Source organism: Barbatula barbatula (genome assembly GCF_947034865.1).
Source record: "Barbatula barbatula genome assembly, chromosome: 7".
NCBI classification, from domain to species: Eukaryota; Metazoa; Chordata; class Actinopteri; order Cypriniformes; family Nemacheilidae; genus Barbatula; species Barbatula barbatula.
The window spans coordinates 5,639,430-5,757,260 of NC_136770.1; the positions used below are offsets into that span (position 1 = coordinate 5,639,430).

General features: G+C 39.7%; 2 protein-coding genes across 2 annotated transcripts; both read left to right on the plus strand.

The window, feature by feature from the left end:
* Positions 1-9,804: 9,804 nt before the first annotated feature.
* Positions 9,805-93,305, plus strand: plxna1b (plexin A1b). Its single transcript, XM_079460786.1, has 32 exons — positions 9,805-9,994; positions 34,206-35,540; positions 38,698-38,880; positions 52,629-52,766; positions 55,690-55,790; positions 56,627-56,750; positions 56,899-57,052; positions 57,383-57,482; positions 59,813-59,927; positions 64,604-64,804; positions 69,694-69,790; positions 69,995-70,185; positions 71,229-71,380; positions 72,036-72,156; positions 72,294-72,430; positions 73,252-73,419; positions 74,523-74,616; positions 75,006-75,239; positions 76,832-76,975; positions 77,605-77,839; positions 79,144-79,286; positions 79,606-79,862; positions 82,607-82,673; positions 84,787-84,933; positions 85,756-85,915; positions 86,131-86,234; positions 86,552-86,648; positions 87,524-87,714; positions 88,972-89,141; positions 89,217-89,429; positions 90,177-90,327; positions 90,868-93,305. Exons 2-32 carry the CDS (start codon positions 34,377-34,379, stop codon positions 90,961-90,963), a joined length of 5,649 nt encoding a protein of 1,882 aa, XP_079316912.1. The 5' UTR covers positions 9,805-9,994; positions 34,206-34,376; the 3' UTR covers positions 90,964-93,305.
* A 6,610-nt stretch (positions 93,306-99,915) lies between these two features.
* On the plus strand, positions 99,916-102,930 carry LOC306896577 (GTPase IMAP family member 9-like). The gene is made up of 2 exons (XM_079460691.1): positions 99,916-99,992; positions 101,048-102,930. The coding sequence occupies exons 1-2, from the start codon at positions 99,959-99,961 to the stop codon at positions 101,863-101,865; spliced, it is 852 nt and encodes a 283-aa protein (XP_079316817.1). The 5' UTR covers positions 99,916-99,958; the 3' UTR covers positions 101,866-102,930.
* Positions 102,931-117,831: the final 14,901 nt, after the last annotated feature.

The following is a 117,831-nucleotide window of genomic DNA, read 5'->3' on the forward strand; positions in this document are numbered from 1 at the left end:
AGTGTTAAACATTGATTTAAATGTGCTGGCGGCAGGAATACAGTTATAGGAATACACGTTTGAGTTTAGCATCTTTGATCATTCTGAGTCCTGTGCTTAGAAGTCATGAGCGTTTCAGACTAAACACATAACATGTTATGTTTATTACAATTTACCCCAAAAATGTCATCATTTATTTATTCTCACGTCATTGCAAACCTATGTGACTTTCTTTCTTCTGCAGAACATGTCCTTTGGATAAGTGACACATGGGGCTCAATGATGCTGCTTGTTTCCCTATTTTTGGTTACGATGTAATGAGGAGAATTACAGGTACTTAACTCAAACTGTTTGTCACCCGCTTTGACTCAGAAACACATTTGAAGTTGTATGACTAAAGTCAAAAAGGGATATTTGAATGATTATATTTCTGCAATGGTTTGGAGTGGATGATAATTATATCATTAGATAGAAGATGTGTACTTTAGGTAATAAAACTCAAATGAATGCATCTGGTTCAAAGACACTTAAAAGATTGAGTTGCATTTAGTTTACTCTGTTTAGTGAGTAGTGCAAAATACATTTCAAAATAGATTTGAAAGGTAACCAAATTTCCTCTAATGTCCAAGCCAATGTGTATGTTTATAGTTCATCTCATAAAGCTCAATATTTGAAGTCTTATAAACTTAGTCATTTAAATATTCAACTCTGAAGCTTTGTTCACACCCTGAAGCTCAGAAACAGAGACAGAAAATCGGTGAATGCAAACGAACAACATGAAGATTTCTCCACAGCAGGTGCAGTATGCCTGCAAACCCTGGCAAAATGCTAAATTTTAATTGTAGCAGTTCTACATACACACACAGCGACAGACAGACTGTTGTGTAAATGTATCTCGCAGGCAGTTTGATATCAGCTCAGAGTCAGCAGTGCCAGGTGTGTGTGTGCGCTCACACGAGTGAAGGTGTCAGTCTTCCAATTGATGCTGTTCTAAATAAAATCAAGACACAAAAACTGTGTGTCTCCATGTTTCGTGCTGTATTCGCATGTACAAGCATGTGTTTACCGCATGCCGTCTTTATACCGTTAGAAAATCCAATTCCACAAATGGCTTAAAATGTAATGATCACAAATGCCCTCTCCAAAACCAAATGAGCTTCTTTCTTTTAATCTTCCTTTTAAATACTAACTCTACTCATTGTCGTACCATCTCTTTGTAAATCTAAACACTGTGTGTGATAAAATCTCATTTCACAGCTCATTTAACATGTGTGGAAGTATATTACTGAAAAAAACAACACTGTCGTAATATGCATTGAGCTCTGAGTTCTGTGCTCAATATAATGTAAAATGATTTGAATCAACTTGTTACAATAATGAGAATTTGATAATAAATACTATGGGCTACCCTAGGGGAAGAAACTACTGTTTTATAGACTCGTTGAACTGTAATCTACAGAAAATATGACCCTTAATTGCACTTTTTCTAGTTTACAGATGCCAAACCACAATGCACTGATGCCAGCCAACATGATTTTATTATGATTATTATCTAGACAGTATGACTGCCAGCCAGTCATTATCTTCTTAACCATGTAGTTTGTGAATATGAACTACTGTGCACATACTATTAAGGTTCAACAAGGAACCAAAATTCTGTTTAGTTCAGGATAAGGATGAATACTTGCCGCAGTTTGAATGGAAGCACAGACTCAGAGCCGTTTCCAAAATGTAAAAAACATAGATTTCAATTTGTGTATCAATGGAAAAAATCATCAAAATCATTCCTGCCGTGGAAAGTGATTGCTGTTACCAGAAGGGCATTTCTCACGTTTACTTCCCCAAAATGAGTGGGACAGTTGTGCTGACAAAACAAGGTGCTGTCGAGGACAGAGTAAAATCATGTGAAGGCAAATTAACAACAGTGTAAACCACACAGGTGCAGAGGATAGCCAATCCAAACTAAACTGAACACATGTGTTACATGAAGTGTATATGGAAGACAGAAGTCAATTCTTATGGCGCCTTCATTTGTTGGGTTAAAATAACACACAAAAATATATTTGATCCAAACAACCCAACAGTTTGGGTTGAACTTGTACCTCAATTGGGTTTGTCCATTTCTGACCCCAAAATAACCTAACAGGAGTGTAGTCTATCTAGATTTGTCTCTCCCCATTAATACATTTCTCTTATTTTTAGAGTTTAACCTGTGTGGCTTCAGGGTCAAAGGGCAATAACGGTTTGTACGGACTTTGTGAAAAAAAGTAATAAGGATGTAGAATATTGTTTGTATCAATCCCAGAACTTCACATTGCTGTGGGTTCAGGAATAGACTGAGCTAGATATTATTTCTAAAGGGAGTCATATTGAGTTAATTATTAACATCATATAATCCAATATAAGAATCTCATAAAGTTCACTCTGTAATCCTCTGGTGTGTTATAAAAAATCTGAGATATAATTGGGAATAATTTATAATAATTACTCAGCTAGTTTTCCAACTGCCTTCTAGACAATGGTTTCTTTTTCTGTAGCTTGTTCCTATTCTTTAAAATTCTATTTGATTTAAATAGACCTTTTACAATGTGGATTGTTTCAAAGTAGCTTGACAGAAGAAAGAAAGTGAAAAACACTGAAGTTGGAATACAGAACAGAACTTGGTATTGTAGAACAAGCAAGAACAATCTAATGAAGCAATGTTAATGGAATTTACAGAATCATCAAATAATCTGATGACAGCAGTCTCCCTTTGAGCAAGCCAACATGACACAGCGGCAAGGAACCAAAACTCGATGATGAATGATGAATAACTAGAGAAAATCGGGAGAAACAAGGCTCGGCTGGGAGGGCCAGTTCTCCTCTCACACCTTACAGCTGCAGTCAGTGATGGGGAGAGCATTTTTAGTAATGTTAATGAAATAGTAAAATGTGAATCTCTAAGACCACTTCATATAAAGGTGTCATAATATACCCGTTGTCAATTGTGATTAATGATATTGTGCTAAATCTACACATATCGTAATATAATATAGAAATATCATAAGCTGTTCAGAACCTTGACAGAACCTTATGAAAGTTTTAAATTATTTTAATAATTTTAAGCTTAAACAGACAGACTGAACTACAAAACAGTGTGTTGGAAGGACAAGACGAAAACAGAAGTAAACAAAATAATATAAATTATAGCTGAAACCGAGAAACTGGTGATGTTGCAGACGTAGGTAAAAAATATTTCCTGTAGCCGTACGTTGGCCCCCGGGCACCATTTGAGATTGTGTCCTTTTACACAAAGAGCTCAGAGGAGGAGATGAGAAGCGTGGAAAACAGGTTTACCTGTCACTGCTGTGTGTGTGTGTGTGTGTGTGACAGTAGACAAAAACATGTTGATACGGTGTACCGGTGTGTTGTGTTTGTCTGCAGTCTTCATTTGCACATTATTTGAAGATTAGAGTAATAATTCATCATTTCACCTCTAGCTTTTTGATATATTTGCACATGTAACTCTCAAGGGGCCCTAATTACACAGCCTCGGGACTATTAAAGTCTTTTTAACACAGAAACGCAAACAGCTGAAACCAGATCTTTCAACACAGCACTTCTATTGCTTAAGAACGTTATTAGAGGATCAACTTCATACCTCCAGGTGTAAGCACATTAGTTTCTCAGCTTTGAAACCTTCTCGCAGAAGTAAGCAACCCAGCGGTGCCTCTTCTCTCGATTCTGCTGCCCAGAAGGGATCGCCAATGATTTCACTCAGCTCACCCTGAAATTCGCCCTCAGCCCACTACAAGGTATGGAAGGTTATTAAAAGCACAACAGCAGTGACAGACTGGTTGGAAATTGTTCCCTGCCACCCTCTAGAATGTTTCATCTGCCATGTTATGAGACATTGCTTTGTTTGTGAAGAAATGAATTCGTTGGGTTTGTGTGGTGTATGTTCATCATTCGCCTACATGTGTCTGGGATTAAAGGTTGAAGTGATGCCATGCCTCATTGACGGTGTGATGCTTTGGCAAGCTGAGTGTAAGTGTTAATGAGCATCCATTGTTTGTGCGACCGTGTGTGTTTGTGTGTGTGAAGGATACTCAGCTTCTTCGGTATCAGATCAAAGGCTCATCTATCATCACCACAGCTGTCAAAGCTGTTGTCAAACACCCTGCAACAATGAAAATAACTCAGTGAATCCTACGAACAAAGCTTTTGTTCTTTAGCCGATTTATCAAGTTGATAGTGTGTTTTACCATAATGCAATAAGACGCACCACAGTTTCAGAAATCCAAATTAAACACATATATGCTGTGCTTCATAGTCAGTAGTTTTGTGTGGTTTGGTATGTCATTGTTAGCATATGGTCAGGACTTTGGGGCGTAATCTGGCTAAGAACCCCCCACTGAGACAGGAATGGCTGCTTGAACAGCATTAAAACTATAGCTTCGTTTAATGTGTTGTTTAGAGGCAGGTTAAACATGACATCAAAATCTCCACCAGCTGAAAAGAAGGCACCAATGATATTAGATAAGATGGTGTAAATATTATTTTGAGGACATGTAAATATTTACTGTCCGATTTATGAATAATATTTCGTACTTTATATCATATCTTTCAAAAACTGATGACACTAACCTAGGAATTTCTGGCAAATCCTTGTGACTGAATTTGATTGTTACTTTCACATTTCAGAAAACTGTGTGAATCATAGATCACGTTTGAAACGTGCAGATATATTTCAAGCCACAAGCTGTTTGTTTCGGTTTCGCGCTCCAGTTAAGCAACTGAGGATTTTATGAGGTTATGGGAGGATTATTAAAGGTGAAACTCATTGCTGTCATCAGCTGTAATTTCAACACCTCTGCTGTAACACATGCAGGGATGAAAGCAAAAAAATATGCTTTTGTTATTGTTGCAGTTAAAGTATTAGTTCACCTTCAAAAGGAAAATTCTGTCATCATTTACCCACCCTCTTGTCATTTTAAACCTGTATGACTTTCATTCTTAAGCAGAACACGAAAGAAGATATTTTGAAGAATGTTGTTAACAGCCCCCCGTTCACTTGCATTGGTTACAAAAGATGTGAATGGTGGGCTGTGCTGTTCTTTTACCAACATTTTTCAAAATATCTTCTATTGTGTTCTGCAGAAGAAGAAAGTCATACAGATTTGAAATAACAAGAGGGCATTATGATGACAACATTTTCATTTTGAAGCTATACTACTCCAAGCTTAAAACTCCAGGGGTTGCCCATCCTCTGGTCAGACATGAGTAACAGACTTCAGCAGTTATTGTGGGAAACATTTATGTTTGAAAAGAAAACCAAAAAGATCACGATGAAGAAGCATGATTGAGAAGCAGATTTTACTATGAAAGTGGAATGGAATCAGTAAGTTTAGTTATAGAAGATGAGATGAACATTAAAATAAAAAAGGACAAGCAGTGTCAGATGGTAATAGGTTTAGTTCAATGTACCATGCAGACATTGATTTTTTTAAATCTTTGTCTAAAGTATAGGCGTGTAGACTTTGGTTTAGAGATGCAGAATGTAAGACTCTGAACTAAAAAGACTCGAATATAAGACTCATGAAGTCAGGTTCAAATTGCACTAAAAGAGGCTCAACATGAGTTAATGTGGTTGACTGTAGCTATGATCAACCTTCTACAGGCTCTGTAACTCAAGCGCAGGATGCTTCAGTCTGATCTGGTGGAATTAGATGAGATTATAGAGTCTCAAAGGAAGACATTGCAGATTTACATTCAATAACTGATGCATAAATGTCAAAACAACTCAAGCCTTTGACAGCATTACAGTGATGCTGCAGTTACTAATGTGTTCGTATGGATGCTACCAGTTCAGATTTTTTCATGATAAAGGACTAGGTTAAAATAGATTTTTTAGGTAAATATAAGTGGTGCTAGACTGCAGAAACATCTGCGTAACATTGCCAAGGCATTCTGGGATGTTGTCTTTGAATCAGGGTGTTTTTAGTGCATTGGCAGTTGTGTCTTCTGTGTGATTGATTGTTTGGAAGTGGCTGTTTGGCGGTTGTTTTTTGGGTGGTTGCATGCGAAAAAAAGGTCACTGTGATCACCGGTGAGAAGTAAAAATTCTACGCCCGACTGCTGTTGTAGCACAGCTCCCCAAAAAAGCCCTAAAAGTTGAAGAATAAGTCCAATCACCGTTAAAAAAACTATGGTACGTGTTGCATTGAAGTTATGCTTAAGACATTTTTAAAGGAACAATTAAAGCGACGAATCTCTTAGCGAACACCAAAAGCCATAAAATGCTTTGAACCCACTAACAAGCTAAACTTGTAACGCAAACACCCTACACATTATAGTATCCAAGGTCAAAACCAAAATAGTTTGATTCAAATTCCAGTCAGACAGTCTAAAACGCAATCTGAGAGCAGACAAGTGAACAAACACAGCGTTCAACCTTGAAGCCAGAGAAGAAGGTTTCAAATTGCAATGATCCCATACCAGACTTCACTGCGCACATCAAAACTATGCAAAATATTCAACAGCTTAGACCTGAACACACAAGAAACAGGTGTGTGGGTAGCTACGGTAACAGATGATGAGATATGCGAGGACTGGTGCGAGATGATTTCATGACATGTGTGCAGAAAACCGAATTGGTAATCTCCTTATGACTGCCAGATTCTTTAGTCTTTAAGTTGTGGAATGTTGTGATGATTCTTACATGGTCTGGTGTGTGTGTGTGTTTTAATAGCTTGTGTAATCTCCTCCCTGCAGGGTGGTCAATCCTTGCCATGTGGCACTGGCCCTAACAGGATTCAGCTGAACAGGGTGCACAGTTTATTGAATGATGACCAGCCAATGTGTGTATGTTTGGAGGTAAATGCTACTACAACACAAACCTGTTGTAAAATGAACCCTATGTGTGTAAGTGAGTGTAAAAATATTATGTTTTGATTATCTACATGAAGCGCCAGTTCCTGGCCAGTTATGACCTGAATAGTACAGCAGGTCATTAAAAGACTTCCTTTTCCTGGCCAATATGTACAAAGAGGCTTTGATATGGTTTGGCCTACTGTTACGGAAAAGAGAGATTCAAAGTATAAATGACTGTCAGAAAGACATTAATCATATGAAATGCAATATTGAGCTATCTATCAAGATCTGGCTATTTTGCAGCCCTAGCCCTTTTGTGTAATGTTGAATTGGTATTGTTTTAACATAGTTTATATTGACAGATTCTCATATCTGCATCCTTGAGTGCATTTACACAATAATGTTTGGGTGGATGTGCAGCGCTGGTGCTTGTGTGAGTGAAGAGACGTCGCTACCAGTGGCCTCAAGCTTATCAATCGTGGGCTTTTGTTCTGTATTCAAATAATCACATTCTCAAACAAACACAGTTTTGTTTCACTATATTTGTGAGGGTACTTTACAGACTTTTGCTTGTATTTTAGGCTTATGATATTTTCTATCCTCTGACTACATTTGCTATTTACATGTGCATGGCATTTATTTGTAAAGAAAAAAACATGATTTGAATGATTTATCTAGTTTCTATCTAGATTTTGTCTTATAGGGACATTTCACCCCAAAATAAAATGTGGGGAAAAAACGTTCTGGGTCACCACGACTACCATAATAGTTTTTTCTGTGCTATGGAAGTCTATAGTGCCCCAGTTCTGTTTGGTTTCAAACATTCTTCAAAATATCTTACTTACTGTTTAGCAGAACAACTACATTTACACAGGTTTGGAAAACACACTGCAGATGAGTAAATATTGACAGAATTTCGGTTGGCCCTCACATATATAACTAAACTTTTACACTAACACATACTAGCAAATTTAACTTTTTTTTAAATTTAACATTTGAAAGCTGCTCTGGAGCATAGCAGGAGAGTATAGCAAACCCTTGGTGTCAAAATTACACAATAGATTAAACATCCTAAATCCTAACCCTGTATTATAATTATCAATATGGCCTCACAATACCAGAGAAAAGCTGTCTATAACGCCATATTTAACGGCGCTTTAAGGCGCCCGAAAAGCGCCGCCTTGTGCGCTGCTGTCTTTCCAATGTGACGGTGTAAAAAACGCAGTTTCGAGTGTTATTTAAGAGATTTTAACTGTTGTATAATGAGCCCCTCCTGCTGATTTCCACAGCCAGTATATATGAAGTGTTCCCACCCAATAACTGATGAACTAAACCAGACCAGACCAGTTTACCACTGATCATGTGGTAAAGCCTTTGAATTGATAGGATATTATTATGTGCTCAGTGTTACCTCTAATAACATCAAACATATCATTGCTTACTTACTAAAGGAAGGACTTCTTCTCTTTGGAAATGTAAGTTACACAACGTGGACAGCAATTATTGCATACCAATTCCATTGTATGAATCCTGCTCCAAATTGCTTAAATGAAAAGCAAAAAAGTATGGGTTGAAATATTTTGTTAGCTAATTTCCAACACCAGAAATCATTCCTGGTATAAGGAAGGTTAGGCAGAGTCTATGCGATTGTCGCTTCAAGCCGTAACTGCGAGCCTACTGGTTTGCTCGGTTATCTCGCAATCGCGTATTGGGTCATTTTCTGGTTCGAGTCCCACTCAGACCACTGGTTGATTTTTACATTGTTGGTCTTGTCATGTTCATCTGTATCGAAGGGGATCTTTATATTTATATTCCAGCATTTAATGTGTGGTCAATATATAAAGAAAGTCAAGAATAAGAGCTCTTTTTATGTAACGGAACTTTCCGCAACCGTATCAACATTCAGTTAATGACTTTTGCTGCTAAAGCCTACTGAACTCACACACCAGTGGTCTTTCAAGCAGGACGAATATTAATCGATTTTACATATAACGTTACGCATTTGGCATTTACGCTGATCCAAAACGACTTACACTGCATTTTCGTCTGTGCTTTTATCACTATGTGATTTTAGTCTCCGTGTTAAAGAAATTGATAAACTATAAGGAAACGCTATAATGTTGAACAATGGGATTGGAAAATGCTATAATTGCCGACCACGTTGTGTAACTTTTTTATATTTCCAAAAAAAGGTGTCAGCAGAGGTAACACTGAGCACATTATAATATCATGTCAATTTAAAGGCATTGCCTACACGATCAGTGGTAAATGGGTCCGGTCTGGCTCAGTTCATCGGCGAGTGGCTGAGAACACTTCATATTTACAATCTGTGGAAGTCACCGCTAGGGGCTCATTATACAACATAAGGCAAAACGCCATAAACAACGTGGTTTTTTACACCGTCGTATGGCAAGACACCCAGCATACAATTTTTGGTTCCCAGAACGTTCTGTGATATTTTAAAGTTCTCTGTTGGTTTTCCAGGAAAGTTTTCTTGACGTTAATAGAACGTTCCCTGTAGGTTAGTTTTTTTGGTTCCCAGAACGTTCTGTGATATTTTAACGTTCTCTGTTGGTTTTCCAGGAAAGTTTTCTTGACGTTAATAGAACGTTCCCTGTAGGTTAGAAAAACTAACCTGCAGGGAACGTTCTGGTAACGTTCGCTTTTGGTTAGAAACAACTGACCTGCAGGGAACGTTTCGGGAACGTTCGCTGTTGGTTAGAAAAAACGAACCTGCAGGGAACATTCTGGTAACGTTCGCTTTTGGTTAGAAACAACTGACCTGCAGGGAACGTTTCGGGAACGTTCGCTGTTGGTTAGAAAAAAACTAACCTACAGGGAACGTTCTGAACGTCCCTATGGTTCCCAACGAAAAAAAGAAAATAGGAACCATAGGAACGTTCTGTGTTTGCTGGACAGTCGCGTAAAATACGGCGTTTGGGGATAAACGCGTAATTGTGACACCAAAGGCTTGCCATAGGAGCGGGCACTGAGCGCGTGATTGAGCGTTTCCAGTGCAGTCAGTGTTCGCGCTGCTCAGAGAGAGGTTGCTCGCGTTCCCTGCGCTGAACCGCATTCCAGTCGCGTCACCGAATGGGATATTTCTGCCAGTTTGGGAATTTAACCATGAGTGGGACATGCGATCCAAGGACCACCCGAACGTGTAAGTACCGTAAAGTATTTATTTCAAACTTCTCGGTACCACATCCGTATTTGAATCCGTGTCTAGAGCTTTTCGGTGTTCGCAGTAACGTTAGTACGGGAGGCTGGATCTTGAAGCACAACACAACGTGAAACTGGACTCTAGTGTGTCATTTATACATCGGCGCTAAGTTTTTACATTAAGGGTTTACTTCAGAAAAACTTCAGGATCCTAAGGTTTAGCTTCATTCGGGTTTTCAGCCCGGGTCACGTTAGACATGATCGGAAACGTTTACATTTCTGGAACGAGACCTTGTTGGTATGCTATGTTCTAGCCGGACGTGTATCTGGAACTATCCCAGCCCTTTTAACGCGAACGTGACCGGGGACGATACGCTGGGAATTTATTATCGATTTAATTTCCTCTAATGCTCGACTCGGCGGCAGCTCTGAGTATCAGATGTGTCCGATCAGGTTACGTTATTCGATTTATATTCACAATAACCAAATACTACATTAGTGTTAAACAAACTCGAGTCGTGGTTGACTGCGTTATGTCAAATCAGTTAGAGCTTAAAGAACAACAAGCTGCGTGTAAGTCGGGCAGGCTGGTTGGGTTGGTTAGGTCAAAGTTACCGCGATGGATACGAAGCTGACATGTCAGGGACGTTTAAAGAAATCGCACGTCAGGAAAGTCGCAGATTCGTCGTTGAGAACACTTGTGAATTGTCCAAATGATCCAAATGTTTTATGGGCTATTTTTAATCACCCCCAGTCTCTCCATCCAGCTCTCTGAATCACCCCCCCCCCACCACCACCATCTAACATGCCACATGTTGCTTTTGTTAAAAATCGATGGTCTCCCGTCTAATTGATTTATAAATTATTATTCACGATGTGTTGTGTTTAAGGGCGTTAACAGCAGAACTGGTTATGGCACTAAAACACGCGTCTGACTGCGTTAATGCGTCCCGAAGATTCTTCCTCTCCGTGGGTGTTTTCATTTTCTCGGTCTTCAAATGACCGGTATGAATGAGATCCGCGGCAGTCGTGTTAGCCGTGAAAAGACTTGAAACAATTGTTTATGCGTAAAAGTTGACGGACGCGAACTGAATCGACTGCCCCTACAAGACCAGCGAGTTCGGTCAAGGCTTTGTACCGGTCGCGGACTGGTGGGATTTGGGTGACTGGCGGTTCTGCGGGGGTTTAAGAAATGGACCTTAGAAAAACGATTGGTCTCGACATCTCAGACGACTATTCACGACCCCCGTCTTATTGTTATCACGACGTGACGTTAGGAGCGTGACGGACATTCACATGTAAATTGCTAATGTTTCCCGAGGCGTGAGGGAATCGTTTGTTTGTTTGGAAGGAGACTCGACTCTCAACACGATCCCTAACGGGAACAATCTCACGGCTCGTCTCTGTTAACAAAAGCCACTCCAGGCCTCGTGGGTCAGCGAGTTAAGGCCACAACCTTCTGTTGATGTTTTCGAACATGCAAACGACACGAATGACATTTACGATTTATTCGGTTAGATTGACAGAACCAAAGCAAGCACTTAACCCGCATGTTGGAGTTGAGATGCCCCTTTGAGGGATTGAATGTGTTGGTATTTCAGTGTTGTCATGCACATTCGAGTGATGCAACATAAGTGATTTTATGGATGACTTTTGAAACCTGTATAAGAAATTCTCATTAAATGAGTTGAGCAAATTTTACTCGTCTATTACTTAATGTTTGCTTTCTGGATTCAGTTTCAAAGTTTCCTGAGGCCAGACCCCCAACAGAATATGAGGATTAAGGCTACCTGCCCGAAGGATATAGATGGTCAAGTTGGTTGACTAATGCAAAAAAGTATTAAACAAACTTTACCTTTGAAGTCAGTGTTGTAGTGGTGCATGAAGAAGTTGGTATACTCTTAATTTATGCCCCATTTTTAAAGTGGCTCAGCAAATGATGAATGTTATAGCCGGGTTTCCACCACCCTGTTTTTTCCACAATTTGAGGTTTTGTGAATTTAAACCGGACCCACAGACTACGCGAAGAGACAACCAGGGCAGTACGCATGATTTTAGAAGTACAGAGGTCCAAAAACAACAAAAATGTTCACTACTTTGATCAGCATATGTGCATTTTTTACTTCTTCAGACAAATTAGAAAATTACCAGATTTGTATGCAATCTATGTTTCATAAAAGAGCATTTGGGTTTGAAATCTCAAAAAGGTAAATGAGTGATAACAGATTTCAGAATTTCTTTTAACCTTTTGAGTACAGCCATAGACCTCAAAATACAAAAGTTGCAGATACTTGGGTTTTTAATTAATTATACATTTTTTAAATTCAAATTATTTAGAAACAGGAAAAATGCATTTTCAATATTTGCAATAGCTGTTTTAACGCACTTTAGCATGAACTAGTGAAGGTCTGGTCATGTTTTGTCTCTTCACACTTACATGACATGAAACGTGTAACTTATATGCTTACGGCGTTTACATGGCTGGATATTACACAATGTTGATGTGCGTTCACGGGTGTGCAAACTCCCTAGAGCAGTGGAAAGAGGTAGAAGAAGACGCAGCCAGCGTTTTTAGATGCACATCATTTTTATATGATAAAACATTTGTCAAACACGCTACTTGCATCACGCTCTTTCACAGTTAAAACTGACCTTGAGCTGGGCTTCCGTCAAAAGCGACTCCCGCTTTTCATTTGATTGGACTATAATTCACGCCTTCCTTTATTTGATTGGCCACCTCAACTAGAAATCGACGAACGCTTTAAGAACGCTGAGGTAGATCAGATCGGAGATCGTTCATACAATATTGGCAGCACTGCATTCAGTTTGCCCTGTTATTCACGATTTTTGAATTACACATCATGGAAATATTAGCAAGGGTATACGCCGTAAACCCATGAATACCCTGGACTACGTAAGTGGGTATACGGATTGCTGACAGATAAAGAAGTTTGTATACGCCGTATAACTTGACTACACCGCTGGTGTAACCACACAAACTGTCTATTTTCAATGTGAAAAACAGGTTGCGCCCGGTAGCTCGTGTGGAATGTGAACAGACCCGCATGCTGCGGTGATCGAGAGAACCCATGTCGGCATGCATGCAAGGCTCACTCTACTCACCGGCGTGACTGGTTTACTCATATACAGCACAACGAATGACCAAGATTAACTTCTTTCCCAAAATGATATCTCACTGAGAGCCAAAAATAATTGGGAATAAATTGCATGAGTGGATGACATAATTATGGAGCGAAAGATAGGCGTGCTGCAATAAATTGGGCACAAAGGGAGAGAATTAGGCTTTTGTTTTGTTATAGATTATTATGAGTCAAGATGAGTGTAAAAAATTTGGCCGAATGAAAGATTAATGAATGTGTGAGGTACATGCCTGTGTGGAGAGAGAGATTATTCTGAGCAGGATTTCTGGTATTACAGGTTCATTCCTAGCAGTACCGTGGTTGTGCCAAAGTTAAGTTTGTTACTCTTTCTACTCACTTATGTCTTTCTATATTTTGTGCTCCTCTTCTGCTTTTCACCATCCCAGGCTGCAGCGCCAGAGCTCATAATTGTTGCAGTCTGCGGCCCATAGCTCACCCTCTGTTCGACGTCTATTTATAATTTCTCTCTGTGTCCTCGACCATTCTGTCTCGCATTCTGTATTCAGTAAACTCTTGTGTGCTGCCCTACCAATCTATCACGCAACGGTTTCAAGGCCTTAAACCGGACCCAGGACAATTTCAAGGGCCCCTATGGGCCCTTTATGATCGATCGGCCACTCTGTAATGGAAAAGGTATAAGGTGTGTTAGTGCGCTGTAAAAATATTATCTCTTCTCAGAGGATGTGACTCCAGAGACTCGGGCGAATCAAAGTAAACTTTAGCTGTTAAAACACTGGCCACAGACGCTATTATAAGCTTTGCACAGCTCTGTGTTTTTATACATGTAGATTTGTCTTTGTCGGAATCAAGATTGCATACACTGACTGCACATCACATGTGGTACCTGTACATGTAGGGAGGCCTGTTTTTTCCCCATTTCCTCAATAAATTCCCCTGCTGTGCCTGTCTCGCTCTCACGCTCACAATGCTCCCCTTCTTTTTTGTCCTGAAGCCAGTGGTGATATTAAAAAGCGTTTAAGAGGTCTGGCTGTTACAGTGTTTGTTAAAGAGCAAACAGCATGAGCTCTACTACACACTTAAGAGCTTCAGCATCAACCTTATGCCGTTGCCTCTGGTATGCCGATAACACTGTAGCCTGTGCAGTAGTCTGATGTGCACCGCTCCAAAATACCAATTAGGATATTGTGAAGGAATTTAAGATTAAATCATGGACTATGTTTTGCAATGTTTTTTTAAAGAAACTATGGAGACGTTCTGTTGTCATGGAATGAGGAAACACATACTTTGTTTGTTTTTTTTGTCAAAAATCATGCCATGAAAATATATTTTCAGAGTTGGAACACTAAGAACACTTAGTTGGAACTTGTACGTTTTTATTATTCAGCTTTTCTTTTTCTTGTCTTATTTTCATCCTCTAAACCTTCTTTTCACCCTCTCTCTCCTGAATGACAACTGTTATTTTGATGAGTTGTTTCTCATGAATAGGCAACAATAACTGTGGTTACACCCTGCAAGCAAAACATTGTTCTTATTACTTAAAACACATAAAGAACGCTAAGAAAGAACTGTTTGTGTCTCTTAACGGATATCGGAAGCATTCACATTTGAAGACTTTTTTCCTGAAGGTTTTTTTTCAGTCACCATGTCAATGTTATAGTACACCCTCTAAATTGGGGCCAAAAAGGGACAAACCCAACTAATGGGTTAAATTGACCTTTAAAAATGTTTATATTTGACCTGTAAGGGGTTTAAAACAACCCAGCATTAATCATCCCAGCATGTATAGTGTAATCTATAACCCAAGAGGTAGGGTTTGTCCCTCTTTGAAGGGGCATGCTTTGCACGAGGTTGGAATTGGTTTGCGAGTTTCATGATTTTATGCTTAGTCCATGTGTTTATTGGTATATGTAAGGGATAGGTAAACAAAAAATGAAAGTTCTTTCAACTTTGGTCCCCATTGACTTCTGTTGTATGCACGAAATATACCACGGAGACATTTCTTAACATATCTCGTGTTCCACAGGCAGATTCTGAATGACAAGAGGAATTTTAGATTTTGGGTGAACTATTGCTTTAACCGTGCAATACCAATTGAATACGGTCTTACGTCGATACAGCTACGTGTTTTCCTCAACTCCTCAAACACACATGCAGAAACGAGCATGTGTGTTTCCATAGTGCCGGCGAGCAATGTCTGTCAGCAATGTGACCCCCCCACACGAACATGCGACCATGTTGCGATACCTTCTGAATATGGTCTTACATCCATCTAGCTACTTGTTTTCCTCAACTCCACCTTTCTCATCATTTCGACTCATTTCCTACTTTCATCTCTCTGCTTTTTCTGTGTTCCCCTTCATTGCTCATCTCCACTGCGTGTGCACGCGTGTTCATGTTTTTGGATGGATTTCTAGTAAATTGACTCGGTCCAGCTTCAATCTCAGATGTGCTTTTCCCCTTAAATGCAGTCGACGGCAGAAGCAGCAATCTACAATCCTGAGCGCTGACCTCTCCGAGCTTTTTATTGCCCTTTTTAAATCCGTCTTTTACGTTGTAACTTTACTAATCTTACGGTTTTATGCCTCTTAAGTGCAGATTTCTCTTCAACATCATTTTCTATCCTGCAATGTAATGGAGAGTTATGGTGAGTTTCGGTCTGTTCTGGGCTTAAAAATAACCTTCAGATAGATGATTTCTCTGTAAATCTCTCACCAGCATCACATTTGCTGCTATCAAGGTTAGAGAAACTGCAAGGTAGCTGTGGAACATGCACCAGATTAACATTTTATCAAAACCACATGTGATCCAGATTAGTTTTTTCAATGGCTGTATATAAAGAGCAGGGTGTAAAAAAGAATGAAATGACAACGAATTAGAGTTACAAATTTGAAAGGCAAATAAACCTTATTCACACACTATTCACAGTTGTTTTTTAAACTAATACTTCAGTTCATTACAGATAGGATCTTTTTAAAGAGATCAAATCTTGTCAAATACATCTGGATATATTTCTGTCTAGTAAAGTGAGTATTACAGGTTTTTTTGCATAGCGAAAATTATTAACATTAAACACACCTCACTGTTTTCCACCATTTCACCCACACAGTGCTGAGTGCATTTTCTGCATACACGCATTTACTCAAACATGTTTTTTCAGCGCATTGCTGTTCTCCTGCAGTTTAACTGTGTAGACGTGTAAATAATTCAGTACTTTAAGCTCAGCCTGTAAATAAACCAGGCAAACACACACCACACAGTGTGGTTAATAAAACGCAATACCGTTTTTTGCAGTTTTTTAGCGCATTGCAACCAAAGGTGTACTCCCTCATCCCCAACACAATGGTGGCTGACAAGGAACAAAGATATAATATTTTCTTTGTTCACGTATTATTTACGAAACCTGTCTGTAGAGGACTAGAGGTTTTTGTCCGCCTAGGGCTACTGTAGAAACAACATGGCGAATTCCATGTTAGGGGCTCTGTGGTGTGTGTAGATAGAAATAGCTCATTCTAAGGCTAAGTAATAGAAAGATTTGATCTTTCTTTTTCTTTCTTTCTTTCTTTCTTTCTTTCTTTCTTTCTTTCTTTCTTTCTTTCTTTCTTTCTTTCTTTCTTTCTTTCTTTCTTTCTTTCTTTCTTTCTTTCTTTCTTTCTTTCTTTCTTTCTTTCTTTCTTTCTTTCTTTCTTTCTTTCTTTCTTTCTTTCTTTCTTTCTTTCTTTCTTTCTTTCTTTCTTTCTTTCTTTCTTTCTTTCTTTCTTTCTTTCTTTCTTTCTTTCTTTCTTTCTTTCTTTCTTTCTTTCTTTCTTTCTTTCTTTCTTTCTTTCTTTCTTTCTTTCTTATTAATTTAAATCAGTTGGTTGAGAAGTTGTATTCAGTTCTCTTTAAAAAAAAAAGGATAGCAGTCCAGAGGTGAAGTGTGGCGTTTAGATATTGTGGGTGCAAGGTTTCATGTTTGTACAAATGTATGAATGTGTTCTGTGTACACACTGCATATGAATGTTGTCGTTTAACCTTATGTACTTTTCAGATTTATGTGACACGTTTATTTCCCATCAGTGAGTTATTGCGTGTTTTTTCCTCCCTTCAGCTTTATCAGCAGTGACTTCAGACATGTTACAGTGTTTCAGTTTTGTTGCATTGTGCTAAGTACTTGTAGTGTGCTTTTTATTAATTGAAGTTACATATGCCGTAAAGTGAGAGAACATTGTTGTATCATTTGTTGTTTTAGCATTTTGCATCGTAGACGTTGCATTTAATTGACTTTGTGTTAAGTTTATGTGAGAGCTGTGAGAGAGATTGTTATGTATGTTGTGATTGTGTAATCTACGGTTTCTGTACTTTACCCTGTCATTTACACAGAGATCTCTGTGATTTCACATCACTAACATTTCAGTTGCATGCGATGCAGAAACAAACATGTGTGTTTCCATAGTGCCGACGAGCAATGTCTGTCAGGAATGCGACCCACCCACACGAACATGCCACCACCCACCCGTCCACCCCCCACGCCTGACCCCTTCAAAGGCCCCGCATTTATCTTTATATCTGCACCTCATTCTCTCTATGCCTCTCTTTTTCTCTTTGTGTTCGTGGCTTTTGTGTTTCCCAAAGGTCCATGGAGTCACCAATGATGCGGCATCGCATTGTTTATTGCTAGTGAAACGAAGACATGGGTTTCTCCCGGGGTCGAATCGTGCCGCACACTGAAGGAAAGACGTTTATCCCACGCGAGTGGCTGATGCTAATGAAAGCAGAGGTCGACCCAGAACAACAGCTTTTATTCAGGCTAAACCGTTTAGATGTGTCACAGGCAACTCATCTTGTCAAAGAGCTTCATGGGAATTTGTTTGCGTTTGTAGTTTTTGTAAAAGCTATGGGGATCTTTGCAGAATGTTCTTCTTAACCCACCTAAAATAGAGTTAAACCTCAATGTGTTATCTTGGGCTAAGCAAATGTAAAATGATTTTTTGGTGTTATTAGGAAAATGTGCTTTTTTACCCCTAAAAAAAACAGAGTTGGTAATGTTTCTACCCCTTTTTGAGATTTATTTGATTGTGATAAATTAGACTATATTGGTATTGGTTACGTTATTTCCCACATCCAAATGGCAGCACAAAGGCATTGTTTTTTCAGAGTTAGAGCATCATGTAGCAACTGAAAGGTCTTGGGTTTAGTAATACATTGCATTCAAGCTATACATTTTATGAGAATGTTTAAGTCACTTTAGATAAAGTATCTGCTCAAGCATAATTTCTTTTGAATGACATCATCAGTTGAGGCACAATCGTTTCACAGTCACTATCTTGGTGGGGTAAAGAATGTCACACATCATTGCATTTTTATAGCCCCTTGAGTGCCCTTTGTCCAGTCTGTTGCTCTGGGTTGCCGATCACTTTTAGGACATTTCAGGTCAGAACTACAGATGATGACACTGATGGAATTAAATTGGTCACCACTACTTTCTTTCCAAGAAGGCATTATTATGTACTTTGTTCTTAATCGCTGATGAGTAATCTTCCGTTCCACAGACAGCAGTGCCTGTATATACGAATATTAATATTAAATGAAATCAATCCACCCTCAGTCCCGCCCTGTCTGTATCTCCCGTTTTTCTCATGGCTGGGGAATGTCATACATCCGGCTGGATTACGTGAGATTGTCCCAGATTACAGCGCCCAGTGGTACATATTTCTCTCCTTCTTACCTGGTCGCGCCCTTCAGCTCTCCACGGAGGAGTTTCTGGGCTGCCGGCTGGCCGCGGTACAAGCTGATTTCTCACCGAGGCTGGTTGGCTCACTAAGTGGATGAACAGGTTGTGCCAGACAGACAGAAACAAAAGAAACGGGCCAAATCTCTCTGTCGTTGACGGGTGCTGTACACACACTCACGGCCACAGAAGAGCAGTCAGTCCATGTGGAGAGCGGTAAAACTAGTCTGGCTGCTGTTCTTCAGTTTGAGCAACAGTCAGGTGGGCGTTTAAATATATTGTGAACTGTTGAGGTTATTGGTTCTGAATAGACTGTCCAGATAGAATATATATATATATCTATATATATAGATCTATATCTGTAGCCGGATTGGTTGAAGTTAAAGTTTTAGATATTGAAATACTTTCTCACCCCTGGTTAATGTAGTAGAAGTACATAGTTTGACTTCCTGAAGAGTGTAAAGACTTTCTGTTTGAACTTTCAGCTTCTGGCGCTACCGATGGTTTGAGTTTGGGGCGGGGTAATAACAGAAGGGGTGGAGCAAAGGCCCACTAGGCAGGCATGTTTGGGAAACCTGTTTGAAAACAACCATTAGTGGTTAGTGCTGGGTGGCATCAAGGTATATGTGGTTGTGACTGTAAATGTGAACTGTCGGCAACAGATTTTTATATTTCATGAAACCGTGGTATGCAAATAAGTGGGTGTGGTCAACGATGGGGCGGGGATGGAATGCTCAATATGGGCGCTATATTAAAGCCTTCGTGTAAAAAATGCAAATCATCGCCAGACAATTCTTGGGGGTGAGGCTCTACACATCAGTGCTGTGTGCAGTAACTGTCTTCAGCACTATTTCAGCGTCGGAAACAAAAGTTACGATATGGTACAGATAATGTCGGGTTTCATTTTTGGTCGGAAATATGTTATTTAATTTAGACTTTTGTCCCAGACTTTAGAAATGTCTGTCTTTCTCCATTCATATAGATAGGACTGGTGTCTTGCCACAACTGAAATAGCAGCCCTAAGCCGTTGCAAACATGGCCGCTGAGTGGCCTGACCTTCCTAAACGGACTTATGTGCGGTGCTCCTGAGGACCCACAAATGTATCCCAAATGGGGGAGGAGCTTGTTATCAAAAGAGGTGTTGTACCTCTACACAAGTACTTCATTGTGATCAATCAATATTTATTCCATGTTTTGCCTTCATTTTGATCATAATTCTGATCACTGATAACAGCACAGATTTCTGCAACACCGCACGTGGTTGAAGGTCTGGAGCAGAAACGGTACAGACCGAGTTACATGCTGACGTTTAATACTATTCTACTTAAAATTGCCTTACGTTATCCTTTACTAATCGATGGTAGATGGCAGATTGAAACCTTTCCTATAATAATTAACGTCAAACCTTATATCTTGTGCCAAAAGCCTCATGTATGCAGCGGATGCCTGTGAGCTTTAGCACAGATAACACACACGTTCAGATCTCTGATCTTCTAAACACTTACACAAGTGATGGCAATCACAGTCATAACATGTGTTGAGCGTGAGTCCGTGTAGCTCAGGGATCACTCTGCGTCTGTAGCCGGAGGTGCTGACCGCTTGCACCTGCCACCATGACTCCGAGATGTAGACTTTGGCAAGAGTGGCATGTTTGTGACCGCGTGTGACGTGACAGTTTGAGCTGTGCTCACATCAAAGCAACAGGGTTTTGCTCTGAGAAAAGATAATGAGGAATTTAACTGAGCAAAACCCTTGTGTTTGTCGTCAGAGGAGCGAGCAGAGAAGACATGGATGAGGAACAAGAAAGAGATCAAAGGAAACGATGGATGGAGAATGGGCAGCTGTCGAGTCAGTCTTTTCACAATACATATTATTTCAAAGCAGCTTTACACAGTCTTGCATTATTGTCTGAAAGCTTCAAGGTTGCCGGTGAGTGAGCAAGAGGATAATAAGGACTACACGTGTGAATGACGAGGAGTGAAAGTGTTGCACGCTTGTGCCCAGTGCTGCCTATGACAATGAAAATTATCATTGGAAAATACATTTAAATGATGACTTATCTAGTCTTGTTTGACTGAGCACACAGTCTGGTTCACTTTGAAATTCCTTCTAGCTAAGAATGGTCCTCTCTGCCAGTTAGCTTTAGCGACAAGTTCATCCCAAAATAGTCATACATACGCATGAGACAAATGTCACCTTTAAGATGAACAATCAAGATTTTACCAAAGGTTTTTACCATACTGATAGATCAGATGTCAATATTTGGTTTAAATACCATGAGAAGTTTTTCCGAGCATTTTGTTCATAGTTTTCCATAGCAAGGGAAGTGAATTGTCACATCCATAATCACATGCTTCTGGTTTGCACATTTTAATGATCAGAAATCCTACGAAGTAGTCTCTCGGAAACATGCCTGTTTTTTGTCACATCCATAATGCATGATTTGTTTTCTTGTTTAAAATAGAAAACGCAAGCATAGAATTATATATTTCTTATATCTGGACTTATCATTTTGGATTTAATAAAATATAAACGGATGGTTCAATATATTGGTAATACATATGTTATCTGAGAATTAATTTTTCAATCTTTAATCTTAATAAATTTGTGCCATGGCCGGCTTTTGAATATGCAGTATTACTTGTGTACATTGCTACTATCAAACATTTGATGTCATGAACTTGACAAACTTTGTAAAATCCAGGGACTAGATGTTCAGAAGTTGGCACAATGGTAGGCATGGACATTGTATCCAGGGACTAGATGCTCATTGTATCCAGGGACTAGATGTTCAGAAGTTGGAACAATGGTAGGCATGGACATTGTATCACAACTTAATTTATAATTAGTTTATAAATGATAATAATCTGACTCCGTGTTAAACAAGCTTGTAAAAGATTATTTTAGATTATTGAAATTTTTTGTCCGATCAGGCTGGAAATCATTATATAGTGTTTATCAGTGTCACCAGAGATATTTATTGACACACAGTCTAGTCTCTTTCGCTGGCTTTGTGGCTCCCTTGATATCAAAGAGAAATGCATAAGTCAACCATCCAAACATCGACATAGAGAACTTGATCGATTTTTTTCTAAAAGGTGCCCAGAAAATAAACCCACTCTCACGCTCCTCTCTTGCTGTCTCTGTATTAGTCTCATGTTTTTTCATGATCGTAGGGTGCCAGCCAATCGCATCGCATCTGGTTTGATTTCACTGCTGGAGGTTCCGAAGTGAAATCAGTATCTTGATTGTGCCGCAGTCAGTCGAATGATTGCTGAAGGCAGAGAGCTTGTCAAATGTCTCGCTTGTTGTGTCTCTACGGGTTGTAGAAACTGCGTAAGAGATACACAGCTTCATACAAGATGCATCATACGTATATGACTTAGTGGGGTCAGCGGAGAGACGACGAGAGGTGAAAGATGGGTTAAATCCACATTTATGAAATTGATCCCATTTATTTTAATAAATGCCCCGGTCTTCCCATTTCTGATAGTATGTAATCTTTCTTCAAATTATAATAACTTGACCTCTCAAACAACCGTCCCACTTAGATATCTAAGGCAGTGTGGATGGGGAATTTAATTAAGCTATTATGTTTTTTTGTCCATTGGCTTTTTTTGTCTAGTGTTTGTGATCATTTTTTTATTTTTTTTATTAATCGTTATACGTTAGTCACATAACCGACAATAAATCTCTATCTTGATGAAATTATATCTTTCAGAGTTTCTCGAATGGATCAATGAATAGATACCGATGATGTAACGCTTGACAGTTTCATTACATGTATGTTCTCTTCATGTAAATAATGAGGTTTAGAAGGAGATAAGCGTACGGTGATGTCATGCATACATGTCAATAACACTTATAAGCTGTCAAGCAGGTCTGTCTGGTTGGTTTACTGTTTGGATGTCTCACGGTGGGCTGTTTTTTCCTGTGGTTGATGGTTCTAGATCTGCTGGGCGAAACCTTGTGACCACAAATCACACAGGTCTTTGCAACTGTAACGCTGTAACACTGTATATATCTGTCAGTAGTTTAGATCGCTTACTGTTGCTCGTACTAGAACAGCAGCCCTGGTAAACACCAGCATAAGTCCTGCAGTGTTTGTGCTGCAAATAAGGAACCATGAGGCTTAAATCATGCAGTGTGTTGATGGAAATGATGCTGTTACTGTTCTAAACATCAGACTTTATCTGGTGGATAAGTGCTTGGTAACTAGAGCTGGTCTGAAGTCCATTTTTGGAGCTTCCATGCTTCGGTAGTAATCTACACGAATATTCGGAGGAAGGGGCTGAACATATTCTTCTCTCTAATAAAGGCAGGATTCTCTGTCTGTCTGTTTGCATTTATTACGTCGAGAATCGTTCATCCAACTGACTTCACACGTTGGGTGTGTGTTGCTGCGGACCCAAGGGAGCGCAGTGTCGCATTTTGGTGCAATACGGACACGCAACACATTCAGAATTAATAAACTTTTAATAAACTACAGAAAAAGCGCGAGCCGGAAGCTTTTCTGTTCCATTTTATTTTTAATGGCAAATATATTTAGTTTCTGTACTGAGTTGATTTAGAAGCACTGTTTGTTGTTCAGGTGTTAGCATAGTTTGATTGCCAACTGCGCTGGAGCGCGGATTTAAATGCATAACATGGGAACATCATGTAACCATTACAATTGTTTAGTTTTGTTTTCAAGGGTAAATTAGATTCAATTTTTTACGTTAGTTTAGAAAAAAGTTTTGAGTATTTCTTGTGCGTTGCTCAGACACAGAATGCAGTTTGAACCGCGCCATAGACGTGGATTGAAACGCATGACGGGCACGAGTCTGTTTAAATTCCTCATTCAGTTTCAGCTGTCCTCACCAGCTGTCCTTACCGGGTCCCAAACTGCTCCAAATATAAGGTTCGTCGGACATCATGCAGCGCTGCACAGACCGAACAGCACAAACCATCTTTCATTAATTGCTCTCGTGTTGTTTTGATAACAGAAGCTGACACAAAGTTGAACACATAATAAATCACAAAGTAGCATTTTTATGGGCGTACTACTTACAGAACTCGTGTGATTTTTCAAACTTGATGTTGATGAGGCCAGTTTCAAACCGCAAATTTGGCACACTGCGTTTGTCTTGTCCTCAATGAATTTAAAGTGTTCCCACACACCTGTCATTTTTGTCTTCTCTTCCAGATTAACTAAATCATGCCGTTCCGTAAAACATGGCGATTCATATTCAAGCGCGAATGAGAACCGCATCGCGGAGAGATGCCTGGTGTTAAAAAAAGCCCTATTGATAACTGGAGGTCAAATTCTGATCCAGAACTCAAATGCAAATGCAAACTAATATGTGTAAAAAAATTGTCAACTCCATGGCAACATTCTGACATCATAACTGTTTGGTTTGCACAGGCAAACACTGCGCTGTCTCACTGCAGTAAATGTAAATATTGGGTAAATAAATGTAAATACTGTCTTTCCACCTCTTGAGTGACACCTCTTTTTTAAACTTTTACTAGAGGTACAGTTGGGATATTACCATGTAATGGCAAAACCATGAATGATACACTTTATTACCATATTATTCAAAAATTCCCCATTACTACCATATTACATATCCCACATACAAAACCATGACACATAATAGTAGGGTACTGTTCAAAAACATGCTAATACTCTGATATTTTGTTTTGTTGCTTAGTATTTGCTAAGTGTGAATTCACAAGTGCTTGTAATAACTTGTCATGTGTTTCACCTGGAGTTTACTTAAGCACCTGCTGTATACATCTCTCTCTCTCTCTCTCTCTCTCTCTCTCTCGTTCTTGCATGCTGGGATTGAGCGTGGTGCGTGATTAAAAAACTATTAAAACCGTTTTTTCTAAATCCTTCTTTTCTTTCAGGAGAACAGGTAGTAGGACACGATAATATTGTTTATGCATCGCGTATGAACAAAGCAGTTGTCGTTTTTCAGGGTAATCTAGAGCGGCATTCGGGTGAAAGAAACGTTTGTTCCCATTACTCCGCTTTTTGCACCAGCTACAAAAGTGATCATTTATATTGTTCCCCCTTTTGTTAAAGATGATGTGATTGTATGAGAATTAACCCGTTTTGGTCAGATGGCTCGTGCTCTTAAAGTTTATCCTTAGGGCTGTAAGTCAGCTGACATCAAGCATTTTATGTCTTTGCGGCGACAAGTCTACATGTTTTTTATATCTTTTACTAAAAGACTTGATGTTTATTTTCATGGAGAAAGCTCATATATGGTTTATGCGAGCACCGACGATTTACATTGTTTTGAATGCAGATATATCGGTCTTAAGAGGTTTTCCAGCCCTCATAAACAAGGCGCTAAGGAAATAGCTGTCGGATGCGAATGGTGAGGTTAGTGTTAAAAACAGAGCACCGATTACTAATGATGTGCAAGGAGAGCTCGAAAATGCGAAAGATGGGAACAAAACTGTTGGAAGTGTTGTGGTGAATGCTTCTGAAAGTTCTGCGGTTGAGAATAAAGGAAGTTCAGATTATGAATGCATTGTCTGTTTCTTCATTACCAGCAACAAAGACTCAGATGATGATTCGTGTAGGCTACTTCTGTAGATGTCAGCTTATCTGAAGAACATCATGTTGAACAAATTCATAACTTTTTGGATAAAAATAAGGTCTCCTGACCTAGAAAAAATTGTTTGGTCTGTAACGAAAGCATGGAAGGAATGCAGCATTGAGTTTTTATCGAAGCAAAAGAGGTTTAGATTAAATAAATATCTGGCAACGGCTAGACAAAGAATTAGGAGGAATAAAGCTAAACGCAGATCTACTAGGAATAATATTAAATAAGAGCACGTGGGAGTGTGGCCTTTTCTTTGCTTTATTCTTTTCTTTTTCCCTTCCCTTTATTACCAAGGACGGTCTTAGATTAGGTTCTTTAAATGTGAATGGGACTAGAGATAAAAACAAATGCTCTTTATTGAATGAGTGTTGGAGGCTAATAGATATTTGTTTTTTACAAGAAACGCATAGAAATAAATATGAAACTGACTGCAGATTGTGGTGGGAGGGGGATTATATTTTAAACCACGGGACCAACCTTATGCCGGGGTGGCAATACTTTTTTCCCCGGTCATAAAGTGTATGCCCACACAACAGGTAGAGAGAGAATTGCTTTTTTTATAAACTTAAGGATGCGTTTTCTATTTATGCTTATTATTATTTAGTAACTTTGTATTAGCACCTATTGTACTATTGCTCTTTGTATGATTGCTCCCCGAACTCTTTGTAAGTTAAATTACTGCTAAATTACTAAATGTAAATGTGAGCAAAATCTTCAATGGTGGGAAAAGCCCAAATTAAACTTTTTTTTGTCAACAGTGTTATTATTTCAGATCCAATAATGATGAGAAGGACTGCCGTTGACTTTTATTCTGAATTATTTGCCAAATAGAACATTGATCTTTTTACTACTGATGAACTTTTGAATGATCTACCACGTCTGGGAGAAAAAGAAAGACTGGCTTTAGACTCTAATTTTACATTTGAGGAAATTGCTGGTGCGGTTCAACAACTTTCGACAGGATGTGCACCATGTCTTTAGAGGGATTTACAGCGGAATTTTATAAATCCTGTTGGAAGATAATTCCCTAAAGATGCATGTATGACTATTATGATCTTTCAGAATATTCAACAATGAAAACTGTCGATGTTGGCCTTTTTGTCGATAGACCAAGAAAAGGCATGTGATCGGGTAGATCGCACGTATTTGTTTCAACATATCACTGCTATCATTAAACAGCAAAATGATGTACAAATTTTAAAAGAGGCTTTTGGAATGTATGAAGGAGCTTCGTCTGCTAGACTTTATTGGGACATAACAGAAGCTGTGTGGTATAGCTCTTTTAAGAATAGCATGTTTTTGCCAAAACTTCCAAATAATATTCAGTTGGGCACAATTGGGTTTAAGTATTTAGGGATATACCTTTCATCTGGAGGCTGGATGGACCTAACGTGTGCACTGTTATGGAAAGCTGGAAGGATGGTATTAGACAAACAGTTATCTTCCATGAGCCTAGACAAGGCACCTTCAGATGGACTCAGCGTTTTTATCTCAACATTTTGAATGCATGGCAATTGTTTTCCATCTCAAGAGAATGGTCAAAACAAGGTCCATGGTTGTTTAAAGAATCTCTTTTTTTAACCATCCTCTCCCTGTTGAGATTCTGAACTCTGAGACTGTAAGAAGTTTGATTTCTGCGGGTTTATCCTCTCCATTATGGTTTCCGATTTATGGAAAGGATCTGGGTGGGTTGAAGCTGAAGAACTTTCTCTAAAAGTGGGTTTTAGGTTTATCTGTCTCATTAAACGACCGCTAGAGTATCTAGAATCTGTATTTCCTTCATATAGAGATTTTCTTAAGAAGCCAGTATGGATGTTATTTAAGAATTACAATTTTCTAGTTTTTGAAGAAGGACGGCCAAGAAGAAGACCCAACAAAATTACTCTCGTTAAATATTCCAGAAATGGGACCGTTCTTCTCAAAAAAGACTTTATATATTGCATGTGTGAAAAGTTAACATTTTCAAGAATTGAAGGTCTTTTCCAAAAGGTAGCTAGCGGTCCTTTTACAAAAAACCCATTGAGAAAAGAGTGTGAGATCTTCAGTGGAGAATTGTACATGGGATTTTAGCCACAAAAACACGACTGTGTTCTTTGCACGACTGAATCCTTTAGTTGGGGAGGGTTGTCCTTTTTGCAATTTGTCTGAAACTGTGACTTATTTATGCAATGTTATCGTATAAAGGATTTAATCCAGTTGGTTAAGAAATGGAGTCTGGATTGAATGGGTTACTTTATAGTTCATTGTTTATTTATGGTCCAAACTATTCAGTAGAGCAGAAACGAAAAGCGATTATTCTTAATTTTTTATATGGATTGGTAAAATTGGCAATTTGGTGTACTACAAAAAACTAAATTGAAGGAAAAGGGTGCCTTGATCCTATGTTATTGACAAAAATTGTTTGTAAAAAAAGACTAACAATACTCATTATAGCCTTACACATAATGTTGAATATATTTTTCGTTTGTGGGGCTTTAATAATTTTTTGTGTGTATCTGATGAGAATGAAAGTGTTTATCTAAAATTCTTTAAATTTTTTATTAATTTTATTTTTGTGTTCTAAGTATTGGCATTGTGGGATTTTTATTTTCTAAATTAATAAAAGCTATGTAAAAAGTATCTCCCTCTCCCTCTCTCTCTCTCTCTCTCTCTCTCTCCCTGCTCGTGCCACAAATCTGCAATTCAATTCGCAACAGTTTAATTTGTGTTAAAGATGCAAATGTAGCCTTTCTGATAATGAGAATGCTAAACAGAGCTGAGAAGTCCAGAGCTCGCACGCTCATTCATTAGCTCGGAGTAATCGTGTCAACACACGCAAGCACACACAAACATACACCCATGTGCACGGCAAATGAGATGGAGAAGAGAATAGAATTATCTGGGTGTAAAGGTCTGAGAGAGAGTCAAGGTGCAGCACAACAAATCAGAGGAAACTTTCGCTGTCTCTCCTGTTAGAGAGAGAGAGAGAGAGAGAGAGAGAGAGAGAGAGAGAGAATTTGAAGACAAGGACTTGAGTGAGAGAGAGAAAGGAAACATGGATAAGGGAGTAAGAATGAAATGGAAAACAAACAAGATAGAGGGACTTTAAATGAAATACTACTATTTATATTTTAACTTTGAATATTTTATCCAAAGTACTTTAATAAATTTTGTGTGTTTCTAGAATGTGCTGAAACGCGTCAGCTGCCAATAAAGAATTAAATATTAAAACAAGACAAATCGGGTGAATGGTTTGTCATTAATTCCCTTTGTGTAAGTATCTTGTGTATGCATGTATGCAAATATTCATGTGATGTTGTCTTGTTGTGTCGAGCAGCATCAGTCTGACTGACGAGATGCCCCCCATCCCTCCGTTCCGCTGTTGTTGAATGTGACAACGAGCCTGTTTTATTAAAAGACCTTCACACAGCATTTCTGTGAAATGTCTAGCGCGTGTGTGTTTTCTCACACGCAGATGTGTGCGCTGTATTTTACGTTTCTTTGAGTGTGTGTGGTGTTCGCTCATGGAAAGCAGGAAACACAGAGAGAGACCAGACGGAGTCATTTCCCCTCTAGGTTTCTTCTCTTTCCGCTGGAATGTTAACTGGCCTGAAACCTTACAGCACGAGTCATCAGAGCAGGGGATTGTGGGTAACCAAGAGCGTTTCCGTAATCCCAGTAGCTGACGTGACACAAGATTTTTAGTGATGTGGTTTTGTTTTTGAAAAAGACAAGTTTGAAGGTTTTATTAAAGAGGAAGATATCGTAAATGCGTTTTGTTTCACGGTTCTAGACGAATCACTTCACAGTGTGAAGGACTTCTTCAAATTTCTGTATGGATGACTTGGATAGTCTAGTCAAAATAACGGAAGGCTGAGAAATATTCAACAAATTTATAGCCTACTGTTTTATTGTTAAAAAATGAAAATATGTTCATTTTTTTACCCTCATCATGCCATGCCAGATTCAGCCGAACACAGATTGTTAAGAAAATATTATTCCCTATATCCATAAAAGTGAATGTCTTCTAAAGCAAAACATTAGGGCTGTGTGTGAGAAAGCAATAATTCATGCTTATTTAGCATCATTTTAGCAAACCTCATCTGAAATCTTGGTGTGCTTTGGACATAAAGTGACCAATGTTTATTTAAAAAATTGTGGTTGAAAGGAAGGCGTGTACATCTGGTAACTGTAAAGGTTGAAGGTTTATATTGGTTTATAATGGTATTCGTGACAGAATTCAGTAAAGGTTTCAGCTCTGTTGAGTGTTCTGTTCAGCTCTTCTCATTTCATTGGACAAGTGTGATATTTTGTATAACAGTGCCAGAATGTCAATGTTTATATGACTCGTGTCTGTCTCCGCTGTGTAGAATTCCAGTTCTCTGAGTCACAACATAGTTACCACATTATTTTCATTGGCGACCAACAGTAAGCAGATGAATTGGAGTTAAATGTCATATTAAAATATCAGCTTGAAATGAATGCGTTGAATGCTGTGATGCTGTGTGATACCACTTTATTAAATCCGGTTAAAGTCACTTTTTATTGTTTTACAAAAAGAAAATGAACACAGCTGTGGAAACATTGAGAGACCGCTCTTGTGTTGCCTTCAGTCAGCGTTTGTGCTTGTACTCGGTGGCAAATTCAGTGTCTGTTGAATTTAAGCTGCAACAAACCTCATAAATGACAGAAAGCGATGTGAACGACTGAGACGCATTATATATTCATATTCCATCATATAGTCATGTTTGTACTGATACTAAAACACATGTGAAAACATAAGTATGTTTGTTTAACATGAACATGAACTCGTTTTCTTTGTCAGATTCATTATTTTGACCATTTTTATTTTGTGCATATATGATACAATATTTGTATTTTCCAGCGGGAGAAATGTAGTCACTAGTACACAAAATGAAACAACAATGATCATTTCCTAACACATAACTTTAAATAGTAAATTCAGAAACACAAAGTCATTTTAGAGTGGCCTCTTTTTTCCCAGTGGCTCTATATGCTTAAAAATTTTTGTTTTGTTTAGTAAAATTTTGGGTCTCACTTTTTAGAGGGCAATTCTCGCTATTACCAAACCATTTACTACGACTTTTCCACCAGTAAACTCATGCAAGGACATGCAGAATAAGTGCTTTATAAGTACTAATAAACAGCCAATATGCCAATAATATGCATGCTAATAACCACTAGTTAATAGTGAGAATTCCCCCCCTATACTGAAGTGTTACCAATTTTAGTTTATAGTAAAATGTGTACTATACGAACGTACAGTTAGGCTACTTTTAACAAAAGGATAAGATGACTCCGTGTTGACCGTTTTTTTTTGTTTGTGTAGCTCCCAAAAGCCTTTGCATTGCCCCTGTTCAGTTCACACATGTATGACATGCGTTTTTGGAAGCTCATTACGCTAGAAGGGGTAAGGGGGACGAAGGGGCCATGTCCCCCTCATCAACACATGTGTACTTTACCTCCATCCTCCTTTCATCCGGCCCTCATGTCCCAACTCCCCACATTTACAATGATAAAATATTAGCTTCCACTGTCATTAAAAACTATTCTAACACTGATTTGAGGAGAAAACTGTATTAATGCTCTGTAATAACCAACTGTTCTGTAGAAACAAACCTGCACTGACGTTGGTAGAATCTGACCATGGTATTTTCCTAAGCCGTTAGGGTTCTCTTGGTGTTGTGTCAGCTGTGTCTGTAGGCTACCGCTGGAAGAAAATGTTTATGGTTTGGCAGCAGTTTGTCTGATCCGCGTTTAATTAGTGGGAAAATGAGCCGTGAAACAGGCGTGTCACTGCTGACTGGACACTTCCTGCGAGCTGCCGTCCTCCGTCATTCAGAGTTTGTTCTTGAGGTGATCTGCAGAACTTCTGGTTATTCTAAAGGGTGTTTTGTATCGGTAACGTGTGAAAAGAGAGAAAAAATACGTGTTGGTTCTTGGAAACTGGGAATGTCCTAAATGTTACGCTGAGCATGTGTGTTATTTTATGTTATTGGCACTACGAGAATTTCACACGGTAACCATAACACTGTAATTACTAAACTAATTGAAACCACAATACTGTATGTGTTGTCACTATCATCCAGAAAAGATTGTAAACAAAATATCAAACATTGTCAAAGATGCGCTGTTTAAAGAAGGGGTGTTTGCTGTGCATAATCTTTTCGAAATGATTGGAAAATAATGTTTATACAAACTCAGTCAGTGATGGTCTGAATCCCTTACTAATTCACTGTAATTAAAAATTCAAGTATGCTTTGCATTCTGGGAAGCAGCATTTGTGGCATATGTTTTCCATTTGACACCTTTTTGGGTATTGTGTGCATACCGCATAATGTTGCGTGTTTAACAGTCAGTAAAGCCATAAAATTAGCAGTACACCATTTCAAAGATCTTTGTATAGTTATGTGTATCTGAATGTACTTGTGTATGTATAGTATGCGTTTCTGTCTACGTACGCATGTAGCATCTTGTATATTCCATGTGTATATTGCTGTTGAATGCTGTAATTGATATGCCACAAGTAATAAATCAGCTGGCAGCCCCTGCCACCACTTGCTATTATCTGAAGAGACAGGTTTAGAGGTCTGCCGGCAGTGTATGTGAATTTATGCTCCGTGTTCCAAAGCAGAGGGGTTGTGAGAAGATTTGCAAATAACCGTCTCCTCCGGCAGCGGTGGGAGAAATGGGGAATGAATTGAGCTCCATATTAACTTGTCTTCTGTTCCTTATGCTGAAATATACCTTTGCCACCAGCGCACTCTCTAGACGTTTTTCTATAGGCTGAATCTCACGAAACCTGTCGAGAACACTTTACTTCCGATTATTCCAGATCAGTGATATAAATAAGTAAATATTCAGCGGCTTGAACGTCATTGAACCGAGCGTAGAACGTCTGAAACGTGACGACTCGAGGGAAATCGCAGAATCTAAAACTGGAAGATGAAAACGATGACAATTCTCAGAGGACAAAAGATGAGATTTGGTTTTCCGCAGATGAGATTGATGTTTCTCTTCAATTATCAGTCTTTTCTGGAGCATTAAAGAAAGGTGTTTGTAATGAATTATCTAGGTACAAATACCGCATGCACAAAAGTCACGCTGTGTTGGCATTGCACGTCCTTTCTGTTCCATTTTTAAATGACAGAAGGAGAGCTGGAAGATGCAGTTTTTGATATTAGCTGTATACGATGTACAAAGTATACATGCAAATGAAGAGAAAAGCACGATAAGAGTCTCTTACAGGTCTCTGACTTCTACCAGTTTCTATTATTAAAGGGGTGTATGAATATTGTTTTGGTTTCATTTCTTACACTTTTAGTGTAACATACTTCCTACAAAAATGTCTTAAGTTATACTACATTTATACGTCAAGATGCCCCCATCAAAATACATTTACAAGTGTCCATAGAAAGCACATTAAATGTAAGTATTGAAATATTGTCACATTGTCATACAGTGTAACACAATATTTATGTACAAATTCAAACAACAGGCTTATTCTGACTAGTACATATTCAAATGTAAAAAAGTATAAGGACAACAACAATTTTTCAACGCATTACACTTTAGTTTTTAACTAAACCCTTAAACCCTTTTTCATCTTTGATCCTACTAACACTACACAAATGTTATTAGTCATAGATACAAAAAATAATCGACAAAGATTTATTTTATTGGACTTTGAAACATTATATTTGATGGTTTTATTGTGGTAACAATTTTAATAAAGATTTTTTTAATAAACATTTGAGTTACATGAAGGATGGTTAAATTGGAGTGATTCTGATTGGCTGGTGCTCTGCTGATGGACAAATGAACATGTTTGGTTTTCTCATGCATTCACTCCCATGTTCTTGGAGATCAGCAGAATGATGTCACTTCCCATCATCTCGTCCTTGGGGGATGATGGACAGATAAGAAGGCCCTCAATCACCCACTCAGGAAAGAGCAATGGAGATAAGAAATGGGCATAGAAAGTGACGGAGAAAGAAACACATTTCTCCTCCACTTTAAGATTTATTTTATCTTGAACTGTTTTCTCTTGCCTCCGGCCCTCACCGGTTGCTCACAGTTTCCAGATATTGTTGTTCTGTCTCCATTTTATTTATTTCGGGTGAGCCAGTACCGCTGTCCAGTAGAAATGGTCAAGGTGAACTCGGGTTTGTTGTGTTTTCCATTATCAGCAGAATAGGACTGTTTAAAGCTATTTTGTTGCACTGAATGGTTTGGATAAAACCATGATTTCTTGGTTATGAATGTAAAATACAGAGTGATATGGTGCATACACACAGTAGCGTTATCATAGTTTATAAATAATAAATATGTATTAATATACATTACAAAAATAGGTGATTGTGAAGAATTTTCTAGTTATTATAGTGGTTCTAGAATCTCAGGTGTTGCAGACTTGCTTGTTTATCCTCAAGTTTCCATGTAATGAACATACAAACATCATCATAAAGCCGCTGTCAGACAATTTGGTGATGATTAATGGTACTGAAGTCAGCCCGACTCTACAGCCGTGATGCTGCTTATTCGACACGTTTCTGAAAGGTGCAACTCCAATCCATCTTCATCCTTATAGCTCTGAGACTTCGTAATTAAAAGTTGACATGGTTCACCTCATCTGACCACACAAGTCCATAACATTTGTTGTGGTGGACAGAGTGATACTGTCTAAAGTCCTTACCCTGTTGTTTGGCTTTGAGAACTGATGCATAATCAATGGGATATGTTCCATTTGTACTAATGATGTATTTTCTTTTCTTTACCCTGCAGGAGCCGTGGATGCAGAATTGAGGTGGATGACCGTTATAAGGGAAGACAACGAATCATTGGATCAATAAGGACTGTTTTGCTTCCTTTTATGGTTTGTTGAGTTGGTTTAAAAGTCACTGACTGAAGAATAATAACGTCCAAAACTGCCCCTACTTGCGAACCAGTGCAAATATGTGGCCTCTTCAGGGGCCAGGGATTGTAATGCTCCTTGTGCTGCTAACCATCTCCATCTCCATACATCCTAACCTTTCTGACGGAACCCCAGAACCTTTAAAATCCTTTTTTCCCACTGACTGGGGTCTGACGCATTTAGCCATCCATAACAAGACAGGAGATGTGTACGTCGGTGCGGTAAACTGGATCTACAAGCTCTCCAGCAACTTGACCAAGTTGAGAAGTCACATGACTGGTCCAGTAGTGGACAATGAGAAATGTTATCCACCTCCCAGTGTACAGTTGTGCCCTCATGACCTCGCCCCAAGTAGCAATGTGAACAAGCTGCTGTTAATAAACTACCCACAAAACCGCCTCATCGCTTGTGGAAGCACCTCGCAAGGCATCTGTCAATTTCTGCGTCTGGATGATCTTTTTAAGCTTGGCGAACCTCATCACCGTAAGGAACACTACCTCTCGAGCATCACGGAGTCTGGAACCATGTCTGGGGTCATCATCTCAGAAGGCCACACCAGCAAACTTTTCATAGGAACGCCCATCGATGGAAAGTCTGAGTACTTCCCAACTCTTTCCAGCCGTAAGTTGATGTCCAACGAAGAAGATGCTGATATGTTCAGCTTTGTCCACCAGGACGAGTTTGTCTCTTCCCAGTTGAAGATTCCCTCAGATACCCTGTCGAAGTTTCCAGCGTTTGACATCTACTACATATACAGTTTCAGCAGTGAACAGTTTGTCTACTATCTGACTTTGCAGTTGGATACCCAGCTTACTTCTCATGATGCTAGTGGAGAACAGTTCTTCACCTCCAAGATTGTACGTCTCTGTATTGATGATCCGAGGTTCTACTCCTACGTGGAATTCCCTATCGGATGCTCCAAGGATGGTGTAGAATACCGCCTGATTCAAGATGCCTATTTAAGCAAACCTGGAAGGCAACTTGCAAACTCTCTGGGAGTGTCAGAGCAGGAGGACATTTTGTTTACGGTCTTCTCGCAAGGACAGAAGAACAGGGCCAAACCCCCTAAAGAGTCTGCACTTTGTCTGTTTACGCTAACAAGAATAAAGGAGAAGATTAAAGATAGGATTCAGTCGTGCTATAGAGGAGAGGGCAAGTTGTCCTTGCCCTGGCTACTCAACAAGGAGCTGCCATGCATCAACTCGGTAAGTCCACCCTCTCGTGGCAGGCCATTAAGAAACACTTCATGGCTACAGCGATTGATTTGTTGAGGTGGATGGATGGGTGTGCTTTGGTAATGTCCCCTGAAAGGGTTCAGCTTTTATTATCTCGGTGCAAATGGTGATTCTGAGTTTAAGAGCGACTATTTTGAATTAGACTAGGGTGGGACAACTGGGTTCACTTAATATTTTTGAGCTCACTTGAATTCAACATGAGTGATTCAACATGGCAATTATTTTATAGAAATAATAGAGAAATTATCCAAAGGGTTAGGGGTTCTTCAAAATGTAGTGTATTTCTGGTCTTCAATGTGGGGCCGCACTCATAAATTTAGTTATGGACTTTTTAAATTTATGTAGAGCTTTAGATGCAAAAGTTTCAACAAGAGCTTCGTAAATATGACTTTACTTCTGTTAAGAGAATTACAACTGTTCCAGAATTTAGTTTTCTCAGCCAGGCACTCTTTCTGTCTCATTTTCTGTTTCTTTTGTGTCCTGTCTTTGTCTCTTGCTGTCTTTCTCTCAAGTGCCTTCATTTTTCAGTCAGACAGGAACATCATTAGCAGAGTTGAGTAAATTTCATGAGTTACTCTCTTGCTCAGGCTTTCTAATTCGTTTAGCGAGTCTTGATCCCATCTTCTCCGCCATCAGGGTCCTCTGGGACCAGGGCTTGCCTTTCGTCCTGTTTAGCTCTCCTCCCTAATCTCTCTCTCCTCATTCATCTCTTTTCGTCTCACTCGCTATTTCTTTCTTTGGGCTTTCAGTGGCAAAGAATGGCTTTCATTTAACCAAGCACTCAGAGATAAAGATGCCCATTTTTATTTTTCACTCACGTTCCAAATCGGTTTGATCTTTTTCTATCTCTTTTTATTCAAAGTCTGTCTGTAGAGCTTTGAGAGTGAAATAATAGAGAAGGAAATTTGTTTTTGTTGAGTAAAAGGGAAATACAGTGTAAATTTGTGAAATGACTGAATAAAGCAACCCCAGGAAACGTTCAGACTTTTCAAAATCGAAATGATGAAATTCAGACTTTGAAAAGGCATAGTCAAAAACTAGTTTATAAATTGTTTTTAACATCAAAAGATAAATTACAACGGTGGTCAAAAGTGCCGCAGAACTGTTTTATTTCCTCCAATCTTCAAAATGCTGCGTTCGACAGAAAAAATTATACTATGGTAGTCAATGGTGACTAAGAACTGTTTGGTTACAAGCAAAAATAATCAAAATCGATATCCTGATACTTCTGGAAAACCCTTATCCACTAGGATAGCCCTGAAGAATGATACGGCTAAGCCTCAGCCCTCATACACTGTAAATACTTGTTAAGTGGCCTCTTGTTACAGACATGGGACGAAAGGCACGGTTTCCCCCACCTCCCCCTCAACGACAGCTCCGCAGCACACCTGCTAGCACATAAACAAACTGAAATGTAAAGTTTGCTGTCATACAGTAGATGTATAGAGCTTGAGAATGTACTCGCCTTTTTAACACTGTCAGTGTTTTTTCCAGCTGTCAGACACTGCCTGCTGCTGCTGTGCATTTAAGCACGTTTTCTCAATAAGGGCACAAAAGACAATATCATGTGAATATAATATGGTAATATTGTATCATATATAATATATAAATTGTATAAGTTGTATGAATAATGTGCGTTTAATTTGATCAGAGGGAGACTGTTTGAGTTGTGGGTGTAGGTTTTGGTATATTAGGACTGAGCTATGACAGCTGTGAGTTAGAGATCAAATGCACCGTTAGTAAATCTCTGTGCGAATAAACAACTGTGTTACCCATCAAAAGTGTGTATGGAATGTGCTGTAGCCTGAATTATTCACACTGATCAGATCAGGGGAATGTGTGTGTGTGTGTAATGCATTTAATGCTTTGAAAACATCAGTAGAATATAGATTATTGAGCGTCTGTGTGGAATGTGGTGTGTTGTGCCCCTGCCCTGGGCAGACATATAATCAGCAGTCTGTAGACACACACACACACGTCTATTGTTTTGCTGCTTTGTGTGTGTATGTCCCTCTCTAGCATGTTAAGTCCTGCATTAGTTCTCACCTCAGCAGTAAAGTGTTAATGTGTGTGTGTTTGTGATGTAATTACAGACACATGTTGAGTGAATTCCGTGCTCATCTTCTCTTTGTTACCCGTGAGATTTGACACAATATCTCTCTCTTCACCTGTTGTCCTCTCACTCCATCATGAATCGTGTTTGAGATAGCTGTAGGTCAGTGTTTTGTGTGTATGGTGTACTCAGAGTGGTGCGGCTGTTTGTCGATGGTTTGTTGACTGAGGGTAGAAACTCTGGTGCAGTTTTGTGTTTATTCTGGCTGTGAACTGTCCACTTTGAGACCTTCACATGGACTGAGGTAATTCAGATTCCACTGCCAAGCACCGTTTTAATGAAGGTAAAGGGGGGAAATGAAAAGAAAATAGAGAAAACTGAGAGATATTTACACTTCTGCTGCCCAGAGCCGTGTATGTTTTACATCTCTTTGTCTGTCTGAGTTTCTGTCTCTCTATTGCTGTCTCTCTCTCTCTCTCTCTCTCTCTCTCTCACATCAATTAAAGGTACAGTTCACTCAAAAGTACAAATTCGGTCAAAATTTACTCACTCTTCCATATTTACACACATTCATTTATTTACAATGTTTAGTCAGATTTTCTAATATATTTTGTGAAACATCATGTGGCATCAAAGTATTATTAATGTATTTATTAGTTACAATTTAAAAGCAGACAAAAATTTTTTTTATAATATGAATACTTATATAATAATACTTACAATTTAATTTAAAAACATTACACTTAGTCTTATGATAGTTAGAACTGAACAATATCATTATCTTTAGACTGCCGTTGTCCCTTGTATTACAATTAGTTGCCAAAATGTGTGAACTGCTTCCCACTCCTGCTTTCTTGTCCTCAAATCAACTTTCCAAAGTTTCCTGCAATACATTGACCCTGTTTTTCCGTTCTTGCAGGCGTGTAGTAAATAAAATGTCTTTGGATTGTTCCTAAGTGTGTAAGACTTCCGCTGTTATTGTTGTAGGGAAACCCACCCTGGTAGCCCATCTGACCCAAGCGTTGACCTTTGAGGTGGAGTCACTCTTTCTAACTCTGTGTTGTTTTCTTTCAGCCTCTTCAGATCGATGATAATTTCTGCGGGCAGGATTTTAATCAGCCTCTAGGGGGCACCAGCACTATCGAGGGAATCCCACTTTTTATAGACAAAGATGATGGAATGACTTCAGTGGCTGCGTATGATTACCGTGGCAATTCTGTGGTGTTTGCAGGAACGCGCAATGGCAGAATGAAGAAGGTAAGAGATGCACATCTCTTTAATTGTTTTTTTTAAGTGGGCAAACATCAGTGCTGTTTTATCTTGTGCTTTTGATAAGGTAAGAGAGTCCTTTCAATCACACTTTATTTTAAGGTCCATTTCTCACTATTAGCAAACCATTAACTACGACTTTTGCCTCAATAAACTCCTAATTTGTTGCTTATTCGAAGTAAGTATGATAGTTGTTAGGTGTGGTTAGGTTTTCAGAGTAAGAACTGCGAATCATTCCAACCAACGGCTCAGTCCACTGCTCACCCCTCCCTTTCAAAGCACTACGGTGGCTGACACAGGACAAAGATGTTGTCACGTTTTCACTTATTTGCCGAAGGGGACAACAGATTCACGAAGCACGCTCCATCGAGCAGTTTGTCTGTTTAGGGCTACTGTAGAAAAAACATGGCGAATTTCATATATGGGAACCATGTGTATGTAGATAGATTCTAAGGTAATAAAAACATAATGGTTCATTATGAAAGGTCTTTTTACACCTCTAAACACAGTTCTGTATATTATATTGCCTATAGTAGGACAGAGCAACGTAAGTACGCATAGTACGTAAAAAGACGTGATACAGCCAGCGTTCTCTTTAAAAGCTACTACAGATGTTTGGAGATGAAGGAATTGTAGTATCGTGTTGTGCTTTCGTACGATTCGCTCTACTGCATTATCAATGTTAACAGTGTTAAAAGTTCAGCTGGTAGAGCATTGTGTTGGCTACACGTAGGTCATGTGTTCAATCTCCATGGAACACGACTACAACATGTAACCTTATTGCACTTCAAGTCGATTTTGATAGAAAACATCTGCCAAATGCATAAATGTAATAACAGGAAATATTACCCAGCTACTTAACTGAATTTGTGAAATACCAGTAAATATACCTTTTATTGGATTGGCATTGGACACAAAGTGACAACGAACTGCTGTGTGTGTAATGCATATTGCATTTCTGTCAAATCCAGTAAGGGTGATGTGATGTGTATCAGTGTAAACAGGTTTTCTTTGAAACCTTTGTGAATGTTCTTTGTGAATATTGGTCATTCAGAGGTGTTTGTTTAATATGAATAAGAAAGCCAATGCTGGACTTCCAGTTGTTGAGAGCAATGTCCATAGCAGTGTTGTATTGTCATACCTGTAGTGTTTGTAGTTTTACACTTTCTCTGTAAAAAATGTCAGCTGATTAGATAAAGGTCTCGTTTATCAGACATGTTGTATAAAAAAAATCTGTTATTAGCTGTAATATATTTTGTAGTATACATATCGCATACTGTTACACCCCCGCTGCTGTGAGTATTTGTGTGGACAAAACATCAAGCATTGTGAATCAGAAGACCCTTCAAATGATGTCAAATGGATGATGGGCAAAGTGGCTCTTTTTGCTGTGTTGACTGTAGGTGTGAATTGTGAAGTCTGCAGCAGGTTGGTGTTATCAACGCCTCACGCGGGTGTGTGCGAATCTCGAAGGAGCAGAAGGAGTTACTGGGGCGTCACATGATGGGTTCAGTGAGACGTGAAATAGAGGACAGACTCTGTCCATCCCTGAGAGAGAGCGACAGAAAATCTGAATGAAATATCCAGCCGCTCTCCATTATGTGTATGAAAGTGTCACAGTTCTGTCATTCACAGCTGTGGTTTTATGAAAAATAACATCTCTAGAGTGCGTCTTAAAGGGTGATTCCACTGACACACTCGTGTGTAGTATACTTGAGGTCCTTTGTAAGAAGAGAGAGAGGGTGGAGGACTGAGTGGTACAGAAATGGTCTGAGCATGTTTGTTTCTGTTAGTAAATGAATTCTGGGCCACCAGTGCTGGCCACCAGTGTTGTTTGGATCCGCTGGCCCAGGTAACCCCAGAGTAATCTTCCTGATCTGGAGCTTCGCAGCACATCTAGAAACCAAAGCCCTTGTCTTGAGCTCGCCCCACCTGGGCACACCGCGCTAGACGAGTGAGTCTGGTCAAATCAACAACAGATGGATGAGCCAACTGGGCCGAACACATAGATGACACACACACCGCAGTGTGAGCTCTGTGAGGTCCAGCACTTCTCTGTCGCTGGACAAACCAAAAATAACAATATTATTACACAAAGCGTTGCATCTGAAGCTGTGCATAATTACATAAGATTCCTTGGTGGAGCTCAGCTTTAGCTGGCATTGAGTGTCAATGATAGGTGTGTGTGTAAGCATGTTGTGAAACCAAACAGCGATGGTACCCATTGACTTGCACTGGTGATGTGTCCTTACAATAGAAGCGAATGGGTACCGTCGCTGTTCGGTTATCTTCTTTTGTGTTCTGCAGAAGAAAGTCATACAGGTCTTTTTATACAAGCCATTGTAGAATAATCGAGAAAAACAATTATTTCGTTTGTTTTGGAGAGAACATATGCAATAGATTAAATTAGGATTGTTTTATCTGTTGATTTGGCCTCTCAGTTTAACCTCCTGTAACCTCTGGAATGAGCTACTTACCCACTGACCTACGTCTCTCTCTCTCTCTCTCTCTCTCTCTCTCTCTTTAAGTGTGCTTTATTGGCATGTCTGTAAATCTGTGTCACCAAAGCATTTGCAACTAGGCTGTTTACCAGTTGGGCAAATAAAGTGTTTACAAAGGGAAATGAAGTAAAGTGATGTAATGAATTATATAAATGTATTAAAAAGAAATAAAAAATACAGTGTGTGAAGAAAGATTTACAAAAAACAGAAAAATCTCTTCGTGGGATTGTGATGCTTGCTACGCTAGGAACTTACCACATAAGAGCAATAGTAATAGTCATTTTTATTTTTAAACCAACCCCACCATTGAAAACAAAGATGATTAAAACAATAAATATGAATTCATGTAAATCTTGATCAACATCTCAGTTTTTCCTGTATTTTCTCAAACGCATACAGGTGATTTGTGTATTATCTAATCTCTAACAGACCTTAGCGTGTTGGCTGGGATTTGAACTGCACAGGTTACACACACACACGTTCACATCGCTGCGCCGCTGGCTTTTCATGTGTTATGCCGAGCTCTTCATGTCTGTAATTAATGTCTCAGCGTGAGATCTGGCTGAGAACATACAGTACATGATTACACACAATCACTAACAGCCTCATTCTGCTGTGAGTTTGTCTTAATTATTGATTATTAATCATAATTGCTAGTTATTGTTAAATAACACTAGTAATTCATGTGGTATAATATCTGCTCACCTCTTGTACCTCTGTGTTTTCTCAGGGCGTTTTTTGTCTTTAATACACTCATTATCAGATACCCCATTCCAAACAGACAGTATGTGGATTTATACCGAAGGTGATTTACATATTTGACAACCAGCAAATATTGACAAGCATGATTTATTTGTACAGATCTCCAATCAGCCAATCAAATCAAAGCTTGCTGTTTGGTAAAATCCCATGCTGTTTTTGTGAGCTACGTGCATGTGTGCGAGGTCCCTTTTCGTCTGATGTTTGGAGAGCGATTTAAAGCGGATTATATTTTGTTCTCTGACAGACGTTGGGTTTGTTGGGCTCCTCAGATTTGTTTGTAACGGAAGCTTTGAATTCAATTACTGAACATTTGAATCAAAGGAGCTTAAGGAGGTTCTGCAACTATGAGCTGAAGAACTTGTGCAGAAGAACGAATGAGAAAAGAAAATCTCAGTTTATGCACATGCAACCCGTGTTGTCTCTATAATGGGAGATTTTTGAGGCAATAGCGTCTTGTTTGAACACACAAACTAGCATGCACAATATTTTGCATGTAAACATGTTTTTGTTGCTTTGTTTTGTGTTTAGGACATATAAAGTTTGGCATTTATAATTGTATGTTGATGTGGACGTGTGTGTGTGTTAGTTTGAATTGTGTGGGATTTTCACTTGGCGATCATATGCTACTGGACACTCCAGTTAGAATGTTCCCACGGTGAACATCACACACACACACATGCCTTAGGACCATCTCACAAAGAACGCTGTGTTTCCGTGTTTACACACACACGCATGCTCAGACACGAGGACAAGCACAAAGATGCATCTTTTTGTGCTTTATGCAGCGTCGAGATAGTTTTAAACACACGCTCTTTGACCTTTGAACCGTTACGTTCTTCAGTCTGTGGGTAGTTATGAAGACTGAATGCTTGTCATCCATCTCTGTGTGTGTATTGAAAAATGCATCAGTCTAGCACATGCCTCAGGATTTAGAACTCACTGTGAATGTAAAGAATTTTACACAACTGTTCTGATGTTCGTGTGAGAGCTACAATAGTGCCTGGGCATCAGTTTTGTGCCTCTTTTAATTAGCTCTACAATATGTGTGTGTGTTGGGTTGTTTAGTGGGGAAATCCTGCAGCATCAAAGCATGCACTGCATTATTAGACCCTCACCAGCTTGTGTTTGTGTTTTACTCTGTGTGTGCACGAGAGTCTCTTGGGGCAGATCATGCTGCAGTTGTATTTTAATTCTGAAACACACACACACACACACACACACACACAATAATGTGACCTAACCTGAGAACTACACACAACTACACAATTCACAGAGTTACTAGCGACAACTTTCTCATTAATGTACTACAATACTTGGCCTTAGATGAAGAAGTATATACATACTAACACATTTATTACACTGCTAGATCCACGGTGTGCGGGTAGTCACGGTACTATAAACATATCTTATGATACTGTACCAGCGGAAGTATCACAATACCAAGTAGTATCACGGGGCTGTGCCATGTTCATTACGGAAATCTACAAAATAAACCAAATTTCCTTAACACACAGATATGAATGAAACATTTTGATTTACTATTATAAATTGTATTATACTATTACGATATTTTATAGTATTACATGCAGTAATTGGATCAATTGTAGCAGAAACTGTAGTATACTTTAATATTTACTTCTCAAAAGCACGGATGTCGAGGAAGTTCAGTAAAGTTTACTGTCAATACTAAAGTGCGCTAGAATGTTTTGTGCGACAAATTTAATTCACGAGACGTGACACGCAACAAAACGTTTCTAAAATCAATTGTTGTGCACTGTGTGAACAAAAAAATATATAATGTAGTATTTTTAATGTGATTTGACGTGTTTGGTGTGCACATTGTTATATAAAGTGTTACAAATTATACGAAAGTTATACAGAACTGGTTATACAGATTCTTCAATAAGATTCAGCTGTAAATGAGTGTAATTTGAAATATTAGTTTCGTAAATATGCACGTAACAAGCCTAAACAATTAGCTTTTATATATTTTCTCATTTTATAATATCTATTTATCTTGTATCTTGTTATCATAAACTGGTTGGTCTTGAGTCCACGTGCTCCGTGTTGTTGTGCATTTACCAACAAAATAGAAATACAAACATACGTTTAGAATTTGTTTTAAAACAACCGTCTTTGTTAGTAAAACACCAATATACGCAACACAATTGCAACAACATAACTTACGCCTTTTTATGTGGCTTCAAAATTCTGAATTAATGCGGTAATTCCCACACCACGCTAATAAGACGCATAAAATCGCTGCACAGGAAATTCCTTCACTGCGACAGCCCTTTTTTTCCAGAATTAAATCCGCTTAATGTTTGGAATTACGTAGCTAATGCAGTATTAATAGGCAGGTTTGTTATCAGCTACTGTATTACTGCAGTCTCAGCTATCTTACAGTTAAATGAATCGACTCGAATCATAATAAATGTGTCTTATGTTTCAGGGTTAACACGGATTAAATATTAATGCCGAAGTATGCGTGTTACCAAGCCTCAGACGGATCGATATCATGATCAGAGCTCTGAACCACAGTCAGATTACAACACAGACGCTATATTTTACAGTAATGTCTGTGCTGAAATATTCATTTTAAAATGAAGAGACACAAGAGACCGTGCATTAAGGCTTGTGTATTCAAATGATAGTAACCGTAATTTAAATGAAATATGGATTAAATCTTTTTGGAGCGTTTTTGTGGAATAATTCACAGCCTATCAAAATCCATCCACATTTACAATTTAAAACGGCATTGTACAGCTTAGAATGAAAAAAAACATTATTGTCTGCTGATGTTGACGCTAATATAGTTTTCGTTATAGGTATTTCTTTAGTTATCTTTCTTGATGTGAACGGGCCTTTTCCGTAACGTTACTAAGGTTAAAGGGTCAGTTTGCATGGCTTTATGCCTTTATTAAAGTCACAATGAAATTATGGAATATTGCATTGTTTATTATAAATGATTCCACTTTCAACGATCCAATCAATTCTCGAAAGGACGGCCCACAAGTCCCGCCCTTCATTTTCTTCTAATTTCATCACATGAAAAAAAAAGTTGAAGCTTCTGTTTCATGCTGACTTCAAAGTTGACAACAGCAAGATAATCCACTATATATGTTTATTATCAACGATTCGATTTTGATCCACATTTTGCCTTGATTCAGTTATTGACTGCATCAGCATGAGTGGGCGGTTGACAGTCAGTAGCTATTACACATGAATACACATGACTTCATTATAGAATTCATTTTTATAGTTTTTTTCCACCAAGCGAGATTTTAGGTGCGATGAAACCGTTCGAACGCTCTCAGGATGTTGGAATCCTCTCGCGGCTGAAGTGTCCTTATGTACTGCGTGGAGTATGTGACACGCTCTCGTCTGAACAGTACATCATGTGGAGGACTCTGTAAGCACTCTTAACATGTTCAAACGCTGTGTGTCCGCCTCATTCTTCTTCTCTGATTATGGAGGGTCTCTCTCCGCTGGGTACGGATGCGCTCTAAACACTGAAGAGGAGCACGTTTGCGTCACTCACTGAATTTTAAATCTATAGTTTTCAGTAGAGCTCAGTGTGCTGTACTGACAGGGTGGTGACCGACGGAGCCCTCCGACAGAGACAGAACTTCCACATGATGCTCACGACCTTCCGAGAGCGAATGCAATTGGAGAAAAAGAGAACACAAATGAAGTTCACTTTAGTTTCCTCGTAATTTCTATTCGCTCTTATCCAATATACTGTACTATACTACTGTTCTGTAGGTGTGTGCATATATGTGTGACGGGTCCCTCTTACACGCACACTTGAACTTCTGTGTCATAATTACGGTGTCAGTGCTGTGTTTCTGTTGTGTAGTGCTGATCGCTGTTCAATGCGAGTATAACTGCAGATGGAGCCGTGCAGTGTGTGTGTGTGTGTCGGGTGAATGGATTTTCAATTGCTCCGCACTTAGCAGAAAAAGGCTTATAATGGCTTGTGGCCTCTCCATCAGGCGAGGTCAGATCCTTCAGAGGCAAGCTGCAGCGCCACACGTCACGCACAAGGCATGTGTGTGCGTGTTACTAATGTAATCGCTAGCATGTTTTTCAGTTATTCTGCATGATGCATGAAGTTCAGTTGAGCATGTGAAAAGAGTGGAGCACAATATAATGCGATGGTTTTAGGCAGTAGTGTGTCACATGACCTCAGCGTTGCATGTGTAATGAATAAATATTTCAATCCAGTTTCCTTCGCGGTCTACTCGGATATGTTGCTTGTAGTTATTTATCATACTGAAAATAGGATGTCAAGTGTGTGTTGCATTGTTGTTATTGTAAGTTTTCTGCAAATGTTACCCAGATAGCTCACTCCATCTGTTTAATACTATCTTTCTGAATCGTTGAATGCAAAAAAGTAACAATTATATACAATAATAGATGCATGTGATGTCTGCTGTGTTTTACATAGTGACATGGCTTCATGATTTCCTGAAATCATATTTGTGAATCATAAAACCTAGTGGTTAGAGCGTCGGGCTTGTGATCAGAAGGTTGCCGGTTCGAATCTCAGTGCCAACAGGTCATGACTGAAGTGCCCTTGAGCAAGGCACCTCACCCCTGATTGCTCGGCAGTATTGTGCCACTGTAGATAACTACTTGTAAGTCGCTTTGGATAAAAGCGTCTGCCAAATGAATAAATGTAAATCTAAATAAAACAACGGCTTAAATTAGATATGTGAGAGGAAATCAATTGCATCATGCTGTCAATCCTCATCATAGCATACAGAGAAATGGTAAAAACTAGAAAGACATCATGTTATATGCTTATATTAAGCTGCTATGAGCGGGAAAACGATCGCTTTTTGAAGAGGTTTGCCCGTGAGTGAATTGAATGTAACGTAATGCGAACTTGCAATTGCCACACATGATACAGTCATCTGCTATTTCCATTGCGACATGAACAGTATATGTAACGTTCATGTGCAGAACAGACTTGGCACACTCAGAAGTGATAAACCTTGTCTTTCTGTCTTCGGTTTATCTTTTTTTTTAGCGAGGCATGCGGGAGTGGTAATGTTTGAGCGGAAGAGTTTCTCTCAGCGGAACAATGAGGATGATTGAGTTAGAATCAGCATGGAGCATTTGGAACACACGGCATGCGAAACATCAAAAACCCACTTAAAACTCAAATAATGACAGAGAGCAGCTCAAAATGACACATTTAGGACCTGCAGACACAATACACACATGTGTGTGCGTGTGCATTGCTTAAGCAAATTAGTCTCTCTCTCTTTATTTCTTTCTCCGTCTCTCTCTTACCCTCCTCTCTCTGTATTGTTTCTTTATAATTCAGTGAGACAGGTAGTCAAATTGCCTGTTCCAAATGGATAGAGATGGAGGGGTTTATACATACAACCATCTGCTGCTGCGAACATACACATCCTATGGGGGACCCGTCAAATCTAATTGAAAGAAATAGTCATAATTCTGTCATTAGTTTTTGTAACCCTCTTGTTGTTAGAAACACAACAGGATATGAAATATGTTCATTTGGTTATGATACAATGTCGTTCAGGCGTCTTCAGACCCAGATCTTTTATACGTACGATTTTTGGGACTATAGGGATGTTAACATGAAGTTGATTATAGCTTAATCTGTCATTAAGCTTATTGATTGTTGATTTAAATTTACACTAGGGCTGTCAAAACGATTAATTGCGATTAATCGATTCCGAAATAGTTTGTGTGCCATATATATTTATAGCTAAATGCACACACAAACATTTGTAACAAATGTTTACAGAAATATAAATAAATACATTTTATGTTCAGGGCTGTCAAACGATTAATCACATCCAGAATAAACGTTTGTGTTACATAATTCTGTGCATATTCATTTTGTATACAATTTAGAAAATATCTACATGTATGTATTTTTATTTACAATCATTTAAATTACATATAAATGATTATTCCTTTAAACATTTTCTTAAATATATGCATGTACGTGTACATTTATAAATACAAAATTATTACGCAAAGTACATAGACATATATTCTTTATATATTCTATATTATATAAAGTATAGATACAGTATTAGACATTTCTTAAATATATACATGTAAGCCTAAGCATTTGTTTATACATATAGGAATATACCAGCAATATGGTATATATTTTTTTTTGGAATTGATTAATCGTGATTAATCGATTTGACAGCCCTAATTTAAACCTAAATGCGTTCAGTAGTCATGCAAGCAATGTTGAAAAAACTGCATAAAAAGCAATCTGACGCTAGTGTGTTTTATGTCAGTATCTCGACAAGAACATTGTGTGGTATTAATGATTAATTGTAGGACTGTCAAACGATTAATCGCATCCATAATAAAAAAACATTTGTGTACTATGCATTTGTATTTTGTTTTAAAAAAAGATATTTTTGAAATTCTAAAATTAATAAATATTGCTAAATAAAATAAATATATATTTTCTAAATATTGTACAGTATGTGTACAGGTGTTTATTTTCTATATATTTATGTTCTTATTATTCACATATATTTTCTGTATGCATTTAGTAGTTTGACAGCCCTTATTAATTCACAGATACTTTTTGTCATAATCAATCTGATCATTAATATTCTTTACTATTCTCATCCTCAATATTCTTTACTATTCTCATCTTTATTGGGGGCTCGACAGCATGTAGCACGGTCTCTTTCATTGTATGTAAATGAGGAGCATCTCTTCTGAACATCTTTGTTCCAACTGCAAAAGTCATACTGAAACAACATGAGGGCATGATGACAGAATATTCCTGTTTGGCTTTACTATTCCTTTAATCTTCCTTGCGTGTGGGCGCTATTGCCAAAAATAAACATGTCCTCATTTATGCTGTTAATTAGCTAATAGACACTGTTGTCAGGAGAGGGATGTGTTATTTAGATTGTATGAATCTCTAGAGGACACAAACTAACACAAGCTTTGTGTGTTAATCTTGTGTGTCTAGATGATCATATGTATGATGGTCTAGCGCAGGGTGATGGGTGATATGCAGACGCTCAAAATATACGAGCTATTCATCCGTCACAGGTATCACTTCTAGCCGTGTACATGCTTTATAAAGTTGTGTCAGTGATGTTTGCATGTGCGCACGTGTGTGCTGGTGGCGTTTCTGCATTCGTCAGTAATTGCCCGATCACTCATTCTGGCCGTGTTTCTGCAGTGTAATTGTTGCAGATGTAGGCTGGTGATCAATCACCGATCGCGTGTATTAACTGTGATATCCTTCCGCGCTCCAGCTAATCATTTTGATTGATCTGTTCATTGGCCGTGTTCTGCAGAGATCAGCAATGCTGTCCGACACACAACCACTTAACACTTCAGGAGAGATTACCATGGCAACCTGTTGGATTAAAAGCTCCTTCTCCTGCACGCATGCACACCTTATTCACAATACATGCAATACACGTTCCCTAGATGCACACATACCCCTGTCCGTCAAATGCTGGTGTTCAGAAAACTGAAAGATAATAACATGATGCCCTAGTAAGCATTAAAATGTGCATCCCTCACAAATAATGTGTACTTTGCATTTATATTCAACATTTCTTGCAATGAGTATTTTCATTTAAACTAATTTGAGCTCCTTGGGGTTCATAGCAAGTGTATTCCCACGACTGAAAGAAGGCTCACTTTTTACCTTTCATTCGATTTATTTACTCTTATCAGACCTCTTTTAATACTTGAAGGTTGTTTTTAGGATGGCCTGCCAACAAACTTGTTTTGGTGGTACATTTTTAAGTTGTGATCTGATAAATGCCGCAGTGAGCGCATTGAACTTATTTATTTACCTTGAACATATTTTATTTATTTGAATGTTATTTAAATCCTGTATGACTCCAAGAACTTCCAACACACAGAGCTTATGACACAAGACAATCGATACACACTTCGCATTTAATCGGAAGCGTTTGCGTCGTGTTGCGGTCTGCTCGTGTGAACCGTCTCACTTTAACTGTCTTTCTACCGGATTCCATTTCACCACACACATACATACACTTTCTCCGAGGGTCGATGCCCTCTGTGTTACCGTGGCAACAGGCCAGACCGCAGCTGCGGCATCTGTTTCCCACCTGGTTGCCTGGCGACCACCCAGCTGTCAGCACGCTGCTGCCACATGCCACAGCTGAAAGTGTGTGTGTGTGTGCTGGTACACTGTTGCACTGCTGGTACATTGTCACTGTATCTTCCTAACATCCATGACCAGGGTGATTCTTGGAAATGTTGTCTTCAAACCTCTAAGTCACCGTCTGTCTCTTTCTGTCTGCCGCCACCGTGAATGAGAGGGGTAAGCTGGACGCCACTAGCTAATAAATGCTACTAGATGTTTCAGATGATGTTGGTGTTTAAATCTAATGATGTGCACAAGTTTCTGAAAAAAAAAGTCTGTGTGTGTAATGGTAGGGTTGGATTCTCCGGCGTAGTTTTAGAAAAGATTCTTGTGGGTGGGCACTGCAGTATTATCAGGGGACAGGAAGTGGAATATCTGGTTGTTTAATTATTTCTGGCTTCCTTAAACAGTGATTTTCGGCGTCAGTGGTTTGGTAATCGTCCGTTATTCCCCGGTGAGAAGCAGTTTTCTGCCGATGACAGATTGAAGATAACATATGCTTATCTCACTGAGGGAGTGAGTACTTGAAATGTCTTTTGATTTTATATAATAATAACACAGTGTTTATGAAGGAAATTAAAGTACTGTATGAATAATTTTTACATTTGGGGATGTCCATAAAAGTTTCATCAGATTTCACTCACTTCTGCAGACAATTTTGTACACACACACCTACACACTTCCTGTGTTTATTTATGTCTCCAGTGGTGTGTGGGTGTGTGTCGTCTATTGTGTTCTGAAGTGAGTGTGCACGCTTGCGTGCTTGTGCTTGCAGCAGACAGTTTTAGTCTTTTTATGGGTTAAAACAATAGTTTATATTTGACAAATGAAGACGGGAGATTGGCAAATAAGTGACAGGAGACGTAGTGACACAGACTGCACATTAAATCATTTTTCATACAGTGGAGTTCAAAACTGCGTTCCAATTCATAGGGTTCAATAGTGCTCTCTACTCCCTAAGCACGGGATATCCATCGAAGTGGACTTTGCTGACAATAATCACTCATTTGAAATGCCCTGCAACTTCATCAAGGAAAGGCAATGGCAGGGTTGCGCAGATTATAATAACAAAATAAATGTTTTAATGTACTTTATATCATGTATCTAACCATTTTAATCATAACACTTAGTTTAAGTTTGTATGTCTTTGACTGCTGCAGTTTCGATTATTAATATTTTAAGCTCTACTGTAACCGTCAGGCAAAATTAAAATACATTTTAATTTGATCACCTACAGTATGTGTCGTGTCGGTATCATCTTGTGAGCTTTTTCCCAGGTGCAGTGGTAAACATTCCTGAGGTTACTTAAATAATGCAAAATAATGAAAAAAGGAATGGCTGGTTCTCACTCCCTTTACATAAGTTTGTTACATTAGTAACATACTAGTTATATTAGTCTCGCACGCAAATGTAAACTATTTTAATAGAGTAAAACCTAAATACAAATAAAACCTAAATATAAATTAATTCATATACGTGTATTTGCATCTTCGTTCTGTAAATGGAAAGACAAGCAATAAAACTCAATTTGACTTGTGTATACACACCAGATGTGTAAGTTATTTTATGTGCTTTGAGATGAATTATTAGCGTATTAACAGGCTCAGTGCATTATAGATACTCTATAGTCGTATGGTGGTAGCTGAAGCATATAAACGTGTTCGCAGGAGAGAGAGATTATTTCTCCACAGTCAGATATGTTGCTCAGCTAATGGTCCGCGTTTATTGAGAGCAATAGAGGTGATGGATGCGTTCGACATGAAAGAACAGCAGCTTTCCTCTCCCTGGATCATATTTACATTAGTAATATACACTTCCCTTGTGTCTCACTACACTCGTACACTAAATTTGAACTCGCTGTACAGTAGGTCTGTGAGATTAGAGTATTTAATGTTTTTTTTGCTTACAAAAATATAGCCCAGAAATCATCTGGAGGACCTTTGCCGTTGCTATTCCATATACCATGTGTATGTTTTGTGTTTGTACAGTAAGTGTAAGTTTTGTATTTGCTCTCAAGTGTGTCTATCTTCATTGTGATAATCAATTAGTTGCTAATGTACAGTATGTAATCCTCTTCTTGTAGTCGTACAGAGATGCGGGTTTGATCCTCTTTCAGTAGGGGTGGGTTTGCTCCTGAGAGACGCGGGCAGAGAGATGATTCAGTTCTGAACGATTAGACAGTCAGATTATTGTAATGATGTTTGTGTTGTGATGAGAAGCGTTTGGCCTCATGTCGGCAGATCGAGAGTACGTATGTGTGAGATTACGGTGCTATTAAAGAGATATTAATGGTCTTGCTTTGACTCTTGTTTTGTCAGATTCTGATCAATTCAGTGAGTCCGACCAGACCTGCGCTGCTCTACGAGAGTGTTCAAGTGAGCGAAGGAGGACCGGTTCTCAGAGACATGCTCTTCAGTCCTGACCTGCAGTTTATTTACACGCTGACAGACAAACAGGTGAGCACACAACACACGCCTGATGATAAAAACAGAAAAATAATCCATAAGTGTTGCACGTTACGTGTGAAGGCACAAGAGCAAGAATCAGGAATGAAGGGATGTTTATCCAAAAAGAGAATATGAAATCATTATAATGATTAAAAACCTTTGAAAAGCAATATAGGTAGATTCACATTTTTGGTTTTGAAACTTCTGAAATTCTGGCCTGATTTACTTACATTTTACTGTTCATGTGGTGGAATGACCAGGATCTTTATCACATGCTGTGAGATGCATCTACAGCTGAGGAAAAAATGAAGAGACCATTCCAAATTGTCATGTATTGTGCTCATTCCAGTCTAGTGTCTGTTATATTTCAACAAAATCAGACCTCAGAAGTGACAAAGACATCCAACAGCAATGTTTAAGACTGACAGAAAGACAAGACAAATGAAAATGTGATAACATCGAGGTTATTACATAAAATAATTATCTTTGGATTTTCCAGAATACATGTATCAATATTGCTGTTGAATTGCTTATAAATTAATATGAACCTGTTTTCTTTGCAGTATTTGAGGACAGAGAAAAAAACAGAGCATTGTTCTGTTTTGTACCCGATTCTCCAGTTAGCAAAAAATGAAATAAAAATGTTTTATTTGAAATTTGGGATAAATATTGTTAGTTAGTTCACAGAATGAAATAAAATGATAATTTTATCTAAAAACATAACTATAAATAATAATTTGAAAAACTGAAATGGTCTCTTAAAGGGACCCAAAAATGAAAATCCGTCATCGTTTACTCACCCTCAGAAGTAAACATTTAGTTATTTTGTTGAACACACAGGAAGCAATTTTGAAAAATATCAGATCTCGCCCCCCCCCATTGACTCCCATAGTAGGGTAAATACATTCCATGGGAGTGAATGGGGGCGAGATCTGACATTAATCAAAATATCTTCCTGTGTGTTCAGCAAAAAGTTCAGTTCTGTTTTCCCTCCACGTTTTCTCTATAGTAATTCTTTTAGGTGATTTATTATTAATATATTCTGTCAATTGAATGTGCAGAGACAGCTTTAGGTAAACCATTGGCCTTCCTGAGGAATGTGACACTATCACTAAACACGACCTTGTTAGTTTGACCAGCCTGAAGGAACTTCTGACTCACACATAGAATGCCATGCAAAATATTTTTTTTACAAAAAAATCCTATTTTTAGCAAAACTGTTCTCTAATGCTAATGTCACATGATTTCCACCATTTCAATTTCTCTGTCTTTGTTCATAAAAGATGACATACGTTTTTATTTCTCGTGTGAGTTTCTATTTTCTATTACTTCCCTTTTCTTCGCTGAATAATAAAACCTCAATGCCTGGAGTCTTAGACAAGCTGAACCTCCATTTAAAAGAATTGACAGAGTGATTTAGCATCAGCCCTTGTTCTCCAGCACTTAATTAAAAAGTGTCGGATAGTCCTCTATGCGCCCACCCCCTCTGCTGAGCCTCGGGCGATCGGGCACCCCTAACATCCAGAACTCTCCTGATAAAATCACACTTTTTGAAATCCAAAGTTTTTAGGACATCATGAAAAATACATTTCTGATGCACTTTGTAGCCATGATCTACATTGATTAACATATGCCCGCCCACATTTACGTGTCGGCATCTTTTCAGTGTCCACAGCTTGACCTGCCCTCGTGAACCACACTGTGAACTACACAAGGGCGTTTAGCCAATCATAATGGGGGTCATTTACATATAGATGTCTTAAAGGTACAGGAACGTCCTGTTTAACACAAAGGGTCAGAGAGCGGGGTGTGAAATGGTCATGACTCATTAAATTGAGTGTTTTAGTGCCGAAATACTTGACGTACAGGGTCAAAGTACAATGTTGCTGTACTGCTCGATTGAGCTGAATGCGAGAGTTGTGCTTGCGGGGAGGTTATCGCCAGGATAACAAGGAGCGTGTTTATGTTTAAGCTCTTACGTCTTCAAGACTTAACCTTTTTGTTCTTTCTAATCAAATCATTGATCATTCAGCGCAAAGTTAATCCCATAATCCCTCATATAAACAGAGTGAATCATTCAGTCCAGCTGCAGTTAAGAACTTCCCTTGTGCATGCGCATCGATTGTGTGTCTGCGGTGTGTATTAAAAGCTTCTTCATTGATTCAAATGAATGCATTTATGTCCTAAAGATGAATTTGCGTTAAAATTTCTAGAGATAATGAATCCTCCCTATTTTTTTTTTCAAGCATTTAGAGCATCCCTGCTGGTTGTGACTCACAGGTTGTTGTGTTTTTTTTAGATTGCATGCTCACGTTGCATCAAGCGTTTGATTGACAGGGCGAACCTCAGGCGCTGAACAGTGTTTTCCTCTTAACCGCTGGATTTGGAAGTGTGTGTATATTTCGACACTCACACTGTCATCAAGTGGGGATATGCGATACCTGTCACTCATCTTTGTTTGTTTTGGCTGCGGGCAGCAGTTTAACACACTGTCTGATTAACGTTAAGTGAGGGCTGAGGAAAACTGTGTGTGTGTGTGTGTTAAAGATGATAGAGCTTTGAGAAAATAAATTGAAGCATTAATACTTAACATTAAATGCATTTACTTCAGTGTATTCTCTTTCTCTCTCTCTCACACACACACAGAGCGAAGTTATTCTATGCCAGGCAGGGGGTCATTGCCCACCTGTCAATCAAACGTTGATCTCCGTGGCAACTGTCAGATGGCACAGTGTGCGATTTGCTGGTTCTGCGCTGTCCATATGCGCACACGCATGTACACGTCTGTGCCGCACACCAGCATTTTACAGACTCCGGTGCACACATACACCTGACGCTGCTCTTACATTTTATACCAGATGTGTGACATTACCGCATTATTGCTCTGCTGTTCGTGTGTGTGATGTAGTGATAATGTGTGTGTTCGTCTCAGGTGACGCGTGTACCGGTGGAGAGTTGCTCACAGTACACAACATGCACTGAATGTTTGAGCTCCAGAGATCCTCACTGCGGCTGGTGTGTCCTCCACAACATGTAAGACAACACGCAAACACTGAATTTTGTTTTTTTTAAGGCTCTGATCAGTAGTTTCATTGGATACATACCTTTGGCTATTATAAAGTTAATAAAAAAGCAGTAAGTCTTTTGAGGCCAGACATCTTCGAATCATCCACAGCTTCGTATTTGACAAATATTTGAAATAAGCTGAATGTAATTGTTACTTGTATCCGTGTCTGTGTGCTTTGCATTAATCCGCTCTGTCTTGGCACATTGGTTTATCAAACTCTTCTCTGTGTAGATATGTTCATTAATGTTCACAGAAATGGGTCATTGACATATTCCTCCTTTGCTCATGGGACAAACATTAGCAGGATTTCAGTTAAAAATGACGCCAGAGATGAACTGTAGGATAAAAAATTATTAAAACACTTGAAAGAGCTCCATCCTTTAATGACTTTCATCCTGTGCTTGTCTCAGAAGATTAAGACCTCAACTTTAACTTGATGTCTGGATTTATCCTATGGGAATCTTTGAAGACTGTCTGAATGCTTTGGTTTAGTGTTGTGTAGATAACTTGGGAATCATTTATTAACAAACACATTTGTGTTATTATGCTCTTAATGCCTGTTATACTGGTGATACTGATATCTGTTGGTGCTTGAAAACACAACTTGAACCATCTTCTGTTATGTAGCATATTATTTCTCAGTTACAGGGATACAAACATTTTTGTACTTGTAGTGTTTCACACACACTACATTATTACATAAATTGGTCTTGAACAAGTATGATGTTAATTACTTATAAAGACACTAACTGGACAAAAGTCGGTCACACAGGTTTTGACCTTATTTTTTGTTTGGCCGCAGTTGTTCGCGCCGTGATCACTGTGAGAGGGCCGATGAACCCCAGCGATTTGCCTCCCGAGTGGATCAGTGTGTCGATCTGACCGTCCAGCCTAACAACATCTCCGTCACAATGGCGGAAGTCCAGGTGCGTTTGTGTGTGTGGGAGAGAGAGAGACCATGCATGCGTGATGTAATGACAGATTGGTCAGTGAAGTTGCATCAACAGATTCAATGTAGTAACATGAAATATGGAGACGTTGGCCAAACTTTTCATTTTGTGTTTGATCCTCTAGCTGGTTCTTCAGGCCTGGAACGTGCCGGATCTGTCCGCAGGAGTGGACTGCTCCTTCGAGGATTACACCCAGACCGAAGGAATCATACACGGATCAAGAATCTACTGCCCCTCGCCGTCAGCCAAAGAACTCATTCCGATCACACGCCAACAAAGTCAGTGTTTATACAGCTCTATTTCTGTTCATGTAATATCAGTATAGTACTTGATTTCGTCCTGAGTTAGTGTTTAATGTGCTTTAAAAAGACTGCTTGGATAAGCCTATGTAAAGTGTCACAGTTACGAGATGCCTTCCGGCCAATCAGATAAGGGCTGCAAAATTCATCGTGTAATGAACTATATAGTATGTTGGAACTATTAAGATTATTCAGATGAAATTAAATTTCGATATTTATTGAACATTAGTGACTTAATCATATCACCATATATAATCATGCACTCCCTGTTTGATTTTAAACTCTCTCTCTGTCTCTTTTTCTCTGAAGGAGACACACACGTGATAAAGCTCTATTTAAAATCTCGAGAAACGGGGCAGAAATTTGCCAGCGTGGATTTCACCTTCTACAACTGCAGCATCCACAGATCGTAAGTCCATTTCCTTTATCGCCCCCCGCTGCTCCTTATCTGTGCTCCTGTGCTTCCATCCAGACGCTCTTACCTCTCGGGGGGGAGTGGTGTGCGGGTCATATTTCTGTTACCGTGGCAACCGCTGGAGCGTTGATTGACACTTATTCTCTTGAAAACAGACTGCGGTTAGAATCCTACAGATAGCGGACCCCACCTAAACATTTCAATGAATACGCCACACTGAGAGTGTGCGTAAGAGACTCCAGATGGGTTCGGCTCTTTTGGGAGGTGTGTGTAGTGTCTTATTGCAGGACAGATGAGCCCAATGGATTCTCTGGAGAGATAACACACACATACACACAGCTCTCAGAGAAGTAGCATCTGAGATATACAATACCTTCCTTCGCACGCACACACACATACACACACACACACACACTGAGCAATGTGCTTTAAAACTAGGTCACACAGCTCTTTTCTGATAAGAGCAGATTGTGCTCTTTAAAATCCACCCTTCATATGAATATTTTTATAATTGGATAATCGCATGCAGTCATGATTGCCTCCTAATTCAATACATATTCTTCTCTAAAGGCACAACCGCCATTTCAAGGGTCTTTCCTTTCTATAATAAAGTGTGCAAATGGACATTGTCGAAGCTTTGTGTAGATGAGAAAGAGGCTGAGAGGAAATTGAGTTTTACAAAGCCAGTCAGCAAGTTCTCAGGTCCTAGCATCAATACTAAAATGAGAAGAAGAAAAATTCAGCATTGTGATAATGAAGAAGATTTGAATTTTCTTTAGAAAATCCAAATAGAGATTTTCATTGGTGGCGGTTGTTGGAGGTTTCAGAAACCCAAAGCATTTTAATGTACGAGAATAAATTGAGTTTGGCTCTTTCTGCATGTGATGGTTTGCCCGTCTGTGAGGGGGAGAGAGCTCAACATGAGGGGCTTAACGTGAAGGGGGATCCAGGGTACACCCTGAAGTTCCCCCACTCCAGACGGGCAGAGGGTGAGATGGGGATAAAACGACAGAAGGAGGGATTTAATCTCCTCTTGGGATTGGAGGAGAGGTCAGGAAAAAAATAAGGTCACATTTATTATCTGCTAACCAGTTTTTAAAAACCTAATCTAAGTGAACTGAATTGGCTAGATACATTTAAGTGTTTGAGAGGTTAAGAGAAACTAGAGATGTATAAAGGGGCTTGTGGTGCAAAGGTTTTTATAAAGATGAAAAGGATTTGGAAAAATATTTAGTTAAATGTTTTGTTGGATGAACAACAATATAATGAAAAATTATAGTATGTATATTTATAATAAATAATTTATACAATGAACAAATTCATTTTTAATATTTCATATCTTCCTATGGTCTTGTTTTTATTCCCTCGAATCTGTGTTGCACTGTGTTGGATGAGATAGTCAATCTGTACCGCATGTTATTTATCTGTTATTGTAAGTTTACCCTCCCCATCCCAGCTATGTTGTGCTTGTGGCGGCTCACGGCCGTCCCCCGACTCTTCCTGCTGATTATCAGATTAAGTCTCTCTAGAGATGCAGAATTAACAAACTGACAAATGGCGACTCGATGGGGGATCATTACCTAGACAAACACACATCCACAAACATGTGCTGCAGTTCTGGACAAGAATGCTGGGACAGTTTAGATAAATAGCTCCAATGAGTTTAAGTGCAGAGTACTTGAATGCCTTTTAAATTACGTTATTTGTATAAGGCGGTTGTGCATGTGTTCTTTAGAATATCCCAAGATGCATTGCAACCATCTCAGTGAAAAGACGAATGAGTCAGGCGTAACCTGTGTTTTGCTGACCTGTATTTGCGTTTCCTTCAGTATTAAAAGTAAAAACACTCAAAATTTGCCTCCTTGATCCATTTACATTTAGTCATTTAGCAGACGATTTTATCCAAAGTGACTCACAAAGAATTCAGGGAGCAATAAGTGGTATGTCATGCAAGAGCAATAGTACGATAGGTGCTAATACAAAGTTACTAGTTTCAACAAAAACTAGAGCAATACCCGTAAGAGAGGGGTTAGTGTAAATTTTGATCCGTCTCTTCTTTCATCACCCTCTTTTTCTCGTCCGATCTTAAATCAGTCACCTAATGGAGTGGATGTTGGTAGGCATGAGAAAATATTTCACACAGGTTTCAAGCTCAGAATGAGAATGGGAGGTCAAAACACAAGGACACACGTCCATCTGTATGTTGCAGACAGGAATTCAGTATTATCTAGAGCTTTCTGTCACCTTCGGAAGATGTGTGACAGTTTTATGTTAACGTTCACTCACCTGCTTGTCTATATCTCACCTGTCTATGTCTTTTTCAGGTGTCTGTCATGTGTGAACGGCTCCTTCCCGTGTCACTGGTGTAAATACCGACATTTGTGCACGCAGAACGCCAACGACTGCTCTTTCCAGGAGGGCCGTGTGAACATGTCCGAGGTATGAATCGCATCACTTCCTGTACATGCTGTCATGAACTGGAGTGACAAATCACAAAGCAGTTTTCATGCGATTGTGAAATCTCATTGTTCCAAAGTCCTGCTTTTTAAACAGTTTTGATGGAATTTCTTATGAGTTCTTATTGGCTCCTAGTCGTCAATTTAAAAACATATATATACAATTTTAGTTTTTTAATTACAGAAATTACAATTTTTGTTTACAAAAAGTAATTTGTCATTTTCAAACCTTCTTTAAATCTTTAAATTGAAAAGATTTTTAAGGTCAAAAGTTATGCGTTTCTAAACTTGAATGGTGATCTGAATATTTTATATTATATGTGTAACAAAGTATATAAGGTGCCAAAGACTCGCACTACATTGAACATAAGTCCAGTTAAGAAAGTATTGTTGGGCGAGATATGTAATGTTATATTATACATTATAGCTTGGCCTCAAGCGTCGTATTGTCTTCTAAAGCTGTTAAGTCATGCGGGAGCCATCAGTCTGTTTTATAATAAACATTAAATATCTGCCGACAACAGTGATTTAGGTTCACTCAGAATTCTCCTTTAAGTGTGGACAAAAAATGACCTAATCCTGGACGTTTGACAGATTGCGTTTCTCTCCTTCTCACGTAACCCCCACCTATGTCTGTCCTCGGTATCATGAGAAACTCGATCTGTTTCACTGAATAGGGAAAGATAAGAGTTGAGTGGGTTTGGTCATCATGTGGATAGATATGCTCTCTCATTGGCTGCGTGGGAGTCCACTGGGAATCTCCCATAATGATGTGTGTTCAAAGCCTGTGGAGGAGCAGATGAAACAAGCGTGTTTCCTCTAATAGACTCCAGATGTGTGCGAGAGAAAGTGTGAGCAAAAAGAGTTAAAGAAGGGAGTGGGAAAGTTCAGGCAGTGACGTGGTGTTTATATTATAGACCTGACGCCATCTATTTCACAAAGAGAGAGAGAGAAGAGAAGCAGGGAAGAAGCGTTATGAGAGGGGAGGAGGAGGAGAATATAATGTGAGGCACAGGACAGAAAGGCGTTGGCGTGCTGTCCTTTCCTGTATGCTGTCAAGAGTTAGCAAGAAACTGTGAGGACAGCGAAATTCTGGAACGTTCCACAGCCACACAGAACTCTTTTCTACAGCTAATGAACTGTCTAGCTGGTTCTGAATAGAAATAGAAAAGTATGTTTTTGATGTTAATTCTTTTTCAGTATTTGGGATTCAAAAAAACCTAAGGCTAGCCTACGAATATGTGGAATTTTTAAATTGTTATTTTTCCCAACCCTGAAGACCTCATTGAGATTTTAATAATCGTATCTCTTGGAAATTTGGAGAAGGCCAAATTTACCGTTCAGCTCTCTTCAAGACACATTCACCCCGAAGATCTCGCTAAATTTGTTTTTATTAAAAAATAAATCACGGTAAAAATATAGTTTTCGGTGACGGCACAGGCAAGTGCGTTAGTTGGAAGGTGTAGTAACCCATGTGGTGGTAACTTGTCATGTGATGTTACAGTTAAAGGCTCATGAGTCGTGACAGATGTTTTCTTTAGTAGACGGTTTGTCTGTCTTTGTTTTAATCGCTTCTGTCAGTCATGTCAGATTATCATCCTTATAATTTCATTAAATCATGTTGCAGTTCATAATCAATTGACTGCCAACTGCCGATTAATTTACTGGCAGATGGCAAATTTTATTTAGACTTATGCCGTTTATTTTGCACCCTCCATTCGCCTTTCAAACCTTTGGAGGAGGTCTCATTTCGAAATTTGTTCTTAATTGAAGGATACAACTAAAGAATATACCCGTAATAATGTCAGTGCAGTGGTTGTTTTGACTCATAGATTTCTATTTTGTGTATAGATGTGTTTTTCTCTTAAAAATATCGTTCATCCAAAAATAGAAATTCCGTCATCTTGACTACCATTGACTAACATAGTACACTGGTAGTCAAAAGTGCCCCAGAACTGTTTGCTTTCCTACAGTACATTCATCAGAATATTTTCTTCTGTGTTCAACAAAACAAAGACATTTATAAAGCAGGAATCAATATTCCTTTAAGGAATCAATAAGTGACACACGGTTGAACAACAGATGAGGCATTTCTCACAAACATGCATGCTTCTCGGAGTCTCCATGACTTCTGCACTCATTATAGCATCTACATTCCAGAGGGACCTTGAAAAGAGGTCACATGGCCTTTGGTATCCCCCCTGACCCCATTACCCACAATTCAATGTTCCATCGCTTTGACATTCTTTTTCTGCTTGGTTCTCTTTTTCCCGTCTTCTATTCTTTACGCTCTCTTCCTAATTTCTTAACATAAATTCCATCGCTTTGACATTCTTTTTCTGCTTGGTTCTCTTTTTCCCGTCTTCTATTCTTTACGCTCTCTTCCTAATTTCTTAGTTCATAACCGTCAGCCACATTTCATCTTTTCCACACGGTTCCCTCTCTCTCTTTCTCTATGTAATATTCATCGCCGGGTTGCGCTGGGCAGCTGGAAGCTCAGATCTAATCCACTTTGAATAATTAAACCAGAGAGAGAGAGAGAGAGAGAGAGAAAGAGATGCTGAGAGCTGAGAAAAGAACATGTTTGATTACTCTTTTTCTTTTTTTTCTTGCTTTTCTCTCGCTGTTTTGCATGTATCCGAAATTTTACACTTTAAAATGAACAAAATTTTGAACAAAATATCTTAATTGACCTACGTAAAGTTACCTGTAGTTTAATGTTTTGAACACAGATGATATAGAGGCAAATCTTACAGATTGCAGCTTTAAGTAACATAGCATTATATAAGCAATGAGTTCTTAATGGCGACAGCGAGGACACTGTAGTGGGTTCGGGATGGAGCTCGGCGGGTAATGTCATGGTTCTAGACCGGTTATTGTGTACTGCAGGGCTCTTATGTCTAATGACGTGATTGGTAGCTTTGCTTTCCATTCAATTTAACAATTTAATAGGTATTTGTATTGAAATAAATTGAATTTAAACATTTAAATTAGTTCAGCACACTGACTTGAGAGCGATCCGAGCGTTTCTGATGTCCTGTTATGGATCATTTTCCCTTTATTGCTCTAAACTCTCTGACTTCCGTTTCCAGAGTGGATTTTATGGGCCTTGTCATTTATACCTGTGAGTGTCCGTACATCATTTACTGCTAGACGTTGATTGTCAGAAGGAAAAATGATTTTTCTAGCCCATTTTGTGTTGGTTTGTTAAGAATAAATCATTAGACTTCTCATTTTAACATGACGCCATCTTATTATATTTTTCTGAGGCTTAGCGGAGTTTCTTGCTGCACATGAATCATCTATTTTAATCATGTGCATCTGTTCGGATGCTGTGGTTTGAAACATATGCCCATTACAAGCATGTGAGTGGCTGACTGGTCAGTGCTGCGGTCATTCTTCACTACATCACTACACTACGACAAAACCAGAGAACAACACACTGTCTGTCTGCGGAGGAAATTCACGTGCAAACTAGAAATCTCCAAAGATCAGAAGTATGTAATCGAGAAAGATTTAATTTAATTTTAACTGGCAGATGACGCAGTTCTGGTGACGAACGCTGCACTGACGGAAAAGCAAGCCTCTGGTAAACGTGCACGACGGAAGCTAAACAACGTTAATAACGCTGTCGATATGGATATTTCTCTTTAACAGACGCATCGATTCGCTTTAGAAGACCTTTGTTAAGACCACAGAGCTGTGTTGAGCAGTTCTTTGATCGATGGATGCACTTTTTGGAGCTTCAAAAAGTCAACACCCATTCACACCCATTCTAGCGCTTGGAAGTAAAATGATACTTGGTATTATAACTCCCAACTGCATTATTCTTCAAGAAGAAAACAATATTCAGTTAGGATGCCTTGAGGATGAGTAGAACATGGGGACATTTTGATTTGATAGTAATATTCGTTTCCATTCTACCACGCCTGTATTCAGAAAATATCACGTCCTCTTACAGGTATATCATATTGCTTTAGTACATAACTGTTGTATGTCAGCACACTTCTAGTTTTTCTTTCTTTCTGAATATCACTAAGGAATTGTGCTCATATTCAGACCATTATTACTCTTTTCTTTGTAATATTGGCCTTTTTTAATTATTATTTGCCATGACGAGTGTTCGTCTGCATAGCAGTCTGGCACACACATATATAAGCGTACTGTATATACTATAACATTCAGGCAACTGAGAGGCATCCATGTGTTTTATGTCCACTTCAGATACTGGCCACATCAGGCATGATTTATTCCCCCATCACACACACAGAGAGCTGCTGTTCTGGGACACGCTTCAGATAATGACACCGTCCTGCTCATATCTGTCTCGATTAGCTGAACGATTCTGCTCCATATGTCTCCCGTCACGCATGTTCAGCCATGCATCAAACGGGCATGATACTGTAGATGAGTGGTAGTTAAAAGGCTCCATACTTACTGTAATGTTATGGAGCTGTTAACCAGAAGGTTCGCTCGATCCTTCCTATTGCCGCTGTGCCCTCGAGCAAGACCTTTAACCCAGAGTTAACCAGGTTAGTCCAAGGGGACTGAACTGGTAATGAGTTCACAACCTGTTCTATTGTGAGATTGTGTGAAGACGGTTAGGAATGGGTATATCAAGCGGTGCATAAATAATGGATTGCACTTGTTATTTTTCAGGATTGTCCTCAGATTCTGCCTTCCACACCGATCTACATTCCTGTTGGCGTTCCCAAGCCTATCACCCTGTCAGCGCGAAACCTTCCACAGCCTCAGTCCGGCCAGAGAAACTATGAGTGCGTCTTTCGCATCCAGGGAGAGGCGCACAGCGTGACGGCACTGCGCTTCAACAGCTCCAGCATCCAGTGCCAGAAAAGCACGGTAAGTACAAACACAGTCATATTTGAATATTACGGGAATTTTCAACAAGTGGACTGTCCTCAGAGGAAATGTGTAAATTTGTAGCAAATGCACAGACTTTTGATACGCAATGCACATTGATCTTATCAGAAGAATTGCAGACAGGAGAAGACGACATTGGAACAATAATCACATTCACACAAGCAGCGTCTTATTGTTTGATTTAAGCTGCGCAGATGGTGGAGAATCAGTTCTGCTGTCCGTGAGTTATTTGGCAGAGCTTAAACGTTATAAACAGTTTTGGAATGTCTTTATGTGCAGCTCACATCAACAGAAATGTGTGCTATTGGATGTCGGCCCTTTCTCTTTGTCTTCTTTCAGGGTGTTTTCATTTCTCTCTTTGGCTCTGGTTCCTTTCGGACGATACAGTTCTAGTTTGTTATTATGGTTTTGGTTGGGAGGTTGTTTTGCATCTTAGTGGTCAAGGCAAGAACCCAAATCTGGTGAAGCACACACACACACACACACACACACACTCCTACTTTTTCCTCTTGACGTCTGGAGCGGACAGACAGAGCTGTGATCCGACTGCATGGGAAAACCACAGCTGACGTTCCACTAACTGGATTCAGCTGGTCAAGTCAGAGAGGCTCATGGGAAATGCGTGTGTCAGTAGATTCGAATAATCTTAAGTGATTTATGATTTTTGTTAACCTCTGAGTTTGCTGAAATGTTCAAAATGCAATACATGGTTTGTCATTGCCACGTGGATCTGTGGTTTGTCCAATCAGAATTTACAATATAATCTGTATTATGATGAATTATAAAACAAAATCTGACACACACTGATTACAAAATACTTTTTTGCTACTAAATGATACATGTTTAAGAATTCAAAGGGTTTTGTATGGGGAGGGTATAGAAAATACCACGAGGTCAGTATACAAACAATAGAAACAGCAGTATTTAAAAATAAAACACAACCAAATGAAACCATCAATGTCAAACTGGATAAATGCATTAACTGCTCAAAACAAACACAGTTGAGTTAATTCTATAAGTTCACATGTGAAGTCAAGTCCTAGTGGGTTCGATTTATTTCTGAATGTCATGAGAAGAAAGTAAGAATAGACGTACAGTATCAGAGCAGATGCTTGTTGTTTAATTCATCATCCTCTTTGAAGCTCTTTCTAACTGTCAGGAGACAGACGGCGGGCAGAAGAAAAGAGATGGAGAGATAGAGCCGCTGATGTGTGTGTGTGAGCGCCAGCGATGAGTTCTGATGAGAACCAATTAGAGGAGACACCGATAAAAAATGATGATTAATTACAGTGAGAGAGAGAGAGAGAGACCGTAATAGATACTACGGTAAAGAACAATGAAGGTGAGAAAGAATGTCTCATAGCCTAGGGCCACTCAGGGACCGAAAAGTCTTCTAGAAACTTACTGCACCTGCAAGAGCGAAGAGTGATATGATCTTGCTCGCATACTTTTAAAACGAATGTACAAATGAACACATAAAATTAACACAATGTAATAAAACAATAACAAAAATATAGCATAGCAAATAAATTCAGACATATTTTTAAAAATACATCCTCTGCCAATGAATGACATTATTTTGTATTATACAAAGTTAATTTGATAGTCTGTTATGTTTAGAACGTTTTTATACACTTAAACAAGTTATACAGATCGCATAAAATACATAATATGCTTCTGTCAGATTAGTTTTTTTTGCATTTGTTGTCATGCTTTGCAGTATTTATAATATTCTATACAACATTTTAGTTATATAGACGACAGCTCTAATTCTTTCAAATATATCTCTTCAAATGTTCCTGGAAAACAAATTTGATCAATGATCGTGAGATCGTTCACGCTCTTAGACACGTTTAAGAACTTTTATATTTGTTTGCTTGTCCTGGGATGATAAAGTGATGTGGCCCGTGTGGGGTCCGTGTCAAAAGTTTCCCTGGAGCTGCGGGATTCATCCTCCAGGACACAATAGCCGGGGTCAGAGGAAGGCCAGGGTCATTAAACCATCAGTTCTCCGGCACTAAATCAACATCTTTTGGCGTCACAGATGGGGTTTGAACCGACACCCTCTAATAACCGCCGTGTCGTGCCGAGATCCGACCAGCGCACAGGAGAAAGTGAAGCGCTGGAGATCTGCTTTCTCTTAATATAGAATGTGTATATCAGTAAATGAAATCAATCAATTTACAGTAATTATCATATCAGTAGGCCGAACCTGCAGGCTGTTCCCACGTGTACTAATACACGCTCTCCTCTTCAGCCCATCGCGTCATTTCTGCTTTATTTAATTACGTGAGCGTCCGGTCTTCCTACGCCAGTCAGAGGTTAACTGCCTGCTCAAAAACGCCCGTCTCTCGTGGTCTGATCGCATGGCGGTCTCCAGCCTGCAGGGTGAATACATTACCATACTATACATGTAAGACAGCTGCATTCAGACAGACGATAACTCATGTAAAGATCATAAATTGTATTTAATTTCTTAACTAATGGATGATCAAATGCTTAGTGCCCAGATTAATTATGTGTGGCTTATGAGGGTTTTAAAGGCAGATTACAAAATGTACAGTCTCTTGTGGTTATTATTAATCATGGTTATTTGTATTGGTCTTGTTTTTGTGCTCATTTTTTTTCTGGTCATCTCCTCATGACCACAGGCAAACTGTAGCAGTGCCCTAGCAACCACAGGCATACTGTAGCAACGTCCTAGCAACCACAGGCATATTGTAGCAATTCCATAGCAACCACAGGCATACTGTAGAAACTTCCTACCAACCATAAGCGTACAGAAGAAACGTCCTAGCAACCATAGACATGCTTTAGCAATGTCCTAGCAAGCACAGGCATACTGTGGCAACATCCTAGCCCCTGCAGACATACTGTAGCAACATCCCAGCAGCCATAGATATACCGTAGCAAAGTCCTGACTTTAACAACACCCTCGCTATCACACATCAGTCATACTGCAGAAACGTCCTAGCAACAATAGGCATAGTGTTGCAATGCCCTAGCAACCACAGGGATACCACAACAATGCCCTGGTAACCACACACATACTGTAGCAACACACTATCGACCACAAGCATACTGCAGCAATGTCCTAGCAACCATAGGCATTCTGTTGCAATGCCCTAGCAACCACAGGGATACCACACAATGCCCTGGCAACCACACACATACTGTAGCAACACTCTATAAACCACAAGCATACTGCAGCAATGTCCTAGCAACCATAGGCATTCTGTTGCAATGCCCTAGCAACCACAGGGATACCACAACAATGCCCTGGCAACCACACACATACTGTAGCAACACTCTATAAACCACAATCATACTGCAGCAATGTCCTAGCAACTATAGGCATTCTGTTGCAATGCCCTAGCAACCACAGGGATACCACACGATGCCCTGGCAACCACACACATACTGTAGCAACACTCTATAAACCACAATCATACTGCAGCAATGTCCTAGCAACCATAGGCATTCTGTTGCAATGCCCTAGCAACCACAGGGATACCACACGATGCCCTGGCAACCACACACATACTGTAGCAACACTCTATAAACCACAATCATACTGCAGCAATGTCCTAGCAACTATAGGCATTCTGTTGCAATGCCCTAGCAACCACAGGGATACCACACGATGCCCTGACAACCACACACATACTGTAGCAACACTCTATAAACCACAAGCATACTGCAGCAATGTCCTAGCAACCATAGGCATACTGTTGCAATGCCCTAGCAACCACAGGGATACCACAACAATGCCCTGGCAACCACACACATACTGTAGCAACACCCTAGCATCCACAGGCATAATGCAGCAGGTCTCTAATTTTAATGCAGCTCTCTCTCACTCGCTCTCTCTATCCCAAGTATTTTATTTATTTCTTGTGTTGCTGTCGTAAACGCTCTGCTCTCTCTGACGAAGCGTTGTAGCCCTTGTTCATTAATCTCTATTCAGCTTTGTCTCTATTCATACTGTCACTCTGCCTGTGGGTTTGTTGTGTTTGAGCTGCGCTGACTCTACAGTCACGCAGATGCTGATAGAAGATGTTTCTCATCTGTTGCTGAGGTCTGAAGCATATCAGCAATTCTTATCTTAAGTCACTGTGAAATCAGCACTTGATACATATTTCTGGGTTTACTGTGCACTTTTTTTCTAATTGTAAATGTTGTACTTGATTAATGAATGATGTTTTATGACACAAATTAAAAACTACTGTATGTAATAGTATTATGGCCATATAAAGGATAATTGTAAGATGTTTTTTGGGAACCTGTTCAGAGGGTGAACAGTCTGATGAAGAAGAGAGTTATTTTTTTGAAAGCAAGGTCTACAATATGTGTGTGGAGGCTTGTTGCCCACACGTTTTTTTTGTTGACCTTTTCTTTTGTAAAGAAATGATGGTTCAGAAAGCCACTATTCTGTAGACTAACATCAGAGGTTGTCCTTCACGGTCTTGAACTGTGTGCTTTTGTGTGTGGGCAATTTGCAGAATGTCTGTGGCTCGGTACATGTTGAAGGTCTTGGTTGAGAACATCTCTTAAATAAATGATATCTTATTAATAATACAGTAAAATAACAGAGTGAGGGTTGGGAATAGTCCCACGTCACCTTAGAAGATACTTTAGCACATGTGTTTCTGAAGGTTGCTCAAAATTGAGTGTTGAAGGTCAATAGCATCCATTATGTTCACACTAAGGCCTCCCTAACCATTTAAAAATCTCAAGCATGTTTATTTTATAAAACTACAGCATGTACAAAATGCTGAGACCAATGTTCAATTTTAAGTTATTTTTATTATTAATTAAAATTAATAAATACTTTTATCAAGTAACGTAAGTAACGTTTTGTGTTTCAGTTCAACTATGAAGGAAGTGACATCAGCGACCTTCCTGTCGACCTGTCTGTGGTGTGGAATGGAAACTTCATCATCGACAACCCCAACAACATTCAAGGTAACCATAGCAACCAATGCAGTGTGCTGTACGAGGTAACCTAGCAACGCCCACGGGATGCTGCAGAGAGCAACGCCGCAGTGTTTATAAATGTTTTACAACTTTTTTGCTTCTGTAAACAACTTTCTCATTCTCGATGATGTGTTGGCGGACACGGTCTACAAAGAGTTGGTTATATTGTAAGATATTTCTCTCTCCCAACAGCTCACCTGTATAAGTGTTATGCATTGAGGGAGAGCTGTGGGTTGTGTCTGAAATCGGATCCCAGCTTTGATTGCGGATGGTGCGTTCAGGACAGGAAGTGTTCTCTCCGTCAGGAATGTGCTCAGCCTGAACACACCTGGATGCACGTCACCGCCGGCAACAGCCGCTGCACCCATCCTCGCATCTTCAAGGTGAACAAAGCCTCATTAACAACACTTGAACGACGAGATACTATCAGACATTACACTTAAAGTGATAGTTTACCCCAAATAAAAATGACTCACCCTTGTGTCATTTTAAATCTTTTTGAACACAAAAGAAGATATTTTGAAGAATGTTATTTACTGGCGCACATTGACTTGAATTGGTTTTGTGTCCTTACAATAGAATACAGATGCCGGCGTTGTTCGGTTACCAACTTTCTTCAAAACATCTGCTTTTATGGAATAGTTCATAAAGAAATTAACATTCTTACTCATTTTGAGGAACATAAGCCCCAATTAACTTACATGTCTAACAGAGGTCAGAAAACAGATTCATCAAATCTGCAGAAACAGCTCCTATTTGAGAACGGCATAAAGTCGATTTTCTGACCAGCATTTAAAAGATTTCCAAATTCGGCCTCCAACTGAATATAACGTTTTAGAAGATCCAGTTACTAAAATGACATCTCATGTTAATTAAAGTTCTCCTTTGTTCTCCTCCTGTGATCTGCCCTGCTCTCTCTCTCTTTCTCTCTCTCCAGTACGGCTGTCGTCTTTTACTTATTAGATTAGGTGTTAATTTAATTTGGGAAAGAATGAATTTATCACACGGATTATTAGCTCACTGTGGGTGCTTTGAAAGCCATCTGTTGAGAAGACGTACACCTTTTCTCTCTCTCTTTCCATATTTTTTTTTTGCTGTATCTTCACACAGCCACTGCTTTCATTTTTATCATCTATCTGTAGAAACGTGTGAATGTCAAATGTAGACGGCCCCTCGGAAACCAATTACTCGTTTGTGTTTGCCTCTGCTCTTATGAAAAGTATGAAAAGCGACCGATTGTGTCGTTTTGAAGGTTTTAAACGAACCTTCAGTCATTTACATGCCGTCTTGTTGTTTGAAACCAGCGTGACGCTACTTCCAAAGGACACGGTGGCGATGTTCTGGTGAATGATGAAGATTTTTTCTGTAAAAGGCTTTCTATTGAGACACATTCAGTAAGGGTGTTGTTGTTGTTTGTTTGGTCTAGCTGTCTCCTGAAACGGGACCACGGCAGGGCGGAACCAGACTCACCATCACGGGAGAGAATCTGGGCCTTCAGTTCAAAGACATCCAGAACGGCGTTCGGATCGGTAAAGTGTCCTGTCAGCCCATCGAGGAGGAATATATCAGCGCTGAACAGTGAGTACAAATGGCGTTCCAAACTGACTCACCGGTAAACACTATTTAACCTAAAATTGTGCAAAGCAGATTTAAGATTACGTCTTTGAAAAACACGCATCCTGGATTATTGTTTACAAAATAAACATTTCTGTAAACATTAACACTTTTGTTGCTAAAACACAGTGGCAATGTGAAAGTGATAATGTGATGGTTTATTTATAATATGAATGACAGAAATTAAACTTGCAAAATTTTTGTTGTTGTTTTATCAAATAAAACAGAGAAAAAAAACCTCACTTTTTATCACAAGTTGTTATCTGAGATTGTCACACAGCTTTCGTGTGAAACTATTAACACGTTAATAACGTACCACAGACAGTGGAGGGTGTGCCCCAGGGCATGATGGGAAGGTTCAGTGTCCGCTCCATTAATAACAGAAGGGCTGTTGAACACACACACACATTTTACAGTTTAGCAAGACTCACTGTAAAGTGTTACAGCTCTTTGTTGGTGTGTGTGAGAGTGTGTTTTCTGCCTGTGGTGAAGCATTAACCGGTTTGTCATTTCATGTCAAACACTCAATCATTGCTGAAACAGATTTTCATTTGAGAGGTGAATGCCAGTGGCCAAATCCAACCCAACTCTCTCTCTCTCACTTTCTCTCTTTCTTCAGGATTGTATGTCGTCTGGCTGATGCCACAGGTTATCGTGTACAGGAGTCTCTTGTGGAGGTGTGTGTCCGGGACTGTCTCCCTGATTATCGAGCTGTGTCTCCTAAGGCCTTCACATTTGTGGTGAGTCAAAAATACGCCCCGGTCATATTTCACTCGAATGAAAATAAACTGTATTTAGCTTGATTTAAATAGCATTGTGACGCTCTTATTTAAATCAGAGATTATATGTATGGTTTTGGCTGTGTGTGTGTGTCCAGTCTCCATACTTCACGCGTGTGGTTCCGTCACACGGTCCAATTTCCGGCGGTACCAGAATCACAATTCAAGGCAGCCATCTGAACGCCGGCAGCGCAGTGTCCATCAAAATCGGACTCAATACCTGCCGCTTCGAGAGGTAATGATGTTCTCATGATCTCACACTCTGACTCCTCTGCATTCGGAGAAGATTTACAGTATTTATGGCACCGTGTCTAAAAGTGACATGATTCAACACTTTTATCCCTGTTAAATACGTAAGAGTACAGTGATATTTGGGTGTCTCACGACAACATGCCCAGGTCACATTTCGTTTGAATGTAAAGAAAATAATGTTGCATAAAGAAATAAAAGCATATTATATTATAATAAAGCTCATTAAGCTCAATTTCTCCCCAAATTCTTATTACCGTAATGCATCCAGGTGTAACATTTTTAATGCCAATTTAAAGGTATTGCTTTACAACAAATACGCCCTACAATTCTGTAATGTTTTATTTGCCTCATTACCTTAGATTTAATCGGTCTACAAAGCCGTTTCAAATGATTTGTTTTTGCTGTCTCGTGTTCACGGGTAAATCTCAAACCAAGCGAAGATGATTGATCTGCGCATGTTCATTCAGACCGCCCCTCTTCACTCGTGACGGCAGTCATGTCAAAATATGTCCAGAACTCAGCAGGTTTCTCGGTTGCGTGTTGTGAACACGGTTGCCATGGCAACACAGCAAGTGTTGGAGGACAGACTTTCACACTCGCACGCGGTGGACGCGCACATACACGTCTGGTCAATCTGTAGACCGAATCTCATCCGTCAGCTGTGTCACACGTGTGAACAAAGCAACTGTACCTTTAAGAGTTGTGTATGTAAATGTCCATATGTAGATGGCATGTAATGGTTATGATGTCGTAACATATTGTCGAAACTGATCACAATCTTGGTCAATTCTTTGTCTGTCACAGGCGAGGTGCCCGTGAGATTGTATGTGTGACTCCAGCGGGTTTGGGTTCTGGCGGGACTCCGGTGATGGTGGATATAAACGCAGCCGAGCTGAGAAACCCAGAGGTGAAGTTTACCTACATGGACGACCCCGTGGTACTGAGGATGGAACCCGACTGGAGCATCGCCAGGTACGGGTGTGCGCCAGCGGACAGCCGGGTTAATTTAACGCTTTCTGATGCGCAACCAATCATCGAATTAAAGATTTCAGAACTATTTCACTTAGGTTAAGTGTGAGTCCTCTTGGGTTCTCCGTGGGGTTTACAGAAAGAGCTGAACAGTCGACCAGTTGTCGTGCTGAACGCGCGTTTACAGCTTTTCCACTGGAGATTTGAGTGACATCACAGCCAGCAGACCAATAAAACTGATGGCAGCCTAAAGCTGCTAAACACGCACGCATTGCCAGTCTAGAGCTGTGAACAAGCATTTCACATCCAAAGAGAGAGAGAGGACAGAAGTGTGAAGAGGGACGGGTTAGACACATCCCACATGATAATGGAAGCACTAGGCAACCAACTCCTCCAAGATTTTCCGAATGTTAATCGTTTATTTATCTATCTATCTTTAATGTATATCTAATGAAACTACATTTTTACGCACTCTGTGTGCAACTAGTGTAGTGTTGAGATTATGGGTTTAGTTCCAGGGGAACACATATACTGATAGAATACAATTATAACTACAGGGATAATGTTATGAACTACTGTCTTCAAAGTAAACACCGTTTGCTTAGAATTTGCAAAATCGCACTCTTGGCATCCTATCAACCAGCTTCAAGGTCTCGCTCTGGAAAGTATTTAAAACATAAAGTATGTTCTCATACTGACTCCTTTTTCAGCATCCAAGTCCAAAAATATTTGTCTAATAAAAGAAATAAACATGTTAGTACAATTCTATTTTTGTCTACAAAAGTCATTTCAAACATTTAAACACACACTCTGTGTTTCAAAATGGTAAATATTTATGCTTTGAATGCACTGTCACATAAATATATATATATATATATATATATATATATAAAAATAAATATTAATACGTCATAATAAACATCTCTCAAGTCAATTACAAGTGGTCGCGAAGACCGATTTCTTACAAATATACGTTCTTTGATTGGACTGTCAGACGCTCTGTTTACAGCCTATGAAGAACATTAAAGGCTCTTTCATTGATTGTAAAGGATTTAGGAACCACATTGTTGGCTGGATGGTTAAGAGATTTATTTTCTGTTTTTTAGTGGTGGAACCTTGTTAACGGTCTACGGTACAAATCTCGCCACCGTCAGAGAGCCGAAGATGAGAGCCAAATATGGCAGCATCCAGTCAGTCAATGTAAGTATTTCCAGATACAACAGTCAATGTTCAATTCAAGTTGGTGCAAAACATTTAAAATTTTCACACATATCGACATGTAACGTCAGACGACGGTGACGGTTTTGAACGCACAGTTGCTTTAAAAAACTGCCCTGTGTGTATGTGAGATATTGAATCACCTTTCCCCAGTTTAACCTTTAAAATGTCAACGGCCGACAGCACATAGAACATAAAACAGCTCTATAAAGGCATGAGAAACTCCCGCGAGCCCAGTGTAACCTTATCTCCACCTTCACCCTGCTCACCTGAACATCTCTTTCTCTTGACATCAGTGTCAGGGGTATCTCTACTTCCTCTGTCTTTATTGGCTTTGAAAGACTGTAATGATCATTAAATCTCTCTTACAGAACTGTACGGTAGTGAACAACACTGTGATGGTCTGTCTGGTTCCATCTGTGGCCGACTCGGAGAGGGGCTTCTCAGAGGTGGGAACCGGTCAAGAGGAGATTGGATTTATCATGGATAGCGTTCAGTCTCTCCTGGTGGTTAATGAGAGCTTTAGTTTCTACCCGGACCCTGTGTTCGAGCCCCTCAGCCCATCAATGTTGGAGCTCAAACCAGGATCACCACTGATATTAAAGGTGAGATTGTGCGTGCATTTGAAACACAACGTGGATTCCCTTTGTCTATTTGGATTTAATAAAACTTTGTTTGAAATTGGTTACAGTCATTTTCATATTACTCAAACTTATTTTTCCTCAAAGTCCATTCAAACCGTTCGTTGTGCAAACCTGAAGAACCATGTTCTTTCAAAACGTATGCCATTGAAGTTCAAGAAAGAAATGAAAGATTCATGTTTAAAAGTCTTGACTTGGATTAAAGAACTAGTACTGTCAAACCGATTAATCGTGACTAATCGATTCCAAAAAAAATGTTATATAATATATTGTACCTGTATGTGTGTGGCGTGTATAAAATAATGAATGAATGCATGCGATTGATCTTTTCAGATTATCCCGTTAAAAGATTACACAATTCATGTATTTTTTAGCTTTAAAAAAGTTTAGAATTTAGCGGTCAACAACTGTAAAGTTTTGGAGAACTTTCAATTTCTGTATATGTCATAAGGGCACAGATATGAAATTATTATGGGCCTGAAAATATTGTTTTAAGTTCATTTAAATTAAATGTTTTTTAAAGCCTAATTACTGTTAAAATTGATAGCTCTCAATTATACTTTAATGTTGACATTTATAGGTACAGTAGCAGTACTGATATTAGCGATACAGGTTTTCATGCGTAAAGATTACGGCATTCAAGAAATATAACAAATAAACTCTCTTTATGTTGTTTCTACATTATTTGGAGGTTAAATGTGAATTATTAGAATCTACAAGTATATTTTAAAACATTAATGTCATGTTAAATAATCACAATTCATTTCTGAAAAGATTTGTGATTATGTAGTTATTTTTTTTAATTGATTGACAGCATAAATACGTATGTAAATACAGTAAATGCATTTATGTATGTATGCGTGTATATTTAACAAATATTTAGACAAATATATATATATATATACATTTATATTTAAATAATTTACATTACATAATTAATATTCACATAAAGATACACGCCACACGCGCACATTTATTTGAAAACGACAATCTTTTATTTTGGAATTTGACAGCACTACAATAAACACAAGCTAACAATGATGTAAAACAGTGCACAGTTTCAAGAAACAATTCCACAAAGTTATTTACCAAATGCCACGAGGTCTAGTTTTGAATGCTAAAATGTCATGTTTGATGTTCTGTTTCTCACTAAACGTGTATCATAAATGTTCTCTGTTCTATGACCTAACTGTCAGGTGATTTTTCTCACGAAAAATATTTCGTTTCTGCCTTTAAGGAAGCATGCATCGGATTATCCGTTTGATTGTAATGCCATGTCTCCTGGGACATGCAATGTGTGTGTTTTTCGCTGTGTTAAATGCAACCCTCCAGTGATATACTCTAAATGAAACATGCAAACATTTGAGAAGGATTCTCCCTTCGGCTTTTGCTTTCCCATAAGCCATTTGGGCAGAGAGAGAAATACTGTGTTAGAAATCTGGGGGGATATTCCCGGGCGCAAACATGTAACTGTGGGACATAGACCAGGGAATGTTTGGGAGATGAGAAAAGCTGAATAAATAAATAAAATGAGAGACATTTGTGTTTTTTTTCAGGGGAGGAATCTCATTCCTTCAGCTGCCGGTAACTACAGGTTAAACTACACCGTTCTGATCGGTGACAAACCGTGTGTGTTGACCGTCTCTGAAACACAACTCCTGTGCGAGTGGCCTAATCTCACCGGACAGCAAAAAGTCACCGTAAGTCAATGATACTCTTCCCACGACTATCATCTGATCTCATTTTTATCTCTTGTGTTTCTCAGCATCATGTTACTGAGAAGAGTTTCTGTTGTCTTTCTCTGGTGTTTGTTTTAAAGAATCAGATCTGTATTTACACAGTATCAGAACTGTATTTTCATCTTTAAATAGCTTTGCTTTATTTACTGTTCATATTAAATTAAATTAAATACATCAGTCTTGTGTTTTGTATGGCAGTTATTAAACCATAACCTGTGTGTATATCCCATGCGATCTGCCCTCGTTTTCTTTGATACAACTGCAAGCGAGAGAGAGGGGGAAATGCTGAGACCCAGAGACCCACATGTTTGTCCTCGACCTATATATTCTGACCTATATACAAGCTGTTTGAAAGTCATTCATCTGGCCCCTGCCACCGTTTACACACACCTCTTAACCCCATTTCTTTCCAAACACTCTTAAATGTGATCTGTAAGACATCCGTGAAACAAAATATTGCTATATAATGCTTTTTTTCTTGAGGAGTTTACCGTGTCGATAAATACCGATTTGAAATGTTGAATTCTGGGATATATTGCATTGACGATTTACTTTGTGGTGCAGAATTTATAAAAAAAATTGTTGTGCAGGTGCTGGCTGGAGGATACAGATATTCTCCTGGAACTTTGCAAATGTACTCGGACAGCCTACTGACGCTTCCCGCCATCATTGGAATCGGGGGAGGAGGAGGTCTTCTTCTCCTAGTCATCATCATCATCCTCATTGCGTACAAACGCAAGTCCCGTGACGCGGACCGTACACTGAAGCGCCTGCAGTTACAGATGCACACCCTGGAGTCCAGAGTCGCCCTGGAGTGCAAAGAGGGTAAAGCGTCCTTTGTTTCGTTTCATCATCCTTAGGCTCATCTGTTTTTCTTTCCTATTTTTTTGTTTGTTGTTTTGTTAAAAAAAATTCTGTTTGCTGTTGTTTTTACTTTTATTCTTTCTCATTTGTTTTTGTTCCTTCCTTATTTTGCTCTTTTGATCCGTAGTTTTGTTAGTTTGTCTTTGTTTGCATGTTTGTTATTTCGTTTATTTGACCTTTTCTCTTGCTTTGTTTTATGTTCATTCTTTTTTTAATTCGTTTTTATTAACTACTTTTGCTCTTTGTTTTCTTCCTTTTGTTTGTTTGCATGTTTTTGTTATTCATTCTATTTTACCTTCCTTTCTTTTGCTTTTGTTATTTTATTAAACCTTTTGTTTTATTTTTATTATTATTACTTTTCTTATTATTATTCCTTTTCTTTGGTTATTTTGTTTGCTGATTAGTTTAAATTTTTTTTATTTTAATTTGGTTTTGTTCTTTTCTCCTTTTCCACTTTTATTCTTTGTTTCGTTTGTTCGTGCTTTTTTTTGTTTGTTCAGTTGTTTGTTCTTTTGTCAAGTCTTTACATCTGTTCATATCATTCTTTCATTTTCTTTTCAAAATGTCCTCTTTCATTTGTTAGTTGTTCTTTGTTTCTCCCCTAGTTTTCTCCTCTGTGTTTGTCTCTCTCTCTCAGGTTCAGTCTTTGATTGTCTTTGTTTTAGTTTGACTACTGTTTGAGATAACCTTACCCGTCACAATGCAAACATAATTTATCATTCATACCTAAACGCATGCCGAACGGTCGTCTCATTCCCGTGGTCACAAGGGCGAGAGATGAGTCGCCCATTATCTGTCTCTGTCGAGCCCGAGGTGACGACCTTGTCTGTCTCCAGACACAGAGAGGGATGAGGGCCGGAATAGAGAGGATAAGAGAGATGGATCGTTCCAGCTGAGAGTGACACATCACAAATAAATGATGAAACGTCCTCCAGGATGTATAAAGTGTGGCGATAAATAACTACAACATTCAAATTGATTTGTTGAGTGGCAGCCGGATGCTTCGCAGAAAGTTTGGAAAGGAGAGCGGTTCTGAACATCCACATGAAGTCTCTACCAATGTTGGCAGAGATTTCAATGAACTGCATTGAATTTCAATGTACTCAATCTAAATCAATCCAAAAACATCCCAGTTGGTGTTCTTGTCCTGTCTAAGTGGACAATTTTTTTCCAGAATAAGTACAGTAGCAGTATGGACCAGACTTCATGTCAAGTGTCCAAACTCTGGTTACATTAAATTACATTTTCTCTCTCGGTCTCTCTAGCATTTGCCGAGCTGCAGACTGATATCCACGAGTTGACTCAGGACCTGGACGGATCTGGAATTCCGTTCCTTGATTATCGTACGTACGCGATGAGAGTTCTTTTCCCAGGAATAGAGGACCATCCGGTGCTGAAAGAGATGGAGGTATATACTGTACACGCACTCATTTACACACTATAATCAGATGGAACTTAAAAGGAAAGTTCACCCAAAAATAGAACTTCTGTCCTTTTTTCATTCGTGTTGTTTTAAACCTGTATACAACTCTTTCTTCTGTGCACAAAACACAAAAATCTTAGTGGTTTGATGTCCATACAAGGGGAGTCAATGGGGGTCAACATTCTTCAAAAGTATCTTATTTTGTGTTCTGCACAAGAAAGAAAGTCATACGGATTTAGAATGTCCTAAAATGATGACGAGGGTTTTTAATTCACTCAACGGTTTTCATTTGGCTCTCTTTCAGGTGCCAGCCAATGTGGAGAAAGCTCTGACTCTCTTCGGGCAGCTCTTGAATAAGAAGCACTTCCTGTTGACATTCATCCGGACGCTGGAGGCTCAGCGCTCTTTTTCCATGCGGGACCGCGGTAACGTGGCATCTCTCATCATGAGCGCCTTGCAGGGGGAGATGGAGTATGCGACCGGCGTACTGAAACAGCTCCTGTCGGACCTCATCGACAAGAACCTGGAGAGCAAGAACCACCCCAAACTTCTGCTCAGAAGGTTCGTTGGCGGTGTTACCTTTTGATGTTGTCGGGTTACCTTCGACACTAATGAGAAAGTACGAAGTTATAAGCATCACTTATTGTTCATCATACTGAGGGTTAGTGAATTCAATACTGATAAACTTTGTGATGAAATTGTATAACAAACATGGATCATGTGAGTTTACCTTTTGAGGGTTCTTCCTCACCAGTTTTTCCTGGTGGGTAATAAGGCAGGCAAGAAAAATAGACTGTATCAAATAAGTGATTCTGTTGTTATCTGTTGTCTTGGGCAAGTAAGGAACCGCCTAGCAACAAGCAAGCAAATCCAAACACATTTTCAGAAAATGTACAAATCTTTTCTCTCTCTCTCTCGCATTTCTTCCTCTTCCTCTATTTGCCCTTTCATGGCCGATTCTCGTTCGTCCGTCTCTTTCTGTCAGGTGATATTACACACCTGAGCACACACACGCTCCCTGTGGAGAGAAAGCGTGAGGGAGGAATGCTGGAAGCGAGACACAGTTGAGCGCGTGACAGTAGATGGAGAATCTGTTTTGAGAATGAAGGAGACTCTGCGGGGGTGTTTAGTCTCAAATCAATATTACCAAAAAACAAATCAGCGCCTTCCAAAATATTGTATTTCGTTGATGTGTTGTGTTATATCTATATAGAACTCACAACTTCAGCTTACTGATCTGATTTTGAAGGGCTCGCATTCACATAGTTTATATTTAAATGTATTTACGTAGTATTACTATTTTTCATGTGGGTGAATAAATTATGAAAGTAAAATAAAGGGGCCCCAAGATGGATCCAGGAGGGATCACAGAATTTTTGGCATTGTATGAAATGTAGGCAATCAAACATCAGGAAAATAAGACCACTAACCAAAACAATTGATGTTCCAGCAAACTTTGTGTTTTTGGTTTAGTAAAAATTAAGATTATAAGTCTGTATTCGGGGGGCCGCAAAGTGATGCGCTATACTCAAAGGGAGCCTTACAATTAAAAAAAGTTTGAGAACCACTGCTTAAAGGTTCCTCCAAACTGCCTCTAATCGGAAGTTTTTAAACCGGTTTACTGTTACATCCATTGGCTCAGAACTTCATATCAGAATATACATCTGCGTTTCAATGGCCATTACCATAGTACAATGCTTTTTGACGCTGTAATTGCGTCGTTACGGCATCTATCATCAGGGATTAGAGCTGAACAAACGGATCCGATTTCATGGCTTACAAAGAGAAGTGTGGACAGTCAGTCCTGAAAATCAGATTTGAGCAACAAATCAGATTTGTGTGCGGTGTGAACAGATCCTGAGATGTAATTCAGTTTGTTATAGGCTAGGTCTATTGTTGCCTCAATTTCTCATCTGATTTGGCCATCGTCGGTTTCGTTTCTCCATTGTCATTCTGCTCTCACACACAACAGAGAAACATCAACCTAACAATCAAACTACTGTTTGTTGTTGTTAAAGCATTTTAATTTTCACAAGGGTGGCGTTGCTGTCATTCTCATATTCTTTAGTCTCAGAGTACGAATGAGGGAATCATTTATCACAGATGGTAAAAACAAACATATTCTAGCTGATTCCTCGTGTACGCCTCCTTGCACGCCGTGAGCAGATTAGCGCTAATAAGGTCCGTTAATGAGCAAGCCGTGTAATTAGCTTCATTCTAAGGGACTTTCTTTAGAGGACTGTTATCGTACGCCAGGTTTCTGTTTAATGACACGAGATACCGAATGTTTTTAATTGACGCTTTCTTAATGAAGATTAGTGGTTGGCTCGTGTGAGGGAAGAGAGCGGACGCGTCCGTTTGTTATTAATGCAGAATTATCGACGCGTTGCCGCTTTGAAGCTTTTTTCCCTCGAGCTGCGTTCAGCACCGCTTTCCTAATAATTCCACTGCAGCGCTTTGATGTCAAACGGGAGTTTAATAAAACAACCCCGAGATGTTGGTTATCACAAACACTTTTCTTTTTCTGAGGCTGTGAAAAAATGTGAGATCATCAAACATTTTTCTCTCGTTTTCACTCGGTCTCTCACTTTCTTTGCCCTCAGGAAAATGAATCACAGTCATATTATTGTAAAAAGTTTTTTGGGAGGCGAATTGATTCCCATTTGTGTAACTATAGTTTAAATGCAAATATCAGGATAAAACTCTGTTTGCAATAGTAAGACAATGTTAAATATGTGGTAACAAAAACGATACCAAAAGACTGAAGTTGCGCAATACCCTGCTGATGTCACCCGTAAAATGAAAAAATCCAAAGATTTTCACCATGATAATATTTGTTATTTGTTTTTTTTATAAACATGGTTTTCCAAAGATAGATAAGTTAATTGTCACATCCTTAATGGACAATATTCCTCAAAAATGGGCACATCAAAATAACTATGTGATGTTCTTTAAAGAGACATCCCTTCTCCATTTGTTGAGTATTATACCTTCTGGTTTTTACATTTTCATTCAAAGAAATCCTACAAGGTACGTTGTATCTCAAAGACATGCATCCTTTTTTTGTCACATCCATTAAGCATTCATTTTTCTCTCTTTTAAAATAGAAAACCAGCATACTATTACTCAGTTTACTGGTAATAAATACATTCCCTGAGAATCAATTCAAGTTTTGACTGAAAATCTCTGTTCATAATGCTGGAATTGCCCAGTTGCAACAATAAAACCGTCGTACACGTCTGTACGGTAATCTCTTTCTGACTCACACGCGACTAAACCCAATTTTTTTCTGTTTTCCCCATCAGAACCGAATCGGTAGCTGAGAAGATGCTAACCAACTGGTTTACGTTCCTTCTCTACAAGTTTCTTAAGGTAAGTGGAAACATGAGATATATTACTCGCTACACAGCATTCCTGCTAAAATAACCTGCATAGACCAGTCTAATGCGGTTCGCAGCCCTTAGCTGGAAACCAAGCTGGTTTTCAATTGTCAAGCTGGTCTGGTTTGATGATTTTAGCTTCTTTACACTGGTAAGACCAACCAGTCTGGCGGCTGAGCGATAACCACAAACCAGATAAATGCAGTTCAGTCTGGCCATCACCATCATGTCGGCCAGGCTGTATAATTATGATATTTCCTTGGGTTTGTTTGTGGCCACGTCTTCTAATCGAATTCAGATACATGGTGAGATACGAAAAATGACTCTGTTGATCAACAAAAGGAAATTCTTTACTGAAACACCACTGTGAAACCACATTTGTAGCCACACACAAACATGCTAAATCCCTCTGGTCACAACATGGAGTCTGTAATGGAAGGGCTTCTGTCTCTCAGTCCGTGTGCGTCTCATCTCCTGCTGCTCATTAGCAGCTGTGTGTTTAATGATCCCCTGCGCTAATGAGACCTGAGGGGCATAGCCTGCTTACGAACGGGCCGCACCGGCGCTACGGATCCGGCGAGGCACACTAGACATCCAATAGGAGGTGTGTGTCAATCAGCGGTTTCACCTGCGAGCGTGAACGCACTGCCATTATTATATTGGCTGATTAGCCATGATGTATTTGTGAATGGAACGGAATATACGCACGTTTAAATTGGGCTGAGGTGACATCATTAGTGAAGTATTCAGAGATTTGAACACGCCCTTGACACATGGGCACACGCCTGAGATCATCTAGACTCCATAGCAGCCTTCAGGGGCCAAGGACCGCCCAAGAGGCTGTCTGCCAATCACATTCCAGCTTTGAGTCCGGACGGATCGTTAAAGAACGTGACACGTCTCGGGTGTAATTCGACCAATTAAATTGAATATAGAACTTGTTAGTTGTTTCCATTTTGTGCTTCATGCATCAGATGTTCAGCCAGCGGTCTGTGGGCGTGACGTCTGAGGGCTGAGACTAGAGAATATGTGGCTTTTGTGCTTGTCTATGACTCACATTTTTGAATCGGTAAAGGTAGACATTTATTGTTGATCTAAAAGTCGTTTCAGAAACTTTTAAACTGCGGTTGTCCCATGACGTTCTGTACTCTCATGTGGAGAGAGAGTGAGAGAAGATCTATTAAATGAGATAGTGATAGTGGTGAGGAGAGCCGATGTTTTGAATGGTGAAGATCTTGTAGGAGGACGGGAATATATAGAATCGAGAGATAGAGCGGAGCCGTATGATTGGCTGTTTGAGATGTATCTCTCTCAAGTGTCATACTTTCTCTCCTCCATAGTCATTAGTGTTCTTGTAACCCTCAATCTCTCTCTCTCTCTCTCTCTCTCTCTCTCTCTCTCACACACACTTCTTTTTCTACAAATCTCCCTCCTTGAGTTGGAGGAGGTCTGAGTTGATTTCATATTTTGTTGTATTTTTGTACATTAGTTCTTGACTGATACATAAAATAAGAATTCCTAATATATCCTCCTGTTCCTTGAAACCCGTAAAGTAACCGTTCACTTGAAATTTCAGTCTTGTTTAAACTCAGCGGCATCATTTCTTCAGCGCCCATTCAGGTGAAGGTATAGGAAAGATCTTCACCGGCTGCAATTACGGCGTCAGTGAGTTTCCATCTTCTGTACGGCAACAGCGACAGTAATGCTTGAAAATCCATGAGGTTTTCTTTCGGCTGTGAGACCGGTGCGCTTTTAATGAATCTCTCGCTTTCCGCATGTAAAGAAGCTGTGAGGACATGAAGGCCCTTCACCTCATTGGACCCAACCAACATTGAGTCGAATAAAGCACAGAGCCACAGGCAGCTATTATCGGGTCCGAGCAGATGGGAAGAGTGGAGAAAACAGCAGGAATTATCAGAATAGCAGGAATAGATGTTGTGCAATAGTGCCCACAATAGTTTAATTTGTGTATTTGAACTTTATCTAACTTTTACTACCACTTCTATATGCATTAGACAAACACCTCAGGCTGGGTTTTTATTCTCTTCAAACAATTTGAAATGTCAGTGTTTACATAACATTACATCTATTGTGTGTTTGTGTAGGAGTGTGCCGGTGAGCCTCTCTTCATGCTATATTGTGCTATAAAACAACAAATGGAAAAAGGCCCAATAGATGCCATCACCGGTGAAGCCCGCTACTCCCTCAGCGAGGACAAACTCATCCGACAGCAGATCGACTACAAAACTCTGGTTAGTTCCGCCCACAATGCTGAAGCCCCTCACACTTACATAACACCCAGCTCTTTACGGGGTTAATTTGGCAGAAAACAGGCGTACACATCTCAATAAGAGGTTGACTTTCATTTGGTAGTAGGGATGTCATTATATACCGGTATCGACTATCACCGTGATATTATAAAAAAGGGCTGTCAAACGATTAATCGCATCCAGAATAAAGGTTTGTGTTTACATAATATAGTGTAAGTCTGTGCACTGTGCAAATGAATTTTTTGTACACATAATGCATATATGCAAGAAAAATGTATAAACTTTAATATTAATATAGTTTATATTTATTATTTATTTGTATATGTATAAATACCTGTAAATATTTCCTAAATATGTATGTGTTTGTAAATACAAAATTAATATGCAAAGTACACAGACATGTATTATATAAACAAAACTTTTATTCTGGATTAATTGTTAATTATAAACCAAGATTTTCAGTATCGCATTACTTCTACATAGACAGTATGATAATATAAAAAAATATATCATTTTGCCTCAAGATCCACAATGGTTACATATTAACACTCATATTTTGAGTGCAATTTTTTCTGAAAAATGTAACAAATTTGACTAATTTCAATAGATATCGTGATAATATTGCTATTGAGCATTCTATTCACTATGATAACCATGTGGTGAAACTGATATTGTAGCAGCCCAACCTGATAGTATTTCGTCTATATCTGCTTGTTCAAATCATTGTAGGGTTTTCAATTAGTTTAGCTTTTCAGATTCAGATTTAGTTTTTCCTGTTTTGACTTTATTTCCTGTGCTCTGCAGACGCTGCATTGCGTGAACCCAGAGAATGAGAGCGCTCCAGAGGTCACTGTTAAATGTCTGAACTGTGACACCATCACGCAGGTCAAGGAGAAGATACTGGACGCCCTCTTTAAAGGCATTCCGTACTCGCAACGCCCCAAAGTTGGAGACATGGATTTCGGTATGAAATTATGAATGAACATCCCCTCTGGAACAAAAAACAACCAAAGATGGTCAAGCTGGTTTTTGGAGTGTGGTTGCTTTGTGACAACTTGAACATGATGGTCTACCAGGATGACCTTACCCAGCTGGTGGTCCATATGACCAGCTTTGAACATCATAAATCAGTTATAGTCACAACTTGAATTTATCTAATCTAATCTGTTTTTTTTCCAGAATGGAGGCAGGGTCGTATGGCCAGAACTATTCTCCAGGATGAAGACGTGACCACTAAAATCGACAATGATTGGAAGCGTCTCAACACGCTTGCGCACTATCAGGTACTGCAGTCACGCCTCAGCATCTTTCTGCCAGGTTCCTATAGTGATACCTCTACATCCCGCCGCCTGGTAACCATGACAACCCCGCAACATGTTACTGGGTAACAATTGAAGCATTTTAACACCTAGCGTACGCCATGTAACCATGGCAACACCTCACAAAGCATAACAGCAGGTAGTGTTGGTCAGTGAGGAAACACTGGTAGAGATATTTGGGATTTATTGACAGAATTACAACTTAGAAATCGACTCTTGAGATTGTGTATTTGTGCTACTGGGAATAATAGACACGACCGTTGTCTCTCTCTGTTGTCTAGGTAACGGATGGGTCAGTAATCGCATTGGTCCCCAAGCAAAACTCCGCCTACAACATCTCCAACTCTTCAACGTTCACCAAATCCCTCAGCAGATACGGTGAGCGGTCTTCTCTGTCTCTCTCCGTCTCGCCCACAGCACACGACATTCATCCGCAGGCTGCCTTTTTCTGTTTGTGTTTGCGCTGTAATCATTTGCTTCTCAGTGTGGGAGCATCAGCATGCGTCTGCAGTCGTATCTTCAGACGGGAGACAAACAGGAAATGATGGATGTGAAATCTAGAGTCTCTTTCTGAATGAGAAAAACTCTTGACACTCCGCCCAATTTCGATTTCCATTACTGAAACGGGCGCGCTCGTTCCTCCAGCGGTGACAGACGTTTTCCATCTTTTCCTGATTAACCCGGAATATTTATTTCCTGTAGTGTTTGAAAAGATGTGCTGCTATTAATTCCGCTCTCCCGGTCTGCATTTCTCTTGTCTTGATGCGTGTGTCACTTCATTTATCACGTCTGTACTCGCTTACAGTGTTATACAATGTAAATTTTCACTTAAAGATGAAATGAAGTGAATGGGAGGAAAATTCACAGATATGTATTTAAAGGTACAGTTCACCCAAAAATTCTTCAATATTAACACACCCTCATGTCTTTCCAAACCTGTATGACTTTCTTTGTTCTGAGGAACACACAAGAAGAAGATATTTTGAAGAATGTTGGTAACCAAACAACATTGGTCCCCATTGACTTCCATTGTATGCATACAAAATTGGAGACACTTCTTCTTGAAATATCTTCATTTGTGTTCCACAGTCATAATTTACAGCCACCACGAGGATGAATAAATGATTACAAAACTAATGTTGTTGGGTGAATTATCCCTTGAATGATCTTTTGGTCGGAAAATAAACTGTGCAACCATAGCATCTTTAAGTTCTTAAAGAATCATCTAAATATCAATGTCTCGCACTCCACAGAGAGCATGCTCAGAACCGCCAGCAGTCCAGACAGCCTGCGGTCTAGGACGCCCATGATAACTCCGGATCTGGAGAGCGGAACCAAACTCTGGCACCTTGTGAAGAACCATGACCACGCAGACCAGCGAGAGGGCGACCGCGGCAGCAAGATGGTATCTGAGATCTACCTGACACGTCTGCTCGCTACCAAGGTGAGAAGAGAAAGTGTGTGAAGTGGAGACTATGGCTACGTCGACGACAAATAGTAAAAAACCATGACGCTGCCGGTTCTCCTTCAGTATTGATTCAAGATGAAATGAATTCGGTCTCACTGACAGTAGAAATGAGTCTGTACAGTGGAAATCTGTTGCTTATATTCTTAACACACACTCGCGCGCACACACACACACACACACACTTGAACTAATGGGCTTAATTTTTAAGCACATGTGATATTTTCCTAGCTGATGTCATTAGACAGTTTGTGTTGACCTTTGTGTGAGAATGATAGTCACTCATTAACATTTACCAGCCTTCTCTCTCTCATTGAGGCCTGTGTCTTAATTAGACCAATGACCTTTGCTTATTGAGCGGTTTGGGAAAAACTAGGTCTTCATCAATCCCGTGTTTTCGTCTCTATCCCACAACATGCAGATGTCTCTGCTTCGGCCTCGCGAGATTTGACTGCACATCCGTGTAAAGTGTATGTGCATCAGAATATAGACACACACATAAAAAGTAAAAATAAAAATAAAATGTCTGAATGTAGTTGCGTGATAAACATTTTTGCCATTTAGAAGAGGAACCAAACATCTTTCAATCTAAACATTTGACCTCGTGATACTTTAAACATTCACCTCTTTCAGTTTGTGTCCATCGAGAGAAACGCAATAAAAATATGATAAATTACTGTTAGAAAATGACTACTAACTACACGGCGAAGTGATTGGTTCCCTCCGTACCAGCAGCCAATGAGCTTGCTGCTCTGCGTTAAATCTCGGCTAGTGATTGTTGCAGCAGTGCAGCATGTTTCAGAACCCTCCTCCTTCCCCAGCTCCACCTGTATAGATCTGCTACAAGGTGATCACCTAAGCATGGGGTTTATTCATATGTTAGATGTGCGGTAGCAGCATTCCTTTTATGCACACAGCAGCATGTTGTGGATGTATTGGCAGTAGCAAGTCTCCTTACTTGCTCCGTCGCATCAGCGTAGCAGATCTATTCCTTTAAGACCAAATACATTTATATGTCATCCACACTACCATGCTTAACCCTACGAGAGTTAACATGACAGAACTGTATTTCATTAAACTCTCAGCAAAGAGATAATGTAAGTGTATTATGATATATAGGCAATTCCATTGTTATCCATGTGACATTTTCAGTTAAAAAGTGAAATATAAATTCTCGATGGATGTGACAATTCTGTTATTGATGTGACAATGTACTTCATCTCTTCTTTCATACAGGGTACGTTGCAGAAATTTGTCGACGATCTGTTCGAGACCATCTTTAGCACGGCTCACCGCGGCAGCGTTCTTCCTCTCGCCATCAAGTACATGTTTGACTTCTTAGACGAGCAGGCAGACAGACACGTGATATCAGACCCCGACGTCAGACACACGTGGAAGAGCAACTGGTGATTATTTTAAAGACAACATGAATCAAATGTTCTCTCCCTGGACCCTTATGAATTATTCTCCTTCCTTTTCAGTTTGCCGTTGCGGTTCTGGGTGAACGTGATCAAGAACCCTCAGTTCGTGTTTGACATCCATAAGAACAGCATCACAGACGCCTGTCTGTCCGTGGTGGCTCAGACCTTCATGGACTCGTGCTCCACGTCGGAGCACAAACTGGGCAAAGATTCGCCATCCAACAAGCTGCTGTATGCGAAAGACATCCCCAACTACAAGAACTGGGTGGAGAGGTGAGATGGAGATGTTTACAAAGGGCATTTTTCAACGATTTATCGCATCCAGACAAAAAGTTTGTGATTACAGATATAGGTCGGTGTACTGTGCATTTTTATTTTGTATTTATAAACACATACTATTGAAAATATATTTTGAAAATATGCATGTATATATAAAGAGTTTGGTTCAGAAATTAGATAACTACATTTTTCCAAAAATCATGTTTTTTATTATGTTATCATGTTTTTTATTATGTTATCATGTTTTTTATTATGTTATCATGTTTTTATTGTCTTTTATTGTGTTTGTTAGCGGTATTTTTAAACATGCTTAAGTCAAAACAAATCAAATGCAGTTTGATTGATATTAATTGGAATGCACAATAAAATAAAATTGAAAGTTTTCTCATTTTGGAACCAAACTGTTATCATTTTACTTATATTTAAACATTTATTTATTTTTATATATTATATTTCTCTTCAATATATGTATTTTTACAAATACGAAATTGTAGAACAGAGTGGACAGACATATATTATGTAAACCCAAACTTTTATTCTGGATGTGATTATTCGCCATCAGATGTTGAGCATCTATGGTCGATTATTACACTTGTATTGTATTACTATGTAGACAACAGCATGCAATTGAGTTTTTAGTGCAGCTTACTGTTTTTCTTTTTTATATTTTCTAGAATTGCCGAAATTGTTGTTTTATGGGTGTTTAATGCTGTACTTACTGACTGATTTGTGTGTCGGCAGGTATTACTCTGATATCTCACGCCTTCCTGCCATCAGCGATCAGGATATGTGCGCGTATCTCGCCGAACAGTCTCGCCTGCATTTAAGTCAGTTCAACAGCATGAGCGCGCTGCACGAGATCTTCTCCTACATCACCAAATACAAGGACGAGGTGAGCGTGCTTATAAATACAAACTCTGCCTTGTTTTATAGCAGATGTGTCTGTTTTCTCACAGCGCATTAACTGTGAACATTTGAAAACCATTGAACTTGTTGCCATACTTAAACTTAAAGGGATAGTTTACCCAAAAATGAAATTCATTTACTCACCCTCGGTGTTTCCAAATCTGTATACATTTCTTTGTTCTGATAAAAACAGAGAAAGATATTTGGAAGAATGCTTATAACCAGACAGGTTTTGTCCCCATTGACTCCCATAGTCGGAAAAAATGCTTTAGAAATGTCTTTGTTCTGTTGAACACAAAATAAGATATTTTGAAGAATGTAGAAAAGCAACAGTTCTGGGGCATTTTGGCTAACATTGTCATTTTTCCTACTATGGGTGAGTAAATAATGTCAGAATTTTTGGGTGAACTGTGCCTTTAAGTGTATCTACTGTTTCATTTTAATCCTAACAAGTTTCTATTTGTGAGGTGGTTTGTTTCAAAGTGGTGAAATTGATGATCTGTTGTGTGTTTGTCTGTCTGTGCAGATCCTGTCGGCATTGGAACGGGACGAGCAGTCGCGCAGACAGAGACTCAGATCCAAACTGGAGCAAGTGATTGACACCATGGCTCTGTCCAGTTGATCAGACCGGACACACACACTGCCTCTGCTCTGATGCAGCAGACCGCTGGGGCACACACACACACTCGTCTCTGTGTGTATGTGTGTGTTTTTGCAAGGACAAAACCACAAACTCTGAATGTATGTGGTGCAGATTTGCGTTCTGATTATTGGGAGTAATGTCGAGTGCGGTGGTTATTTCACACAAACACACGGACGGACGGATGCTTTTACCTGTTCTGAAGGATCTTTGATGAAGTCATGTGACCTTGTCACGAGCCAATGATCCAAGGAAAAGACGTTCGGATTTGCCAGTTTATGATTGTTTATTACTATTATTTTGTACAAATGTATCAACTGCCCACTTTCTCACTTGTGTTACAGCTGAATTTGCACAGTTTACAGAATCAAAGATAATCAGCTTCCGAAGCAGCGACCACGTATCATTTAGATGCGATAGGGGTTGACGAAGATAAATTTCATAATAAACAAAAGGACAAAAAGAAGGAGCAAAAATACGGATACAACAAAACATGTCCTGTGCCATGTTTTAGTTCATTGTTGTTTAATGGGAAAACGTTTAAGTGGGAATGTGTTCTTGTTGTTTTGAAATGGAAAAAAGCAATGACGCAACATGCTATAGGATCTCAAAAGGTTTTACATCAATGCTTGAAACAAAGTTTAATCCGCTCGCACCCATCCATCTGCAGCATCATCTCAAGAAATCTGTCTAGTGGCATTTTAACAAGATGAATGAATCACAATATGTAAAAATGAAGTATAGTTTTAGGACCATTCAGATATGTGACCTGGACCAGCGCTTATCTCCCTCCTCTTTCGGCACGTTCAGTCGCAACTTTAATCTAAATAAGAGGAAGAGAGAGAGAGTTTCATGAGTCTTTGTTTCTATAGTGTGTGAATATAAAGAGGAATAGCAGTCTGATCCATCGCAACTGGTCAGACTGGAGCAAGTGCGTTTGAGGTTAATGGTGGTTTAACCGATTAACCTGTCGTTCACCAGCGAATGTTTCCACGTCAATGAATCAACAACACATTACCGTGGCACAAACAGGTACGGAAGTTAAAATGGTTGAGATTACCAGGAATAATGTTTCTGATTTTTAATCCAAGTTTCTTTAGATTCACGAAAAATCATGTGGCCAGTTTCTTAGTTTGCCGGCATGTTGAAGGTCCAATGCAAGTTTGGCTCTGTCAACAGTATTTGTGGCTTAATATTGATTGAACACAGAAAATATAAGAGTTGCTCCTGATTTTTGACGCAAATATTATAGTAACGGAGCTTTCCAGAAGCTTTAAAAGCAAAAATGACACGCTCATGTTTTTGAGTATTGTGGTCACAGAAATTATTCCACAAATGCTGTCAGTGAACATTCACTTGTAATGCTAGTAACATTTTTAGTTGCATTTCTTTTTCAACATCTCAGTGCAATGAAGGTTTTTTCAGAGTTCTATTGTAACCAGCTCTCTGACTGGCGTTGAGATGTTAAGAGTCTGTTCGGTGACATCATCAACAGCATTCGTTTGCTTTTAACAAATTATAGAGAGATAGTCTTTTTATAAACACAGATGTGTTGATTTCTAGTCATCTGAAGGAAAACAAACCTTGTGTTGTGCACAAGTCTACGCATAGTCCCACACTGAATCATGTTTTACACACACACAAAGTTGATCTTGACATGTCCTGAGATTGTTGTAGTGTTGATGTATTTTGGTCGGTGTAAGTATGGTTGAATATCTGTTTACCCTCTCTCTCACAAGCTTTAAAACACACGAAAAACATCTCAGGATCTTCCTCTCACTCTTGAGTTTGTCATTCTTTGACTGTGAACCAGAGACGTGTTTCAGAGAGAACAGCCATACAGACACATTAGCAGACAGCTTGAACTTCTCGTTTGGGTGCAAATCTTGATCAAATGTAAAAAAACATGTTTTAATTTATTTATATTTGATGTTGTTGTTTTTCAGAGATTGTGTATACTGGTGCTGTGGTTGCTTTTTGAGTTTGAAACAAATGTTTTTTCCTCCCTCTCCTTTTCAATGGATTCTGAACTTTGATGAAATGCGACGCGGAGATAAAACCGTCCTTCATTCCACCTTTGCTGCTTCTTTCAATGTATTTCCGATAAAATGGTGAAGAAGCTTCAAATCGCAATAAGATGAAGATGAAGCGAGACATTTTGTGTTGAAATAAGAGGACTTTGAAGAAAATCATGTTTCAGGATTCACAGACTGTCACGAGTCGGCTGGTGTCTATTCATTGTGTAAATATTGTTTTCTTATTTTGCAGATTTACTATGTGTAAATAAACACACATTAAGGAGAGATTAAACATTGTTTTTTGCTAAAACATATTTGTGGTTACTCTGGTTTTGTCCAACGTGAGCAAATATATTTAACTTGAAACGACAAACTAAACCTGCGAATTGAACTTTTTGTAAATTTTAAGACATTTATATCAAAGTCTTGGAAGATATTTTTATAATAACAAACATACTAAGTTATCTTTTATTTTAAAATGACAAGTTTTTTCTGAGGTTTAGGAGAAGGGAATCCATTATAATAATATTGACATTTCCAAAAGATTTTCTTAAGATTTTGCCAAGTCTCCATGCGTTCAACCACAGGTTTCTGAAGTCATTATTTTTGTCTCTATGTGGGTGTGAAATCAGTTTATTGTGATGGTGAGATCTGTTAATTCCACTTGGTCTGCAACTCCTCCCTCCCTCCATCACCTTCAGTTTAAGTCCTGAAGGGATGGTTCTGTCGCCTCAGATGCCGTGTGTGTGTTGCTCAGGTGTGGAGCGAGCTGTGGGTATTTGCGTGAGCTCTGATGGAAACCGACCCGGGGCTCCGCTCAAATGCCAGGCGCCTCTGTGGGGTTCAGCGGCACCTGTTTTCTCTCACCTTGAGCCCGAGAAGAGTGACTCAGCGCTGGAAGCTTCCCTCTGTGCCTTGCTGCAATGACTGTCACCATCTCAACATTGTGTCTGACCGTTAAATGTCACTTGAAACCCGAGGAATTGTGGTCAGTTTTTGTGGAAGACCAAGTTACTTACTAAATATACACTAATTCTTCTGTATTCATTAAGTCCGTGTTAAGTCAAGACATATTGAATATCTACATTCAACCTTTGACTCCAACACTGTAAAAAATCATAGATTAAAACGTTCATGTAACGACATAAAAAAAACATAATGCTAAATTGAAAAGGGAAGGTTTGATTTGTTGAAACACTCATAAACGTGATGACATATTTTGCTCAAAGAAAAACAGCATTGCACATGTTTTTCCACATGTTCACTTCTCTTCATCTTTCCTGGCTCTGACAGCTTATGATTCTGTTTCCTGTTTCTCCAATCAGGTCAAGCCCCCAGAGGGGCCACACGTCTTTCTGATGGATCTGTCAGAGCTCATCTCTTCACTGAAGTTTAGACTCAGGCAGGATGGATTAACAGAATCTGGAGCTGTCAGCAGATGAAGACACCTGTGAAAGTGGATGATAGTGAGCACTGCTGATGTTTATATATTCAATGTTCTGTATTTAAAGGGATACTTCACCCAAAAGTGAACATATTTACTCACCTTGTGGTTGTTCCAAATGTGTATAAATGTATTTGTTCTGTTGTACACAGAGAAAGATAGTTGGAATAATGCTTATAACCGAACAGATCTCAGCACCCATTGACAACCAAAAACATTGGTAGTCAAAAGTGCCCCGGAACTGTTTGCTGTCCAACATTGTTTAAAATGCCGCCTTCTGTATTCAACAGAACAAAAACATGATAAAGAAATGTTTCCTACCATGGTAGTTATTTCAAAATATCAAATATTATGAATCAAACTTAAAACTAAACAAAATTAGAAATGTTGTCTTAGTAATACAGTGAAAAATGTTTGGGTTGAGGCACTAAAATGATTAACTGAAGTAAATAAAAAATAAACTAAAACGGAAATAAAAATGTATTAATTTGCAATTCAAAGAATACAAAATACTGTAAAATGACAAACAACATAACAAAATAGCTCAAATAAGCTAAAACAAACATTAAAACTACAAGTATAAAAATGAAAGCCAAATGAAAACATTTATAAAACCAAAACCACAAACTGAAATAACACTGGTTTGTATTGTGCATGCATTGGTTCATTTTATGACATTTTATAAGAGTCACGTTAGCAACCGCAGGCATGATAAAACACAATGTCTATTCAATTTGCTCAGATCAGGTGTACTCTGTCTGGATATATGGAGGACTGCCATTCATTTGTTTTCATAGCGTTAAGCAGAGTTGCTGAAGTCTCTTTTTATCGTAAAGGATGTTGTAGACCGAAAGGATGAAGAGATGAATCCTGACAAGGCTTTGTTTGTTTTTGGCCTGCACAATGATGAGTGACATGAGAGTTCTGCTGCCCGGGGATCTGAAGACTCAGCTCCATTTACCATATTTATATTACTGTTTATATGTCTAAATCTCATTTTATGTTCACGTTGAAACATGATAGTGTCTTTTTTCTCTCTGTGCATTTGTTGAAAGCACATCTAGTGGAGGCTGTTGTGTCACGGGCTGCGCTTGGAACAGCATACTAACATAATGTACTATCAGCGCTATTCCTGTATCTTCTGTTTTCCTCAGGCAATGTGTCTTATTAATGAAGAGGACGGAAGAAGCCACGCTTTCATTAACCTTCAGTATTCATAATTCACATGCTGCCTGCCCGCCTGACAGTTCTGAGACGACAGTCTATTCATGGCAGGATACGGCGTTATAGTAATACGTATAGAAACGTTGTTGATTTTGGTTAGTTTAGGGTTAGTTCTGCATAACTGTTGGGTTTTCTTGCCTTGTGATGCCAGGTTGTATCCTCCCTGTGATCCAAGATGCCGGGATAGGCTCCAGTCCTCCCGTGACGATAAGCAGGTTTAAAAATGGATAGATGTCTTGTTTTAAAGTAACAGCCAAACTGCCATTTCTTACATCCTCATCTGTGTATGTGTATGTGTTTGAGATTTGAATAAGCTAATATAAGCTGATACTGCTACTTGTGTACTTGTTAATGACATATATTAGTTTATTATAAAATGCTATAGAATGACAGTTTAAATTTAAGCATTTAAATTAATTTTCCTTTAATAAAATGAAAGGAACAACATTTTATCAAATTTGTATTATTAAATATCCCATGATGCATTACAAATCATGTAACCAAATATGAAGGACAATAATTGACCATTAATAATAGTGTTAATTAATTAATTAAATACAATTTGCTGTCTTGTCACAAGTTTCTGAGGTCCTTCTGAGCAAATCATTTTTCATAAATTATGAATATATTATAATTAATACAAATGTTACAAAATCATACAGACTGACTTCTGCCAAAGCATATATGGCTGTAACCATATATTATTTTCCCTAAGAAAATATATATTTCTCAACAGAAAGTATAGATTTTTAAGATTTACTGTAGAAAAACTCTTTTTATGAAGGACACCATGGTTAAAAGATCAGCAGGGGCTCTCTATAGTTGTTCCAGCTCATGTCTCCAGAATGATTCTCAGAGTTTGGAGTCATTGTATAACAGCTCTCATTGTAAAGCCAACACACTCGGTGTACTGTACTGTAAAAAAACGTTTTAAGACATCCACCGTATAGAGATTTTTAAACAGTTTCTGAACTTTTTCACCAACAGTGAAAGACGATGCTTAACCTTCTGAAAATGTTGATCAGCTTCAGGAGGTCAAGTTAAATGTTTTATGAAATGGTGAGATTAGTCTTGGTGTGTCACGGTTTTTATGAAATGATTTATGAATGACTTTTAAAGGAGGAAAAGTGTGGTAACAGGGTTGCACATAATACAGTATACCTCTCTCACCCACTCTCTTCCCACTTCACCAGGCCTTTGAGAAACTGTCAATCTCACCGTGGTGCATCTTTCTGATCTAAAGCAAGAGAGACAGTATGTAGAAGACAGCCCCGTATGGAGTGTGCTGGTCGCCATGGTAACACATTTCTCCCACATTCCGAGTGTACTGTACAACTAATGTAGCGTGCTGAAGAAAACCATGGGAAGATTGCTTAGCTTGTACTATCATCATGGTTCTCTGTACATAATTAAACTACATAAATAGTGAAATCTACATGAATATCATCACAAGAATGGGAAGCAACCTTGCAATAAATATACTTCGCAGACATTTTTATGCATATACATAAAATATGCTTAAAGCTTACTAAAGTATACTTTATGTAGCAAGCATACTTAAATCATTGAACTGGTACACTTTAACTTGTTAGTGTGCTATTTTAATACTACCCAATGTGGCCTTCTTTTTAGTTTTTAAGAATACTTGAAAGTGTAACAGTACTAAACTTTAAGTTTGCGACTTTTTGTGCTGCAACAATACTACTTATACAAACTAAATGTAAACTCATAGGAATGCATTTAACATGAATTTACAACAATTTAAGACTTTTTTTGGTTGAAGAAAGTACAGTTTGAAGTTTTTATAATGTATCTTTTACGTTTTCTTTAAGTGAACTTAACATCATAACTTGATTATACAATTAAAGATAAGTTTACAAGACAGTATGTAAAACTATGAAACAATAACAAAAAAAAATTGTATTAGATTATTTTATCCGAAGAGTAGAAGGCTAGTATACTTGGAAATTGAAATAATACTTTCACTATATTTCCATCAAAACATGCCATTTTCCTATTTATTTATGATTTATTATTAAGTCTACTAATGCCACACTTAAAGATATGTCTTGGGACTTACTTCAGTGAAGTGACATGTTTTCAATATAAGAACAATTATTATAATTCATAATATTACAAACAAAATCTAAGAATGAAGTGGCTGGAGATCTGGATGCAGTATAGGACCTGCTGCCCTTCTGAAATATCTGAGAAGGCTTTTTGAGCATGGAGGCTGAAGCCAAGTCCACCCTCCTCCTTGTGGTACCACTTCTTCTCTGCTCTTTTGACTTGAGCAGCAAGCAGCCTCAAAAAACCTCAATGCATCCAGGTTTTCTGTGCAATTAAAACAATTGTCATTTATGTACAACCTTATTCTCTTCTTGTCTGTCTCACTTTATCTCATTCTGTCTCGCTGTCACATCATATCCCGTAGGTTGGATGCATTTGCACCACAGATGTTTCTGGGTCAAAAACCTAATCATGTTTAACATGACTGCACGCTCGCTTTGAGGATGTGTTACTATGGTAATGTGCGTTGATGCAACGGAAAAAATACTATATAATAGGCAGACTCATTATTTTTTAAGATTCTGGTTAGTTTGATTAATGTGTAATCATTATTTTTCAGAAATTACATTATAAATAGTGTGTTTTACAGGACTAGTGTAAATGCATTGGACCAAAGCGGGAAATAAAGCGAACGGAATAAGACATGAGCGTGAGTAAATGATTACAGAAATGTCTTTTTAGGGTGAACTGTTCCTTTAAAAGTGATGAAAAACTATTTTCATACCTGCAGAAATAACTCATGCCACAGCCGATAATAGAGCTTAAATTATAGAAAAGAGAATTAAATTTATATAATGTATGATGTGTATAATGAACTGCATCCCTGTATGAATCGCTTTATCATGACTTCCACCGTGTTTTACGAGAATTAATAATGCTAGGTTACATTTTCCACAGGTAAAACATTAATAATATGACAGCATAGTGAGTTCTTTTCATTATCAAGATCATATTTCATCATGTAGTGGCTTTTTTCAGAAATACACTTTTTAATAAATAACTTTTATTATTCACAGTGAAAAATAAATGATTAAAACAGCAGTTTCCTTTGCAATTATAATTCTTTTTTTACTGCAATTTTTACTGTAACGCATGTTTTGATGTTAACCGCCCTTTTTGCTTTTGTTTACAGTATACACACAGTCTGTTTTTACTGTGAAACCCTGACAAGCAATATTTTTCTTTGCGAACATCCCCCGGTCGCTTTTTAAAATATTTACAGCTTTCTTATATCGCTGTTCTCACTTATCTCATATTGTTCAACAGAAATTAAGTTTGACTAACAAATATTCACCTTATCCAAAAGTGTGACAACCAGCCCCAGTCTATACTTCTGTTAAAAGGGTGCAGTCAACATAAATTGAAAGTAAAAGAGTATGCTCCACCCTAAATGTGAAACACAAAGGCAGCTGTTTTGAACCTTAAACTATTTCATGACGTTTTTGCGAATTTTATGCACAGAGCCACTTTACACCTTGAACTTTATCATTACTTCGTCACGTTTCTGCAACACAAAATATGTTTTCCTTTGCAATAAGAATATATATAATCCTCAAAATAATGCAACAAACCAAAATCTGTATTCTTCAATCAATTTACAGAAGGAAACACTTGCAGTTAGGTACGTATGTGTCAGAATAAAGTAAAACTGTTACATAAGAAAGCTCTGAATCAAACCTGACCGAGACAATATTCACTTTTTCTAAGGATGATCATGATTATTAGGCCGAATGTCACTGAAAATAAGAGCAGAATGCAACATTTCTCTATGGTTTTACTTTGGCATCGTCACATTTCTGGCACTTTAGTTGAGTGTGATTTCTTCTATTTTTTTTCTCCACTTTGCTTTTGTTTTGTTGATGCTCTGGCACACGCGCACACACACACACACAAAAACACACACACACACACACACACACTGTTAAAGTTGTTGCATTTAGTTCAGAATTTAATCTAGATCTGTGCTTGCCTGGATGTACTAAAAACCCCTACATAATGTAGTATTGTCTTATTGCTATAACATATCGTTGGGACTTCAGAGTCAAAAGCGTAGTTAATTCTTCCTAGTAACGTGGAAAACCCAGTTCTGTTCTTTGGTATTGTGATTAGAATTTAGATATTACAAAAACAGGAAGCTGGAGTGTATAAATTGTCACTCAAATGAATTTTTTCACATTGCAGGCAGAAACCGGAGAACACTGAACACAGTCGAGTAACACGAATGGATAATTCAAAGAAAGAAAAGGAAGAATCAGGTCAGTAAATTACAGGTATACTGCCTAGAAGAGTAAATCAAGGTACTTTAACATTTTCCAGTGGTTGTTGATTGAATTAAATAAAGATGAGTGAGGTGGTTTGTAAAAATATGTAGTATAAAAGTATTTAAATATAAAACGTTTTTGTTTACGACTCTTGCAAGTTTATCAGAGCAAGGACATTTTTAATTGATGTCAATTACATTTGATTTACACAAAGCTTTTAAAATTTGTCTTTACAGAAAATATGTCTTTGCAAAAAACAGAGACAAGAAGGATAAAAGAAGAATAGGAAGAAACAGCAGAATTTTTAAAATAAAGAATAAAAAAAAACATCAAAATAGATCAGGGTGTCAATTTGACATTACGTACAAACAATAAAGTGCCTGTAGGATAGTAATCAAAACCTTTCCACAGTGATATAAAAAAGTATTTAAGTCTCAATATACTGTACGTGAGCTCTCTCGGTGAGCAACATTCTCAAGAAACCAAAATTCCAATGAAGAAAAACCTTTAGAGAAACAGGTTTAACTGGGAGAGCATTTCACTTGGAAATCGTTTTCTATAGTAAGAACTGAATCTATGGCATTTTAAAGGGACAGTTCACCCAAAAGTGTTGTTTGGATGAACTCAAAAAAATTATATTTGTAAGAATGTAAGCAACTGGGATTTCTGTGGCACCATTGACCACCATAGTAGAAAAATTATTTTGAACAGAAAATAAGATATTTTAAAGAATTTAGAAAAGATCTTGGGCACCTTTGACAATCATTTAAAATTGTTCTACTATGGTAGTCAGTGGTGCCCCAGAAATGTAAGTTGCTACATTTTTCTTAATATCCTTCATTGTGTTCAACGGAGCAAATATATTTACACAGGTTTGAGCAATTCATTACAGAATTTTCATTTTTAGGTGAAACACATTCAACATAACACTCAACATTGACAAAACGATCAAGTAAAATTTGGCAATAAACAATCACTGGCAAATATTAAAGAATAGCGTAATGTACATTCTGGTGACTTAACTGGATTTATTATGTTTGGGAACATAGATCTGAGAATCGTTCTACTGGGTAGAACTGGAGTTGGAAAAAGTGCCACTGGAAACACTATACTGGGAATGGATGCGTTTGGAGAGGGCAATTCCATTAATTCCGTCACTAAAATTTGCCAGGCAGAAGCCCAGGTGGACGGACGAAACATCTCCGTAATTGACAGTCCAGGACTGTGTGATACAAGAATGATTGAAGAGCAGGTTTCATCTGAGATAGTGAAACGTGTAGAAACGTCTGGTCCTGGTCATCACGTGTTCCTGCTGATCATCAGACTGGATGTGAAATGCACTGAAGAGGAGAAGAACACCGTGACATGGATTCAGAAGCACTTCGGAGAAGATGCTGTAAAATACACCATCATTCTCTTTACTCACGCTGATGCGCTGATGGGTAAAACATTAGATGAATATGTAAAAGGGTGTACTGAAATACAGTCACTGATTAGTGAGTGCGGTGGTCGATATCACGCGTTTGACAATCGCAAGAGAGAGAAGCGAGATCAGGTCACAGAGCTGCTAAAGATGGTTGTTAAAACGGTGAGAAAGAATAGAGGAAAACCCTACTGCAATGAGATTCAAAAAGAACTCCAGAAGAAGATCGAATGGGGCAGTTTTAAAAAAACAGCTAAAGGGTATAGCAAGATGGCATTAAGAGTAACAGAAACAGCAGCAGCAGCAATGGCAGCGGAAGTAGAAACAGCAATACGCGTAGGGGCAGAAAATGCAGAGGCAGCAGCGAATGAAGTAGAAGCATCAGGACTTAAAGTAGCTGAAGATGCAGCAGAAGCAGTAGCAAAAGGAATAGCACGTATATAAGAGGACATTTCGTGAGCATAGACAACGAAACCAGTCTTCATTTATCAAAATTGAGATTTTTACATAATCTGAAAGATCAATAAAGAAGCTTTCCGATGATGTATGTTTTTGGGATCTGACAATTTGGCCGAGATACGACTAAAATCGAAACCTCTTGAATCTGAGGGTGGAAAATCAAAATATTAAGAAGATTGCCTTTGAAGTTGTTTATCAGGGGTGCTTTAGCCCATTGCAAATTTTTATATTCTCTACTCTCTCTATATACTGCTGTAATGACGTTGTGGAGAATAGATGAAACTGAAAGCTGAATTTTACGCTTTACATATAGATATTAGGCAGGAGCGGGCAATTATTAATGAGTGGGCAGAAACGAGCGATGTCTGTAGGTGGGTTTCTGGACATTTTTGTTGGCCATTTTGCTGCATCCACAATTTAAAAAAATATATATTTTCAAAGTATCTTCATGGGAAATTATCTTTACTTAATAAACTAATGATTTGTGGCATAAAAGAAAAATCTTTTTTGACCCATACAATTTATTTTTGGTTATTACTGCAAATGTTTGCGTGCTACTTAAGGTTTTGTGGTTCAGGGTAAGTTGTTTATTGAAACTATTACTAGATCTTGTATGGTCACTTTGTTTAATAACCTATATGTTTTTGTATCCTGTAACAAACTTTCTATATCAACCTACCGTTTCAAGTTAGGAAACCAAAAGACATTTAGAATTTGTGTTTCTCTCATCGTCAGAACAGAATGTGCTTTTTATTTTTGCATTAGTGTTATTAATACGAAGAAAATTTCCATTCTCACTTTTTTCAACAAATGACAAATGCATTTGTATAATTACAATGTTTAATAGTTGTCCCATGTCCACTGCATGTTTGTTTATGTCTACATTGATGCACTGCGACGAAAAATATCAAAGTAAGATGGTTTAAACACGAATTTACATTATTCATTAAATCAAATAATGATTATTTACGCAAAGGTGATTGATGCTCTAAGGTACACTGTATACTTTTGTTCAAAGAAATAAAGCTGGAATGCTGTGTAAAATACCCCAAAAAACTGAATGATTTGTTTTGCAGAACTCATAAACCCATATGTTATTATCAATAGAATATACACTAGAATTGTTACATTTATACGTTATACAATATACGTTTAAATATTATTACTTTCATAATTTTGTGTTATTTTTATAAAATTAATTTCTGTATTTATGTTCACTTTTTTACATTTCTTCTTGGATTTATTGATGTATTTGTTTATTTAAAATTTTGGCAGGATCGGGCTTCCATAGTTCCCTTTCTGTCGGTCTCTCGACGTTGTGTCGACAGAATGGGGTTTGACTTGAGAACCTACCTTCTCTGACTGACTTGAACAGGCCAATGAAAATTGGCGAATGAAATTTGCATGCCGGACTCCGCCCCCGGATATCCGGGTATAAAAGGGAGCTGGCGTGCCGCATTCATTCACCTTTTGTTCTTCGGAGCCTTCGCATCCTGATGCTGACGACTCTGCAGATACTATCTACGTGTTGCTGGTCTTACGACGTGGTGCAGCGGACTGTCCCTTTTCCTGTGACTTCCCCTGGGCGTCTCGGCAACTTCCAAGGCATCTCTCTAAAGAGCGAGCCCTTTTCAGGGCTTAGTTTTTCTTCAGCGCGGCATGTCCCGCTGTGCTCATGGGTGCGGCGCACTCATCGAGGAAGGGGACGGACACGATGTCTGCCTCGTGTGTCTGGGACTCCAGCACGCTGAGGCAGCGTTTGTGGATACATCTTGCCCGCACTGCGCGCGGATGGCTAGTCAGACGTTGCGTCACTGCGCGCGGATGGCTGTCCAGACGTTGCGTCACTGCGCGCGGATGGTAATTCAGACGTTGCGTTCACGGGTAGCTGCGTTCTTCCGAGAATCAGCCGCCACCTCGAGTGCTTCCCGTTCTGCGGCAGCAGTGGCATCAGCCCTGCCGTCCGCTTCGGCGAGCACCGAGGGTGATCGGGGAATTACCGTGAGCCTCAATCCGTCAGCCATCGGCTCGCGGACCGTTCACGCCCCGCCTCGCTCGTCTGACCGTCTCGGAAAAGGCGGTACGCCGCCTTGTTCCTCCGTCACGTACTCGGACACGGGGCGTGACGACGATGAGATGTCGCTCGCAGCATCGGAGGGCGTCCTCTTGGCATCCGACCCTGACGATTCCTTAGAGCTTCCCCCTCCGGGGGGTCGAGCTCAGGATGAAGCGGACGTTGAGATGTCAACCATGCTTTCCCGGGCCGCCGCGAGTGTTGGGCTGCAGTGCACCGCACTGCCAGGTAAGTCCGCCCAACGCACGTGGTATCTGGGGACCGGCCGTGACTCTAAGCCACGGTCGGCACCGGTACCATTCTTCCCGGAAGTGCATGAGAAGCTCAGTCGGACCTGGAACGCCCCTTCTCGGCGCGTGCACGTCAGACTAGCTCGGTCGCCCTGACTTCCCTCGATGACGGGGCAGCTGAGGGCTACGTCGACATCCCTCAGGCGGAACGTGCAGTCGCGGTGCACCTGTGCCAGCAGACAGCTGCCACCTGGAGAGATCGACCAAGGCTCCCTTCCAAGGCTTGTAAGTTTTCGGCATCGCTGGTGTCGAGGGCTTACAACGCTGCGGGTCAAGCTGCCTTGGCTCTTCGCGCCATGGCCATCCTGCAGGAGGCCAGGGCGTTGGAGGAGTTGCACGAGGGAAAGTCCGACCCTGGGCTACTGCCGCACTGCCACTGACCTCGCTCTTCGGGCGACAAAGGTGGCGGCGCGAGCCCTGGGGTCGTACGATGTCCACACTGGTGGTCCAGGAGAGACACCTTTGGCTGAACCTTGCACAGATGCGGGACGCTGAGAAGGTTCGCTTTCTCGGCGCTCCCATCGCGCAGGGTGGGCTGTTTGGTGATACGGTCGAGGGCAGCAGTTCTCGACTGTACAGAAGCAGACGGAGGCGATTCTGCCCCGCCGCGACCCGGCCGCCTATCGTCCGTCGAGGTCCCGCGCGGCGTCTGCTTCCCAGCAGCCCCGCCCCTCTCCGACTCAGACTCCGGCCCCAGCGCCCCCTGCACAGGCGGCCTCCCGGAGAAGGACGTCGAAGAGGAGAGCACCATCCCGTCACCAACCTCCGCGGAAGCAGAAGCGTTCCTGACGGGGTGAACCCAGGGAGATCGAGTTCACCGGGCCCGACCCTGGCAACTACATCGCTAGAGGGTCGGACTGGGACGGTGCCTGCCCCGTCCCAGCAACACCAGCCGGGTCCTTTTCAGGGCCTGGCGCCCACTTTCTCACAGAAAGAGCTTTCTCTCTCCCTGGGTCTTCTTCACAGCCGCTCTCACCCTCCGCAGGACGGTGTTCGGCAACCCCACGTTGTGTTTCGGCGAGACACACGGTTGGGTATACTCTCAGTGGCCACCAGCACCCTCAGTCAGACGGTGCGGTATGCCGCGATATCGCCCGACAGGCACCTCGGCAGAGCCGCTCTCCTCCCCGGGGTCCCCCCCGCGTCGAGGGAGCCGTACTGCCAGCCATCGAACCACCCCCCACGGGGGCAGTGAATCAGATCGAACCTCTGGTCCCCCTGTCTCGGTACCTGGGAGCCTGGTTGGCTCTTCCCAGACCGGCACGGTGGCTAGAGCGAACGATCCGTCTCGGCTATGCGCACCCGAGTTTCGGGGCGTCCTCTTCACATCAGTGGGAGTAGATGCTCCCGTGCTTCGGGCCGAGGTCGCTACCCTTCTGGCGAAGGGGGCGGTCGAGCTCGTCCCTCTGGCTGAGATGTACTCCGGGTTTTACAGCCCGTATTTCATTGTCCCCAAGAAAAGTGGCGGGCTGCGCCCCATCTTGGACCTGCGTACCCTGAACAAGCACCTACACAAGCTGCCGTTCAGGATGCTAACGCAGAAGCGCATTCTGACGTCCGTCAGGCGTCAGGATTGGTTCATGGCGATCGACCTGAAGGACGCGTACTTCCATGTGTCCGTCCTCCCTCGTCACCGGCCGTTCCTACGGTTCGCTTTCGAGGGACAGGCATATCAGTACCGCGTCCTCCCATTTGGTCTGTCCCTGTCTCCTCGAGTCTTTACGAAGGTCGTGGAGGCTGCCCTCACTCCCCTCAGGGAGCAGGGGGTGCGCATACTCAACTATCTCGACGACTGGCTCATCTTGGCGCACTCGCGAGATCTGTTGTGTACACACAGGGACCTGGTGCTCCGGCACCTAGACCATTTGGGGTTACAGGTCAACCGAGAGAAGAGCAAGCTCTCCCCTGTGCAGAGCATCCTTTTCCTCGGTATGGAACTCGACTCTGTCTCCATGACTGCACGTCTTTCTTCCGAGCGTGCCCAGTCAGTGCTGACCTGCCTGAGGAACTTCAGGCAGCAGCCAGCGGTCCCGCTGAAACTTTTTCAGAGGCTCCTGGGACACATGGCGTCCTCGGCGGGGGTGGTCCCCCTCGGGTTGATGCACATGAGACCGCTACAGCACTGGCTACAGAGCAGAGTTCCTTGGAGTGCGTGGCACACCGGCAACAGGCGCGTCGCGATCACGCCCTTCTGCCGGCGCACCCTAACCCCATGGTCTTCAATGACCTTTCTGCGGACAGGGGTCCCTCTTGGGCAGGTTCGGGGCGCGTCGTGGTGACGACAGACGCCTCCCTGCAGGGTTGGGGTGCTGTGTGCAACGGGCACGCAGTGTCGGGTCTCTGGACGGGCCCCCGCCTGCGCTGGCATATCAATCGCCTAGAGTTGTTGGCGGTGCTGCTTGCACTGAGGAGGTTCCTTCCCCTCGTGCAGGACAAGCACGTGCTGGTCCGGTCGGACAGCATGACTGCCGTGGCATATATCAACCGACAGGGTGGTATTCGTTCACGGCAGCTATCGCAACTCGCCCGACGCCTCCTCCTGTGGAGCCAGCAGGTGACCAAGTCTCTGTTAGCCACGCACATCCCGGGCGACCTGAACCAGACAGCCGATGCGCTCTCTCGTCAGTCGACGCCCCGCGGAGAGTGGCGGCTCCACCCCCGCGCCAGCTCATTTGGGTGCAGTTCGGGCAGGCACAGGTGGACCTGTTCGCCTCCCTGGACACCACCCATTGCCCGCTTTGGTACTCCCTGACCGAGGGCCCCCTCGGCACGGATGCCCTGGCGCACAGCTGGCCGCGGGACAAGCGGAAGTACGCCTTCCCCCAGTGAGCCTCATTGCACACGTCTTGTGCAAAGTCAGGGAAGAGGAGCATCAAGTGCTACTAGTTGCGCCTTACTGGCCCAACCGGACTTGGTTCTCGGAGCTAATGCTCCTGACGACAACTCCCCCCTGGCCGATTCCCCTGACGAAGGACTTCCTTTCTCAGGGGAAGGGCACGTTGTGGCATCCGAGTCCAGACCTCTGGAACCTCCATGTCTGGCCCCTGGACGGGACGAGGAGATCCTGAGTGGTCTACCCCCAGCGGTGGTAGAGACCATTGTTCAGGCTAGGGCCCCAGCCACGAGGCGGTTATACGCTTTTAAGTGGCGCCTCTTCTCGTCCTGGTGTTCTTCTCGTGGAGAAGACCCACGGATATGCTCGATCGGGAGCGTGCTGTCCTTCCTGCAGTCGAGACTCGAGAGCAATCTCTCCCCTTCCACGCTGACGGTGTATGTAGCCGCAATTGCCGCTCATCACAGGCCAGTTAGTGGGAAGTCTCTGGGACAGCACGACCTGGTCATTAGGTTCCTGAGGGGCGCGAGAAGGCTGAATCCGGCCCGTCCGCGCTCCGTTCCCTCTTGGGACCTCAATGTGGTCCTGGCGGGCCTCCAGAGGCCCCCCTTCGAGCCCCTCAGAGATGCCGCTCTTTCTCATCTCTCGATGAAGACGGCTCTCCTAGCGGCGCTCGCCAAGAGGGTAGGGGACCTACATGCATTTTTCGTGGCCACGGATTGCCTAGAGTTCGGGCCTGGTCAATCTCACGTTATCCTGAGACCCCGGCCTGGCTACGTGCCCGAAGTTCCCACCACTCCCTTTCGGGACCAGGTGGTGAACCTGCAGGCGCTCCCTTCTCGGGAGGAAGACCCAACCCCTTCCGTGTTGTGTCCAGTGCGCGCGCTGCGCCTCTGCCTGGACTGCACGCAGAGCGTCTGGAGCTCTGAGCAGCTTGTTTGTCTGTTTTGGGAGGTCAGCACAAGGGGAGGGCTGTCTCCAAACAGAGGTTGGCGCACTGGATTGTGGACGCCATCAATGGCTTACCGATCACAGGATCTCCCGTGCCCGCTTGCAGTGAGGGCACACTCCACCAGGGGTGTGGCCTCCTCGTGGGCACTGGCTCAGAGCGCCCCTCTGGCAGACGTATGTAGAGCTGCGGGTTGGGCTACGCCCGGCACCTTCGCGAGGTTCTACAGCCTCCGCGTGGAACCAGTATCAGCCAGAGTCTTACGAAGCACCGCCAGGTAAGTCCGGCAGCCGGTGGGCGTACGCCTGCGATAGCACTCCTCCATAGGTGAGACGTGGTGCTATCCAGCCTCCCCTCTTCCCCCCACGTGGGCGAAGAGTAGGCATTCCATCCATCACTAAGCACTCCTCGGCGTCGGGCTCGGCGGAGCAGCCCTGCCTCCCTTGACCTGTTTCTGAGCTCTAGCAGTGACTCAAACAAGGCCTAGTGCTCCACACGTAGTAACCCCCCCACAGGGCGGTTCCGTCTGATGTCTTCTCATGAATGGCTCTCAATCGATGGCCCATGACCTTTTCCAGGTGTACTTCACCTGCTCGCGACACCATCTCGTGTCTGCATGTCTCCCACGTGCTCTCCCCTATCCGGTGAGACCGTGTGTGAATCTCCACTAAAGCTCCTCCCTGCGGTAGGAAGTGGTCTCCGTAGCGCGTTCCCTCAGGGGGGAATGACGCTTCCCAGTGGCCTTACGGTGCCGGGCGGCTTCTCGCTGTTAAGAGAACTAGGCCGCCGTCCGTGACGGCCGGTGGAAGGGGCTCCCATCTTTTTTGAAAGCTCTGGACTCCTTCCCTTCCGCTGGAAGGTTGCAATTCATGCTTAGCGCTCACGTCTGACACGCCCAGGCCAGTCAGCGTCGCTTCGCGAGGAATTGTGACGCGGCACAGCGCTGTGGCGTTTTCCGAGGAACCCCATTCTGTCGACACAACGTCGAGAGACCGACAGAAAGGGAACGTCTCGGTTACGTATGTAACCTCCGTTCCCTGATGGAGGGAACGAGACGTTGTGTCCTTCATGCCACAACACTGGCCGCCCGCTGCAGCAGTCGGGGCAAGATCCTCAGGCTCCTCAGCACAAAAGGTGAATGAATGCGGCACGCCAGCTCCCTTTTATACCCGGATATCCGGGGGCGGAGTCCGGCATGCAAATTTCATTCGCCAATTTTCATTGGCCTGTTCAAGTCAGTCAGAGAAGGTAGGTTCTCAAGTCAAACCCCATTCTGTCGACACAACGTCTCGTTCCCTCCATCAGGGAACGGAGGTTACATACGTAACCGAGACGTTTTCAATGTTCTGGTACATCATTGTTTCCAAATGTTTTTAGACAAAAGTAAATAATAGAGAATCTCAGTCCAGTGAGCACAACAAAAAACATGCAGTATCTTTTCATATATGTATATAAATCTGACTTGCACACTTTCACAAACACGTCGAGTGGACAGTTTGTATTTCTCAAGGTGTCTCACAGCGAGAACGTCAAAAAAACGAATGAAATGAGACAGATTGAGGTCGGTCTCTCGCTCTCGCTCTCTCTCTCTCTCTCTCTCTCTCTCTCTCTCTCTCTCTCTCTCTCTCTCTCTCTCACTCCCTCTCACACTCTCTCTCACACTCTCTCTTTGTCTTTAAAGGTTAATAAATGTTTCTAAAATAAGAAATTGACACGGTGAAGCATGAAAATTCTTATGACTAACAGAAAAAGAGAGTGACAAGATTTATGCGTTTGTGGTGGACATGAGTGTTTGTGTGGGTTGGGCTGTAAAGGTTTTTCTGTTCACAGGAGAGAACACACCCACTCACACACAGGTTTCCAGGTTTTATGGGGACATTCCATAGCCTCCCATCGATTTGATATCATTTACATTTATTCATTTGGCAGACGCTTTTATCCAAAGCGACATACAAGTAGTTTTTTACAGCGGCACATTACTGAGATTCGAACCGGGAACCTTCTGATCACAAGCCCAATATCAGGCTTATGATATATTCTATCCCCTAACCCTACCCCAACACCTAAACCTAACAATCACACAAACCTTTCTGCATTTTTTTATTTTAAATAAATATAATTCTGTATGGTTTATAAGCTGTTTAGCCTCATGGGGACCTAAAAATGTTCAGCCAGCCAAGGTCAAAATCTACTGGTATTACTATCTTTGGATCCCCACACAGTGATGAATACCAGTACACGCGCACACACAAACATCTCGTATAATCCTGGCAAAATAATCTGTTGAAAAAATCAAACATAACAATTATTTTCTGTCATAATTTTCTGAGAAAAAAATATGCAGTTTAAATTCACAAACAACACCTTAATGTATTAGTAAAAAGGGGACTGAGAGAATGTGAAAAACTGAGATGAAGGCAGAATGCGATGATACAAGAGAAAAATTTGTTATAAAATAAATAAGAAACTCTAACCCCATGAATTAAATTAGCATTGAATTCAGTCTAAAATGTTTTATGTCCAGACAAGATTCAAACTTTATTGTAATTGGATTATTGTAGGTGTGCTATTTTTGTAAACTTACTAAATGTGTAACTACTGTATATACAACTATTATGCTGCAGTAAATCTGTTTATTCTTGTACGGAGTCAAAGGCTGTTTATATGAGACGCACCACTATTATAAAGACACACCTCTCCGCATGATGTGCCTCTCCGCCCAAAGGTGGGATTATTATTATTATTATTATTATAACCTTTATTTAACCAGGAAAAGTCCCATTGAGTTACAGTAACTCTTCTCCCAGGGAGTCCTGGCCAAGAAGGTGACATTGACCATCCAGTCACAAGGCTTCCACCTTCTGGCAAACCCAATCTATTTCCAAGAACGAAATGAAGCCGTTTTTCTTATTCAGTGGCACTCAGATATATACGTCAGAATTCGGAAGAAAACGATTAAGAAAACACCATCGCAACTTCAGTTTCATGCCAACTTTAAGGGAGTTCAGCACAGTCAACAGAAACGGTTCTGCGCTGATCGTCATGACAACACCATCAATTCTTAAATATTATAATTATACTGAACCAAAACCAAAAACTTCAGCTGCCTCACAGGCATCACTGATTCTTTTAGGAAGTGGTTTTTGGTCATGATAGTTATGTATTTCTGTTATCTATTTCTGGTGTTTTATCAATTCTGTTTGTTCGCTCAAGTGCAATGAAGATAAAAGACAAAATGTTTTCCCATTGAAAGAGTGGTTCGCTTGATGCTTTTGTGAATGACATTTCATTAATTGCAGGTCAGAGACCCTGCGGCATGCTGGGATTGAGGGTCATGCTCTGTGCTGTAATGGAGATGGGGCATAATGAACGTGAAGATCATGGGTCACTTTTCCTCAAGCAATGAATCAGAAACACTCTCCACAGGTATAATAAGCACGGATGGCACATGCTATATGGTGGGGTCTATAAGCATTTTAGTTTACCACCATAACAATTTCAGTGAAAAATATCCCCTTTTTGCTTGAGCTGGTATAGACAAAACCAGATGATCCATGTTATCCCAGCATGCTTTGAGGATGTTTCAAAGAGCATCTTGTGTGCGTCAGTGGAAGCAAAATCTGACCTTTAGTTCAAAGAGTTGAATATGTCACAAATTTGCTTAATTGATAAGTGATCTAGAAAACGCAGAATCCTTAATAGGCTTTATTTATTTTATATTGTATTATTGTTATTTTTGAAGTCTCCATTTTCTTTAGGTTCCGTTTTGGATTAGAAACGGAATTTGCATTGTGGTCTCAGACAATTGGACTTCAGTGCACTTGAGACATAGCTAGAAGCACTTCTGAGTTTCTGACCTTTCATTGGCTTGATTTCTAGCAGTACTCTTCAGTTGCCATTTATTACAAACAGATTTGTGCTGCCTGTCTAAACAAAGCCTGTGGATACAGCTCACAACATGTGATGCTCCACAAGAACTGATCATGTGAATATTCTATTTATTTCTTGTCACTTTCAAATGTTAGATTCAGACTTTATTTATGCTTGTGACAAAAACTCAGAGGGCCGAAATCAGACCCGTGTTGCCTCACTACCCAGAGAGTAATTTAAGGTTTGCTTAGACCACTTTCTAATACACCACCAAATATTTAATGACTGCAATTTGATGACTGCAAAAATATGACAAAACAGACATTTTTGAATTAACTTACTATTTTCGTTCACCCAAACTTAAAGCAGAAGGTTTTTCAATTTCATACCTTACCTGATCAACAAAAACATCAAGCATACATTTTTCTGTCTCATTCTCGTTCTTTCTGTCTGTCACATTCGATCTGAGTCTCCACAGATGGAGGGCTTCTGGATCCCGACCGCTGCTATACTCAGTAGGTTAACATCGACCGTTCCTCCGTGACAGCGTGTCAATACCCACCAATTTACAAGCACATTAAAAATCGACCTAGGATAAAAGGCAATTTCTGCTGTTCTGTTAGAAATACGTCTGAGTAACAAACGTAATAAAGAAAAGGGCGACACAAAACCAATAAAAAAGAAATAAACATTTACAGTCTTGTTTTGGTTTCTTATGAAAAAGAGGGATTTTTTAAGCTGTCTCCAGCAGTTTTGTTATGTGAGATATTGAGGTGCAACAAACATAGGATTTCTTTCTCATTTGTCTCAGCAGTAATGTTCAATGTTCCTAGTGAGCTGCCTGTTGAGGTGGCATTTTAGGGCAACATAACCACCATTTAAAAGTATACACAGCAAAGTTAGGCCAGGTTTTACATTCTATGTACCCTTTAAGACTTTAAGAAGTTAGGTCTATTTGTTTATGCCATAAACAATGTATAGTATTGTGAAATGTTAGCCTAGCAATATGCTAATGTTGAACTCTATATTCTCAAAAAAAAATTGTCCAGAGATAGTTTGCTAATTATGAAAAGATGTGATTTCAAAAATCAGTAAGTTATGAGTTTACATTTTAGTCTGAATATTTTGTAACTGATTAATACGAACATACATTTTCAAAATATGTATTGTATGTAACCTCATCTTATCAAAAACAAAACTTAGGCTAAAACGGACAATGTGAATTGAACCAAAACAAAAAATCCAGCAGGAAGGTCCAGACCTGTCAATAGGGCAGAAATAGTATGAATACAAATTATTCGCTAACTGGCTAAAACATAAAATAGTTGTAGAATTGCCATGTTTTGGAAGGTCAATTTAAGTCCATTGCATCATTAAATTTCACAGTATCTCCTTCAGTGTGCTGTGGTTATATACTGCACTTTTTGTCATGAGCAGTTGTATGTAGGTCATTTGTGTATTCCATTATTTAAAATGTGCTAACTGAGCACAGTATACATAATGCATAGCCTACTACAAAAGTAGTAAATGTATTGTGATGTGCAGTTTTGAACATACCCAAAATCTGACAAAACACAGCTATCTGTGCTTCACGTGACCTGAATATTTCCTATCAGAGAAGATGTTTTCTGTGATGATTTATTGATCTTAATTTATTTAATGAATTTTATATCTATATCAATATGTGTACAATTATTTATTTATTTCCTGCTGTTAATTATGCATGTAATGGGGGAAGTTTTTTTTAATGGCTATGCTATGATCAGATGTGTTGGGGTGTCTCTTAAGTGTGTGTGTGCGTGTGTGCGCAAATTGATGATTAATTTATAGACCCTTAAGACCTCAACTAAAAGAAGGTGGAACAAATTGTATCATTAAAAGGATGAAATTCTCAGAAAGCTGAAAGAGACTGTGACGTGTTATTTTTTTGCCATATGTCCAATTCTACAGAATGCTGTACTTATATGTATACAGGTAAAGCCACACATGTCATTTTCAGAAGTCAGTCTTTTGTTATTATGCATATAGTTCTTGACTTCTTTGTATTTTTAAATGAACTTAACACTTTTAAGTCACTGTTAAGACTTTCTGTTACAAACTGTAAATAAAAATTCATAACAGTGTTATGTTGACTTCAAATCCCCAGTCTATTCGTCTCTCAATGCTCTTGTGGGTTTTCAGAAGTAATACACCAGAAGACTAATACACCACAGTGCTTGATGTATGAACATCTTATATAAATCAATGTGAACATTCTTATTAACTTACTCTTTTCTGTTCTCAGGGCGAAGTGAGTCATGCAGATATGAAACAACATGATGATGAGAAAACTGTCTTGTAAAAATATGTCAAAGCTGTTAGATTGTCTGTTCTCACCTGTGACAGCTGCATATTGTCATTCTAGTAAAATGCACTTACAGCATTGTACAGTAACAGTTGTCCATGTCTCTTGTACATACTGTATAGTTCAGCACACAAAAGCTGTAGGAGAAACAGAGAGATGTTTAAAAACATGCAAAAACAGTTTCATTTGCAAATAGGCAGAGGAGCAGAACCATCAACATCACAAAATGAAAACATACACTTACACAAAAGCTTTAAGAACAATGAAAATATTAACACATGATTACTTTTAACAAATATGAGACGAGTAGTCTAGACACATTCTTTTCATCTCTAGATGGGCTTGCACTGTATGTCTGAACACCTGCGTGCGTGTGCGTGTTTGTTAGAGCAGGCTAAAGCCACCTGAGTGTGTGTTAGAAAGAGATAACTTTGACAGTTTAAGGTCATGTGGAAGGGCAAAGCGTGTGAAGATGAAACGCCTTTGATCGCAACACAAGGCTAAGGAATATTTAGAGGTCAGCTCTCTGTGTGTGTGTCCTGGTAAACTGTAGAGTGGAGGATCAAATGTTCCTATACAAATAGTAAAATCTTAAAAAAATAGACGATGTGGGGACATTTTTGGTCCCCATGAGAAAAACAACTTATATGCTGTGCATCAAACTAAATTATGTTTATTTAAAAATGCAGAATTGTTTATGTGAGTGAGGCCTAGGTTTAGGTTTCGGGTAAGGCAAGGTTTGTATGTGCACTCTTGATCTTAATTCCAGAGTAGAGTAGAGTAGAGTAGAGTAGAGTAGAGTAGAGTAGAGTAGAGTAGAGTAGAGTAGAGTAGAGTAGAGTAGAGTAGAGTAGAGTAGAGTAGAGTAGAGTAGAGTAGAGTAGAGTAGAGTAGAGTAATTAAACACATTTTTTTACAAAAGAGCAGAGGCCCTAAGACTGAGCCCTGTGGTACACCTTACTGGACTTGTGATTTGCTTGCGATTAGATATGAAAGGTAGATTCGATATATTCTGTAGTTAACTAGTTCTCTAGGGTCACGTTGTTTTTTTCTGACAAGGGGCTTTATTAATAGCCATATGCTTTAGGCACAGGTCCTAGTGTCAGAGATGAGTTTAAAATGCTAAGAAGAGGATCTATAATTTCTGGGAGCATATCTTTCAGTAGATTTTTAAGTATAGGGTCTAGCATGCATGTTGTTGATTAAAATGATCAGGTGATTTTAGACCATCGTGATCTACAGTAGAAAATAATAGCAATTTCTGCTTGGGGCGCTGTAGTTAGTTTTTTGTTCAGCGGGTTTCACTTCTGTTTACATAGTTATAATTTTTCTCTAATATCTTGGAAATTTTTTGTGAAGTAGTTCATCAATTCACCACTGCTATGTTGATATACAGAATCAGAAGTCGCTGACGATTTATTTTTTGTAAATTTAGCCACTGTGGGTTGTGCTGGTTTTCTTCTATTAGTGATGAAAAGTAGGCGGATCTAGACGTTTTTAGGGCTTTCCTGTATTTTCGAATACTTTTCTTCCATGCTGTACGAAATACCTCTTATGGTAGGGTAGGGTAGGGTAGGGTAGGGTAGGGTACGGTACAATTGCACATGTCAGCCTCTATCGGTGTATTATAAAATCCAAGTTAATTCTAAAACATATTTACCAAAAAAATAGGCATGAATTCAAATACAGAATGTAAAAAGAAACATAATGTAATAATTACACGAACATCAAAGGTGTGAGGGTGTCAGTAGCCAAGATGCAGGTAAGGTGCAGGTATAAATATTGCACTTATTCCATAAGTGGTAATATAAACATAAAAATATTAATACTGCACATTTTCATCAGTGTCACAGCTTTTTTTGTTTATTTTAGCTGGAATTGTTAGTTTGGTGCTTGAGACATTAAATCCAAGCTGTTTAATTTCACACAGTTGCTGAAAAATTATGACTTGAACTTTACAGGGACATTCCGCGAATTTGTTTACATTAATTTATTTAAAATGATAACGACAATTTTAAAATGTTTTATTTTATAATCTACATTATTTAACTATAAGAGTAAAATATACGAAATCATTTAAATATCTTGTGAAATGTATCAGAAACAATTGAGGGCTACACAAATAGTAGTTTCCCGAAAATGACCATCTTCCTGCTTAACAAGGCTTCTTTTAAACCCCAATAGCCTATTTTATTTTTCAGCAACAGTAGTCACAACTACCTAATGGTGTTTAGAGAGCATTTCCTTGTATCATTGTATCAGCACGTTTCTCTTTCCAAAGCTCTCCCTCTGATTAGTGTTTTGACCTATTGCTTTTGGATTATATGGATTTAAGACTTTTGCTGGATTTATTGATTTACAGAGCTCGATCATGCTTGTGGATTTACATGTTAAATTCTTCAACTGGATCGTTTATCTTAGAGAGTCCATTTCATTAAATCGTCATCGATTTATCTTGTTGCAATGTTTTCCTGAAACACAAACGCATGGGATTGGTATAGATTGATGAGGTTCTCCATTGAAGAATCGTGTTCAAAAAAGTTTTTTGAGTCAAATATAAATGTTTAGGTCTCACAGTGACACTAAAGTTGGGGGTTTAACTTTCTCTCTGAAGCACAGAAGTCTGTAAATGGCGCGCTGCTCTAAAGTACCACTGAACTAAAATCTTTTGAAATGCTTATTGATTTGCAGCCTGGGCTGAGTTCACAGTCCAGCACTCTCCAAAGCCCGAGGATGCTACAGTACGTGCCTGTCTGACTGTCAGATTCATCAACGCGTGTCACCATGGAGATTCTTTTTTTGCCATGTTCACAGTTTTTCAGGGGGAGCAGAAAGAAAAAGAGAGAGTTTCAACATGAATCAGCTCTCTTAACGGTAACATTTTCAAATATAAAGGATTTTAAAGCAGGGCTTTCTGGAATATGTGATACATTTTCTTTTGCTGCGGCTACAAACTAATTTAACAAAAATGTATATATCTAAGGATAAACAAAAATGCATGTGTCAGTATAATGTAGTAATAAACACAGGTTCAGAGGGGGAGACAAAGGGCCAGGGGGCAAACACATCAGTGGGTGTCTGTCTATTTAATGCAGTATTCATATGTATTATGCTAAGCCTCTCTCTCTCTCTCTCTCTCTCTCTCTCTCTCTCTCTCTCTCTCTCTCTGCATGGCACAACATTGCTGTCAGTCTCGCATTCATATGCTCAGCCTCACCTCATCAGCTACAGCTTCAAATGCAGCTTTGACCTTTCTGATCCGCCCTTTTTCCTTTCTTTCGCACTCTCCGCCTCTTTGAGGTTAATGTTGTTCGTAAGTTTATGTTGTATTTTTGTTGAATTCTCCTGTTTGTGTGTTTCTCTAAGTCAGCTCCAGATTTTTTCTCCAGTGTGCTTTTGCCAGTCTGTGGAAGTTTCCCAATGTGCCACCCCCAGAAGTAGGCATTAGTCCTCTAATTAAACTTCTTTATGGTTTGGGTGGCACAGAGACCAGGCACATGTCATGCCGAGCCTTGTTTATACATGCCACTCTCTGCTGTGCCCTGCGAAAATTTGCCATGTGACAGCACGCCAACCTCTGCATCTGAAGCC

Coding starts and splice junctions, on each gene's coding strand:
- plxna1b (XM_079460786.1), top strand. CDS start 34,377: ATGTGGCCTCTTCAGGGGCCAGGGATTGTAATGCTCCTTGTGCTGCTA. Junction 55,791..56,626: donor TGGTGTGTCCTCCACAACAT/GTAAGACAACAC, acceptor GTTTGGCCGCAG/TTGTTCGCGCCGTGATCACT. Junction 79,287..79,605: donor CGGTGCTGAAAGAGATGGAG/GTATATACTGTA, acceptor GCTCTCTTTCAG/GTGCCAGCCAATGTGGAGAA.
- LOC306896577 (XM_079460691.1), top strand. CDS start 99,959: ATGGATAATTCAAAGAAAGAAAAGGAAGAATCAG. Junction 99,993..101,047: donor GAAAGAAAAGGAAGAATCAG/GTCAGTAAATTA, acceptor TTGGGAACATAG/ATCTGAGAATCGTTCTACTG.